Source organism: Plectropomus leopardus, chromosome 11 (assembly GCF_008729295.1).
Source record: "Plectropomus leopardus isolate mb chromosome 11, YSFRI_Pleo_2.0, whole genome shotgun sequence".
NCBI classification, from domain to species: domain Eukaryota; kingdom Metazoa; phylum Chordata; class Actinopteri; order Perciformes; family Serranidae; genus Plectropomus; species Plectropomus leopardus.
The window spans coordinates 12,074,150-12,218,328 of record NC_056473.1 but is presented as its reverse complement, the minus strand read 5'-3'; the positions used below and the strand labels follow the sequence as shown (position 1 = coordinate 12,218,328).

Genomic DNA, 144,179 nt, shown 5'->3' with positions numbered 1-144,179 from the left:
TTTTCAAAGAGGCTGCTCCTTCTTGGGTGGTCCTCGCCATGTGTCGGCCCTGAGTATGCGTAAATATGTGTGTATCTGAATGTGTATGTGTTGGGGAGTATGTGTCTTGTTGCTTGCACATTTTGAGAATAAATTTTGTCCGTGTGGCTTTGCAAGAGTGCGTTTTTTTTTTTTTTTTGCCCAAAACTGCACAAGTCACGGATTCCCTTTCCGCATAATTAGACAAGGCTGCATTTTACGAGGGTGATAATCTAAACTGGGCAGCAGCCAAGTGGTTAGGACACAGCTAAATACAGCTGTTGTTCACCGCATTTTCTTTTTCTTTAAAATAAGACTAAAATCTGATTAAGATTTAAACTGTTTTCACAAGTAAAAAATAGTATAAATATATAGAACAAGTCTTTAATAAACTGGATCTGGTGACCCTTGACTTCCATGGGCCTTGTATTCATGTAGGCTCTAGAAAACTATAATTCCCCTCTAAAAGTGAGATGTTGATGAACATTTTTTGGGTGTTGGGTAATTCCTAAAATGGGATTTGAGGTATTTGAAGTTCAGAGTTGAGAGCAATACACATAAAATTAGTTATACTTACTCATCTCCTTTGATTTGGTTTGCAGTCATACTGAACCAATGACATCAGAGAACTTTGTGTTTTTCCGGTATGCCCATTTCATCAGTCTGGAGGAAGAGAACAATACTTCTCCATAGGAAAAACAAAATAAGGGTATTTTCTGGTGCTGTCAGATTGCTGCAGAGGCTAGTGAATCAACATGTTGTCACAAAGTTGTCACATTTTGCTGCTTCGCAGTGGACTTCTGCATCTGCTATTTATGTTGGATGATGATGCACGTAGTTATGTTTAGGCAAAGAAGGCACATGGTAACCAATGCCAGGACGTCAACAAGAGGACATGCTTGCACAGTTGGCCAGCATTATGCAACAAGGGCCCCAATAGATATGTTTAGTCAAAAGGGTACACCTACACATAACACTGCAGTGTTTCATCCTTGTTGCTTGTCTGGAATTTGCTCATAAACAATAAAATCTCCAGTTGTTCCTTGAATTTGTCTGACAATTTCAGAGTCAGCTTTTACCAAAAGACACTTCCAAATCTCCTTATCTCTTTAGTCCGATATTTTTGTTGTTGCCTTCATGTAAATGATACTTCGTCTTCATCCTCTGATTTTTTTTTTTCAGTCTGATTTCATGCTAATCACATGATAGAAAAGTCATCATCATGCCCATTCGCTTACTGTGAATTTTCCAGACAATAACATGCTCTATTCATACATGGGCTTAATTGGATATAACACTGACTTTGTATTAGGGAGCCAGCAGATTAAATTCAGATTCATTTCCAGTCTAACTGATTCTGACTTTTGTGTTATTATACACAGCTCCTCCAAGCAATGTCTAGATATGTCCAGGATTGCAGTGCATGTGTGAAAGGGGCTTAAGTCACTGCATTGTGGTTTAAACTCCTTGCTGAAAGGACTTCTATGAATCACAACACCAATCTTAATTTTTCTCTGTTTCATCTTTAGATGTACAATATTAAAGGTACCACCAATTGAAACTTCTCCTGTGTGCCAAGCGCATAGGAGAACTTTAAGACAAGGACGAAAAAAATATATACACATGGACTGTGGGACAGTCTTTGTTTGGAGTTTCGGCAGATTTTCGCATTACATGCATCCTCTTATCACTTGAGTGTTAAATAGCAAAATATGCATAATGTTACCAGCTGCAAGCTACAATGTCATCTACCCAGCATGTACACTTGGACATAATGTAATTTGTCTGTGTAGAGCTTTTCCTGATGATGCTGGACTATGCTATAGCAAACGTTAAGCTGGGACTTATTCTTTGTTTTATGACTCAGCATCTTTAATCTCAGCACTTCTCTAACTAAAGATTTTAAAATCAGTCTTATTATCTATATTGAATTATGTCATCATTCTATATCTGTATTCCTACTATCCAATTTAAAACAAGATGCATCTATCAGTGCATTTCTATTTGCCTGCATACTTTACAAAAATAAAATTACTGCAAATAAATTAAAGGGACATCTCCTTGATTTAAAGGTTTTTATCTTGCTTTTTACTTTGTTGAATCAATATCCCATGTGCATGCAGCATAAACCATCAAATGCTCAAATATTTGTGGTGGATTGAGTCAAGGAAAGAAATTTGACTCTCCTCTTCCCAAATGATTTTTCCATTGTTTAGGCCAATTCCACAGAACAGGGGAACGGAGCCAAAAGAACCAACTGTTAGTCCCACAGTCAGGCTGCAAATGTTTTTTAGAGCACAAACCAGCTGCATACGCCCTCAAACCAGTTTCTAAATAAATTAGCACACTTATCACACAGAGAAACTGTGACTAATTTTCTGCCTCCAAAACTTCTGCAATGAAATGCAATGTGTTACAAAAAGAAGTATGCAGAACCACTGATGGACTTTGGAGACTGGAGAAAATAAGAAGGAGTACAAGAGGCAAAAGTAACTAACAGCAGACTACAAGAAATGGAGAAAGTCTGAAGCCTGCTGAAACAGATCTGTGGGCAGTCAGTAAAGGTGCTGATTTACTGTACTTAGCAGAATAAAGAAACATGCTCTTTGCAGGCTCTTTGAATGATTCCGAGCATAAAAGTGTGCACGTGTGTGTGTCAGTCTGAGTGAGTTTGTCCTGGTTTGTGTGAACATGCCTCTTTCTCTTCCCCACTGGCACGAACAATAGCCTGCGGTGAAGTCCTGAGGAGCAGCCAAAGCCAGGAACAATGCAAGGGGCGTCGCGTGCCTCAGCAGGAGGTGGTTCATGCCCGGGCCCTCACTGGGGGGGAACGTCAGGAGTCAGGCCTAGAACCAGGTGAAATGCCTGGCATGCCACAGTCCCATCTGGCTTACTGTAATGGAAAACCATCCCAAAGAAATTCAGAGAGGGAGAAAGTGAAGGATTATGTTCACCGTCCAACAGGGAATGTTGGGCTGTGAAAGACAGAGACAAGCCAGCGGTTTCTGTTTGGATCCGAACCACTGACAGTCAGCGACCAAATAATCTGGCTATGACTTCTCTATGGAGGGGGGGGGGGGTTAAGAGGCCAAGGCCAAAATATATACTCTCTCAGAACACTGACAAACTATGTGTCCTCCAACACATTAACACAGAGGTTATATATAATTTTTTGCTGCACTTAGTTTGTATGTCAAAGTTGGGAATGACAAGAATTCTAAACAAATCAGGCTTGGATTCATATCCTCACAAAGTCATTACTTCAAGTCTGGTTGGGGACCCTCATCCAAATCCTCCGAATTACATGACTTGATTCGTTGCTTGTCCATGCCCTGCAGAGCAACACACAGAAGTGTTTTCTTATCTGACACTCTGATGTTTTTGTTGACTTATCCACCCACTTCCACCTCCTCCCTATGCAGGTTTTATCATTCTGTAACACTGCCAGTTCCTTCTTCCTTTATGGATCCTAGAAGGGTTTGTAACTTGAATATAACCATATGTGGTTTTGAGGCACTTGCTGAAATGACTGACATTGGCATTGTTTTGGACAAACCAAAAATGATTTTCTGAATTATTTGATTTTAACTATTTTGTAGATAGAAAATGCATAATTTACCAAACCCAAGATGGCATTTCCAAATTTCAAAGTTGAAACATGGTCGTTGCATACGATAAAGACAGGCAAGAAATCCTCAGTTTTAGAGGTGAGAACCAGTGAGCATTTCTGCTAATCAAACTAATCAATTAATACTTGAATCATTTTGGTAATACTCTCTCTTATGTATTACCCACCTCATTGCATTATTTCTAATGTTTTCTCCCTGGTTACATTCAGTTAATACAGTCTTTGTTTGCATAACTATTGCCATGTTTACGCCTATTCTCCATTCTACTCCAGTGTATTTGAAACTTGAACCCTGAAAAACCCTTTAGTGTGGACAGGAAAAAACTGAGAATTTTGAAAACAATAACACAGACATTCACATTCACCTCACAATTGGGTCTTATCAGTCACAACTTATCAGTCTAACATGTTACATAACTTTTGTGACCTTATCCAGATGCCCTATGAATTTGCTTTGCAATGACTCCCAATGTATCTTTTCCGCCGCCCTTACCGCCTTACACTCATTTGTTACTTTCACTAAAAGTTCCAACTTGCTATCGGTTCAAGAAAAGAAATCCCTGATCTTACTTTTCACCATTGCTGATCTTCCTACAAAGTATTTTCTATTACTAAGCAACCAATGCAGAGTAGACAGTCTGCTTCCTATTTACACTGCTATTTGCACTCCTAGTGAACGTGAGTAGTCATGTGATATGAGTTTTCAGGTGTGCTAGTATGGAGATTATTTTCTTAACAAACATTACTTTTGTGTACAGAGTTTCTTTTTATTTTAAAACACTTTAACATTGCTGTGGATCTCTGTAACTCCCTTTTCATTTTGGTGCTTTATCATCAAAAGGGAGGGTACCACTCCTTTTATTGCTCACTTGTTTCCCTGTAAACCTTCACGTATAGTGCCAAACAATCATGTGTTGTTAACACAGCACACAAACACACACACACACACACACACACACACACATGCACACCAAATCGGAGCACACACACAAACATAAAACCTCGCCCAGGCCCCGACCACCACTTTGCTGACTTGACAAAAACAAGCCAGAGAGGCTGAATGAAAACAAGCCAGGACATATCGCTCACTTTTCCCTTTTGGCTCTGCTTCACGTCCCAGATCTCTCAATCATTCATACCGAGGGAGTGTGTGGATGGATCGGGGAAAAGAAACAAGTGGAACAAATCCTCAACACATAAAGGCAAAAAACAATCCAATTTTAATATCCCTCTCTGTCTGACAATTTCTTCCTTTCCTTATTCTCTGTATTACCCTCCATGTCCTAAAGTGTGGATTTGATTAAAACCACATGTGCTGCATTGGCCTTGAGATGTAGCCAACATTTTATTTTATATAATTTTTAAGTCTTAGTCCCTGCAGAGAAGGAAAGGACAGGATGCCAAAAACACCTGGAATCACTCCGAGAGTTTTAGGATAGACAGGTTGTGCTCTCAATGCCAATATTGTGTGTGTATGTCTATGTGTGTGTGTGTGTGCTCTTTATGTGCTTGTTAATAGCACTATATCCTCTTTTCTCTCTGCACTCCTTTCTATGTTTAGTGAAAGCTTAATACCTCTCTGTCCACTTTTTACACATTGACAGGATTCTGCTGGAAAACACATTCAATCTTAATGCATATGTGAAGATATGAACATTCAACAGAACAAGCATATAAAGACGATATGGGGTTGATGAAGGGCGCTGCTGCAGCAAACAGTCAACTAACGCAAGCAAAGCACTGACGTTGTGCTACACTCCAGAATTATCCTTTAAAATGTATATGAACATCTTGTCCATTGTGCTGTTTTTTGTGCAAAACAAAAAAAACCCCCAAAACAATAGACACTCATTTCTGACACAGTTGCACATTTGTCTAAAGTTTGAAGAGATATAAAACTGTCTAGACTGCTAGGGATATGCTCAAAGATTGTGGATCAAACACTTGAGTCAAGTTTCTAAACTGTGTATACTAAAAGAATGCTGTCTCTGACTGGTGATATTATTTGTGACACATCAAACATTTTATCTGCAGAATATCAGATTTTGCCATCACAAAGAAGATTTAGAGTTCCACAGACAAGATTGAACAGGTTGAGGAACACTTTTGTTCCTTAGCTTGTTAATCTTTTAAGTTGGAGTATGGGTTCCAGGTAGCCACGGTGTACCTGGGTTGAGAACTTAATGTAATGTAATGTTAATATCAAAGTTAATGGATTTTGTATTGAAACTTTCCCAGATACAAAATCACAAAGTACTTTACATAAAAAAAACCAAAAACAATTACAAAACAAAAGCAAAAAAGAGAGGGAGTGCAACAATACACTGCACAGGGCTGACAAGATAAAACACAGCAGCAGCAAATAAATATGGACTAATACCAATTAACAGGTTATTGCATAGGCTAAATAAAACATTTTAAGCTAAGCAATTGCAGAGCTGGTGGTCGTTTTCAGCCACTTTAATCTTGATTGCATCCAAGCATTAATTAAAAGGAATAAAAAAATGGTTTTAAAAAAGCAAAATAACTGAATGTCATCAGCATAAAAAATGATAAGCAATACCACTAAAACAGCTAATGATCTGCCCGAGAGGCAGCATATATAGTTTGAATGGCACTGGACCCATAACAGAACCCTGTAGGACACCACAAGACATAAACTGACCCACAGAGAGAGAGAGACTTCTGACAGCAAGATAGGATATAAAAAACAAGGAAGGCTCAGATATACCCACCACCTGGTTTAGACTGTTTAAATTGTGTTACGTTGCATTCACCTTTCGTAATGTCTGATGTGATATGCAACATTTGTAGTGTGGTGTTATTGTGTGGTTAAATGGTTCTTTGTATATGTGAAACAGTGCACGTTCAGGGAAGCACAACATATTTTAGACATTTTTCGACAATAATGTAGCATTGCAACTTGTTGTTAAAAAGGTCAAACATCGAAAACACTCTGAATTTGAAATACTGTGTACCTGAAAATAAGAGATGTGTATAACAAACCATGGCAGCAGATTTTCAAAAATTCAGATGGTCACTGACACCTGTAAGTCTGTAATGATGTAAGATTCCTGAGGGTGACCTTAAAGGGTCTGTTATTTAAGGAAGCACTATAAAGAATACACACAGGTGTCACAGAACTACATGCTCGGGGTTATTTTAAGCAATCAGGGCTACATTTGAATTTCAAACCAAAGACGCCAAAGCTCATTGAATTGCAAATATTTCATATCCAATGCTTGAGTCAAATAAATCTGCATGTTATTGGCATCCTTTGAATATCAGCTACTGCTTCTAATCCACCCTCAGGAGGAGACAGCTCTGTGCAGATGATAATAGGTGCTTTGGGACATGTTTAACCCTTCTGTTTCAGCATCCTGGTGTCCTGTCCTTTGTGTCAAATCTCATTTAATCACTGTTATTGATTGTTCTTAATCACTGCTTTTGGTTTCATCTCATTTGGCGACTACCTCTGCAATAATAATGATACGCCCAGTGCCATCTGTTCAGAACAGATCTGGTTATCAGCCATGTGGCAACCTATTCCCAGTAGACGTGCCCATACGACACTCAGATGACCTGGAGATGCTCCTGCCCACAGCTTATTACTGTTTCTTACAGGGTATTTAGTTGCATGTGCATGTGTGTGCATGTTAATAGCTGTATGAGGGATGGGCAGGTGTTAATCTCTTGCTTTTACCTTGATAATTAGTTCTAAATGTGTACTTTGCTTTGTTTGTGAGGAAACAAGCATTCTTTTAAGTTTGCAGTCTCATACTTTTACAAAGTTGGAGAAGAAAGAAACAGTTGCTTTGCACAGCATGTGTTGGAAGAAAATCTCCATTCTCTTTATTGTATCGCCTTTTACAAAAGCATTCTACAAAAGTTTCAGGTTGGATTTTGATGTCTGTTTTCAGTGGATTTTTATGGCAAACCCTCAGTGTAAAGTGATAAAACACGATAACAAAGCACACAAGGGTGTGGACATCCAAACTCAAGGGTGTCCCTCAAACAATGTTCCACAATAGAGACAAAACAACCAAACAAAAACAAACTGCAGTGACGAGCAACTGAAGTGCCACTGAGGGTTGGCGCTCAGGGCGAGGACACTGCTGATAATGGGCGCTCTGTGCTGGGCCTGATGGCCTGCAGTTTTACAGCTTTTTACTGTCTGGTAACTCAGCGCCAACAGATGTGTTTACACAAGCTTTATTACCTGTCATTAACGAGCTGTCAGCATGTGTGTGTGGAAACAATTGAAGGTTTACCTCAGAGACATACATGCAACGGTTGTGACTGAGAGTTAGTTTGAATCTGTGGATAAAGTCAAAACATATGATACCTTTGGGGAGTGGCATATTGGAAAAAGCAGGCGCCCTGTATATGAAGGCAGTGTCCTTGGCGCAGCGGCCACGGGTTCGAGTCTAGCTTGTGGCAATTTGCTGCATGTTATCCCCTTTCTCTTCCCTTTTCACACCATCGATCTTCTGTCCTATCTAATAACAAGGCAAAAATGCCAAAAAATAATCTAAAAAAAAAATTAAAAAAAGATAAGATGCCTTCAATCTGAAAGAAATATTTTGGAAGATAGTCTTGTCTTTTCTCTAACCATAAGGAAGCTTTATGAAAAAATATACATATTAATTTCATGTATGTGCAAGCAGTAGAGAGGTCAGAGGTATATTTAGTCATGCCTCAACTTGACACAAAGACGATTACACTTGGAAGAGCATTCTAATGTCAGGAAATTGGGGTTTTAAAATTTGATTGGCAAACTTCTTACTCCTCCTGCTGTGTAAGGAGTAAAGTAACATGATTAATTAATTATACACTAGTTGAAAGGGAATAATTCTCTTTGAATTATGGTATAAACAGAGACAGAAAACTTATTACAAAGAAAATCCTCATGTGAAATTTCAGGAAAAGTGAAAATGTGCAACATCAAAGTCTTGTACAAAATGTATTTAAACCTGTGTATTAGAGTGCAGGATACACGTAAATTTCATCCATGAAAAAAAAACTGCACTAAACATTGTTGCAATAGCCTTGCAAAACACTGTTTTGTTCCCTTTTCTACAAATTTAGCTTGTTGCAACAGGCTTTGGCTATGAAAAACATGTTTTTGACGTAAGCATGGTTTATTATTTTTCGCTCAAAGACTCTAGATGGGGTGAACATTCAGACCTAGTATGTTGTTGCACAGAGGCAGTATACCAAGGAAAAGAAAATATATGTAGGCCCTTCCTCCCAGAAATTAAAGTTACATACAATTTATTTTAAACAGCAAATATGTAAGGAGGGAAACCTAATGCTGAACAAATTAGGCAATTTTTCCCGATAACAGGATGGAGGATGTTGCTAGTTAATGTATATCTGGCAAGATGCAAAAATGTTGACATTGAATACAGAACATATCAGCAAAATGTTCAGTGACAAGGTATTTCTGTTGTTTTCCACCAAAGTAGGCAATCTCAAAATACAGTAAGCAAAATAACAATCTTTCCTTAACCTTAACCAAAGCACTTTTGTTGTGGACTTAAGACGGGCGTCTGTGGTCCTGAATCCAAAGTTCTGGTGTCCAGGTCATGCACTTTTCTCCTCAACCACCTCCCTTTGCAGTTTATATGGTTCATGAATGTAGTGTTTAATTACCTAAAAAAAATGTTTCAGAACATAATCCAGGCAGTAATAACAATGCCACAACTTATTTAAGACAGAAGTTTAGTAACATACAGATACAATTTATGAGAGTGAGGGTGATGCAGGCTTCTAAAACTGTCATGATGCAATGTTTATGTTTGCATCATGCCATTTTGTCATTGTGCTCACAACCACTTCTTTTCCTTACAATAAGACAGTAAATACAGTACTTGTTTTGTTCTTTTTAATCCTATGGGAGGAATTATCATCTTCCTCCTAAGGGCTGCAGAACACCTGGCAGGAATATTTATACTTAAACAGGACGACAGCTTGCAGACAATTGGGACTGATCACAGGTCTTCTAAAACTTTGCAACCCAAAAAGTGTGGAGAGAAGAAAAAACGTGATGGCAAAATAAAACAAATTGAGAAACATCGACATGCCGAAAACACAGAAAATATCCCACAAGTAAGCTAAATAATGAATAAAAGAGACACTAAAAAAGAGCAAAATAAATCAAGCGTCGAGCAATGATGTGCAGAATGTGACAATGGTCCTGATATAGGAAAAGAGTGACTTTGAGTTTATGAAGAAGGAACTAAATGATACTGCAACTACTGCTGCAGCTGCAACAGTTTCCTTTGCTTTTGATGATTCACTGAGATTAACTCATTATCTGCTGTGAGTATAGTCCTTAATTGGACTAACTGTTTCTGCCGCATGACATGTTCTTAATCCGACCACACTGGTCTTTTTCTGTGCATGGTCTGAAAAGAACAAACAAACAAAACCAAAAAAATCACAATCTTCAATAAAATTTGCTGGGTAAAATGACTTAAGACGCCATGTAGGAGCCTAAAAGTGTCTGTTTATTTTCTGCCTGTCCAGAGTTTGTTGCTGTTTCTGCTCGGCTGCAGCCTAAGCTTCGGAGAGATCCACAGCTGCAGGCTGTAGTGCACCGAACAGACCACTGCAATCATAGTAGAGCATGTCAGCCAAGCAAACACCTACAGTGGACACTCCAGGGAGTGTGTGTATGTGTGTGTGTGTGTGTGTGTGTGTGTGTGTGTGTATCTGTACTGTTACATTGTGTGTTTAGTTATGGACAGCTGCCAGTGGAAGGAGAGAGCAGCGAGGGGGGCTGGTTGGATATCAGTGTTTGCTCTGGCTCTGCGCCAAAAGGCTCCTCTGTTTTTCTCAGCTGGCGATAATAAATGAGAGCCAGAGAGAGAACGAGTGAGATGGACTATTAAAGTGATAGAAAAGAAAAGAAAGAAAAGAGGGAGTGGAATGAGGGAAAAGTGGATTACATATATGCAACAGAAAGAAAGAAAAGAAAAGCAGAAAAGAGTAAGAAAGCAAAGCGTTTTTTAAAAACTTAAAAAAGAAATTTAAAAAAAGAATCACCCAGATAAAAAAGGGTTGACTATCCTTGTAGTTGTACATTGGGGGTTGGAGCAGCAGGAGGATAAGTAAAAGGAGTGAGAAGAATAGAGGGAGGGAGGACAATGAAGAGGGAAAATGAAGAATAAGAAACAGGAAGAGGAAAAGAAAGGACAAAGGGAACAATAATGGGAAGGAACGAGAGAAGACAAGAGGAAGAATATGGCCAGTAGTGCACTTTAAGTCAGCGTCCTCAAACTGATGTTGACGATAACACTGTGAGACAGTGTCAGTGTACAGACAAGACTTGCAATTTCCTCAAAACAAATAGTGGAACTGGTCTAAAATAACCACAGCACACACAGCTTAAAAAATGCCATTCTGCTCCAATCAAATCCTCTTGTTTTCATTTTTCTGTTTTGATCAAAAAACCATGACAGGATTTGTTTGCAGCACACTGTGAGCTGACCAGACAGACACTAAAAGACCATTTGAGGCTCTGCAACCAACAACAATCCCCACAGCTACTGCTTCGCTGCCACTTGCACCATTGATGTGATAAGTGAGCCACTTCAGTGTAAACTGTCCTGGTGCAGCTGCTCAGTAATCAGCAGCAGAGGACAGCCCTGATCTTTCCTCCAGTTTCAGACACAGTAATGATATAAATGACTATTCACTTCACTGTTTTACATAATTTCGTTCACCTGAGTACAAATATTCACAATGTATGACTGTGAACGGTTTGTTCATTTTAAACCTCACTGTTGCCGTGACAGATTTCCTTATATGGTCTTGTTCTCCAGGCATGTTACTGTAAGTAACTGTAAGTAGGTGTTTACATTATGTTGCCTACTCCACTACAAATACATACATGCTAACACCAGGAAAACCTGTAATCTCATTTGCTAATGTTGCTCATTTTTCCCTGGTTTCACACCACATTTTGACTCGAAAGTGTCTGATTAGGAAGTTTTGGATTATGAAGCTTTTCTGATTGATTCAGAATTCTTTTTTTTTTTTTTTTCAAAGTGTGGTCTGCCTAGTGCTACCTTACTTTGCTGTGATTGGCTAGTACTAAACCTTGATCCATTGTCATGGATTAGGGTTTGGGGTCAACTTTAATTTAATTTCCTCTTAAACCATGTTTAAGAAAAATGACAAATAAATTTACCTTGTACCTTTTATGTTATGACAAATACTGACCAATTGCAGCACAGTAGAACGGGACTAGGTGAAACATGCTTAAGACAAAATAATTGCACAAGACCCTGAGGAGACCCAGAAATGTCGAACAATCAGAGCAGACTGTGGGGTTTTTTTTGAGAGGGGGAGTGTTCATAAAACCGTGTCTTTTGACAGGCGCACTTATAAGCCCAAGACTGTTGCAATCAGCAAGTGTTCCCAAGTGTTCCCAAACATTCCCAGGCGTTCCCAAGCGTTCCCATGCGCTCCCAAGCGCCTTTATTTCAGGGCCCAATGGCTGCGCTGACCCTACACAGCCTTGCTTAAAGGGATGTTTTCTACTGGGAATGTATACAATTTAAGCAGGATGTTGCTGAAACAAAGCATACATGACTATCAACTGTAGCACATGTACTGTTGTTACAAAATACACACCGAGTGCGTCAGAGGGTAGCAGAGTAGCGTCATGTTCACTCATTAAGCTGCACAGCGGTCCCAATCATTAAGAATTACAAAAACAGAACCCATACATTACCTCCTCTCTCTCCCCCTCTCTCGCTCTCTCTCTCTCTCACACACACACACACACACACACACAGACACACACGCAGCAGCAGACCTATCATCCCCTATTTGGGACTTTGATCGCAGAAACCACAAATCCAGCCAGGGTGGTGTTTATAGTGTGTAGTTGTCGCCTCAGTGCAACTTTAGAGTGGAAGAGGTGGGTGTGACACAGAGTGACACGACTTCCAACTTCATAAAGAGCAGCCAAGTGCAATTAGTACGTTTTTTTTCTCTCTGTCCGTCTCTGCTCAGATTGGGGAGGGTGGGAGGCAGTGAACCAGCCACGCTAACTAACAGGGGCCCACATCTGACACAGGCCTCTGCGCTGATGTCAGATCCTAGCCCAGATGTGACGCTGTGGGCAGATGAAAGAGTTTAACAGATTTTTTTTCCATCCATGGAAGCAAAGAGCAACCAGAGGTTCTCACGATGGACGGTTTGGGAGAAGAAGAGATAAAAGATTTGAAAATAGCTTTAAGAATAATGGCTTGATAATACTGGACTCTGTCCTGAAACTGAATCACAATCCCAATGTGATGAGTGGTCGGGAGGGAGGCAGATAAAAGAGGCTCCTGGGGTGTGTTTGTTACTGTCGTTTTGAAGTTTTCTGTTGATGATAAGCGCACCCTCTGATCATAAGGCCTTATTTTTGAACTACTCAGAAGGCAGCTCATTACGGGCATCTGATAAAAAAAAGAGCAAAACAAAAAGACTGATTTGTGTTTTCATAACAAAAGATAAACAGACAATATCTCCCTCCCATTGGCTTTGTTTGCTTACTCTGCTTGCCTCCCCTCCTGTCTGTGCTACAAGTGTCTCTTGAGGTTGACAGTGTCACATCTGAGGCTTTAAAATCTTAATGCTCTCCTTCTTTGTTGGGGTACTTTAATTGAAAGGAGTGAAAATCCTCTTGGATGCAGCAGAAGCAGGGATTGGATGTGTTACTGAGATGGTCAACAAGCCACTCAGCCACCAAGGAGGCAAAGCTTCTGATCCTCTGTGAAAACCGCTCTACTACTTGTTCACTGAATGGAATATACAAGGTGAAACTTTCCACTATCAGTGCAGAAATGATGTGAATCTCCATTCTTCATCTTCAGTATTTGATATGTGAGGTCAATCAATTGGTGCTGAGCAAACATTGAGTTTTTACAGTCTCTTTTGCTAAAAACGAAGCTTTAACAGTACCATGCCCTTGTTCCAAAAGCCCCAAATTCTAAAAAGGCAATTTGGCAATTGTGTTGTATACCTACACAGAGTGTGTGTATTTTTGTTTTTTGAGAAATTGAACTTTGGAGTAACATGACCTTTGTTTTTGGAATAACAAGCTGTCAGAGAAATTAGCTTTTGTTCCAGTGGGACATTTTTTGGACAAACAGAGTTTAGGAATTTTGGGTTGTCAGAAATATGGGCAGTATCCGCCATGTTAGCTGTAAAGTTGTGGGACAAATAGCTTAACAATGAGCTGAAATTCTATAAAGTAGGTGTGGAACAGTAGAAGTCACAGCTTGGTTTGTGATATAAAACCCAAATGTCTAAGGATAGTTTTCATTTATCATAAACAAACAGTTGTGTAAGTAACAAACAGTGTCAAAATTCTCTTGCTTAGGACAGAAGTAGGATTTTTTTCCCACTAGCATCTTTAATAAAATACTTTCATTCTAAACATAAAGAGCATTTCAAACATTTCTGTAAAACACTTTCCAAACAGCTCCAAAAGGCAACAGGCCAGCCTATAAAACGGAAAATCCTCTCTCATGCTATGAAATTAGAAATACAAAATATAGGTTTTTATTCCTAGTCCTGGTGATCTTCACATCTGGGTGATGCTGCAAATGTGCATTTGCACAGTGGAACATCAACGATACACTGTCCTTGTCCTATAGATAACTCCCTGTCCACTGCTGTTGTAGCTGACTGGAAACATTCTCTTCTTGGAGACATTAATGGGAAACACCATGGACCAGCAAAACATCGGACTTTAACATAGCAGACCGCTGTTCTCCTGTATCCAGGGGATATTCAAAGCACAAGAGTTCTCGATGCTTAACCATGATTACTAACCATGATTATTAACCATGACAACAAAGCTGTCCAAACCAGTAGTCATTTTAACAAAGTTCAACCCACTACCCATATTATCATACTAGAATTCCAGAGAAAGATTTAGTATGTCCTCCAGTATGCCAAAATTACTAGGATGCTCTACTGCATTCGGAAGCATTTTACAGTATGCAAGCCAGCATGGTTTTCTGGCTATCCTGACCCACAATTGTCTGCACAGTGTTGGATTCATCACATCAACTAAACCGCAGACAGCTGTTCAGTTGATGTGATGATGTTTAGGTACTGCGATGATGCTTAGGTAGGTACTTTTTTTTGGAGACTCATGTATATAATTAGTACGCTAATATACTATTGTTGCATGAACCTGAGTGGATCAAAGCCCCCCCAAAGGTCAAAGTTCAAGATGCAAGTATTATATTCCAGTTGTATGCATACATCATCAAACAGCACGCACTTTGCAAAAATAACAACAATGAAAGTAGAGAGAAATTTATGCAATTCAGGACACAGTCTATGATTGTCAGAAGTCCCCTTCATGAGATCACATAATCACACTTGAGGCAGGAAGGACAGCACAAGCAGTCTTGCCTGCAAAGGACACACCCTCTTCAGGTGCAATCACTTCACCAAAACGAGAGGCTATATATACTGCCTTGCTCCCTTTGTTCTTTCTTTGACTTAAGCCATGTTGTGTGTGCTCTCATTTATTATTTTCTCTAAACAAAATTAAAGTGCTCTAAAAAAAATTCTTAACTTGGACTGACCTCATCTACAGACCTCTCAAACACACAGACCCTGTCCACTTTCTAGCCATCATTATTTGAATCTAACAGTGATCTTTTCCTGAACCGAAACAAGTCATTTGTGCGCCGAAACCAAACAAGCCTTTACCAAGTAATCACATCATAAAACTTTGTCCTGCCAAATGTGTTCATCAGAAAGGAAAAAAAACTTCTATGTCACTCTTAAGTGCATGAGCAGCTGACATATATTACCATTTAATTTGGGGGGACTTGTTAAAGAGGTGTAGACAGCTGAAAAATTAAAGGAAAGCCTGAAATCCTAAATACAGGAAAACAAACAGAGATGTTTCCAATTCAATTTTATTATTTGTCCCAGAGGGTAATTTGTGTTGCAGCAAGTGTAAAATCATAGCAAAAAGACACAAAGCACATACCATATGACCCAGAAATATACAACAGATGATATTAATCTGTACACAAAGTGACTTGCACCTGTGCACATTCAAGCTCCACAGGAGCAGATTAATAGGTGCCGACCATAACTCCATAAGGCCAATGATAATTCAGTGAGCAATAAATATGACAACATCTCCTGATAATGTAACCATTTTCAATGTGGTATACATCAGGGTAGGAGCGTTCACTAAATGGTTGGATGATCTGAAAAGGTTGTGACCGACACAGTCACCAAATTTCAACTAAATCTAAACTCCTTTGTAAGATTTCACATTAGACAGTGCTGCCAAAAAACACTGAGAGAGTACTGTATCTTTTGGAATACTTTTAATTCCTCCAGTGGTATTTCATAAACATAGTGAAGACAATTTATGTGGTCTTGTCCTTTAATATGTCACCAATCAGCATAAACAAAAGCTGAACATTATCATTGAAAAAATTGAAAAAAAAAGAATAAATTATAATGAAATTTGGTGTGGGAGCGACCAGGAGTCTGCCATCGCTCTGTCTCGACCTTCTACTTCTCACATCGGTCACATGGGGGCATACTTGAACCGACAGACTGCTCTTTCTCACCCGTTCTGGCCTGTTGTGTCACACACACACACACACACACACACACACACACACACACACACACACAAACACACACACACACGCCCTCACTCACAGAGGGCTCCGACATTCACTCTCACACAGGGAGACACCCCCTCTCTTTTGAAAATACACAATCGCCATTCACTCTGCAAAATCCACACACACCACGTCCTGTCTGCTTGGGTACACTTTATCAACGCACACACTCTCCTGCACACGCACACCCAGACACACACACACACACACACACACACTTCACAGAGGGCCCCTCGCCTTATTGCCTCTCCATTTGGCTGGTGCTATTTGTTCCACGCGTTTTGTCAGAGGCTGACAGAAAGCTGCTCAGAGCTGGTGGTACTGTGAGGCCACATGATGGAAGTGCTTGTCCTGACTCGTTTAAGACTTATGTCATGACCCGAGACTTTACTCAGCGTTTATCTGTCACACAAGGGATGTTTTTTAAACACAGGACACTTTGATGAATCTACCAGTAGAACAGTGAAGCTTTGAGAGATTCAGCTTGCTCGGAGTGTGATATCACAAGGATTTTGAGGTAATCCTTTTGTTGCAATCTCTGAGAGCATCAGCACAAGTCTATAATTATCGGAAAATCATAATAAAACCCTTTTTAGTCCAATTCTGTTGTTTGGTGATTTATCTCTTTTATCCCCTCAGATGCCTAGTGATAAAATGATGTGATATAAAATATTTCCATCCATTATTGGAGACAGTACTAGAAATAAAGGGAGGATGTCCCAACAGGGGCCCTTATGGTACAATCTTTTTAGCCTCCTCAATTGTGTTTCGGCCTACCAGCGTTTTTGGGTACACTCTGATAGATGGCAGCTAATTTACAACACAACATTTGCATATAGAAAGCATCCGTTTAAAGTCTTTTGTATTGGAATTTTTCAATAATTACAGAACTGGGATTCTCACCCATCTTTATACATAAGTATTCCGACCGAAGGATGATCGTGGACACCACAGTGAAAGGATTCTATCTTCCTTCATATCCTATGAAAGACTGAAGCCTTTTGGCAAATCCAGACCAGATTTCATTGCCCCTGTGTTGTACCCCAAAGATATGACATGACATGGCACCATGGCTACCTCTTTTTAACCTCCTTTCTCCACCTATTGAACACAATTTCTTCAGGCCTCTCTGACTGTTTATACCTGGTTACATGCATGTGTCTCAAGTGACCACTTCCCGGATCTCACTTTATATGCAAAGAAACACGTAGCCTACATCATTTCATCCATCATCATAGGAGACTAGTGCCGACGGGAATCTGAGCTCCCTGCTGGGGACAGTTGGTGAGAGTTCATCCATAAACACAGTGACAGGGCTAACTATTAACATCACATGCTTAACATTACCTACCATTAATTAAAGAAAGAGTCAAGCCGTTTTGATGTTAGCGTGAGGTTGTTGGGTCAAATTAACAGAAGTTATTGCTGTGTTTTTTGTGCTAACTGGGGCCATTAGCATGAACAGCTGTGCCTCAGGAGATGAAGTGGTCATCTACCAACCTAGAGGTTGGTGTTGCAGTTCTGACCCTTGAAGACTAGTGTAATTGGGCAAGATATTGCACCCCAAATTGCTCCTGATGCCAGTGCATGAATTTGCGGGTGGATGGTATCAGTGCAGTAAAGTGCTTTGAGTGCTCATTAAGACGAGAAATTAAGTCTTGTTGCCATTTAGCAGAGCAGACGGTGAGGATGTTCATCAACAGGAGCTGTGGAGATGGTCCTTCAGTGCTGCATCTAACCTGTGTAATAGCTGCATATTGGGCTGGGAGTCAGATAAATAAGGAAGGCCCAGGACACATTAACGTACACACTGCTGAAAGAATGTGACCTGGACCACCTCTGAATGGGTGTGACTCAAATCTGAGTAATTGAATCTGGTTTAAGATGTGTTGAGAACACACTGGGCGCATTCACAACTTTAATCTGAGCTGTCCACTTTTGACCTGCTCACCCAGGACACACTTCAATACCAGGTGATTGTTTGAGGGTATTTTGAGACCTGGTGGGAAAAAAAGAGTTTCTAAAATAGATGAGGTGCAGATGAGACAAACAGATAAAATGTGATACACCAAGAAAAAATGCAAGGCATCACCACTGGAAAAACCATAAGCATATACAATGGGGGTGTTTTTAGTCAGATTTGTTTCTTCTTTTTTTGGTTACTTTCTGAAACTGAAAACTGTCACATCAGTTTCGTCATGGGTGTCTGTGTCCTCAGTGGTTCCAAAAGTTATGGAGGGATTGTTTATTTTTGAGCACTGCAAATGAAAGAGAGATCTGGGTTTGTTTTTTTTTGTTTGCTTGTTTTTTGTTTTTTTAAATCCCAGAGGCACAGGTTTTATTCAAAAAATCATCCAGAAATGTATTTGCCTTTTTGTGGCCTTTTTAAAAACAAAAAACAAAAAAAAACCCTCTTCTAACATTAACATCAAAAAAAGCATGTTATACTTGAAAACATTATGTTCAACTAGACTTCTTTTATTCACTGGATGTTGCATGGTCCAACCTTCTCCTGAAAGAGACAATGTTAGCTTGATTAAACACACTAGATGCAAGTCAGCACTTCTATTCTTACTTCTGGTCCTCCTATGGACACCAGGTTGTTTTAACCCCCAATCGGTTATTTGTGGTTTGCAGTGCTGTTGCATGTGCATCCGTGCTTCAGTATCTCCTCTCTTATCCTTAACCCCCCTCGCTCACACACACACACACACACACACACACACACACACACACACAATTCCATCCCACTTTCTCGTTAGTGTTCTCTCTCACTGCTTGTGAAAAGCTACATTGATTGTTTTTTGTGTGTGCACATGCAGGCACGTACAAGACCAAGAAAGCCATCTGATTATGCTTACACGAACTGGACGGACCACACACTAGCATACACGCAAGCACATGTGGTGAACACACTCACACACACACGCACACCTGAGCCACACTTGACTCAGTGGGTGGTGGAGAACTCACCAGATTTTGCCTCTTTAAACGGTGCAGCAATGTGCAACAAGGTGGAGAAGGGCGTGCTGTTTAATCAGGGGCTTAAAGAGTGAAAGTACAGAGCTGGCACTGTGATGAAGGCAAAACATGCCTCTTTAAACTTTTTCAAAAATTTCTTTTCCTCTTTATTTTGACTTCTTACATCTCTGTTCCTCACATGTCATTCCAGCAGCAACCACCACAATGACTGTAAAATTTTTAATACAAGTTGATTGAAATTTGATGAAATAAAGCTCATGTTACAGAAACATATGTGTTCACATGCAACTAATTTGCAATAGCATTATACAGCCACTTAAAACATTTATTTCTAGTATGTTTATGAGGAAAAGCAGGCATAAATACCGCCTCTCTGGAAAACCCCAGCAGTCTGCAAACCATCCGCAGCGATGAGAAGACTCCTGCACAGACAGTTGTATAGACTGAACCCAGTGACCTTTAGTTTGTTCTGTCCCGGGGTTATGTGTTTAAGCACTGTCTTGTTCTTAGAGCAGAAAAACAGGGATGCTTGTGCATATTTGTATGAAAAGGAGTGTCTGTTATTCAGATGCTCCTCATACATGACATGTATGAAGAAAAGTGTACAATGACAATGAGGCTGGCTTTTAGAATTAAAGCTGGGGTAGGCTGAAATTTGGAAAATTAAAAAAGGCTGAATTTTAAATATATTGCACTTAGATGAAATGATGCTGATTCTTCTCAATGGCCTCTCTCCCATCCCCAGTGACTCTGGGAATGGCTCAGGGATCACAAGGAAGGTTTTTGGGGGGTTTGAAGGTAAAAAGGGAGGATGAATTTGGGGGACGGACAGGAAAGGGGGGTGCCCACGGTGTCTGGGTCCTGGCACAGGGCTTCCTGAGCCTTTGCAGCAAGCTCTGCAGGCCCAGAGGACTGAGGCATCCCAAGCTGTCGTCATAGCCCTGCCCAGTCATACACCAGCTGACATCCGTGCACTCCAGGAAGCGGACCCCACTATCCGGGAACTGCTACCTTTCTGGAAGCAGAAGCAGCGCCCCACCCAGGAGGAGCGTGAACGGTTGTCCCCACCTGCGTTGGCGCTGCTCCGGCAATGGGACCGCTTGGCTGAGAAGGAGGGAGTCCTGTATCGCCAGATCTTTCGTCCTGATGGTGCAGAGGTAGTACTGCAGTTGTTGTTGCCTATTGTCCTAAGGGAAGAGGTATTGAGGGACGTCCATCAGAGGCATGGCCACCAGGGAGTGGAGAGGACCTTGGGGCTTTTACGTCAACGGTGTTATTGGCCGCGTATGTCCTCTGATGTAGCCCAGTGGTGCCATGCTTGTGACAGGTGCCAAGTTGCGAAAGAAGTTCAGCCAACTGCTCGCAGCTCCATGGGGCACCTGCTAGCTTCTCGACCCAATGAGATCCTGGCCATGGATTTCACATTGATGGAACCTACCCACAATGGTATTGAAAATGTCTTTGTCATGACTGATGTTTTCAGTAAATATACGTTGGCCGTTGCCACCTGTGACCAACGAGCCGCTACTGTAGCTCAGGTGTTGGTAACTGAATGGTTCTCGAAGTTCGGGGTCCCTGCACGTATACATTCGGACCAAGGCCGAAATTTCGAGAGTGTTCTTATTCAACAGTTGTGTGCCCTTTATGGGATTGAGAAGTCACGCACCACACCATACCATCCAGCCGGTAATGGACAGTGTGAACGGTTCAACCGTACCCTTCACAACTTGCTGCGTACTCTCCCAGTGTCTCGGAAACGAGACTGGAACTCCTGTTTGCCACAACTGTTGTATTCCTATAACACTACTCCCCACCAGGCAACTGGAGAATCACCTTTTCTCCTGATGTTTGGCCAGGAGCCAAGACTCCCAATTGATTTTCTGTTGGGACGAGTTCAGGACCCTGTTGCCGGTGCGGTCCATGATTGGATTCAGGAGCATCAGACTCGGTTGCAGATTGCCTTTGAAGGGGCCAGAGACCGGCTAAGAGTTGCAGCACAACGGCGAAAGAAAAACTATGACCAACATGTCCGGGATGACCCCTTGCCTGAGGGCCAGTTGGTCCTGTTGCGGGATTTTAGTGCGAAAGGGCGCCATAAGATCCAGGATCTGTGGGGCTCTGTGGTGCACATGGTGCTTAAGGCACCAAAAGAAGGAGGCTCGGTGTATACTGTTGCACCAGCGGACGACCAGACTAAAGCCAAACATGTCCATCGTTCGTTGTTAAAGGCTGTGGTTAGAACTGGTCCAGGTTACACCTCTGATCCTCTTGTACCCACTTCTGTCCATCTTCAGTCAGAGGACGATGATGGTGATAGTTGGTTCGTTTTGAGGTATGAAGCTCCTTCTGTCATTCCTCAAATAACCTTCCCTGGGCCACTTCCCCAAACTGACCCGGCCCCGATTGGGTCCGTTCCTCTTGTGTCTCCTGCTGCTATGGCAGCCAGTGAACCATCTGTCCGAGTGGAGGTCCCCGCAGTCACTCGGTCTGGTATGGAGGAGGTGACCCTACGACGGACCCAACGGTCAACCGCAGGTAACCATTCGAATGTCAATCATCTCCCAAGGTCGGTAGGAGAAAGGGCCCGGGGGGCTGCAAACCCACCCGAGCCGGTCTCCAATGCAGTTACTGCAATCTTTAGACCCTGGAGTTAGCTTTGGTGATTTCGGTCTTGATTGGCCCATCGTCGGGGCGCCGATGCATTTTGGGGGGGGTAGATTGTGGCAGGATGACGTCTCATCCCTGCGCTTAATGAGCATGCTGTATTGCCATCAGCTGTGCTAGTAAGCCTATGGCCGCCTGAGCGCGCTTTTTATAAAGGTGCGGTGTTCATCTTGGCGTCTCATGCTCTTTGGCTCTGAGACTGCCCACTTCCTGTCATCTGGCTTCCGTGTTCTCCGTGCCGGTACAGGTAACATAGCCTTAGCTACTTTGGTGTCGGCGTTTACCCTTACTGACGTTATCAGTCATTGTTCCTTGTTCTTTTGTTGTAGCCGCGTGTGTTTGTGGACCCCGTGTCAGTGTGCTCGGCCCGCGGCTGGCGTGACATAGCATTCTTTGCTGCCGCCGCTATGCTAGCATGTGTTCTTCACCTCTCCCTCCCGTGACAACTGAATGAAAGGTAAGCCATACGCGATCTGTAGTTTTAGCCATCTTTTATCCTTCGTGTATTGATAGAAGTTTACTTAACAGAGGCTGTACTGGAGTGTGGCTCTGTGGTGGGACCTCTGCTGCTTTGCTGGCTTCGCTTTGCTGCCTTGCTCTGACTGCTTTGCTGGCTTCGCTCTGCTGCCTTGCTCTGACTGACTTTGCTGCTCTGGCTGGCTTTGCTGCTCGGACTGGCTTTGCGCTGCTTCACTTCGCCCCGCTCTGCCTTGCATTGACTAACAGCAGCTTTCTGGGATTATTTCATTGCATGCATTTCTAGTTGCTGTGCATCGACTCTGCATGTGTTTAATTTTGTTATTTTGTATGCATTTGATCTTGCTGTGCTGCATGCATTTAATTTTGCCTGCTTTGCATTGCTTAGTTTGTTTTACATTTTCTGTGTTTTTGTTTGATTTAGCCCTGCCTTATTTGGTTTTTGGTTTGCATTGATGTTTGCCTTGCTTTGACATGCTTTTCATTGAGTTTGTTTTCTTTATTTTGCATGTGTTTGGCAGAAGTTTGTTTGCTTTTTGAATTGTTTATTTGTTTCATTTGTTTCGCATGACTTTATTTATTTGCTGATTAGTTTGCATGTTTTGGCTCTGCTTGGGGGGATTTTTGTGATTATATTTTAAACCTATTGTCTGTTAATTGTTATCAAAATAAATATCAATTTTAACTCTGTAAACCACGTCTCTATTCAGGTGTGTTGCGAACCTGTGTGTCCTTGCTATGAGTAACAGAGTGAACTCTTAATGTCCTGGGGGTGAAATTCCCCCAGGTGGCGTTGTCGGTAACCTTTATTACTCTTTTTCCAATTTGTTTAGGTATAACTCTATAAGCCCCTCGCCACATTTGACTTAAGCCATGTTGTGTGTGCTCTCATTTATTATTTTCTCTAAACAAAATTAAAGTGCTCTAAAAAAAATTCTTAACTTGGACTGACCTCATCTACAGACCTCTCAAACACACAGACCCTGTCCACTTTCTAGCCATCATTATTTGAATCTAACAGTGATCTTTTCCTGAACCGAAACAAGTCATTTGTGCGCCGAAACCAAACAAGCCTTTACCAAGTAATCACATCATAAAACTTTGTCCTGCCAAATGTGTTCATCAGAAAGGAAAAAAAACTTCTATGTCACTCTTAAGTGCATGAGCAGCTGACATATTTTACCATTTAATTTGGGGGGACTTGTTAAAGAGGTGTAGACAGCTGAAAAATTAAAGGAAAGCCTGAAATCCTAAATGCAGGAAAACAAACAGAGATGTTTCCAATTCAATTTTATTATTTGTCCCAGAGGGCAATTTGTGTTGCAGCAAGTGTAAAATCATAGCAAAAAGACACAAAGCACATACCATATGACCCAGAAATATACACAACAGATGATATTAATCTGTACACAAAGTGACTTGCACCTGTGCACATTCAAGCTCCACAGGAGCAGATTAATAGGTGCCGACCATAACTCCATAAGGCCAATGATAATTCAGTGAGCAATAAATATGACAACATCTCCTGATAATGTAACCATTTTCAATGTGGTATACATCAGGGTAGGAGCGTTCACTAAATGGTTGGATGATCTGAAAAGGTTGTGACCGACACAGTCACCAAATTTCAACTAAATCTAAACTCCTTTGTAAGATTTCACATTAGACAGTGCTGCCAAAAAACACTGAGAGAGTACTGTATCTTTTGGAATACTTTAAATTCCTCCAGTGGTATTTCATAAACATAGTGAAGACAATTTATGTGGTCTTGTCCTTTAATATGTCACCAATCAGCATAAACAAAAGCTGAACATTATCATTGAAAAAATTGAAAAAAAAAAAAGAATAAATTATAATGAAATTTGGTGTGGGAGCGACCAGGAGTCTGCCATCGCTCTGTCTCGACCTTCTACTTCTCACATCGGTCACATGGGGGCATACTTGAACCGACAGACTGCTCTTTCTCACCCGTTCTGGCCTGTTGTGTCACACACACACACACACACACACACACACACACACACAAACACACACACACACGCCCTCACTCACAGAGGGCTCCGACATTCACTCTCACACAGGGAGACACCCCCTCTCTTTTGAAAATACACAATCGCCATTCACTCTGCAAAATCCACACACACCACGTCCTGTCTGCTTGGGTACACTTTATCAACGCACACACTCTCCTGCACACGCACACCCAGACACACACACACACACACACACACACACTTCACAGAGGGCCCCTCGCCTTATTGCCTCTCCATTTGGCTGGTGCTATTTGTTCCACGCGTTTTGTCAGAGGCTGACAGAAAGCTGCTCAGAGCTGGTGGTACTGTGAGGCCACATGATGGAAGTGCTTGTCCTGACTCGTTTAAGACTTATGTCATGACCCGAGACTTTACTCAGCGTTTATCTGTCACACAAGGGATGTTTTTTAAACACAGGACACTTTGATGAATCTACCAGTAGAACAGTGAAGCTTTGAGAGATTCAGCTTGCTCGGAGTGTGATATCACAAGGATTTTGAGGTAATCCTTTTGTTGCAATCTCTGAGAGCATCAGCACAAGTCTATAATTATCGGAAAATCATAATAAAACCCTTTTTAGTCCAATTCTGTTGTTTGGTGATTTATCTCTTTTATCCCCTCAGATGCCTAGTGATTAAATGATGTGATATAAAATATTTCCATCCATTATTGGAGACAGTACTAGAAATAAAGGGAGGATATCCCAATCCTCAATTGTGTTTCGGCCTACCAGCGTTTTTGGGTACACTCTGATAGATGGCAGCTAATTTACAACACAACATTTGCATATAGAAAGCATCCGTTTAAAGTCTTTTGTATTGGAATTTTTCAATAATTACAGAACTGGGATTCTCACCCATCTTTATACATAAGTATTCCGACCGAAGGATGATCGTGGACACCACAGTGAAAGGATTCTATCTTCCTTCATATCCTATGAAAGACTGAAGCCTTTTGGCAAATCCAGACCAGATTTCATTGCCCCTGTGTTGTACCCCAAAGATATGACATGACATGGCACCATGGCTACCTCTTTTTAACCTCCTTTCTCCACCTATTGAACACAATTTCTTCAGGCCTCTCTGACTGTTTATACCTGGTTACATGCATGTGTCTCAAGTGACCACTTCCCGGATCTCACTTTATATGCAAAGAAACACGTAGCCTACATCATTTCATCCATCATCATAGGAGACTAGTGCCGACGGGAATCTGAGCTCCCTGCTGGGGACAGTTGGTGAGAGTTCATCCATAAACACAGTGACAGGGCTAACTATTAACATCACATGCTTAACATTACCTACCATTAATTAAAGAAAGAGTCAAGCCGTTTCGATGTTAGCGTGAGGTTGTTGGGTCAAATTAACAGAAGTTATTGCTGTGTTTTTTGTGCTAACTGGGGCCGTTTGGCATGAACAGCTGTGCCTCAGGAGATGAAGTGGTCATCTACCAACCTAGAGGTTGGTGTTGCAGTTCTGACCCTTGAAGACTAGTGTAATTGGGCAAGATATTGCACCCCAAATTGCTCCTGATGCCAGTGCATGAATTTGCGGGTGGATGGTATCAGTGCAGTAAAGTGCTTTGAGTGCTCATTAAGACGAGAAATTAAGTCTTGTTGCCATTTAGCAGAGCAGACGGTGAGGATGTTCATCAACAGGAGCTGTGGAGATGGTCCTTCAGTGCTGCATCTAACCTGTGTAATAGCTGCATATTGGGCTGGGAGTCAGATAAATAAGGAAGGCCCAGGACACATTAACGTACACACTGCTGAAAGAATGTGACCTGGACCACCTCTGAATGGGTGTGACTCAAATCTGAGTAATTGAATCTGGTTTAAGATGTGTTGAGAACACACTGGGCGCATTCACAACTTTAATCTGAGCTGTCCACTTTTGACCCGCTCACCCAGGACACACTTCAATACCAGGTGATTGTTTGAGGGTATTTTGAGACCTGGTGGGAAAAAAAGAGTTTCTAAAATAGATGAGGTGCAGATGAGACAAACAGATAAAATGTGATACACCAAGAAAAAATGCAAGGCATCACTACTGGAAAAACCATAAGCATATACAATGGGGGTGTTTTTAGTCAGATTTGTTTCTTCTTTTTTTGGTTACTTTCTGAAACTGAAAACTGTCACATCAGTTTCGTCATGGGTGTCTGTGTCCTCAGTGGTTCCAAAAGTTATGGAGGGATTGTTTATTTTTGAGCACTGCAAATGAAAGAGAGATCTGGGGGTTTTTTTTGTTTGCTTGTTTTTTGTTTTTTTAAATCCCAGAGGCACAGGTTTTATTCAAAAAATCATCCAGAAATGTATTTGCCTTTTTGTGGCCTTTTTAAAAACAAAAAACAAAAAAAACCCCTCTTCTAACATTAACATCAAAAAAAGCATGTTATACTTGAAAACATTATGTTCAACTAGACTTCTTTTATTCACTGGATGTTGCATGGTCCAACCTTCTCCTGAAAGAGACAATTTTAGCTTGATTAAACACACTAGATGCAAGTCAGCACTTCTATTCTTACTTCTGGTCCTCCTATGGACACCAGGTTGTTTTAACCCACAATCGGTTATTTGTGGTTTGCAGTGCTGTTGCATGTGCATCCGTGCTTCAGTATCTCCTCTCTTATCCTTAACCCCCCTCGCTCACACACACACACACACACACACACACACACACACACACACAATTCCATCCCACTTTCTCGTTAGTGTTCTCTCTCACTGCTTGTGAAAAGCTACATTGATTGTTTTTTGTGTGTGCACATGCAGGCACGTACAAGACCAAGAAAGCCATCTGATTATGCTTACACGAACTGGACGGACCACACACTAGCATACACGCAAGCACATGTGGTGAACACACTCACACACACGCACACCTGAGCCACACTTGACTCAGTGGGTGGTGGAGAACTCACCAGATTTTGCCTCTTTAAACGGCGCAGCAATGTGCAACAAGGTGGAGAAGGGCGTGCTGTTTAATCAGGGGCTTAAAGAGTGAAAGTACAGAGCTGGCACTGTGATGAAGGCAAAACATGCCTCTTTAAACTTTTTCAAAAATTTTTTTCCTCTTTATTTTGACTTCTTACATCTCTGTTCCTCACATGTCATTCCAGCAGCAACCACCACAATGACTGTAAAATTTTTAATACAAGTTGATTGAAATTTGATGAAATAAAGCTCATGTTACAGAAACATATGTGTTCACATGCAACTAATTTGCAATAGCATTATACAGCCACTTAAAACATTTATTTCTAGTATGTTTATGAGGAAAAGCAGGCATAAATACCGCCTCTCTGGAAAACCCCAGCAGTCTGCAAACCATCCGCAGCAATGAGAAGACTCCTGCACAGACAGTTGTATAGACTGAACCCAGTGACCTTTAGTTTGTTCTGTCCCGGGGTTATGTGTTTAAGCACTGTCTTGTTCTTAGAGCAGAAAAACAGGGATGCTTGTGCATATTTGTATGAAAAGGAGTGTCTGTTATTCAGATGCTCCTCATACATGACATGTATGAAGAAAAGTGTACAATGACAATGAGGCTGGCTTTTAGAATTAAAGCTGGGGTAGGCTGAAATTTGGAAAATTAAAAAAGGCTGAATTTTAAATATATTGCACTTAGATGAAATGATGCTGATTCTTCTCAATGGCCTCTCTCCCATCCCCAGTGACTCTGGGAAATGGCTCAGGGATCACAAGACAGACACACAAACACACACAGGGAGAGACAGACACACACACACTGACACAAAAAAAGACAGAGTGCGCCCACGGTGTCTGGGAGCAGATGGCGTGCCTCTCCCTCTCTCTTTTTGGTGACGTCCATTGGGAATTGGAGAGGCCTTTAAGCATTCCTTTAGAGGCCAGAGACAGATAAGTGAGTTATGCAGTTCACCACCATCTGGGCTCAGACAGCGCCTGGCCTGCAGCTGACAACAGCGTGCGTGTATGTGTATACTATAGTAATAGTAAAGGGGAGGGGTAGGGTGTGTTTCCATAGCAATAGGTCCTATTCCTGGAGAGAGGTCTGTGCATACACTTGCACGCTGCCCTCCTCTGCGGTGCTGTGTCGTCATTGTTAACTCAGATGCTGACTTTGACAACGTTTTTGTTTCTTCCTTCTTTTTTTTGTCCTTTTTTTTGTCCTCCGGTCCCCACCGTCATTGTCAACAAATTTCAGGCCATTCTTGTGCAGCTGACAGTGTCTTCATGGAGCATAGCATCTGTTGTGAAACAGAAGGAGGGAGCGAGGGATGATGGCAGGGAACCATGTAAGGTTTGCCAATTTCCCTATTCCCATCGTTCAAGGCTTTGTTTTCATTGTAAGATGCTGCGCGGTGCTGCCAATTCTGATCTGCGCTTGACCTGCTGCATATCTGCCTGTTGTTATCTGTGTTTAGGTCTTTTGTTTCACTCAGGGGTAACAATGTGCAAATGCATATGTGTGCAGAGTCCAAAAGAATTTCTTAACTCTGTATTATATTTTGTTTGTGTTACTTAAACCCTTTTGAATCTTATGTTGCAGTTCAAATGAAATAACAAGACTGTTGCCTCTGATACCACAACCTCTACCTCCACTACAGTTAGTTCTGCTATTTATGACAGTTACAACCTGCCATGACTGTAATGACTTGACAAATATGAAAACTGCAGGCCTATGAATCAAACGAATACAACAAGTATATATGGAAAACAGTCCATGGGAGCTGTCCATTTATATAATCCAAGAGCTAGCCAATTAGCACATTAACAACACAACCTGACGTTGAAAGAACAAAGCATATTTTCCATGCACTAGCTGAAAACAATTCTGAAATGCTTCTGCTAAAGTGCAGACGCTCACCGATGACATTGACTGACAATCAGTGGTCAGCTTGGTGTGTCATGGTCCTGTTAATCACTAGTGTGGGTTAAACTCCAAAACCACTGTATGCCAGACTTTCTAAAATACAACTCAGTCAGCCATTCCATCCTGCTATTTGCATGATTTATTTATGTATAATTTTTAAAACAATCTTTATAAAAAGTTGTTACATAGATGATCAATAATACTCAAAAGACATTAAGTCTTCCCTTTCATTGCATCACTACAACATCCGTCACCTGCCAGCAGTACTGAAGGATCTTTTTTACTGAAACCCAAGTCACATTCAGGACGATTGCACGGTCACACCCTCTGAATGAAAAACACCCTGTGATAGATTTGAATTGGAAAGATTTCCATCTTTGTCAGGCATCTGTTGGCAAGTTGATGCTCTGATGTTGTACAGTGCCAGCTCTAAGAAGATAAGCTGCTGCTCAGCTCCTCGATACATTGATTTCCATGTCCACAATGTAGGCTGAATACCCACTGTGTAAGTACAAAACCCCAAAACACACACTGAGACAGTTTCCCTTTGCCTTCAGTCTCCAACTCTCTTTCTTAAGTCTTCTTCAAAGCCTACCGACACATCACCTGCTTCCCTTTCCATCTATCCATCCATAAACATGTATGTGTGTGTGTGTGTGTGTGTGTGTGTATCTAAGCAGGCCTTTCCTGCTGTGTAATTGCAGGCTGTGTATCAGCTCTTTGGCGTTGTCCTGCATGGAGACTAAAAGATGTTGCTAATCCGCCAACAGAATACAGCAGGTCAAGCAGCCAGCAGCAGCTGAATTCAACCCCAGGACCACAGCCACAAATTAGGACAGCCCGACAAGGCCTTGCGGCATTCTGGGTATTGTTGCAAGCTGCCAACAGGCCTCTAAAGCGTCTGGCCCTATGTTAAGGAGCAGCGAAGGAAAGGTGAAGATTAATAGTGGCTTGGTGACCTGGGAGTATGGCTATTAATCTATAATGCCACCAGACGCTCAGCCATAGTGCATGTTACACCACACACACACACACACACACACACACAAACACACACACACCATTAGCACCATGTAAAAGTTCAAACATTAAAAACAATTTTCTATAAATAAAACCTGAAGAAAACTTTTCAGCATTTCAGCTTCTTCTCATCAACTTCTCCCAACTTGCATGTAGTCGTTATTTTAAAATAAAGCGACCATGATGCTAGCTGACGCAAGCAGCTGAGGGCTAGCGTGATGAACACGAACTCTGCCACTCCTCAGCGCTCTGCAGCCTGATGAATGATGGTCCTTTGTTGTGTGTCCCATAAAGGCTGCCGTGGCCATCCCTTTTCATAGGACCTGGCGAGCAAATGTGAGGCGTGAATAGCATTAGTCCGAGTCAGTGCACCCATAGCAGTGAAGCCAGCCCTGAAAACACAGCCTGCTAGCCCTCCTCCCCGAGTTTTATGAGCCAAGATGATTGAAGGAGAAGAAAACTGCTCTGCCAATGGAGAGGGCCAGGGAGGAGAGGAGCAAGGAGGAGAGGCGTCAAGAGATGGATGGATGGACAGATAAAACAGAGACAGCAGCCGCTCAACAGAGAACTCACATCCCCATGCAAGAAGGGATGTGAAGGGGAACAGGTTTGGTTCAGGGGGACTGAAAAGGGTCGGGACAAAGGGAGAAAGCAGAAGAATGGAGGTGGAGGACTCTGGCTGTCAGGACTGGCGCTGGGATGGAGTTAGATCTCATTTCTCAAGTGTCATCGCACTATCTGTGTCTCCTCCTCTCTCCTCTCTGTCCAATTACTGCCACAATGAAGCAGGCCCCTTCCTGCAGAGCTACATATGGCTCTCTGGTTGTAAAGCCATCACTCGCGAGTGAAGCTATGCACTTTTTGATAGGTACAGTATGTGGGAGACTCAAAGGGCCACAGTTGGTTGTTGTTTGAGTGAGCGGGAGCCGCTGCTTTGACAGCTTGCCTCAACATGATTTCCTCTGAACGCTTTCATGCCACCAGCCCACCACTGACTGTAAGCAACATTGTAGGATTAAATCATCAGCTGTCAGCTTCAAAAATGTGTTATTATTTGTTTTCTCCCACATCACTTTCTTTTCTAAGGGACAGGTCACACAAAATGAAAAATAGATATTTTTTCCTCTTTTCTGTAGTGCTAGTTATCAGTCTAGATTGTTTTGGTGGAAGTTTCTGGGTTTTCTCGATATCGACCATGAAGACTTCTGTCTTCTCTCAAATATAATAGAATTTGATGGGGATACATATGACAGGTGAAGTTCAGTAGAACGAAAGTAGTTCCTTCATGAAACTGCTCACAACAAGGTCTGTGGAGTATCTTGAGTAACTGGGTCATGATTTCTGAAAAGAGACATTGCTGTTTGAGTGTTTTTTTAAAATATTATCATTATATTGGAGAGAAGGCAGAACTCTCTACGTCTGATATCTCCAACACTCAGCGATTAATACCAAAACAATCTAGACTGATAAATAGCAAGACAGGTAAGAGGCAGATGTGTATTTTTGATTTGGGGACTGCTGAGGACTTTTTCAAAGAGTACACTGATTTGATGATGCCATATAAACCTGATGCCAAAAGATATTAATATATTTTAATCTAAATATAACTGATATCTAATAATAAAGAAAAGCTTTCAAGATGCAACATGGAACAAATGTTTACAAACCTAAATTCAAAGACCTCGGTTTGTTTGAGGTCAGTTGCCGAAACTTTTCTTTCAGAAAGAAATTTCTTACCATCAATAATCACATAGCATCACTGGCTGTAGTGCTTTCTAAGGGAATGCAGCACTCATAAACACACACACCATATGTTCATGGTAATCTATTGATGGTTCCACAACGAGAGGGCAGTGTTTGTGTGACTGCAGCTCAGGGTCAGCTACAGGATCAATCAAACTGAAATCAGTGTCTTTCTCAAGGACATATTGGCAGCTCAGACACTCACTAACATAAATGACCAGGTCCTTCAACTGATGATGTTTGTTCAGTGTTGAAAGAGGGAAAAAAAATGTATGTTGACTTTCACGAAAAGTTCCTGCTCTACATGTTTACATGTACTTGTGTTAATAATTATTAATTAAGCTGTTGCTATAATGTCTCGTGGTGCAGGAAAATATCGGTAAACAAACGCTTAAAATAGCGTAAGAATACGATGGGTGTCCATAAATTATTGTAAAATGTCTGACTTCAGGGCACAAAGATTGCAGTATAAAAAAAAATATAAAGCCTAATCACATGAAAGATGATGATGCACACGTACTGTTATCCATGGCTGCATTTTAGACTAAAGATATTTGCACTGCAACTGCAACTTCTTCACAAATGTACTATCCCTCCATTGCACCTTCTGTACATGCATTTTATATTCTTTATATTCTATTTTTTCATTTCATATTTTTAAACTGCTTTTATATTTTTATCTTATGTCTTATTCTATTTAAATTCACTACTTTTATTCTTCCTTTATGTTAATTGTTTTACACCAAAACATAAAGTCAAATTCCTTGTATATGTAAATGTACTTGGCAATAACACCAAATTCTGATACAGATTCTATTTCAATCATAAAGACTTTGAATTTTTTTTCTTGTTCTTTTCTCTTTTTTTGACATTTTGGACATTTTGGATATTCCTGTGGTGGAATGAGGATGATGGAATTTAGTGCTGTTTGACATCAAATCAATAGCATGACCTTTTAACCTGTTCAGGAGAGAAAACTGGCAGGCCCTTAGAAAATAGACATCCTTGAATTGATGGTCTTTACATTGGAGGAAATGTCCACCTTAAGTCAATTAGTCAAATGTTGTACCCTAAAAATTTAGCAGCAGTCAATGCTTTTGGGGTGAAGTTTATCTTTAAATGCTTTTATCATATTTTTTGTGTCATGTTGTTTCTCACAAACAAGAAACTGAATGGTACAATGCAACTGATTCAACTAAATGTTTCAGGTAAATATTGGGCCAGATTACTTGTTAAAAATTGTATTTTTTATTTTATTTTTCATTTTTGCAATGTGCTTCCATTGATTGTCCCAAATTCTTGAAAGCCTCTAAAAGCTGCAGGTCAATAGTGAATTCTTTCATATGCAAAGTCCACAGACTAAATGCTCACTGTACTCCTGCTGAAAGAAAATTAACATTTTGGCTAAAAGATTAAAGGCCTAAAAATAATAATTTTAGCAACTTAAAAATATGGGGGTGTAAATGTATCTCACTGTGTCAGTTTTCGGTCACTTTCCCAATCTAATTTAGAAAAATAAGTAATGTTTACAGCCGGACCCTCACCAGCTTTCTAATAGGCCTATTCTACATTCGGCTGTATATTTTTGCAGTGCAGAGTGGACGCAGTCCAGGCATTAAGCCGCTCGCTCCATCACGTTGTGAAACATTGTAAAGGATCTGCTTTTCTTCTGGGCAGTGTTAAATCCGATCCCCTTGATGCGTGGGGAGAGCAAAGTGAATTAGAGATTGAGGTGGGAGGCTGATTAAGCCCCCCCTCCCCTCCCTCCCTCCTCCTCCTTTCCAACTGAGACCAAAGTCGCGATGCAAAGAAAAGGAGGAGACGGACAGAAAGAAGATATTTGAAAAGCTGCCACGAGTTCCCTGTCACACCGCCTCCTGCGTGGATTGAGCCGTGCTCTTTGTTATCCACAGGCATGAATACTGAGTGGATGTAAAGAGAAAAAGGCCCAGAAGAAGGAAAAAAAGGAAAACGTTGGGGCAAGTCTGCATTTAGAAGAACCCAAAACAAAAATAAGATGATCTACAAAATGTCTGTAGGGCCTAATAGCCTATTGGTCAAAGGGCCTTACTTAATTTGTTGACTGTTTCATTTGCTCTTGTGTCAACATGACGTTCATAATATATGGCATATAATTTAAGAATATAATGCTAATACTGACTGATACTGAAGCCCTTATATTATTATATACAGTTTCTAATCAACTTTGGTATCGTTATGACATCATAGCGCTATATACCCGCATAAGACCTGTGTCTTTTATGCTCAGATAACTTTTACTTCGAATTCTCTAAACCCTGCTGTCTACCAACGAAATTTTCGAGACCCAATCAATGATATTTGCTTAATGTGAGCTTTTTTATATGGTTTATTGTATTTATATTGTGATTCTTTTGTGCATTTTACTGTAACCATGCTTTGTGGTGATGTAGGCTAATAAGAGCCTCTCAAACAATTTGAGAATACCATATTTGCACTATTGCGAACATCGTTGTCTTCTTGTTATTGCACTGCACTCCTGATGCCGTTTCATTGTGTCAAATGCTCTCCTCATGCACTCAACTGGGCATTATGACATGCAGTCTTCCTCTTGGTGGTCAAATAGCAAGACGCTTTTTTGTCTATACCGGATCTCCCTGTGAAACATCCAGCCCCTGTATATTAATCAAAGTCAACAAGCGCAATTAAAGTACTATTTTTAAAAAATAAATCTTGTATATAGTAATGCCAAGAGAGATTTTCTGGTCACATTAAGCTACTCATGTGACTCCTTGTGCTTTTGAATTCCTAAAACAAAATCTAATCAAGCCCAAACGAACCTCTGCCTGTGCTGTCATTATGTATTTTATGTTATTGTTTATTTTATGTATTTATTTAGCCTATTTAGAATAAGGCTGGTTTGACACGCACGCACACTCACACACACACACACACACACAGACACACTGAGAGAGAGAGAGAGAGAGAGAGAGAGAGAGAGAGAGAGAGAGAGAGAAACACACCCAAACAACAGATCCTCCTCCGGATACAATCACCTTTATGCAAACACGTGGGCCTCTGTCTGCCCACTTCACTCCTGGAGCGGAGGTAGGGTGGGGGAGCACAGGTGTTCAGCAATCCGACAAACACCCCCCACCTCCCAAACCAACCTACACACACTTCCATGCCATTTAAAGATCCCAGGGCGCAGCTTCTAGACCCAAATAGAGAGAAACAAATAGGAATAACTTCAGAATTTTGACGAACTGTCTCGTGAAGTCTGAATCGTCCTTTATAATCTACGTCAATCGAGAAACAATTCTACCCTTATGCAGGAAGAGCGCCAAAGAAAAAACAAAAAAGGCTTTTAGTGCGTAAAGTAGTTCCACAGGCCCGTGCTTCAGGAGGTCAAAGAGGCTTCCAATAAAATATATCCAGATTAGTTTGCAGTTTAGTCATTATGTTCATTCATTCCTTAAATCAACTAAAATAGCATAGCAAGAGGGAATAATTAGTTAACTCGCCTTTATTATAGAAAATATCTGAAATGAATATTGTAATCTATCTCATTTCAAGAAAATCTAATTTTACGTGTTTTAATGAGACAGGCAGCCCTGTGGGGTTACATTGTTTGCACTCTCCAATAAGTCCTCGATTGTTTTGATCTGCAGCTCTCTAAACACACTCAGACCTGAATCCAGGCCTCTTATTCGTTACGCCATAGGTTAAAAAAAAGAAGTCTTTTTTTGGGGAGGGGGGTAAAGGGGGTCAGGGAGCTTTAACTCGGTGACAAAGCCTCATTTGCAGGTCAATGCGATGGCACACTCGCCTCTCTTCTCCATCCAGCTCGCCATTGTTCCCTGTCGCCTGCGCCGATGCCAGATGGTCATGGAAAATGCTAATTCCCCCTGGCTGATTTTCCTCTTTTCTATATTTAATTGCAGCCTTTGCAGGCTGGCCCGTTAATTGTGTGTTTTCAGAGGAAAATGCTATTTAAGTTTGTTTTTTTTTTTCTGCCTGAAATTATATAAAATTTGAATCAAGCCTGAAAGCCACTGTATATGTCAAAGTGGCTGAAAACTGCAAACCCAGAAAGGAGAAACGTTTTGGAGGAACCGAAGACATATTTGCAGTCAAAGTGATTAATTACTAAATATAGAACAGACTCTGTACAAACTCACACAGAGGACGCATTGTGCCTGAAATAGATTAATTTTGAAGATCAACTCCGACACTGACTATATTTATTTAGCATTACGCATCACTTTTTTGAATAGAATAAATCTAATTATCCACCAGGGTGGACATTTGTAGTAGTAAAACGAACATATATAGAACAGATCATTAGAATAACTTTACACATTAGATCAATTCATGTCGGTGTCTGACTGAGGTTTAAAAGTCATCAATCACCCTTTTCAGTTAAAAAGATAGATATATTGTAGATATAAGAAACATTACTAGGTGGATATTATTTTATTCGTTCTTTTTTTTAAACTTCAAATGCCTTTTAACACTTTGTTTCTAAACAAATCTCACCGAATAACTGTCTGCCTTCCTGTTTTATTTGTACACACTTTTATTTTGAAAATGGAATGCCTGTTTACAAAATCTCATAAAGTAAATTAAAATTAGATCTAAATGAAAGAAATGAAGGCCCTTTGATATAAAGTGTTGTACCTTCAATGTAAAAAAAAAAATATTGTACTTGTTAAGGTTTTATTGATGCATTTATGTGTTTTCACAAAAAGTCAACTTAATTTTTATCACTGAAAACAGCACCTCTCAGTTATAATACATGCACGGTTTATGTACAGATTTTGAATCTTAATTTAACTTATGAAAGAAATTAAATTTGTGTTTTTACTGATGACTTAGACAAATAAAACTGAGGTTGTGAGTTAAAGGTCAGATGGGAGAATGAAGGACTCATGATGCTGATTCTCTCCATCAGCAGCTGCTTGTTTAATTATATTCTATTGTGGTGGACTTGTTAATGAGGTCTGTATGTTAGCTGTCATCTCTTTCCTTCATGTCCATCATACACACTGCAGGACTCAATTAAGTTATCATACAGAATATTCTGCTATTTAAACTGTAAAAATCCATGCAGCCAAAAAATATTAAGGCCATGGCACATAAAGTAATATTATTTATGACAGATCTCACTTATTGTGATGCATGGTCAGTATGCTTAAAATGCTTTATTGTTTAAAAAACAGCTAGATTATTATTTTTTTATTTTAAAAGGAAAGCTTGTTGAGTTGAATTTCAGGCCTTAACCTATGACCTCTACAGCAATGGCTCAAATTCAATACCTTTTTGAGAAAACGAAGTTCTATTTATTGGTACAAATTTTATATAGTTTCACAGCTGTAGAGACAAATAAAGGAAGATGACCCTTTTAACTCTGAGGGGGGACTTGAGCCCTTGAATGTGTCCAGTCTCCAGCACAGGGGGGACTTCATTAAAGTAACACATGAACAGCTGTTGTCTTTAACATGTAAACTATTGAGATTTTAAAACTACACTGAATGGCCTCACAGCTCCCCGTGGGCATATGGGCGTTAATTAGCTGGATATAGCCATAGATTAATTATAATATTTTTTTCGCCCATTCGTAGCAATAGAGCAGTCAGACAAAGTGTCTTTTGTTCTCTGATGCAGGACATTCTGTGGCTGACTGAATGGGTCTTGGCTATGTCTACATGGATTTGCCATATGGCAACAAAAAGGAAAGAATGGAGCCGGAGAGCGCTTTGTGTTGGAAATCAGAACAAGCCCGTCAGAGCTTATGGGCTGCATAGAGCTGACAAAGTCACTCTGGCCATCAAAAGTCTCCATTTTCATCAAAACATTCATGTCACACAGTCAAAGCAATTCAAACAAATGGTGGAAACTTATGGAAAATTATGAAATGTGCCTTTTGTTTCCGTGCGCACTGAAAGTCCAGGCCCACGGCGCATGCATTCACACACTGCTGCATTTCTTTCAATTAAGGGTAAACTTGCAAGTATGACCTGTTGAATGGTGTGTTTCAATAGACGAGGACAATTACAAAGACTAGTAGTTTTCTTTTTCCAGCTCTGGCAGGTGGCCTCCACGCCCGGTGTATCCACGGCGGGGTAAACAGTGTGTGTGAGTGGGTCTTTAGAGGGCTTGTTGAGTGCGGGTGGATGTGGGGGTGTCTTCGTGGCGGACAAAGCGGGGATCCAAAGGCAGCTGCTGCTTCTTTAGAGGGGCGAAAGGGCCTTTAAATCCTAGCCTATATCCCGCAGCTGCCATGCGGCCCAAGGCTGCACGTCTGAATGCGTTTTCCCCCCGCAAGGTACACGAGCGCACAGAGGCAGACGGATACAGGCGGAGCTCTATGAAAAGTAATGTACCTGAGCCCCCGGGGCAACTGAGTCATAAATGTCGGTAACACTGCGTGGCTTGTAGGTGGTGTTTATTGAGCTTTCTTTGCAGAAATGTGTGTATAAAAAGCATCTGAGATTAATATTAATACCTACAGCTAATAAAGTGAATACAGCCAGCTTTCACTGAATGCACAATAAGGCTGTTATTTTTCTAAATTTAAAAAAATCACGAGGCAGAAGCCAGACAGCACAAAGTCTCTTTTCTCAGTTTCAAGATTAATTTGACTCACATCTAGTTTCAGTACAACCACAACTAAGCAAGTGTCAACTGGACAAAAACACACCAAGAAATCTGCTTCAAAGATGAAGTGAAAAATATTTTTATTCTCTTTTACCAGACATAATTAGGGCACTTGTATGAAACCACAAAAAACGGCTCAGAAACACAATGACACCTTATTTTTTCAAGTGTGGACTACTATAGGAAAACTACATGATTGCAAAACCTCACAAAAATAACACGAAGAAATAATAAAATAAAATAAAAATATGCCCTTTGGCTAAATCAACAAGGCATTTAACAAATATAAAGAAACATAAATAAATTATAAGTTAGAATAGTCTTAAAATATACATTAACAGAGAAAAGACAGAACAGAAATAAACGTTTATAGGCTATTGTCTCTATAAAGCTGTACACTTTTGGCCAGTGTAGACAATTCTTTTAAAGTAATTTAGGATTGCACAGATGTTAAAACATTTAACACTGTCGAGTGGCTGTATGCAAAAGCAACAATGAATGCTACATTTGTACTGGATAGAAGTCATTCGGCGTAATGTCCTCTTTCTTCTTCTTCTTCTCCCTTCAACCGTTCAGTCCTGAGAGTCTGGTCCAGCGTTCAGGCTGCGCTCCGCCGGGGCGCACCGAGCCCAAGCCACCGGCCGGTCGGGCTCTTTTTTCCCCCACACACACCGTTGTTTCTCTTCTGCGGCGCTTAAAACGCAGGGAGAAACATCCTCGTCTCGATCCTCAAATTTCGCAGGCAAATAGTGCAAAAGACACCTGGGGGAGGAATAAAGCACGATGAGATTTCAGAGGAATCAGTCATTCCGGGTAAAAAGACACGAGTCAGCTTTCTGAGGAAATAGGAGATGTAAGCTCAGCGGCAGGCGTCACCCTTTACCAGAGCCTTTTCCCGCCACATTGTGACGCACATCCCCCTCCCCCAACCGCTGGTGTTACTACAGCTACTACTATCACTACAACTGCGATTTCACCACCACAAACTCTCCCCACCCCCCTTCCGAGATAAGACTGTCTGCGCTTTTTTGGCTAATCATTTCCAGTTAACAGGAAAAACAAAGCAGTTATTATTTATCATAAGGCGCCCATTAAAACAACTGTTAATAATAATTAACAGCCGTATCATATAAGGCATAACAAAGCAAGGCTGTCCAATTGGGCGAGATTTATCCATTTTAAGCAGTTTCGAAAACACGATAAATCTTCATACCTTCAACGGATCCTCTTTCGTGGAGTCTGTTCCACCGGGATTGGAGACTTGGATTGTTGGCAAGCGTTCAGATCATTACATTTTTTATCAGCAGGCCTCTTTCGTTTGACGAAGAAGTCTGCGTGAACGGGAAAGACAACACACAAATAAACACATAAATCCACTTGAGCCAAAACAACGCACATAAGAGAGCAGCATATGAGGTAATGTGGATACAGAGCGCAACCCTGAAGCCGACAGTACACGCAACCTGGACATTTCAATGTTTTTATTTACCTGTAATGTGTGTGTTGTTGTTAGTAGTGGCCGTCCTCTTGCGTCTGACACACGGGACCTGTTTATGAGCCGGCTTCCCTGAGTTCAGCTTGTCTGTGCGGTTCTCCTGGTTAACTTCCACCGGGCAGGGAGTGCTGCTGCTCTCGGGCACGGCCAAGCGCTCCTGTACATCCATGTCAGGGCTCTCCGGGAGAACAGAGTCCATGGATGGCATGTGCTTGACGGGTGTCTCCGGCACCCTGGTCCTGCCACTCTGTACAGAGTCCTGATAAAACACCGGGGTCTTATCCACAGGCACCTCTTCCCACTTGTAATCCCCATCCAGCGGGGTGTTTGTCTCGAAATTAAAGTTCCATCTCTGCTGGTCTCGTTCAGAAATCTCCCGCAGCTTGGATTTCATCTCCCGGCTCAGTTCGTCGTGATCCACCGGTCCGAAGAGGTTGCGGCAGACGCTGGTGCGTCTGTGGAGAGGAAAGGTCCTCCTGGCCACCAGCCTATCCAGAGCGCTGCTCGATAACTGGACGTTGGACATCTCCAAAATCTTTCCAATGAAAACACGAAAAATGCAGAATAAGATGCCTTATTTAGCTAATTGATCCCTGATGAAAAAAAAAGTCGGGTGTTGTTGTGCGTGATGTGTCTCTTTCTCCTCTCGTGTAACTCGTCTTTCTCCACCCTACAGCTCAGTTTAAATGTACCTTCTCCCTGAGATGTGAAGTATATAAACTCCCAACTACTCCTGAGTTACAGCAGCCACCTCGGGCGGCTTTCTCATTGGTTGCTTTAAGTCCAACCCTCTCCAAATACACGCACAACCCCCACCATGATTTCCCATCAGCCCCTGTTGTCCATTTGGCTGTGCGCCGAGCAGAGCGCAGCGTTTTGGGTTTTCTCTCGGTTCTCTGATAATACTGAGCGGACTCTTAACCATTTCAGCGTCAAACTGATGGAGCTGCAGATTTAGGGTCGCCTTTGGGCAATTACACAAGCAGCTGGTGGTTGTGCATCCATGATCGGACACGACTTTGTTGTGTTGTGCGTTCGCTAACTGACTTATAGGTGATCTTAGAGTTGAGTTGAGAGAGTTGTAACAGCCTTGATCAGCAGTTAAATGAAAAGAAATGTAGAGGGAAAAAAAAACTCACCGGTTGCATTCTTTGTCCGATATTTGACCTCATCACGTAAAGTAGCCTACATGCACCCTCTTGTCCCAACACACACTCCCTTCTTTTCTTTCTCTCGTCACAATAACACTCCTCGGGTTATGAAACGTCCTCGCTCAGCTGTCTGCGAGGATTTTGCTCTGAGAGAGCTACTTTGGTTTTACGCACATGGGTAATGTAAACAACAGTAAAGGAAGACTGGTTCACAAATAAAACACGCTTTCTGCCCAGCTGAGCAGTAAACACGTATTAACCAGCACTGTTCTGAAATTGTGCTGTTTTTTTTTTTTTTTTTATCTCATTGCCCTCTTTTATGCTTTAAAGACATTACTACAGTCGATTTTAATTGTGATAAACAACCAGCTACCTTTCAATACTGCCAAGAAAATTAAGTGACAGAAAAGAAAAATACATGCTCAACTTACAGTAAGAAAAAGGTGTCTGCAATATAGGATTAAAACAGGTGTTGACCTTCAGTGTGGAGGAGTAAGTTTACGCACAAAGGTGTAAATCACTGCGGCCATGACACAATCAGGCTAATATGTACGTGCGTGTGTGCGCTTAGATGATTATTCTTATTAAATTATAGGTCATGCATCATTATTAAGTGTGTACATTCAGTTCAAAATGAACTATCAATGTTCTTACTGACAGAATAATACCATCAATAACTGCAGTGCGTGGTATCTCCTGCCTGCTCTCATCCTGATCCAGTCATGACAACGCCTTTTCAGTGGATATTGGGTTTACATTGACCCCTAGTGGCTAAACATCAATACTACAGCACGACCTTATTAACCCTTTAAAACTTGAGCAAATCTGTTTGATTTCTTTCCAAAACACGAGAAGAAAGCAATGACAGAAGAAATGACCCGAACATTAGCAGGAAATTAGTAAAAAAATAAAAAATAGAAAATAGAAGAAAAGTAATAAATTAAAAACAAAACAAAAAATGACATGGAAAAAAAGTACTTAAAATGATACTAATTCTGCAACATAATTTTAAATACGTAATTAAGATGGTTAACAACAACAACAACAACAATAATAATAATAATAATAATAATAATTAGCTTTTGACCCTTGGGCAAATTGGGGTGTCCTTCAAAGACATTGGAGAAAAAAATGGGTAAGAAGTGGTTCACAAAATTGTAATAAATAAGCAGATTTAGACTATTGTTTCCACTGTTTTTTATGTTCCGTTCAAATTCTACATATATATCACATGATGTCATACTTGTGAGCTCACTTTGCCACTTTTACATTAGAGTGTTAAACATAGTTGCACAATGCCCAATGTTGACACTTAAAAATACTAAATAAGCATATAACTCATAAGTTTATATTTTAAAGTATTTTTAGATTCTAGTGATAAACATTTTAGCATAATGCTTTTTTTTTTTTTTTTTTTTTTTTTTTTACATTTTTAGATGCTTATCATTTCATTTTTACTTAATATGCCGACCTCTTTAAATCATTTTCACTGTAATGTGACTGTGAGGAATTCCGTTTTCCCTCTAGGCTTGATTAAGTATTTTTGACACTTATTTTGATTATACAGCTTATCAGATTTGATTTGATGTCTTTCAAATAAATTCAGATATCATTTAAAGTTGTTGCTGATCTACACATGTTTGGCCTATTTAAAAGTTGTTGCTATTCTTTAATCATGAAAAATGACAAGATCGACATTGTTAGTGTCTTATGTAAAGGTGAGCTATGATTAATGCCACACCTACAGAGTGATCATTGTCACCATTTTGGCCCTGATCAAAAACATGACACCAAAGCATTCCTTCTCTGTGATCGAGGCAGGCAGAACTCTCCATGTGTTGTTCGTTGGCTCCCTCTAGTGGCGAAATACACTCACTAAAATTTAGCCTTTTATAAGCAGAAAAGAGAAAGATATGCATGCAGAAACCCAATTTCTCTTAAATTATTGGGGGGAAAATCCACTTTTATCTCATTGATATTACTTTTGTTCTGAGATCAAAACATCCCTGAGCAGAATATTATCTGTACTTGTCATATCTCATTACTCGGTTTGAAACTGGTTACAGATGTACTTTGTCAGGTTGTAGAAAGACTCATGTTCCTCAGGCATATTCTTTCAAACAAATGCTATCAGCTAATACTTTAAAGGCCATGAAAATGCAAAGAGACATTTTGCATTAGTTATCTAGGGACAATAATCTCACAGCTTTCATCAGAGCAGCAGGTGAGTCAACTGGAGTGATGTATTTTGGCCTGATTCTCTCTGACAAATGCAGCAGTATGATTCTTTTATCTCTCTGGTTCAACAGGTTAGGGAGTATATTGCAGTCACTCACACTCACACATATGTGCATGCATGCACGCACGCACGCACGCACACACACACACACACACACACACACACACACACACACACACACACACCACATTAACCTGCTCTTTGACAGAAATGGAAATACCTTGAGGACTAAATGCAAAGTTTTAAAGGCTTTCCAAAATGTTTTTGGTTTTAACTGACAAAGACAAAAAACAGGTTTGGACAGCAGCATGTCATTGACGTCCCAAGAGCCGTTGAATGTGCTGCAGCTTCTGTCAAAGATCCAACACATCACTGCAAAACCTGGACCCAAGAAAAAAATGATAAAGCAGGATTAGATGCACACAGTGTCTCTATCAAATATACACAGTTTTTCTTCCTGTGAATAACTTTATTGTGTATTGGACAAATAAAATAGATACATACAATTATATTTACAACACATAACTAATTCTAGAGGTGGGACCAAATCATAGTTTGCAATTCATGAGTAAGTCTCAAGTCTTTGCATTCAAGTCCCAAATCAAGACCCAAGTCTTAAAGGTTGAGTTCCAAGTCCTAAACAAGTCATAATATCCTCTTCAACAAATGTAATTTTCAACTTTTCCCAATGGCCCCAGTAACTTGAACTTCATGGTTCTCTTCTTCAATTTCATTGAAGTGTCAGCCTCAATGAACAACATTACTGTTAGTTTAATCAGGGATAGGGTCAGTATTCATGCACATGTTTTAAATAACAGACTTTTTTAAAAAATATTTAGGACTGGTGGAAGGTATCACATATTTTCAAGTCAAAGTTTCCAGTCCAGGTGAAAGCAGGAGTCACAGAAGTCCAAGTCAAGTTGCAAGTCTTTTTTGTTTTGTCAAGTTGAGCCTATTTTCAGCAGTTTCACACCTTTTCCTAATTTACATAGGACAAAACACGTCACAAATGACATAGTATATCTAATTGATATGACAACAGACAAATTTTATTTATATTTTTCTGGTATTACATTATGTTTAACATTGTAACATGTACACTGTATGTTTGTACCTTGGCTTGTATCATGTTCTCTATCTTTGTTTGCACATCATCTTTATTTGTTTACTCTTTTGTTTTGCACCTGGACCTGAGAAACACAATTTAAATTCTATATGTACTGCACTGTGACGAGTGACAAAAAAAGTCTCAGGTGTCTCCTTTTTTTCACATTTTTCTTGCCTGCTTTTAAAACACATGGTCAGTTTCTAGATAGGTGATTTGTACTCTTTGCAGAAATACTACTATAGTTGGACATTGTTTTTATTTGTTTGTTTAATTGAAAGCCCACTACACCTGGACAATTCACCTGAGCAAACTCATCCTTTTGATGTCACAGAGGCACTGCAGGCGTCACCACAGGGACCTTTAGAAGGAGGATGAAAAGTAATTCGATCCCACAGCCACATTACACCTATAAAACAATTTTCTCTGCATGCTGCCTTTAAGTTGGAAATTAGCCATCCTTTGACACACCTGGCTGGAGTAATTTCCTGAATGAGTTAGCCACTGTTTCCTACCTCATGGTCCGCCCTGCCAAATTACACATTTTTATCTGTAAGCTCATAAGACCTTTGTTTTAGCAGCAACAAGCTACACAAACACATGAGTAATTACATCTTTTTGATGATGAAACTGCAGTTGTGCCAAGAGCAGAAACAGAAACAAAACAGGTTAATTTACACCCTAAGCTTATTTATTTTATATAATACATGATGCTGATATTTTTAAAAACTTTTAGTACGGGAGTGTTTGTTATTTATGAGGGATTGGTACAAAAAGGGGGAGGCATGTCAAATATCTTTTTAAGCACTAGGGAGGGGTTAATGGTTTTTATTTTGGTTTTGGGGAGGGGTGTGCAAATTTAGATGATTGTATTTATTTTGTGTCTATTTTACCACCTATGTGGTAAAAAATGCAAAATTTATCATAGCCAGAAACTGTAAAAATGGAAGTTATTGTTGGGTTACCACATTTATTATCATTTCTGTCTTTGGACACATCATGTGCAATGAATGCTTTCATTAGGGGGATTTTTTTTAAAAAAAACAAACACTTTACTAGTAATAACTTTAACTAGTAATAAACACATCTATGGCAACCTAGAATATTAGTTTATAGTCTGAAGCTGTTATAGCCATTGGTTAGTCCATTTCCAAAAGCTGTATATCAGTCATCCAACAGAGTTATATTTCAGCCAAAACATGCCCTGGAATGCAGTAACCTGTGCCCAGTGCTTTAGACATATTTTTACAGAGTTGCTTGTTCAGTAACTAAAAATAGCACCTCCATGTTTTCATACTTCCACTCAAGTAAAGACCTAAATTGAAATAAACTGTGAAAAGGCACTGTTTGCCCCTGACTTATGTGGCTCTTTTGAAGATAAGACTTCATAGATATGTGTTTTTGTCTTGCTTGCCTTGAACTGGATTTGAACTCTGCTACTCTGCAGTTTGTAGTGTGTAAAGGGCAGATTTGTTTGGCTGGAAGTTTTATAGGCCCTGTTTTCAAATCTCTTTGTAAATATACCGTGTTCTGATTGAGAAAGATTGTCAATATATGAAAAGAATATTATTTGTTTGGCGCCAATAAATGTCTTCAAAGGAGTAGCATCGCTCAAGGGGTTTTGTGTGTGAGTGCTAAGTGTTTTATATGCTATGCAGTCAAACATTATAAACTGAGTTTAAACAAATACAGAAATCCTTAGGCTACTCCTGCCATTCATTTACCTTTACAATAACAAAACATCTGCCCTTACAGTTTATGACCCTCAGTGAGCCTCGTCCACACTTCAGGGAATGTTGCCATTGGCTGTTGACACTTCTTTGCCAATCATTTCCTACTTACACCAAACAAACAGATGTACTCACCTTTCTTCCTTTTCCTTAAAATAAACTCAGAGGGTCAACTTTGGTATTGGGCATTTGAATACTATAATAGCAACTGATATAACTTCCACACTGTTTGATTAACAATCAATCATAGGTCATGACTGAATGTCAAACCTAATTTTACAAAGACCAAACAGGACCCATGTATCTGAGATAGATGTAGTATGGCAAAAATTGCAACAATTTCCCCTGATATGTTACTAAGAAAAAGTATGAAGTTTTCCTAAATAGAAATACTTTAGTATAGAGGAGACTTTTTTTTCCTTTTTACCTCTGGCCTGGAGTCCCCTTGCTCTGGTTACACAACAGCAAGATAAAGTTGGTTATGCCATGTGGTGTCAGCTGAGGGATTTTTCCAGCTGAAAAATAAAGTCTTGCAGAGAATCTTCTGGGCTAAATCTCTGCTAACAAAACCTGTTAGTGTAGTCTTAGCAACTGTTATGACTGCCTAACATTGAAAAGCTCTTAAAAGTGCATCTTTATAGTTGTTCAAAAACAGAAAACTGCTGCTCCATTTGTGGGCAAATCAAGCTGTTGAAGATTGGGTGAGTTTAAGCCACACTGCCTGACAGAAATTACATTTAATGCATCTTACATTAAAAGCAACCAGGGTCTCCAAATGTCTATATTTTTTAATTGAATAAATGATGTGATTACAGTGCTATAAACATGAGGTTTGAGGATAGAAAGGGGAAAAAAACATTTCTAAAGGGTTTTATATTATGTAACTAACTTATGGATTGCCTGGTTGTGGAAAACTGCCTGTGTCTGTCTTATGTTTGCCATTTGTGTACATAATCATGTTTGCTGTATGTTTTGAACAGTGTTTCTTTGTGCTAACTAAAATGTGAAATGCATGTTAAAAAAATGTGTTACTTGTGTTATGTTTAATTATTGTTTTCAGAGGTGTTGAATTGTGTGGACTTAATTGTTCAATGTAGTAATGTGCTTTAGGGAACAGCTAATGGAGATCCAAACAAATAAACAACTGAATCTCCTGAAAAAAAATGGGGTTGTTAAAATCCTAATTATGAGATTTTATCATAATCATCATCATCATCATCATCATCATTATTATTATCATTGTTGTTGCTGCTGCTGTTGTTGTTAATAATAGTAGTAGTAGTAGTAATAATAATAATAATAATACATTTATTTATCTCTGCTAATGACAACAGAGACGTCGTCAAAGCGGAAGTGACGACATACAAATTTACCCCAAACATTTTAGCGTGTTTTTGAGAACATGGTTTCACATTAGCTCATTCAACAGCTTCCAGAGGTAAAGTAACCTGCATATAACCTATTGCTACTATGGGATTTTAAAACTTTAACTGACTCATCAACTGTTATAAACAAAGCGTCTAAACAGATGATCGTCAGCTAAACCCGCCAGATCGGTCATACTGTGAAAGTAACGAAAGTAAGAAAAGTATTAAAAGCCACACTTCCGAGTTGGAGATTTTTATTTCAAAATAAAATTATTCTCGTGTCAGGCTACATGGCATCTTTTATTATGAAGATAATAAACCGGATGCGGTATTGCTGCTGCTGTTAGCTTGATACCAAATACACTCCATGCCCATGTGTGTCTGGAGTGTAGCCTGCATAGTCTGTGGTCTGGCGCGGTCTGTGTGTTTGTCGCTTGACTAGAGGCAGTCTCCAGGCGGAGTGTGACACTTTTTACAGCGAAATTGTTTTTTCTTCCCACTAACAAGAATGGATTTCAAGCGTTCGTACCGATGTAGCGCTAGCAGCTACTGAACTCATCCGGACCTCAGTCAGTAATCCCATAAATTCAACTGGTAAGCAATGTTAGCTTAATTGAACCGAAACACTATTAGCTAACGTAAGGACAATATCTAACGCATAAAAGGTGAAATGCTGTCTCGACTACGGGTGGTTTTAGTCGGTTAATTGTTAACAAGCTTGTCTCTTAACTTAGCCTTGTTAGCAAGGTCAAATAGCCTGCTAACGTTACATGTAGTTAGCTAACACAGTTAGCCTTCGCACTCATCGGAGTGCATCCGTCGCTAACGTTACTGTGATTTGCAACAGCAGAAAGTCATTTTTAAAAAAACCATACGGTGGTTATGTCAGAGGGTAGTCGTCATTGTTGACACCTGACAGTCTTGCTGCACTCATTTTTGTTGAAATGGTTCAGGTAGGCGGTACTAGAGAAGAAGTCCGGGCAAACTAACGTTACATATCTCATATGAATCCACATAACTGTACAGAGCCGTGCTGGGCGGTGTTTAGGAGCCAGCCGCCGAAACTACAGGACGTGATTTTCAGGTTATTCTGTCCTTCCTATAGTCTTAGTAACGCTCATTTCCTCCGACCACCTCAGGATGCTGACAGTCACTTGGGTGGGGCTGACGCAGATGACAGTACACCGGAGCAGAGCCCAGGGATAAACCCACCGCACAGGATCAGTTTAAATCACCGAGGGCGGTTGGCGGGTAAAGTCATGACCAAGCCCGAGTCGAAGAAAAGCGGTGTGGCAGCGATCAACGCTACCGGCAAGTGCGCCACATCCGCTGCCCAGCAGATCAAGAACGGCTCCGTCGAGCCGGGCTGTCCGGACCAGAGTACGCATATCAAAGCTACTGTGATGAAGCAGACTTCCAGGGAGAGCATCCATCGGAAAAACACGGAGTGTGAAGTCTATGACGACGGGACCAACACCTTTTTCTGGTGAGAGCTTTCTAGCAATGTCAACAATTCAAATGCCAAATACTGAACGCTGCAGCATCTGAGGTGACAGTGTTGTCGATCAGTTACTGCAAGATAATTCTTTAAAAAAAATCACAGTCCCTGCAGAAAAAGACATGACAGCAAGGCTCTGTAGCTTTCAAGGTGAACTGAAAGACAGGCCTAAGTGACCTCCATTAGTCACAACAAATACTGTGACCTTGTGCCAAATATTCAGATGCACTGTGATTGAAAAAGTCTGAGATCAAGCTGAAATGTGATGTGGTTGAATTGTTCAAATGCAAAGAATCACCGAGGTGCACAGTATGTCTGTTATGAAGGTGTTCTGCTGCCAGGCTGATTTAGAAGCTTACATTGCACATCCGAGAACAGAGCTTGTTGTTGACGCGCAAATAGCCAGTAACCCAGCCTGCACCTTCAGCAGTGAGAGGTCCACGGCAGAAGATATTCTGTCCATGCAGTAAACTGGAGGAGTGAGTTCTGCATGCAACCACTGACACAAATGTACACACACACACACGCACAGAGAGAGGCGGAGGATGTTGACATGTGCAGGATGCAGGTGTTGTGATGTGTGGACTTGAAGCTAGTCTGGAAAAGTGACATTCTGTTTTGCAGCCTTCTTTAATGTATCACTGCCATATCTACTCAACCTGTCGCTCCAGGAATATTTAAGCCCTCTTAGGTCTATGTGTGTGTGCCATCACTGCTTTGTGTGTAAAGCAAGGGGCCGGAAGAATCTGCTATGCTATCCAATATCTTTGACCGGTCCTCCCAGAGAGAAAGCTTAATGAGAATTTCTCATTACTGTGTTACGGCTTTGACATCCAGGTTACCTGTTATTATGGTAATGGAGGCAATAATGTGAACCAAGACGCTAAGATACTTTGTCTATTACTGTTATTAAAGTAGACTATCAACCCTGCAGTATGTAGAGGAGTTTCTAATACATGGCTTCCCTATTTATATATTAGACTAAAGACTAGAAAAACAGCTTAGTTTATGCAGTATGATACTACAGCACTGCAAACTGCAGCATCCAAAATGACCATATAGTTCAATCAACACTATATACACTCTATAAAACAATTCAACTCATACTAAATATCATAAACTTTTAGGGTTTGATGTTGTGTTGTATTAAACTGCATTTGTTTTAGCTTGGTGTACCTTATTAAGTGGCAACTACAATATGATAGATGCAATATAAAGATATAGTATTAAAACATTATAACCTTGGCTAACCAGCGCTGGTTAATACTTCTGGTGATATATGTGATTACTGGTAAGGACTTTGGCCTTAACAGTGGTGTTCAGCACTTCCAATTCAATGTCTATCATCAGAGTCCTTCCTTCCTGTTATTAAAAATGTACATTCAGCAGTTACTATTTTTCAGAACTGTTACATTGTGATTGAAAATTTTTCGGAGCTAACTGTGATCAATCAACTATCAAATTAATTTGCAATTAATTTTATGGTTTACAACTAATCCATTAATCATTGCAGCTTTAGAGCCAGTATCTTACTGTCTCGTGCTCTTTGTTGTTAATTGATAACTAAAATTTAAATCTGTTCAAAGGCAAGTAAGAATTGACTCAAGGCAAGTAGATTTCTGACCCATTTGCCCGACTGTGCAATTGAAAGATTCATTAATGTTTAACCCTGACATTGATTGTGTTGTGGGAGTCTGTCTCCTAAGCATTGCACCAAAGAACTCTTTGTTGATTGTAACAGCTTCCTCTGGTTGTTAAGGAGGGTAACCATGGGGCATGCAACCTGCCTTATTAGCACTCAGTGAAGGTTGGGGTTAAGTGTTTTTTTTCCTGAGAAAAGAGGAATAGCTCGGTAAGACCCTTATATAGAAGTCCGGCTTGATGAAACAAAATTTTGTGCTGGCACACCATTTTTGATTTTTCCCTAAATAGCATGGCTGCCCACACATTTCAGAGGCTTCTGAGAATGATATGTGAATTTTGACTGCAGACAGTGTCTTGGAAAAAATGTGGGGTTGTTTTGTTTTAAGAAAAGAACTCTTCAGTTATTAGGTTATTATCGGTAGTCATTAGATTAGTAACACCCCCTGAAAGAAAATTGAGATCTTAACAGCATATAACAACTGTCAGAAGATAAGTGAACCTGTGATTTATAACAAACGGAGGTCTTGGAAATCAGAGGCTGCTGTGGTCAAACACATAAAACAGACAGTTGAGCTTGTTGCATTACTCAAGTCACATTTTAAGCTCAGCAAGTCACAAATTATTCGTCAAGTCTATCTCAACCCTGCAGTCAGCCTCAGGACAACTTTAGGCTATTTTTGCGTGCTCTGATTGATATTCTGACTTTTCTTCAATCTGCAGCTTGTTTTATCTGGATGTTCAACCTCTGTCTTAGTGGTAAATGTTGCTCTAAGCTTAGTCTGCCTCTCAGTTACACGAGGCTGGTATTTCCGTTGTGTCTTTTTACTCTCCGTGGAGTTGTGGTTGTGTGGTTGTTAGGCAAGAGAGAAGCAGGCCCTTCCCTTGTGTCTCCTGCCAAACAGGTTGGATAAGGAGGTGGAACAGGGAGAAAATGCTAATGACACCTGGCATGCCGTCTCCGTGACTCAGACTCTGAGCCACAGGGTTGGCAGAGGGGGTGACGTTATGCAGTTTGACTGATGACAGCAGAAATCTCATACAAAAATAGCTCTTTAAAAAAACAAAACAAAACATTGCTATATTATTCACTCTGAAATAATAAGACTGGTGTGGGTTTTATAATTTTATTCAACTCTCCAGAAGAGACCACTGTGTGTGTAACTGCAGTCTTATGCTCTTGCCTCTGTGCCATTGACCTCGATTGCTGTCCCCAAAGTATTAAAACCACATTTAAAAAAAACCACATTGTTGTGTGGGGTGACATTTTCCTTAATGACAGTAAACATGAACAGTGTATTATGAAACAGCTCCATGAGTGCATTATCAACTCTCCAGAGAGGCAAATGTCACCAAGCATGCTCGGGGACGTGGTTTCATGATTATGCATTGCTTTGCTAGTGTGATGAGCTCTGAGAGAAACAAACTACACTGTGTCAATTGTAAAAACCCCTTGCCCCCCTGATGAATGGAAGTCCAATATTCAGAATCCTTTTAGTGCTGGTTTAGAATCTTAACCAGAGCCTGACCAAAAAAGCATCACTGACACTGTCAGCTGATTTGAGTTTATTATTTTATTGCAGGTTAGGGCTGGGCAATATTTTGATAAAATAATATGAGACGAGATAATATATAGAACATATCTTTGGATTTTCCAATGTGATCTCAATTATTAGTGTCAGGGCCAATCAAAGCATTTTTTAATTGATCGGGACTGACTATATTAAGCTTATGAAAGCCTGATCCAATCCTTTGTTTCACGTAAATTGTCACACAGGTACTTTTTTACTAGTGAAGGTTTTTTCCACAGCAACATGGAGTAAAACCATTGTTAACACTACAACCCCCCAAAACACCCCTCTGATTGATTCTTGTTACTCAGATTGGGATCAGGGGCAAAAAAAAAAAAACTTTAGTAGAACATCCCTAGTAATATCATGAGTGTAGTCCCCCCCCCACTGATTTTGAAAGCTTCATAACAGTGAAATGATGTTATTTACTTAACTTACTAGATTGTTCTAGCTGTTCTGTTACTTACCTTTACCCACTTATTCCTTATATTCACATTACTGATGATTATTTATCAAATATCTCATTTTGTAAAATATTTTGTGAAAGCATCAGTAGTCAACCCTACAATATCCTTGCAACATCAATATTGAGGTAACAGTTAGCCCTGTCCCTGTGTGTACGCATTTGGGTGGACTCTCACAGACTCCCCTGAACCTGCAACATGTTGCTGAAATGCAAGTGAAATTGCTTTGTAATTGACTTTACCTAAAGCGACAGTGCTTGCATGCAATTTTGCACATTGTCTTGTCATTAGGTTAACTGACACTGCTGGCTGCAGTATGTTCAGCATGTTCCTCACAGTGAGATTTCTAGTTTACTTTAAAGTCACATGCTCAAAATGTTGTTTGGTGTCTGTGTTTTAACAAACATCCATGGGGAGTTTTCAACAGCTTTTGTACCCTGAGCAAACATAGAATAGGCAATAGGTCAATCGTTTGAAAGTGCTTTGGTCGGCCCTGATCCTGACATCATAGACTACCTTTGGACAGCACAGGAAAAAATAAATATTTGCTGATTTCAATGGCCTTCTGATCGAACTGATCATCCAAAGTATAGTAGTAAACCTTGAACTGACTTTGCCATTGCACCAACCTTAGACAGACTCTCTCCCTATAGATAATCTTGCGATTATGTCCTTGTCATTTTTCCAAAGTTCATCCAAGTGCTTAATCCTTTGCCCTCTTGCTCACTTTTCCCCTTGAGTTAAGATAGCATAGATGTATATCTGAGCGTGTAACTTTCATGCAATATAGGCTGAGGTTTGTTCCCTGGTGATTTGGGAGATACGAGCCTATGACCAACATTGCCACCTTTAAACTTAAGTTTAACTTGTTTATCAAAGTATGCAAATGTTAGAAATTTAACAGTCCTGATACACCCTGCTGAGGTTTTTACAGTTCAGTCAGGCAGTCCTCCAGAAAATTCATGCAAAATCTATTTTTGACTTCTGACGCTCCATTTAAGTGAAAGAAAATGAACTTATTTACTGTTTTGCACAACCTCTTTGTATCTATTTTCAGCTGATGTAACCCAGTTTCTCAACAGAAATCAGTTTGGACTGATTTGTTTCATCTCATCTCCACTCCCTTAATTTTATTCACTTCTGATTATTAAATAGCGAAATGCAGGAAGCTTTGTTAAGACGCTTTGTTTAGTAATCATCATGTGTTCTCTGCTCAGACTGCAGTGCTTTCATATTGCTCGGCATTGTTCTCTGATGACCTCTGATATCTATCAGCTGACTGTTTTCTCTCCTCCAGTGGCTTGTATTGAATTTTCCTCTTTACTAATGTTATTAATAACCCTCTCTCTCTGTCCCCTTTCTCCCTCTTTCCTGCAGGCGAGCCCATACTGTGACCGTGCTGTTCATTCTGACCTGTGCTCTGGTCTACGTTACGCTGTTGGAAGAGACCCCTCAGGACACAGCCTACAACACGAAGAGGTCAGTAGACTACACACGTCATTTCCTCAGTGTCCTCAAAGCCAAAATTCTGCAGGAACTAGGAGGCTGTCCAAATAAAACCCACTTAATCCACTGAGACCTTTTGATTAGACTAAAGTTTGAAAGTCCTTTAGCAGCAGTTTATCTTGACAGAAAACTTGTTGTGTTAGTGAACAGCACCACTAATCATTTCAAGTTTTTTTTAAATTTTTGCTTTTGAATGTTCAGTCATCCTTGGTTTAGATTTTGATTTGTTTTCCTGCTCCTTATAACCAGACACTTGTGTCTTCATGTAATATTTTGTGAGTGCAGTTTCAAAGAATTTGCCCCTGTGTGTGAAATTCAAGGGAAAAGATAATAATGTCAGTCTTTTGTGGGTCATGTCACATTGCCATTCAAAGTCAGATGAACAGGTCACATAACAAAACCACCCAATGAGCACCACAGTTTTAATCTCACATTTAACACCGTTTGGCATGAAGCCACACAGCCACAGCAACATGGGTGAGGTGCAGAATTCATCGTTTCAAACTGAGTCACTGTCTTCTTTGGTAACATTCACCTTGAACCCAGCTTGCTGTTTCAAGACCAGGTGTAGGTTTTCATGGAAAAATCAAACCCTGATGACCATACAAGGAGAAGCATGAATGTCAGATCACCATTTGTTTAGTAAAACATTTGAAGAGTAGCTGTTTTGCTTCACTCTTTCAACACATAGAAAATATGGGATCCAGTATATTACATTTGCAAATACCCAATAGTACTAAAAAGTGATACAATGAAGTTGGTTGTGTTGGAAACTTGTTGGCGACTGTACTGACTAGTCAATGCTTCCTTAAACAGGGTGTGGAAAATAAAAGGCAAGACAGCAGAAGTCAAGTAAATTTATTTATTTATCTCAATAGGTTGAGAAATGTGCTATCTGTCTCCTTCTAATAAACCAATAGCTAAGTAACTATTCTGACCATGTTTGTCGCCACTGTCATAAAGATTTGCCAATGTTATTGATCAACATCTGCTCACATCCACTGGGATGATGCCATTAAAAAAAAAAAGTATAGTTCAGTGGTATAAACATATCATGAGCTTTGACTGATGGGTCAAAAAGTAACAAACAAGTGTCCTTAGTATGTTATTAATAACTTAGTATGGATGCTGCTCAGAGGTTGAGCGAGTTTTCCTCTCAGAAGATTGGATGTTCGATCCCCGGCTCCTCCTGTCAACACGTCGAAGGGGTTGAACTGAAATGTGACGAAATCTGTGTCTGCTGATTACAGCATTATTTGATTTAATTGATCACGGTCATGGCTTTGTGGTTAGCACTGTTGCCTCACAGCAAGAGGGTCCCTGGTTCAAATCCCAGTTGGAACGGGGTTCGGTCCGGGCGGAGTTTGCATGTTCTCCCCGTGTCTGTGTGGGTTCTCTCCAGCTTCCTCCCATAGTCCAAAGACATGCAGCTCAGGTTAATTGGTGACTGTGAGTGTGTATGGTTGTTTGTCTATATGTGTCGGCCCAGGGTGTACCCCGCCTTCCGCCCAATGACAGCTGGGATTGGCTCCAGCCCCCCCACGACCCCTACGAGGACAAGCTGTACAGAAAATGACTGACTGACTGATCACGGTCACAAATGTGCCTGGATGTTAGAGTGGTCTGACATCACTTTATTGTAAAACACCATAAAAGTACATTTGATTGTTACTAGTTTTGGCTTGTTATACTAAGCTCCCGTTTTCAAATGTGATGTCCTTCCACTGCCTCTTTTCAGTGTGGTATAGATAGATTTATACCTGACCTGGATTTGCTTATTTGTCCTGAGTTTTATTTCATCATGTTGTTCAGGAGTTGACAACAGATTTACACTAGTCTGATAACAGCCATCTGAGCTTTGATACAGGAGAAGGCACGCTTTGTTTAATGGCTCATGTGAACTGGAAGTGTGGAGAAAAAACAACTCCGATAAAGAAGCGCTTTCATTTTTTGTAAGTTAAATTTGCTTGTAGAAATAGTGAGTTGTTTAATTTGAACAGCACGAGGCAGGCCAAGCACAAGAAGGCTGCATGAATGATGTGTGTGTTTGTGACAGAGAGTGAGTGATCGTAGGTTGTTTGTGTGTATGTTGGTGCTTGTGAGGGATTGTAGGACGGTTCTTAACAGGATTTGCTGCAGTCAGCACAGTCTGGCTCGTCAGGATAAAGGCCCGAGAGCTTCTTCTCAGCAGAGGAGTATACTCTCACACGCAGTCCAGATCTCACTAATGTACTCATTCACACACAGTTGGATACACTCATCCTCTCACACTAGTTCGCAAACACTTAGCCTCACTTTGACACATGATTGTAATCACATGAACTCACTTTCCTACCTACACACAATCACTTAATCACACACACTCATGCACCCACCCTTGTTGGCACGCACAAGCGGAAAATCCTTGTTCATTTGTAAGTTCAGAACAGTGTCCTCACCAGGTTTCCCAGTTTTTAATCCCAGCAGAGCAGGGATTAAAGGCAACTTGACCTGATAGCAGCAAATTCAGATTGGCCTCATCTCTTAGTAAACACAGAGGGAATTGTAAAAGGGAGTAATTGTTAATGGTCAGCTGAGACAGGTCACCAAATCACATTATGCCCCATTACGTTCCCCTTCCTGCCCATTGCTTTGTTTAGGCCACTGTTATCACAGATTTTTTAAAAGAGTTTGGAATTGTTTTCTGTCCACAGAAAAAAACGCGTATTACTTATATATATATTATATATATATATATATATATATATATATATATATAGTAGAAAAGCTGCTATTGGCATCTCTCCTGCATGCAGCACTGTAGTGTGTTTCACTTTTTGAGTGCTTTTGCCAGAAAATCTTTGTTGAAAATGTAGTAATTCCTTTAAATCATATGTTATAATCTACAAAAACTTTATAACTAAATTTAGTCCACTTTGAACAGACAGCTGGCTGTCTTTTTGTGGCTGTGGTGTTATCAGCTGCTCCCACTATAAACGGACACTTCTGGGGAAAAAAAGCAGAGTAAAAGCCACAAGTCTCTTAAAGCACTGTTATTATTGAATCCTCGATCCTTGTGTTTTGCATTCATATACTGAGTGGCTTGCCAACAAAGGACTGAGAAGCTCTTGCTAGCTTTATACTTAGTTTCCTGGCTGAAATGACACTCTTACAGTATTGCACATATCTGAATCTTTCTTCTGATTACAGGGCAAGGCATCATGGAGTGTAATGTTTTCAAATATTGAACTAGCACATAATTTCAGCTGGTTTTAATCAAGACGCAACCTCCAAGTCTGAAAAATGATGGCAACATGGAAGTGCCAAAAACTTTAGTTCATCAAATGGCAACTTGAGGCTGGCTCCAAAACAGAGTTAAACCTTATAAACTCCCATGTTTAAATTTCCAACTTTACAGCAGAAATTAATATAACAGCCTGGTACCAAAAAGGTTTTAGTCTCTTCAGCTAATTTTAAGATCCTCGCCAACTGTATAGGGGTGACTTGTTATAAAACTCGCCCATTTACATTTTATTATGGCCCAAAGTTATGCAAAATTAGGGCCTGCGGGGCTTGAGTGACAGGCTGTCTGCCAATAGTGTCCTTGGTTGCTTAGATCCAGCCCTCTCTCCTCCACAGCTTCATGCTCTCATCCAACTATGGTCGCTTTTGGCTCCAAAAAAACCAAAAAAAAACAAAGTGGCAACGTTCGTAATACCAAAGTCCACAAATCAGTGGGTGATGTCATAATAGCTATGTCCATTATTTATACACTCTGTGGGTTTTTAATTAGCTGCTCTAGTACACAGCACTGTCCCATCCAAACTGGAGTTTGGACAGAAGTGATAGTTTAATCTACATTTTTTTTCATAATTCAGTTTCACCAATTTTAGGATATTGATTGTTGATTGTTTTGAAACTGAAAAACTGAAACTGAAAAAAAAGACATTCACACAGACTACCTCCATCTGTTTGAAGAGGTTAAATCAAGCACCTCTGCTTTCACTCACTGTAAATCATAAAACATAGTGGACTTAGCTACCATGACATCACCTATTGTTTTGTAGACTCCTGTTTTGAAGCCTTTAGTTTGGCAGTCACCATCTTGATTATTTGGAACAAAAAGGGACCACACTTGTGTGAGAGGCTGATGCTGTAGATGAGCAAGGGGTGGATCAGGCTGCGGAGCCAAGGTAACTACCGTCCGACAGCCTGTCACTCAAAGTGGCCCACCCTGTATTATTTGTGACTTTAAGCATTAATAAATATGTAATGAATAGCCAAATTAGCTTTAGAGACCAAAACCTTTTTCTGTACCAGGCTGTAAACATGTTTATTTCTGCTGTTAAGTGTTTGCTGCTTGCTGTGAATATGTAAAGTTCCACTGCAGTAGTGGTCTTATTACTTGAGAGCTCAACACATAAATCAGCTGCTGGATTCATGTACTTTTCTCTGTTTTTAACTGTGGTCCACTAGGGGGATTGTGGCGAGCATCCTGGTGTTCCTCTGTTTTGGAGTGACACAAGCGAAAGATGGACCCTTCACCAGACCACATCCAGGTAAGAATTGCACTTTAAGGGAACATTTCATTTTCTTCAAGCCGTGTATCTTAGGCAAAGCACCACTGTCTTTTTTATTTTTTGAAAGCCACAGAGTATGAGCATATATCTGGTGCAAAGAAGGCAAAATTTCAAAGGATTTGATTAGGTCAAGCTTTTGCAGAGCTGTTTTATTCCATTCTGAACTATACACAAGATTAGGGCTGGGTAATATGACTTTAAAATAATGTCAGAATGTTTTTAGGCTATATCAGGATACATATCTCGATATTTTGAAATCTCCTCTAAACCACAGTAAACTACCAAAATACAAAATTATTAAATGTACAACAGTGACAAATAACATAGCTACTGCCACAAAATAAAGTTACATATACTGTTGTAATAAAGTTTAATAAAATACTGTTATAATGATAATTTAAGTATAAAGTAGTACTGTAAAGTACTGTTACATTAGAGTTAAATAAAGTATTTTTAGTAATAAGTTTTTATTTTTATAACTAAACAAATCAAAGCGGAACCCATGGTGATTTTATTTTGAAGGACCTGGCTCATGTCAGGCTGAAAGTGAGAGGGTTTTTGCTGTGGACTTTTGGTCAATATTAGGTCAGCAGCATTAGCAGAAAGTTAAACTGTAACCGCAGCGTGAAAATTCCTCTAATGCCGGCTGGAAACAAACAAATGTGCTAACAGGACAGTTCAAATATTGCAAAGATTTCTAAGTCACACAGGTGCTCCGTGGTCGCAAAATGTGAATAAATAGTCACGATCGGAGCTCTGCAGATAGAAAAATACAAAAACTTACCTGCTCGCACTACCCCCACTACCACTCATTACGTAAGACTGTTACTGCAAAGCTGGAAACAAACTAACAGCTCTCCAGTTCATATATTAATAGTATTTGCAAGTCATAGTGGTGCTCCACGGTCGCAAAATGTGACTAAATAGTCAGGGTCTAGAGCTCTGCAAAAGCCCTGCTTTTTGTGTGTGTGTCTGTTAGAGGCAGAGAGCCATAGGAAGAGAGGAAAAAACAAAACACCGAAGCGAGGCTCATGACTGTGACAAGAAACAAAAAAACAAGACAGTTTATACTCACTGTTGTGCTAGCCATTTTATACAACCCACATGAAACAAGCTGCGATGCCTTGAGTATCTTCACCTACCCGTAGTTGAGTGCCTAACTTTTCATTCCCAAACCACGTCCAAACAACAGAAGTAGCCCCTATTTTGGGTACAAGCTCCTCCTTGTTTTGATTAGGCTGGTCAATGTTCAGTATTGCTTTCCAGCTCCTCTATGTTTGTTTGTTTCGGTGCCGCGCATTGTGTAGACACTCCCTCGGCCACGTTGACAGAAGCAAAGCCTTATCAAATGATATAAACGAAATAAACAATATAGCATAATATGAAACAATCAATTTTTTCATCTTCAGACAATATATTTTGTCATATCACACAGCACTGCATAAGATATGTCATACTTGTTTGTGCTGATAGAGTATAACTTTCAAATAAGTTAAAAGTTAATAGGAATCTATGCACTTAAATGCACTTGTCCTGCGATATTAAAAATATATTTGCCATTACACTAATTGACAGGAACTTTACTGTTTATATAGCTCGCTGTTATCAAGCGAAGCCCAGGTTTGAATTAATTTTTTTTGATGGTGTATATTATGTCTCCATTCCCTACTGTGTACATTGGTAAGAGTACCTGAGAGCATTTACCAATAATAGCAGCATTTGAGAATCTCATGTTGGCCTCGAATATAAAACAAAGAAGCTCTGAGTGCTCTAAATCAATACACACAATGGCTAACTAAATTTAATTGTCAAAATTAAGGAGACATCTGGGTAAATGAAAGGGGGTGGGGCATTTTCCTGGCATGGTTTAGTTCAGAGCAAGTGGACACCAACATACAAGCTCACACTGGGTTAACATCACAAGTCTCGCCTGGCTCATAGCAGTAATATCTAAAGGACCACAGTGCTTAGTAAGCATGAATGAATATGACAGTGAAGCATGCCATTTAACAGGAGTTGTCTCAGTCCACCTCAACACGTAAACCTTTCCCACTGATCAGCGAACAGCTGTTTAGATGCAGAAAAACAGACATTCAACAACATGCATAAATGCTCTGTTCCTTATGTTTTTATTTCTGCCATACCACTACCACTTTTCATTTATTCATGACACTCTACTGAGAAAAATGTACATTAATACATCGTAACTAAACACCAGCCCTTGAAGATAGTTGGCACTATGGCATGCCCACAGTGAATTCTTGATTGTAATTGGCTGGCAGGTGTCTAGTAGCGGAATAGTGTAGCCGGACACCTCTGGTACAGGTGTTAGTTTCCAGTTCTACCTCATTGTGCTAGTATTCAAACTGTAGGTAGGGACAGTCATGGGACTTAAAGAGTGTGTGCAAGGGGGAGGGAAAGCTGTAAGCTAAACTATATGGTCCCTAAATGCAGCAGGAGCACCATGGCATTTGGATACCTCTATTAACAGTTGATATGAGTTTGCATCCTTCTGTGTTTTTTCACTACTCAAGGGTTTAAGCTTATTGTTGCTTGCTTTATTGATTGCATCAGCTATGTACTTATAGTTTTCATCAGTGGTGGTGGCAGTATATATCAAATGGCAAACCATTTTTGATGTTGCTTAGTGCATTAACTGTGACACTACCTTATAAAAAAAATGCTTTGAACAGATGTTGTTATTTAAACAATGTAGCTCTTAAAAGAAGTTTGCTATTTGGGTTTTTAACCAGGTCACCCATGCAGGAAATTCATTGCGTCTCTTACACAACATGTTTCCTACCAAGTTTAGGGGTTAAGGAAGGAAGGAAGGAAGGAAGGAAGGAAGGAAGGAAGGTAGGTAATAGGGTGTGGAGATCAGATTGAGACAGACACTGAAAGTTGTCGGTTGTTGGAGGCGTGAAGTGGCCAAGCAAGAATTTTGGCTGCTGTTATTGCATTACTCGTGCCTTCTTGCCCCCTCCTTTTGTAGATTGAAAGACAAGGGTTTATTTGTGTGTGTGTGTGTGTGTGTGTGTGCGTGTGTGCGTGCGCTCATGTGTGTTTGTGTGTGTGTTTGTGTATGTGAGTGACTGTGTCATACTCCCTGACCTGTTCAACCAGCCAAGTAGGTTCAGCTGTTGTTCACCTTGATGCAGTTTTGTTGAAACTCCACAGGTTTGTATCTTGGGGAAAGACCCAGAGGGACTTCAGGAATTACAAGCTGCTACTCCCAGCTGGGAGTGAGACAGCAAACTAAGCTCATAAACATCAATTCACAAGAAATAACAATAACAGTGGCCATTGACTTTAATCCTTTTGTGGGTCATTTTTTACAAGGTGCTGCTACAAAGGCTTAAGGCTTTTACCACATCCGCTACGGGCGAGTGTCCATTAAGCATTTTTTTTCTGTCAATGAGATACATCTTGAAATGAATCCATCTTGAAATGCATGTTTCTGTCTTTGTTGTTATAGTTTCTGTCTGGCATACAGCTCATCGGGAAAGACAGATATGGCCAGAACAAGCCTCTCCAATATTTCCTTGGTTACCAGGGGGATGAGTCCCGCCCCATTTAATATATAATCGGTTGTCTGAAAAGAAGCAACAGAGACAACACTAGCTTTTTTCTGAAATGTTCGGAGACTCTCAGCTAGAAGTGCTCAGAGGGGTCAAACAAGAGGCTCAAAGCACTCTGAAAACAGATGCTGGGTGCAGAGCTTACTCTCTAGATGGTCACATGCAGCAGCATATGCTTTCTCAGTGAAAACCGTTGAAAACATACATTTGCGCCTAGGTAAAAGCTTGAAGCTAAGCTTTATTGGAAGCCCGATTATTAGTTGCAGTCCCCCTGACAGTAGTACTAAATAATGGAGGGAAACACAATATTAAAATCATCACATCATGATATGTATTTGTACTAAAACCTGCACCAAAAGCAGCTCATTGTATTCAGTCATGTTTGTTGAAAAAGTTCTTACAAAAAGCTTCATTACCCGTTTATTCATTGTATGTTGTTCTGCATATAAAGATTATCAGTGAAAGGGCTAAATGTCCAATTAGGGCAGGAACATAAAAGTCAATATGACATAACCTTGTAAATTCATAGTGAGACATGCTGGTACTCAACACAAAATACATCATCAGTTAGATTCTATTGAGACTGTATAACATGTACTGTACATGTGTCTTTAATCTGCCCCCTTGAAATATCAGAGGAACAAAACCGAAGTGATATTAATTCCCACGCCATCCAACATGTTTTGTTTTTCAGAAGTAACTTGCTTGTACAACTTTCACCATCACTTTCTCTCTCTCTCTGTAGCTTACTGGCGGTTCTGGCTTTGTGTGACTGTTGTCTACGAGCTGTTCCTCATCTTCATCCTGTTCCAGGTTGGTGTGCTGATGATCCGGATGCCTTGTTTGACTGAAACTCTCCCATCCCAAAACAGATGTGCAGAGGGAATAATAATACCAAATACTATTCATGCAAACATAAAAAATGTTTATTACTCCACATGCTCGTCTTTCTTGGGTTTTATACTTAGTCTCCACTGGCAGAATAAGGCAGCAGGAACCTTTTTCTGACAGAACTGTCAGTTTTCTGTACATTCACATTGATCATTTGGTAAAGCTCTTGAATGTGTGTCCACAAACCAAAGCAAAGTAGCTACATCCTGGAAAACCTTGTGGTGGAGATCTAAAAGTTATCTTAAAATCAGAATTTAACACTGGCCAAATAAAGGATTTTATTCAGAGCTCTGCTTCACTCTCTGATACTTCTTCTGCTGTCATCCCCCTACATCTGCAATCCTGGAAGCCTCTCTCAGTTTAATTAAAATGACACTAAGCCAGACCCAGCTGGCAAACTGTATCTAAAATAAGACATAAACACTGTTTAAAAAGTTTATATACTTAGCCATCTTCCTCCTTGACTTGTGCAAGGAATTAAAATTGTAGCTTGGTAAAATCCTCCTCTAAAAACTGTAATATTGTGCCACAAAGATGTACAACTCACAGAAGCAAAAAAAGGAAGTTTTCTAACTAAGTAACTTGTTATGGTGAGTTCCCAGTTTCACAAAATCCATGTAAAAAGATTAAAGAGGTGTGCATTTTTGCTGTAATTGTTATTTTTAACAATTTTGTACAAACACTGTAAAAAATGATTTGCAGAGAAAACTAACATGTCTTCTATAGTTTTCTTTATAGTGCACAGGTACAGTGAAACAATCTTTTGGTAGAAATTGTAATCATGGTTGTTTAAAAACATTTCGATACTCTGAATATGTCAGTTTTCTGTAACAGTCAGTAGTGGGAAGTCAAATTCCAACACACGCCTTTCAGTCTTGATATGGCTCTGTGTCTCCATATGAGCTCCCTTTTTACAGAGAATAACAGCTGATAGTGTTTTTACTTCTCCTCTAAACCCCTGTTATCCAGACGGTGCATGATGGTCGACAGTTTATGAAGTACATTGACCCCAAGCTCGGGGTACCCCTGCCCGAGCGTGACTATGGAGGAAACTGCCTTATTTACGACCCAGGCAACACCACCGACCCCTTCCACAACATCTGGGTAAGAGTTTTTATTTATTTTATGTCACCTGTGTTTTTTCCAGTTATGGAAGGTTATATGAATCATTTGTAGTGTACAGACATGCCCATTTAAAAAAATATTTTGAATATGCAGTTCCATTCATGCTCATTGCTGACATTTGAAAATTTCCTGGCAATAAGCCTCCTTCCAAGAAGTAACATTGTTGACTTGTTGTGGCACACTTTGCCCTTAGAAATTACTAATGAGGAAATGACCCAGATCTCAAATCAAATAGGGTGCCAGCTTGAATGACTCTCTCCCTCATCCTTTAACACACTCATTCTCTGTTTTGACACAAGTTCTCCCTCCCTGTGTCTTTCTACTTTGCTTTCTCTCTCTTTTTTCTCATATACACACATGCACAAACTCACAGTTAGTGTGGCTGTGTGCTGACTGCCTCTAGAGCCTTGCGTCTGGTGCAGATTATAGCCGTCAGTAGAACCCGGCCTTCTTTTCCCCGCTGGGGAGGCAGTCTGCTTTCATCGCCAGAATGACCCAGACCCCATCTCTACTGTTGGACTGAGTCTGAGTCTCTGAAAGTGGATCAGACTCACCACAGCCTCCTCTAAATTACAGCTAACCTATGTGAATGACCTTTTTAAAATGTCAAATTATTACCACATATTTAGGAAATAGTTGAGGTTGTAGATAATCTTGGACTTCAGGGTAAAAAAAAAAACCCAAAATGTTCTAAAATAGGAGGCAGAAAGAAGTGAAAACAAATGCTTCTATGGGGTTTAACTATGCTATAAAAAACACAGTGGAAAGCTGGTTTTAGATGTATTTTATACCTGTGTGCAAGTTTTTGTCTTGTTCAGTGACCCAGTACTCACTGTGCTCATTTCTCTGGTTGGTACAAATGTGAACTAGATGTAGTTCATGTCTTGGACCATTGGAGGGTTGCAGTTAAGAGCAGGGCTGCAACTACTGATTATTTTGTCAATGAATGGTTGAATCTGTCAGAACATTTTGAAAATGTCTATTATATTGTGTGTCAGTACCAACGTTATAATGATAAATATAAATTTAGTAAGACTTTATAAAGAGAACTTGTTATATTAGCAGTGTGTTTTTTTTCTCTACAGGACAAGATGGATGGCTTTGTTCCAGCTCACTTCCTCGGATGGTATATGAAGGTATGTATGGAGTAGTGACTGAACACTACACCTGTGTGCACTAATTGATATGCTTCAACCTTATTGTTACTACCCAGTGGTGGCTTAGAGAACAGCTGTCAGCTTTTTAACTGCTCAGTTGAAACAAAATAATTTTTAGTTGCAGTATCATGAAAGCAGCTGAGCATGTGACATTACAACAAAAAAAGTAGATTTGTGGCAGTCAGTCTGGATGGCATGTTTCCTAGCCAATGATTACAAAGAAAATACATGTTTTTCTTATGTTTATGTTCCCACAAATATATGAAGACGACTATGCAAACTTGCATCTGTGCAATGTTTGTCATTAGAGAGGCGTTTTCACATTCCTCTACTGAAGGGGGCAATGTCTGCGAATTTCCCTGAAAGATAAGAATGAAACTTAACATGGGCAAGCTATCTTAGGGTATTCAGTGCAGTGCGCATCAAGTAAAGTCAAGTTAATTTTATTTATAAAGCCCATTATCACAAAACACAGTTTGCCTCAGAAGACTTTACAGCATACAACATCCCTCTGCCCTTAGGCCCTTACATCACCCAAGGAAAAACTCCCCCAAAAAACCCTGTAACGGGGGAAAAAAATTGTAGAAATCTCAGGAAGAGCGACTGAGGAGGGATAATCTTCCAGGACGGACGAAGATCAAGATGGCTAGCTTACTAGAACTGTGACTTGCTAAGGGCCTGTGTCCACATAGCATTTTTCTTCAGCAGAAAAGTGGTGGCAGGATGCTGGGGATAGCTGCATCCAGGCGCTTCTTAAAAAAGCACCCCCAGCATATTTTTTTTTCAGTGATTACTTTGTGTGATTACTTATGTTTTCTTGACACTTATGTGAGCTGGGTAGCTAATGCGCCGCTAAATTAACGCTGGTTAAATACAGATAACAGTGGTCAAATACAGTAAAAAACAAGCTTATAAAGTTACAGTGATAAAAGCACAACACTTACCAGCAACATCCAGTGTCTGCCTGCTGATTGGCTCCCACAAATGGGCTTTTCTGTTTTGTTGTGACAATAATCAAGCTAAAAGAGTGACATCAGCAGCACCACTCTGAAAAGTTCAGAGATTTTTACCTAGAGCACCTCTGAGCAGCCGCCCAAAAAAGCCAAAGTCCTCTGAAAAATGCACAGGGCACTGTGCTTTTACTCAAGGCAGCTGTATAGGCTCTCTCTTCAAACAATTGTAGAAAAAGATGCTAGTGCTAAGGAAAAAAAAAACAATGTGGACACAGGCCCTAAGATTGCAAGCACCTCAGTCTTTACCTTTAATATGATCACTATGTTAAAAAAAACTGTCATTTAAAACGTGATCAGTCTTTTCTGTCATAAATTGACAACCAGCCCTCTGTTGTATGAAAAAGACTGACAGCACCACTATGCTGTGTTGCATTTTCAGTTAGGATAAATGTTTCTTTCTGTGGTATCTTGCTGACCTCCCCCCACTCACATCCCTTTTTGTTCTCTCCTCTGCCTCAGACTCTGATGATTCGCGACTGGTGGATGTGTATGATTATCAGTGTCATGTTTGAGTTCCTGGAATACAGCCTGGAGCACCAGTTACCTAACTTCTCAGAGTGCTGGTGGGACCATGTACGTACCAATATTACGGTTCTTCTTCTAAGGGTTAACAGGTGTGCCCTCAGAATGGTGTTCAAAATAGACATACTGCAGAGAACAAACAGCATTATGACCCTGGGTGTGTTTGTCTAAATGTGTCCACATATGACTGAGATTCTTGTAAGTCACGATGAGAACAGACGTGACTTGCAGTTGTGTACAGACTTATTCAAAAGTAGTGTAACAGAAGCAGTAAACGAAAAAAAAAAACATGTTGCATGATGTTGTTTAGCAGTTGCAGACATTGAGGGTTAGGGTGCAGTGAATGAGGCTGGTAGACATTTTTTAATAAGTCTGGCAAAGTCTGCTACTCAGCCCTGTTTTCTCAGATGCTATTCAGCAGCACAGATTGGTAAACTTCTCTCTGTGTACTGACTTTCCACAAGTTTACTAAGGTCACTGTCCCTCTGAGCTACTGCTCTGCAGTGCAGTGACTGCTGAAAGCACAATCCAAAGCCTTGTCTTGCATGAAGAGTTGAGGTAGTTGTCTTGCATGAAGAGTTGAGGAAGACGTGAGCACATTCAATATTTATTTGTCCTTACTTCAAAAAAGACAACATTCCTACTAAGTTGTTTACATGTCTAATGAAAATGATTATTCTTGTTTACTTGCAGCTGTGTTTACTATGATTAACATGCTCTAACATGCCGTTTATCACATCAAAATATGGACTTCTATAACTGCTTTTGCCATTTTGTGTCTTTGCAGCAAAAAAAGATTTTTTCAAGGTTCTCCAACAGTGCTGAACATTTCCTTTACTTTTATTCCATCAAACACCTTCTTTAAAAGGCCAGTGTTGCAATAATTGTACATATCTAAAAAACTGTTTGTATGCAAGCCTTTCATGATGTTAAAATAGGTGTGTTTTTCCTCCTGACCAGAAATGTGGGCTATTGTTTTGGGCATGCATCTTCTCAAAACCTCAGTTAAGACGCTTATTCTGAATGTGCCATATATATATATATCAAGAGAATGCTTCTAAACCCCCCAAAATATCCCACTTTTCTTAATCAGAAAATGCTTCCATCAGAAAAAAGGCCAAATGCAGAAGATCCAATTGGAATATGTATGCTGTTGACATGAGCCATATTAAATTCAGAATATTGTCATATTTTGGAACAATACTGTAATTTTAATGTTCATATAAATGTAGTCACTGTGATTTTGTAATATCCCAGAACCTGCTGCCTGCTTGTGCCTTATTAAAGCTGTTTCATTTTTGCCTTTACGCTTTATAGTAGCAATTAAGTAACTATTAAGCTACATAATAGATTGTAAACAGACAAATAGTGGTGGTATTAAAGGACAGACTGTTGACAGTTAAAACACATAAAGTAGACTGTATCAGTTGGAAGTAATGGGAATTATTTAAGTTATTACAAAACAATAACTTTTTTACTGTAAATTTGGAATACAAATTAAACTCAGTTTATACATAAAAGCATGTAAACATCTAGTATATATGTATATCATTTTAATAAAGAGAAACAATTGTGACAACAAGTTGTTATGCTGTGAGATTTCCCTCCCAGGTTGCAACAAACTAATATGAGATATACCAAGGAAATCTGTCCACTCCCACTCAGTCCTAAGAAAAGGTCTGACTTGTGTAGGTGGATCACAGTAGGGTAGGAGCTTTACTGTAGCTATTTTTTTTTTACTCTTTAATAGAATAATTTGTTTTTCTCTCTTTTTAGTGGATCATGGATGTGTTGGTGTGTAACGGTCTGGGGATCTACTGTGGGATGAAGACCCTGGCCTGGTTATCAATGAAGCCCTACCAGTGGCAGGGCCTGTGGAACATTCCTACATACAAGTACGACTTAAAACTCAATACACTAAACACAAAAAAATCAGCCTTTCTAAAGCAAGATTGTATATGTAGATGTATAACACATTATCAGAACTAGAGTTGTACCCATCAATTGGTTGGTGATTGGAATCGTTGGATTTTCAGCTTGATCTGCTATGACTAGTGACTGATCAGTCAGTCTCTGATTTAGCTGATCCTATGCAGCTCGCATATACGTGCACACGCTGCACCATGGTTCAGGCTAATATTATTTCAAGCCATGTTTCCAAGTGCTCTAAGAAAAGTTATATGTATGTTTGTGTATGCTGTCAATTACAGTTCTTAGGAAGAAAGAACATTGGAATCGGCTAAAATCTTGGATGGTCAAACTTTTAAAAAATCAGAAAAATTGGAATCAGCCAAGACAGTTGCTATGGGTGCATCTCTAAAGAGAATAGTACTTTTATAGAACCGATACCCTGACATTTGAACAAATTATACTAATTTTAAAGGTATATTTCTTCAACTGAACTTCTCCTATTTATTGTCTCTAATTCTCTTGTGTCACTGATGTTAGATCAAAGGATAATGTTCACGCTCAAAAGTATTTTCCTCTTTGACCTTTGAAATATTGTGTATTAGTATTGCTACCTTTGATTACAGGAGTACCCACTTTGCTGTTTTATAATACTATTAATGTTATTTCTATTTGTATCTCGGCCGTGTCTTCTTACAGGGGAAAGATAAAACGTATAGCTTTCCAGTTCACTCCCTACAGTTGGGTAAAGTTTGAGTGGAAGCCTGCTTCAAACCTTCGTCGCTGGCTTGCTGTGTTAGGCATCATCTTTATGGTGAGAATTATCCTGTTCTTTATTGACACGAAAAAGGGACTTTTGGTCATTATGGCAACAAAGAATGAGATTACAATACATTGAAAAATTGTAAAGATATTAACATCTGTGCCCTGCCTAAAAGATTGCTTTCTTTCTACATTTCCTTTTGTAATATGATTACATTTGTGTTCGTTGGTTTTCTTAAAGGCTTATATAAACTATACAATATACGCTTTTTTAGGCATCACTTTGTGGTCAGATTTTTTTTTTTCTGAAGCTATCTAGCAAGTACCTTGATTCTGCATTTGTTAAAATTTAGAGTAAAAAGCAATTTCTGTTTTGACAAGTCCTTACTTTGATAAGGTATGTTAAAAAAATATAGAATTTTTTTTCTAAAATAAATTTTCAGTACCAATAAAATTTGACATTTTATTAAAAGATACATAGGAATAATTTGAGTCAAGACCTACAAATGTAGGTACACTGACATACCGTTGAAGTGACGTCCTATTCTGTTACCATTGATGTATTTTATTGTTAATGCCCCGAAATAAAGACGCTTGTTATTTTATCTCCTCCCTTCCCAGTTCCTCCTGGCAGAGCTGAACACCTTCTACCTGAAGTGTGTGTTGTGGATGCCTCCAGAACACTACCTGGTGCTACTCCGCCTGGTGTTTTTTGTTAACGTGGGAGGTGTAGCCATGAGGGAAATCTACGACTTCATGGATGACCCGTGAGTAGCAGCTACATGAAGTTGGCTTGTGGGGGGTTGCAGGGGTTGGTTGAGTTCATAGGTTGATCACATATACAAATACAGTGAGTAAAACCATACAGCGTCTGGAATACTGATCAACATCAGAAATTGTTGATGCACTAGAAACTTGGTGGCATTAAAATTTTTGTGAGCGCACCACATACAGCTGTAACATGCTATAGTTTTTACTCAAGATTTTTGTGTTTACAGTTTTAAGTTTGAGAGGCTGCTAAATGTGCGAAAGGGTAGTGTTGCTACATTCTCAAAAAGAGGAAAAAAGTAACAATAAGTAACACTCCAGTGAGGGAATGACTGGTCAAAAAAAATGTGCTCACAATTACTGTATGTAGATGTATAGTCTGCTGGTTATCTGTGTGGGCCATTGAAACTTTCCAGTTCAGTTCTACTTTATGTGCCAGTATGTGCTGCATGTGAGCTTGTTGTTAGGAAACTCTCGGAGCAGCTTAGGGAGGGCGTTTATTGATCTGACTGATAGTATAAGCTTCTTATCACATCCGCCTATGGAAAGCAAATATATCTGACAAATATGCAAACACTCTTGTGTTCACTTCAGCAATTGACAACACTTTCTTGTATTAGAGGAGTACTGACAAAATGGTTTTAGTCATTTGTTTGAGGTCGTCATTGAGGAAAGTCTTAAGTTGACATATGTTCGTCATTCATAACATAGTCCAACAAAAACGGTCCAGTGCAACTTACTACAGCACAGTGACTTGGTTTTAGAAACAGTGAGGGGAAACTGGGGTACAAAGATGAACAATCAGCTGTACATAGCATGACATTTTTGTCTTATTAATGGGTGTAACTATTCTGATGCTTTCAGACAACTTACAGACTAGCTCTTCTATTTGTAGGTACATAAAGGACTATGTATAATGCTTTTTATGCAGCTGTGTAACCTTAATACTACTATGATATAGAGTGTTTTTTTATGTGCTGCCTGCATCACAAGCCTACCAACTAACAGTGAAAACATTCTCCCATTTGTATTTCTTTTCCATGAAAACACCTTCTTGTGATTTTCCCTACAGGAAGTTCCACAAGAAGCTTGGCCAGCAGGCGTGGCTGGTGGCTGCAATCACAGTGACTGAGTTCCTCATAGTGGTCAAGTACGACCCCAACACCATCATGCTGCCCATCCCCTTTTTCATCATGCAGTGCTGGTTCTTAGGAATCCTCCTCATCTTTACCTGGACCCTGTGGCGGTTCTTCATCCGGTAAGAAGCAGGGTGGGGTACAGGGCAGGGGGGGAGCAAGTAAATGGTTTGGGAATTTAAAAATAAAAATAGTTATAAAGCTACTTAAAAAACTTTGACATTGTATGCCTAAAATAATTACAAAATGCTTTGCTCATTCAAGTAAAGACATTTTTTGCAATCAATCCTTTGACTTAAAGTAAATTACAAAAGTAGTCTACAGCTATGACTATTTAAAAATCCAGATTTTGTGTTCAGAGATCTATCAGTGCAGAATGTGATAGCTGTGTTTTTTCTTTGAGTGGGATTCAAGACAGGTGTCAAAAGAAGAAAAGAAATAATTGATCTATAAATTGCTTTTTTCTGTCAGTCTGTTCTCAGTCACTGTTGCACTGCAAAAAGTACAGTTTAATCACAATAATCAACTGAGTTTCATGAATGTGGTTTGAAAGATACCCACATATTTTTACCAATGAATAGTCAGAACCTTTCTATAACTTATCATTTTTTCCCCCATTTTCATAATCTTATTTAGGTAGATAGAAATATTTGGGCTAATGTACAGGCCACATCCAGTCGTACATTACTAAACACGCACTCCCCAGGCATTTGCGGATAAGCACTACTGCTAGGACTTACTAGCTTTAGACCTTCCGCCAACTAGTTTCATACCCCAATCAACCAGACTGGCACATACATCCAAAAATGTCATGGCCGTTTCCCCTGTAGTTGGGATAGAAAACTGAAGATCCTGTAGATGTCAGTGCAATTTGATGTGTGTTTGGATTCTAACTTTACAAATATTTATGCATTTATTTCTTATTAATTCAAAAGTCTGGTCTACGGACATGTCTAATAATGATTTTGTAACCTTACCTGAACCTGAGTGTTCAGAATACCTTAAGTTATGGTTGATCGCCCGCATGTCCTGTCAGTCTTTCTCCGTCCAATGACCCAACACTGTCACCAAATATTGCAGATTCAGATAGTCATACAAATATAGACGTATACCTCAGTATTTACCTTTTCCCTCCTGTTTGAGAGCACATTTTCTCTACCAAAAGCGTGTGCAGCCGTGGTGATGACAGGATGCCGGTCTACATGTATGATGTCATATTAGTATGTTTCAGCGGTTACGCAGCTTAGCCCTAGACTTTAAATTAGTAATACAAGACATGCATTTCATGTATGTTTTGGAATTTTTAGGAACGTATTTGAAACAATATCCAGAACACTCTCAAATCTTTTCTGAAACATTCTGTCAATTCACTTGTCTATTGCCTGGAAATGGTTTTACTATTTAATATTTACTTTACTATTTTAATAAATTTTCCAGGAATTTCATGACTGTGGGAGCCCTGGGTTTATGTGCATGTGATCCCATCCAATTAGATTTTTTTCATCGATAGGCCCTGTTTCTGATTTTCTTTTTTCCTTCTGACCTCATGCAGCTATATATTTTAGGTTACTTTTAGTTTGATTTGCCTTCTAGTGTTCCTGTTAAGCGTAGCCATGCCCCAGCATGCTAAGCTTCTTGTCTATTTTCTCCTCCCCCATCCTACCTTCCTTTCTCCCTCCCACCTCCTTCCTGCCCATGCTCAGCAGTTATGTCCATGTCCGGTGAGGTAGGTATAGGAGAGAGGCGGTCCCTCCTATCAGCAGTGTTGTATTTTGTTTTATTTCCCCTCTGATACACCACTGTTTGGATCCATAATTATATTCAGAAGATCTCTGGGATCCTCTAGACAGATATTACTCCACATGGGTCCTTCTGCATGGCACTTTTTGTTTTTGTTGCTGTGAAATGTATCATCTTTATTTTTAGCATTCCCCTTCACATCTTTTTTATTCTTAGTTGCAGTGAGTCAAACACATGATACGAACGTCAGCTTTTGCTGACAGTGTAGAAGTGATAGACAGGAGACATGAAGACTCATTGAATGTCACCCAGAGGAAATGTTTGCACACCTCACACACACATTATGTGCCCGTCGGCATGCCAGCTCCTCGGACAGAATTGCCCATCACATGATGAGAGCCAATCGAATCAGCTTCCCCACTTCTCATGGTGCACCTCCTCCAGTCAAACAGCACAGTGCATCAACGACACCAGACACCAAAGCATGCCATTTAATAGTTAAATACACCTGGGTGAAATTGTATTTGCAGATAGTTTTAATGCTTTGTATTAGGTCTCTATGGTTACAAATAGTTTGGCTTTATCTCCCAAAATAGCATTTTAACCTTCATTATGTGTTTGGTGGGAATATATATATATATATATATATATATATATATATATATATATATATATATATATTATATATATATATATATATATATACTACTTTATGTCATTGTTAGTCTCACCAATCACAGAACCTGTATTTACCTGGTATTAACTTGCGTTTCGGTGATCAAACAAAAGTGGACAGCTGAGACACATCACCGTCTACACCTGTGTGTCTTTCATGTGTCTCAAGTTTACCACTTGTGTTCAGATTTTGTTGCTGCCTTGGTTACGCTTGAAGGCCAAAGGGCCCTGCGCGCAGTTATTACTGCCACACTCATCGCTGTCAACAGAATTTAACACTTAGATTTTGTAGGGTAAAATAATGAGTGGTCATGCAACACTGTCCATTCAACATACCCATGTCCTCGGCTTGCCCTGACATTGTTACCCTAACCCTAACCAATCATCTTACTCACCCAACCAATGAATGCAATAAGCCAGTCAGAGGAAGAGTAGGGCGGGTCATTCATTGGTGATCCTAGGAAACACTTGCATTTGCATCAGGGCGCATTAGCCCAGGGTTTATACTACAAAAGGTACATGGTGAGTTGCATCCCAGACCACCTTAGCAAGTGGTTTGAGAGATGACTATGTGACTTGGTGGTTTACACTTTCATTTTGCGGTGTCCACCTGTGATCAGCCATGACATATGTTAATACCTAGTATGAAAAGGATCGAAGATGCCACTGTGAACCAGACTTAAAACAAACAGCAAAGAATTATCTTCAAATATCATTTGACCCAGCTGTACAGGTTTAGGTGCGTCATGTCCCTCTCCCTCATCTTATATATTGCATTTGGCATCCACAGACCATGGTTAGTATTGTGGAGATGTATCACTTCATCTTCAAAGACACTGAAGAATTTTGGTGCTCCACTATTAATCGTGCTGCAGATTGTTGTTAACTTAAATGATTAATCCCCCCTCTGTCTGTGTCATTGATTGTTGTCAGACTGACCCATGTCTTGATCTGTAACACATAAATGGTATACAACCAGGACTTACACATACGAGAGGTAGCCAGATTAGACATTTTAATTGATTTCTTGATATTGAATTGATTGAATTAATATAATGCACTGCAGTAAACTTAAGTTTTGTTGTGAAATATTTCTCTTTTTTTTTAACCTTGCAATTCAGGATCTCTGTCACTGTAGAAGAGACTGCCAAACTGAACTTTTGGCTCTTCTGTCCAGGTGGATTTAGAATGTTTCCTGCAAAAAACAGCTATAATTGATAGAGAGGGACAAAGTGAGGTAGCTTATCATTACCCTAAGAAAGTAAATGTATCAGCAGCATCAAAGTACCATTTCAACGAAACAAAAAAACAACAAAATGGTTCATATATAATGTTAAAGCTTATTGGTTATTTAAAAAAAACCTGAAACTCTTAAAAGAACGTCCTTACTAGCAGATATTTAAATTTAAGCACCTTTTTATCTTTGTTGTGAAGAAGTTTAAACGCAAGAAGAGCATTTAGCGAAGAAATGGACAGAAAACCAAAGGAGCATGTCTCATATATTCAGAAAGTGCCCTGCTGTGGAATAACACATTGATGCTTATGGAACAGAAACTAGATTTAATGAAGTGTTTCCGAGGCTGTTTTTTTTTAAATTAATACTGTTTCTGGTTTTCTTTAATCCTCTCACAGGGACATCACACTCCGTTATAAAGAGACCCGTCGACGCAAACAGGAAGTCCCCACAGACCGGGACCGTCCTCTGGGTAATGGCAGCACAGCCACCCCATCCGGGCGGAGCAAACTGAACGGCAGCTCAGAGATGGTGCGGCAGAGGAAGTCCTGAGGGGGGAGTCGTAACCAGTTAGTCAGCCACAATCGAAGGAGAAAAGACAAGGTTTGATGGGGGAAAAATTGAGACTGAAAGAGTCTGACACAAAGACACTTGTAGAGACAAACGGATGGACACATGTAGGTGCTGTGTAGACTTTTTTTGTGCCTACATGAACCAAGTAGTCATTCAGCAGAGGCGAGGGGTGTAAAAGGCAAGTTTCATTCAGTGCATTGCCTAGTTATTGTCTTACTACAGGGATTTACCTCATTATATTTTTAAGAGCATTTGGGGAATTCTACACAGGACCAGATACATTTTTTTGTTATTTATACTTTACTTTAGATGTTGGGTGATGAGGGGAAAAGTGGAGGGGGGTAGTAACAAGGGAAGAAGGTAACCAGATAACCAGGGAAGAAGATAGACTCGTGACCAAGAATTGACAGCAGTTTCCCGTTTTCTCAGCTGCATACATAGAAAAAGATTGCGGAAACATGTCTACCACTGTAAATATGCGTCATTTTGTGTAGTCGTATCAGTGCAGATGAGAAAAAGGAGAAATTCAGAGCAGTGATGCGTCTCTGTAACTTAACTGATGTTCAGTATCTTGCTGAGATTTTGGGCACAGTATTGCCAAGCAGCAGTTAAAATGGAGCCTGGTCAATAATGACACATTTCTGTTATGTTCAGTTAGATTTCCACTTTTTTTTTGTCCATTGATTCCCATGCATTTTTGACAGTTAAGAGTACTCTTTTCTTAGGTTTGGTCGCAAGTTCCTGATACATTGTTTACATGTAGGCGACAATATGAGCTTTTCATTTACAATTCAGGGTTCTCGTTTCTAGAAGCACTGAGCCTTGAGGTCCTTGTAACTGCTGGGGTCCTCACTCAGTCTGACACAGAGAGGAGGAACTGGCCAGGCAGTTCTTTTCTCTCAGACTTTGTTCTTGAAAAGAACGACAAGTTTGTTAAATAAAAAAAACCCTAAGATGTACCATATTCTAGTTATTTAACTGCTGATTATACGTGATATATGGGGTAGAGTTCGGGTGTTTTTTTAGATGTTTTGTTATCACTATTGTTATTTCTTTAGGGTAAAACAATTCTGAACACTAGATTGTACTTCAATTTCTTTTTGTATAAATGAGGTTCTGAGAAATCTGCAGCACTCTAATGAACACATCCATGACAATCACACTGATAGAGAGATGTGCTCCGCCCTGATGGAGACATGATGGCTCACACACAGCACAGTAACGAATGGCAGAGATCGGGATGTCCTTCCACTGAAGCAGGACTGTAATGCAGGGCTCAACTGATTCAGTCACATCACAATGTGAATTCAATATCCATTTTTTTATGCTAAATGTTTTTTTTTTATTATTCAATGCTTTGATTTTTATTCAGATATCACGTTGTGTTGTGTCTGAAGTAGCTGAAACAAAATGAAAACAAAATTAACAGGGGAGAAGTACAAATTTAGGCCCCAGTCAGACAGAGCATGCTGCTTCTTTTTTTTCTTCTTGATGCTCTTCTTCTCTTATTTGTTTTTTATTATTATGACTTTTAACTTACAGATCTGTACCTTAAAATCTGCATAAAAAATTAACAGGCTGAGGGCACTTGCTATGGCTCGGATTAAGGGTGACAGGCTGTTCTCAAATGTCACGTATGTCACAGGGAAACAGATCTGTATGGTTATATGAGACTCTTAGAACGAGAGAAATCACAGGGCGTAACATCACCTGGTCCTGATCCTTATTTTAGGACAAGTCAGGAACAGTTTTACAATGTACTCTCAATTGTCAGGCCTTGTGGTTTTCTTGCTTACCTTAGGTGATGTTAAAGTGGGGTAACAGCTTCACACAAACTTATCGCCACCACAGAAGGCCCTTAATTGATGTGATTTGAAATGGGTAAAAAAACACTGATGATATCAGGTTCTTATTCTGCTCTGAGTTGAAGTTTTTTCAACTCAAGGTGTTTATAGTGCTCCTGCAAAAATGTGAGGTGCTCAGCAAAGCCAAAGCAGCGAGCAAAGTGCTTTACTCACATTAAAAATGATTACAAAAAGCCGTCCAGGCTGCTAAAACAAGCTCTGTCTGATCGGGTTTTAGATATGTTTTGGAAGAGAACCATCTTTTTCCAGCTCTGCAGGGTTGCCATATTGCACATGCAACAAGCCAAAGCTTAGATGTCATTCTTGCTAAAGCCATAAATGCCTCTCAGACCCACTTTAGCTGCTCAAACAGCTGTTGAACCTCATAAAGATTCCTTTTCATTTCAACTAAAGCAGAATCCCAAAGCCATTGGGATCAGTCACGGCAATTTTTATGTTGCAAAATTAGAGTGATACCTGAAGGTCAGACCATGGAAACAGTACTAAAACCAAATTTATTTGTGGCAAAAAATTGGAGACCTCCACTTCCTCATTTCCAGTAGTTTCAGTCAGTAGTTTTTGATTTCCTTGCCAATTGCATTATCCTTAAATGTAGTTATTAATTAATTCAAAACTATTCTAATATTTAATTAATTGTTTGTGATATTTTTCAAGCAAAAACACCAAACATTTTACGGTAGCTGCTTCTCCAGTGTGCTGCTTTCTTTTTTGTCATATGTGATAGTAAATGAAATATCTTTGTATATTGGGGAAAAAAAACAAAGAATTATTAAAATAAGTATCTCATAATGGCCATTTTTTCGGATCCTCTCTAAACAAAATGGCCAGTTAGCCGAAAAAATACGTTAATCAATAATTAAATTAATAGTTAGTTGCAGCCTTAGTTAGATGTTCTGAACTTTTCATAATGCTCCAAAAAATAAACTTTACATTGAAGTCCAAATTGGGAATAGCACTCTTGTGTTCCAGTCTGGATATTCACTGTTCCCAAAAATGTCCCACAGAAAGCTTTAGTCTTTGTCCTGTTCAGGTCTTGTGACTGTCAGCGAAATCAGCTGTAAATTTCTGTCACTCATTGTGTCACAGTGGCTACATACTGCATAGTTGAAGACAGAGTAGACGACATTTGTGAATCTAGCTCCAAATTTTCCTGTTGTAAACTAGGCTGATGTTTAATGACACTATCGTAATTTTCTTGTGAATGTTATGCAGCAGAATCTGATGTTCAAATGAGAGGGTCTGGTCATGTTTATTTTGCCATAAACACTAAACAGAAGTTTGCTGTTTTTCAAGACTCATTGTCATGTCCTCCGGTCTGTTAATGTTTGCATCGTTCACCCTCTTTTTTGAATACAGTGATTGCTGTGCAAATTTGAAACCCTAAAATTATGTTTAGCTGATTTGTCAGTTTGTACTCGTTATCCTGTGCTGTGCTAATTCAGTTGCTTGTGAACTTGGTAGAAGTTCAGGAAGTTTGCTTTTTTCTCCTCCTTTCTTAAATTAAAGCTTTTAGACATGGGCTGGGGGTCCACTGTGTACCTGTGTCATACCTTGGATTGGTGCAAGCGATTTTGAAACCAACCCAAGTCATGAATTTGCACATCAAAATACTGAAATCAGGAGCTGTGCTCATTAATGAGCTGTTAAACGAAATAGGAACCAGTCCCAAAAAAGGACCTCTTGTATAAGTGTGCTTTAGGGTTCAGTGTAGTTTCACCTGCAGCCACATGGGGGTGGTAGATGATCTGTTAAGATCTCTGCACTGTGTTTTGTTCTGTGGACAGTGATCATTTGCAACTTGCTGTAAAAGCCATTTTCAACTTGGTTTGTGTAAATGTGAACATGTTGAAGATCTTTAAAACTGAAATATGCTGCTGCAACACATAATTTTATAATGTTTTCAATAAAATCAACAGAAAACCTAAATTTAGTGTGCTTGCTTGTCAGCAAATCACAAAGAGAGGCAAGTGTTCATAAAACTTTTCTAAAATGGCATTTCATGTATTGTAGTTATGTGAAGGTATAGAGTTTATACTTAGTCTTGTAACTGTTAAATTTTGCTCCCTAGAGGAAAATCCCTAATCAGTCTACAGTGTGCTAAACTAAGACACTAAACCACCAATGCTCTTAATGGGTAGGTTGCTTTCATTGAGATGGTGAGAGATTGAGAGCATGTGGTCCGAAAATGCATAAAAAAGGTCGTACTATAGCGAATTGTCAAAAAAAGCATAAAGAAGTCACACCATAGCATGTCGTCCAAAATAGCATAAAAAAGTCATGCTACAGAATGTTGTGCTAAAATGCATAAAAAAACATACCACACCGTGTCATCCAAAATCACCCTGAAAAAGTCATATTATAGCATGTCGTCCTATATCGCATAAAAAAAGTTTTACAATACCGTCGTCCAAAATAGCATAAAAAAAAGTCACACAATAGCATGTCATCCAAAAACGCATAAAAAATTTAAATTAAAGCATATTGCCCAGCTACACGGGGGACTTCACAACACCCAGCTCCATGGGGGTCTTCATGTTGCCCAGCTCCGCAGCTTCTCGGTCAGCTTCCGACGATGCCTTGTCTGCTCCTGGCTTGGCCTCCGACGATGCCTCGTCTGCTCCTGGCTTGGCCTCCGACGATGCCTCGTCTGCTCCCGGCTTGGCCTCCGACGATGACGCCTCATCTGCTCCTGACTCGGCCTCAGGCGACACCTCGTCTGCTCTCGGCTCAGCCTCTGACAACGCTTCATATGCTTCCAGCTTGGCCAGAGCCCCTCCCAGAGCTCCTGTCGGGCATGGTCCACACCACCTAGTGACTTTGAGAATGTCTGTGGGTCAACTGAAGCCTTTCCCTGTGCTCCTCGAACTGTTTCCTGCCTGGCTGGAGCTCCTCCCCATGTACTTCTTTGTACCTCTGAGACTGTTGCTAGCTCAGCTGGAGCCACTTCCAGTGCTCCTGCTTCTGGGTCGTCCAACGCCATAACAGCTTCTGGGTCGACCGATGCCACTGCAGCTCCTAGATCGACTGACGCAACCGCTGCTTCTGGGTCGTCTGACGACACCGCTGGACCAGCTGCCCTGTCTCTGGCTGGGACGCGCCATAACTCTCTGGGCCTTTTTCCGGATGGGACTCACATCGCTATCCGGGCCTGTCTCCAGATGGGACGCGCCTTGGCCATCACCTTTTAGCCCCAGCCATCGCCCTTCAGCCCTGTCTCCAAAGGCGACATACGATAGCATGTCGTCCAATATAACAGAAAAAAGTCATACTATTGCATGTTGTCCGACAACACAAAAAAAAGTCAGTCTAAAACATGTATGATACTATAGCATATTTTTCGAAAATGCATATAGAAGTCATACTATAGCATGTCGTCCAAAATAGCATGAAAAACTCCTTCTTCCAAAAGATCATGACAGTCATACCATAGCATGTTTTCTGAAATAGCATAAGAAAAATCATACTATAGCATGTTGTCCCAAAGTGCAGGAAAAAGTAAGACTTAAGCATTTTGTCTGAAATAGCATAAAAAAGTCATACTATGGCATGTTTTCTGAAATTGCATAAAAAAGTCATACTATGGCATGTTGTCCTAAAATCACATTAAAAAAATCATACTACACCATGTCGTCTGAAATAGTATAAAAAAGTCCAACTATAGTATGTCGTGTGTAGTATTGTATAAACAAAAATGTCAAAATATGGCATGTCCCAAAAACAGCTAAAAACCGCATAAAATAGCGTGCCGAGACACACCATAGCATAGACTGTTACAAAAAACACCATAACATGACATACTTTAAAAATGACCAAAAAAAGCAAGGCTATAGTATGGTGAAAAATGACAAAAAATGACATATCCCAAAACAGCCAAAAACACCATAATATGGCATGTTAAAAAAATTACCCAAAAAGCAAGGCTATAGTATTGTGAATAATGTTAAGTCAAGTCAAGTCAGTTTTATTTATAGAGCCCATTATCACAAAACATGGTTTGCCTCAGAGGGAATTACAGTGTACGACATCCCTCTGCCCTTAGACCCTCACATCACCCAAAGAAAAACTCTCGAAAAAGAAACCCTGTAATGGGGGAAGAAAAAAGGAAGAAACCTCAAGAAGAGCAGGAGAGGATGATGAGGGATCCCTCCCCCAGAATGGACAGATGTGCAATAGATGTTGTAAATAACAAATGAAATACAATCATAGCAAAAAGGAAAGAGAAAGAGAGAGGGGAGAGAGGGGGAGAGAAGGGGAGAGAGGGGGAGAGAGGCACAGCAGTCATGGAAACAGATGCATGTCATATTACATTAACAATAGGTGTGAAATTATTAAATGCACGTTATGATGATGCTGAGGGTGATGATAAGAGTCTCATGCGTATATTGATAGGGAGGTGTCCAAAGGCAAGATCACGACATCGGCGCAACCAGGACGAGACCACAATCAGCACGAGCAGAGGGTACAGTATCAGTGCACGAGCACAACCAAAGGCAGGGTCACAGCATCAGCACAGCTATCACCACGATCAGGCACAGCCAAGGTTACGGCCAGGATTCGGTAAAACTAGGAAACAAGGGAGCAGGAATGCTCCGGAGAGGCAACAGGATTAGCGTAGTGCAGTTCAACAGACCCAGGCTCCGTAATCGCGAGCCCCAGGTAGTGACACTACCACATGGCTATCACAGATACAAGGCTAAGCTTAGCAGTGAGGGTAATGCAGTAAACAGACATGCATGATTTTCAGATGGCAGGAGTAAGAGAAGAAAAAGGAGCTCAGCGTATCATAGGAAGTCCCCCGGCAGATTAAACCTATGTTTAGTCTGTTTAGTTTACCCTTTTTTTTTTTGGTTTAGTCTACCCTGAAAAGTAGAAATGGTGTCTGCCACCCTGACCAAAACTGGAAGATGTGTGGTAGCTGAAGGCTCTGGTTCCTATCCTACTTTTGTAAACTTTGGGAACCACAAGTAATCCTAAATTTTCAGAGCACAGTGATCTTGAGGGTTGGTAAGGAATTATGAGCTGCGACAGATAGGATGGAGCCTGACCATTTAGAGCTTTGTAAGTAAGGACGATGGTTTTAAATTCAATCCTGGATTTCACAGGGAGCCAGTGCAGAGAAGCTAAAACAGGAGAAATATGGTCCCTTTTCTTGGTTTCTGTTAGAACACGAACAGCAGCGTTCTGCACCAGTTGGAGAGAACTAAGAGATTTGTTGGGGCAACCGAATAATAAGGAGTTACAGTAATCCAGCCTAGAAAAAACAAATGCGTGAACTAATTTTTCAGCATCTGTTTAGGACAGGAAATGTCTAATTTTTGTGATGTTATGCAAGTAAAAGAAAGAGAAATTAGATCTAGAGAAATTACATTATTAGAAAAGGAGCTTCTGAGGTGTTTGGGGCCAAGAACAATAACTTCAGTTTTGTCTGAATTCAACATCAAGAAATCATGGCTCATCCAGGCTTTTACATCCTTAAGACATGTTTGAATACTAGATAGCTGATTACTTTCATCTGGTTTCATAGATAGAAATAATTGCGTATCGTCAGCATAACAATGGAAATTTATAGAATGTTTTCTAATGATGTTGCCTAGAAGAAGCATATATTAAGTAAAAAGGACTGTTCCAAGCACAGAATCCTGTGACACTCCGAAGCAAACGTTAGTATGCGCGTAGGATTGATCATTGATGTGAACAATTGGAACGATCTGATAAGTATGATGTTAAAAAAATGACATTTTCCAAAAATATCTGGAAAATGCTGAAAAGTGGATGAAAAAGGGACACATAGAATGTTTCTAAAACGACCAAAAACACCAAAATATGGCATGTTGAAAAAACGACCCAAAAAGCAAGGCTATACTGAAACAAAAATGTCAAAAAATTGACATGTCCCAAAAACAGCTGAAAGCAGCTGCAAATTGCATACAATCTTGTGTTGAGACACACCATTGCATAAAATGATGCAAAAATGGCCAAAAGCACCATAATATGGCATGTTGAAAAAATGACTCAAAAAGTAAGGCTATAGTGAGGCAATAGTGCAAAAAATAACATGTCCCAAAAAGAGCTGAAAACACCTGAAAACTGCATAAAATACCGTGATTGGACACGCCATGGCATAAAATTTTGCAAAAATGGCCAAAAAACCCATAGTATGGCATGTTGAAAAAACGACCCAAAAACCAAGGCTATAGTATAGCAAAAATTATAAAAAATGAAGTGCCCCATAAACAGTTAGAAATAGCTGGCAACTGCATAAAATAACATTAAATAGCGTATTTGGACCCGTCAAGGCAGAAAATGTTGCAAAAATGGTCAAAAAGACCATAATATGGCATGTTGAAAAAACCAACCCAAAAAGCAAGGCTATAGTAAGGCAAAAATGTCAAAAATGACATGTCTCAAAAACAGTTAGAAATAGCTGGAAACTGCATAAAATAGCATGATGACACACGCCATGGCATAAAATGTTGCAGAAATGGCCAAAAACACCCTAATATGGCATGTTCAAAAAATGACCCAAAAAGCAAGGCTATAGTAAGGCAAAAATGTCAAAAAATGACATGTCCCAAAAACAGTTAGAAATAGCTTGAAACTGCATAAAATAGCATGATGACACACGCCATGGCATAAAATGTTGCAAAAATGGCCAAAAACACCCTAATATGGCATGTTGAAAAAACTGACCCAAAAAGCAAGGCTATAGTAAGGCAAAAATGTCAAAAAATGACATGTCCCAAAAACAGTTAGAAATAGCTGGAAACTGCATAAAATAGCATGATGACACACGCCATGGCATAAAATGTTGCAAAAATGGCCAAAAACACCCTAATATGGCATGTTGAAAAAAATGACCCAAAAAGCAAGGCTATAGTAAGGCAAAAATGTCAAAAAATGACATGTCCCAAAAACAGTTAGAAATAGCTGGAAACTGCATAAAATAGCATGATGACACACGCCATGGCATAAAATGTTGCAAAAATGGCCAAAAACACCCTAATATGGCATGTTGAAAAAAATGACCCAAAAAGCAAGGCTATAGTAAGGCAAAAATGTCAAAAAATGACATGTCCCAAAAACAGTTAGAAATAGCTGGAAACTGCATAAAATAGCATGATGACACACGCCATGGCATAAAATGTTGCAAAAATGGCCAAAAACACCCTAATATGGCATGTTGAAAAAAATGACCCAAAAAGCAAGGCTATAGTAAGGCAAAAATGTCAAAAAATGACATGTCCCAAAAACAGTTAGAAATAGCTGGAAACTGCATAAAATAGCATGATGACACACGCCATGGCATAAAATGTTGCAAAAATGGCCAAAAACACCCTAATATGGCATGTTGAAAAAAATGACCCAAAAAGCAAGGCTATAGTAAGGCAAAAATGTCAAAAAATGACATGTCCCAAAAACAGTTAGAAATAGCTGGAAACTGCATAAAATAGCATGATGACACACGCCATGGCATAAAATGTTGCAAAAATGGCCAAAAACACCCTAATATGGCATGTTGAAAAAAATGACCCAAAAAGCAAGGCTATAGTAAGGCAAAAATGTCAAAAAATGACATGTCCCAAAAACAGTTAGAAATAGCTGGAAACTGCATAAAATAGCATGATGACACACGCCATGGCATAAAATGTTGCAAAAATGGCCAAAAACACCCTAATATGGCATGTTGAAAAAAATGACCCAAAAAGCAAGGCTATAGTAAGGCAAAAATGTCAAAAAATGACATGTCCCAAAAACAGTTAGAAATAGCTGGAAACTGCATAAAATAGCATGATGACACACGCCATGGCATAAAATGTTGCAAAAATGGCCAAAAACACCCTAATATGGCATGTTGAAAAAAATGACCCAAAAAGCAAGGCTATAGTAAGGCAAAAATGTCAAAAAATGACATGTCCCAAAAACAGTTAGAAATAGCTGGAAACTGCATAAAATAGCATGATGACACACGCCATGGCATAAAATGTTGCAAAAATGGCCAAAAACACCCTAATATGGCATGTTGAAAAAAATGACCCAAAAAGCAAGGCTATAGTAAGGCAAAAATGTCAAAAAATGACATGTCCCAAAAACAGTTAGAAATAGCTGGAAACTGCATAAAATGGCATGATGAGACACGGCATGCCAAAAAATGTTGCAAAATTAACCTAAAACACAATAATATGGCATGTTGAAAAAACGACCCAAAAAGCAAGGCTATAGTAAGGCAAAAACGACAAAAAATGACATGTCCCAAAAACAGTTAGAAATAGCTGGAAACTACTTAAAATAGCGTGTTTGGACCTGCCATGGCATAAAATGTTGCAAAAATGCGAAAAACACCATAATATGGCATGTTGAAAAAACAACCCAAAAACCAAGGCAAAAATGTCAAAAAATTACATGTCCCAAAAAGAGCTGAAAACATCTGGAAACTGTATAAAGTGCGGTGTTGAGAAACGCCATGGTAAAAAATGTTGCAAAATTGCCCCAAAACACCATAATATGGCATTTTGAAAAAATGACCCAAAAAGCAAGGCTATAATCAGGCAAAAATGTTGAAAAATGACATGTACCAAAAAGAGTTGAAAACAGCTGACATCTGCATAAAATAGCATGCTGAGACACGCCATAACATAAAATTTTGCAAAAATGGCAAAAAAACACCATAATATGGCATGATGAAAAAAATGATCCAAATAGCAAGCCGAAAAATGGAAAAAAATGACATTTCCCAAAAACAGCTGAAACCTGCATAAAAAAATCATGCCGAGACATGCCATACATACAACGACAAACTAGATGATGATGCATTAATGGTTTTTTTTGACAACATATTGTAATATTACATTTTTATGCTATTTTGGACAAAATGCAATAATTTGACTTCTTTATTAGACTTTGGACAACATGCTCTAGTATGACTTTTTTATCCTATTTTGGACAGTATGCTACAGTATGACTTTTTATACTATTTCGGACAACATACTGTGACTTTTTTTATGCTATTTTAGATGACACGGTAGACTATGATTTGCTGATATTTATTTGAATGACATGGTATACCATACTACTTTTTCATGTTATTTTAGACAACAAACTATAAGTACTTTTTTATGCTATTTTGGATGACAGTAAGCTAAACTTTTTTTTTTTTTTGCTGTTTTGGGTTACATTTACGCAAAACCTTTTAATCTCATTTTGGACAAAGTACAGTTAATCTACTTTTAGTAAATTTGGATGAGTTGATACAGTATGATTTGTCAATGCTTTTTTGGACAACATGCTTTAAGATCACTTTTTGTTTTTGCGGTTTTGTATAATTGCTATAGTCTTACTTCTTTTAATTCTTAGGTGACATACTATGACCTTTTTATGCTTTTTGGGCAACATAGAGTATAGTATGGCATAAAATATGCGATGGTGAAGTATGCTGATAAAATGTGCTTTATTTTCTGAGTTCAATAGGATTTTGTTTTTTACATTTTTATTTTAAGGGGTCTGCAAATTCCTTGTACTTTTTTTCTTGTAACATAACTATGTAATTGGTATTTATTTGGGCAAATTTAAATGTTTGTTTAAAAGCAAATATACAATTCAACATATACAAAAATGTTATATTCATCTTACTGTAAAATGAGCAGTTCTTTTAAGGAAATCTTTCTGGAACTCGACAACTGTTTTTACACATGGCACAACAATAAACTCCATCTAACAGAACAGGCTCAGACCTTTGTCGTGTTTCCCTCATTATTTGTACCAAATTACACTTTCTTTCTCAAAAGTTTGCATTAAGGTTTTAGGACCTAACAGCACTGTAAAAAGATTGTTACCCAAATGCAGTGCATTTATATTTTATGATGAAAATTTCTGTTATTCTCCTTGCGTCTGACACATGGAATAACAAGTTTACTTTTGGTTATGTAGCAATTTATCCAATGAGGAGCATTCACGTTTCTTGATTTGAGCAGTGAAGTCCCACTTCTCCTTTATTGCATAGTTTCACCAAACTTTGACCTGAAAAACCTTCCACAGCCCAGTAAACTGTGATAAACCCCAGGAAAAAAAATATCTCTCATCATGTGATTAATTTAATTCCTGGGGGTTATTATTACATCAATACTGTAGTTTGCACACATCTCTGTGTGTAGTGCATTCATTAGTACATACAATTTTTAAAAAGAAAACTTTCTGGACTCTCTGAAGCAGCTGGAGTTTTTTAAAATCACCCCCAAAAGCATTACAAAACGCTGCTTCAAAAGATAGATAGCAGTGCGCTGAATATACTTGGAGAGTTAAATGCATATTGTAGCACAGAGGGCTGTAAGAGGAATCATTTCACAATCAAAATCCAAGAACAGTACAACATTTCAAGCTCTAGAAACTGCTCTAAACTGCTTAAAATATGATTTATGCCTGAGATGGTCCTTTAAAAATGTACCATGGCCACTTTGGTTAACGGCTCATTAGAACAGCGGAGGGAGCTGGATGTTCTTTGGTGTTTTTACAGTTTAAGGCACAACAGGAATTTTCTCAAAATCAAGGTGGAATCAGATCTTACAGTTATTACAATGCAAAAATGTGCAAAATCCTGTCACTGTGCTCAGTCTCATCCTACACATTGACATGTTTTCGACAGGGATGTTACGTTCTCTGAATCAAAGCTAGAAACACAATAGAAACATTTGCAAAAATATAAAAACAAGTACTTAAAAGTCATATCAAAATGCACTTATCAGTAACGACATGATTCGTTTTTTAGTAACTAACAGAATACTGGTTAGCGTCGCGTTAGCAATTCAATAGCTGCCTATTTTCAAGGTCCAAGCAATATATTCTGAAAGTAAAAGTAGCTTTTGCTCATATTTCTACGATCTGACCAGTTTGAAACCTTGGCCAGTGTCCAATATCGCTGGTGGAAACCAGTTAAGTTTGATTCTCTTAAGACATTGCAGGCAGACGCTGCAGAGCCACAGCACGTTCAGACCACCACACCACAGTGCTAACTGGACCACTGGGTAGGTTATCCGAGGGAAGTAAATGCTCCAGTGGTTGGTAACATCACTTCCTGTCGGCAGGTGCAGCTTGTAGTCGCCCCACTCTTTGGAGATGCCATAGGCAGCACAAACTGCCCTGCCTCTCTCAGACCAACGAATGTCGCTGTTTGAGTTGCAGTTATACTCCACCCACTGAGAAGTAAAGTCTCCGAGCTGCGGTGGGTCCTGCAGTTCAATGTCTGTCACTCGAGTCAGTGTTGCTCCTTGCACAGCCACGTACAGACCCTCAACCCTTCTTACCTCCTTCACCCACGCCAAGGAGTTGTCACAGTCAAGAACCAAGATGAGGCGCGAGCAGAAACTGCCGTTCTTCTCCCTCCACCACTCCAAGATCTGATCCAGGCGAAGAGTGTCTCCTCCTGATGATAAACGCAGAAACTAGTTGATTACTGATGACTCAAAAACACACAAAGTGTGAGGAGAACAATATAAGATAAAAGTTATTGAGAAGTATGCCATAAAAAATACCATAAAAAATATGTACAGCATTCCTACAAATGTCATTTAAAATGTATATGTATAATCAAAGAGCAAAAAAAATATGGTATATGGTATATACGGTCATGGTATATTATGTCAGAAATTGCATTTTATAAATTGCATTGGCCCTTTAAAGGCATTTTCACAGGTGAAAAAGGACTGGGTGAGCTGTAATCTGTCAAATACATCACTATGAATAAAATCAAGTCATTTTGGGGTAGAAACAACCTTTTAGTGACAAGACAGGAGCTGCAGTCACTTTTTGGCAGGTTTTTATGCGTTGCATTGGCTCTTCAAAGGTATTTTAACAGGTAAAATGAAGTAAAAAGGACTGGAGTGGTTACAATCGCAGACACAGAACAGGTAACATAATGCAGGCTCATAAGAATAACAGCAGATAATACCTTTATTTTTTACATTACCCATCTGTAAAATGTATGACAGACTACTCTCCAAATGTAAACAAGATTTTAGACATATTAAACATATACAAACAACAGGGAAGACATTATTGTCTATAATCTCATACACGTCATGCCTGATCAAACTGTAAATCCCAAACACATGAAAATGGGGTTTCAAGAAAGATTGCATTTTTACAGAGACGTGCCTATGCTCTTACCGCAGACATAAAGTTATGTGAATTTATTTATGACTGTTTGATCCATGTGAGAGCAGCTGGAGACGTGGATAGTGGGCGATACAGCTTTAACAGGCTGTGCGCGCTCCGGCAGACGGCAATCAGTTTGTGGTAGACGATCACTGTTTTTTTTCCAGTGTCCAAACTAAAATCAATGTATTAGCAAAAAAAAAAGCCTAAAATGTGTTTTTTTAACACAGGCTGTCTAAGTGTCTGTTAACAGAGTCTTATTTCACTGAGATAAATGTTCATGACACTAAGCAGCTGGTCTGCACATAACATGAAGACCGAGCATTCACCGATTAGTAAGCAGCATGCAAGAAAATATTTATGCATTGCTAGGGAACAGCTGGCACCTCCAGTGGTTGCTCAACTATTTGTGTCGGTGGAGCAAAATTAATCATGAAATAAACAAATGAATAATAATATATTGATCCTTATTACTGTTAACTAATAAATGACTCTTGTAGAACTGTTGCATAAAAGCAATATCACACCCGAGGTTGTGACGTTGTACTGTATATCTGTGATTATCTACGACCAGATCACAGATTCACGGGCTCAGACCTTTGTCGTGTTTCCCTCATTATTTGTACCAAATTACACTTTCTTTCTCAAAAGTTTGCATTAAGGTTTTAGGACCTAAAAGTACTGTAAAAAGATTGTTACCCAAATGCAGTGCATTTATATTTTATGATGAAAATTCCTGTTATTCTCCTTGCGTCTGACACATGGAATAACTAGTTTAATTTTGGTTATGGAGCAATTTATCCAATGAGGAGCATTCACGTTTCTTGATTTGAGCAGTAAAGTCCCACTTCTCCTTTATTGCATAGTTTCACCAAACTTTGACCTGAAAAATCTTCCACAGCCCAGTAAACCCAGTCCAGATCACAGCTGTCATGACATGATTTGGTCGATGATATACAGTACAACATCACAAAGTTATTATTAAAATGCACTCTTAATCAACCTTTGCTAATCATAATTGCTTCAACTTGATGCCCCTCTCACCTGCCAGTGCCCACTCTCCAGAGCGGTGACTGTGACCACTGTAGAAGATGACGTAGGTGTCATGGCGAGGCCCATCTGCAGTGCGAAGCTCCAAGAAGGATTTGATCTTGGCCTGCAGAGCGTCCAGGGTTATGCCGCTCGTGGAATAGTCGCAGCCAAAAGCCTCAATCAGATGGTGGGCGAAGAAGCGCTGCACGTTGTTCAACATGCCTGTAGAGCGTCTGTTCAGCTCCTGCACCTGGTCTGGAGGCAGCAGCATGGGCTGACCGTCAGGACTACGAGGCAGGAAAACATAAGAGAGAGGAGTAAAGTGAATGATTTGTGTATTTTTAGATCGGTCATTCAGCACAGGTCAGGACCTGTCTAAAGATGCAAGAATTTAGTGTGTGCCTGCTGAAAAAAAGAAATTATAGAGCTTATTTGGTCATTCTTAACAGCGTGCTACTGTCTCTTACTGTTTTTAGCGAGATGCAACACACCATTTCGACATTTACCCCTTACAACTGTCATTATATCATGGGATTTTTTATGACCATTACCCTGATAGGGCCATACATACTACCTAATCTCACTGGTCTTTGTTTCCCACTCTCAGTAGTAATGTATTACACACTACCTGCAGTAGTTGGTGGGGATGACCACAGCGTAGCCCACACAGGTTCCTCCCAGGCTGTTCCCCAGCTCATGGAAAAGCCCGTGGAAAAGAGACTCCAGAGGCAGGACGAGCAGAAACATGACTGATAAAGATACTGCTGGAGGCCTGCAGAGCAAATTTGGATGCAAATTAAAATTGGTGTGCGCCTGCGTAATTTCTACAAGATTTGTGGCAAAGTCCAATAAACTGAGAATAATAATTATTCTTTCAACAGTGTTGAATAGCAATAATGTTGATGATGGTAAATAAGGGTTTATATTGTACAGTTAAAATCTTATGCGTGCTTTTAATACAGCTCTGAAAATATAATACTATTAATATATATATATATATATATATATATAATCTATATCCTGATGAGAACTGAATATAGTCTTAAATTTTGGATATTTCTAGTGTTTGTCTTTTTCTGGTTAAAGGCTGCATTTGAGTGAAGTGACATCATTTTCATACATCTATTCTCTTAATACAAAGATATATCTAACTTCCAGATTTTTCTCAAATCTTTTACTTTCTTTTTGTGATCATGCAAGTAATGAGACGGATCTGGGTAAACACTCGTTTAAAAGGAATACAACTACCCTGCAAAAGACCATTTGCACATTATTACTCATCCGGTGTAATGTTAATGTTAAATTCGTGAAGAAAAAAAAAAAAAAAAAAAAAAAAAATAAAAAAAAAAAAAAAAAAAAAAAAAAAAAAAAATAAAAAAAAAAAAAAAAATAAAAAAAAAAAAAAAAAAAAAAAATAAAAAAAAAAAAAAAATAAGTTGTTTTTGGGCATTCGTCCATGGAGGGGGATGAACGAAGAATCCAAAAACGGCAAACACAGTTGATTATTATAAAATCAATGAGGATCAAGTTCAACAGCGAAACTAGATTAAAACCTCCATTTACAAACTGCACACATCTTGTGTAGTATAATCTAAGTCTCATTTATAGTTGTATGTTCAGTACTTTCCCAAACACATTTCATGATCTCTCCATCAGGCCCTTTCTGACTGGGGCTAAAAGTGAAAAGCCATAGATGAGTTACACTTTTAGCCCCTTTGGAAAGGGCTGATGGAGAGGTAGTGAAATTGTGGGAAGTACTGGGCATATGACGAGATTAATGAGACTTGAGATTAAACTACATGAGGGTCGTGTAGTGAGTTGAGTATTTGACATACAAATGGTCTTTGGGAAATATTCCTTTAAGGTATCTGAAGGCAAAAAAGTTTGGGACCTGCTTGTCTATAAGCCATTTTCTATTATCCAAAATATGCAGCAGACAGACTATAAAGCCTTTGAAAACTACATTAAAATGAGTTTCTTGAGCTGTGTTGGTTGGTTTGATTTCTTTCAAAAACGTGAGGGAAAAAAGGGCAAATAAGGCCAACTTGAATGAGTAAATGAGAAGAAAATTACTATAAAAAAATGTGTTTTAAAATAAAGGAGAGAACTATTCGGTTTTAAAGGAATATATATATTACTTATTATTATAATATTTTTAGGCCATTTACTTGTTTGTTTGTTTGTGTTGTTTTTTGTTTATGATGTTTTTTTTTTTTACTTTTTCATTTATTATTTTTCTTATAAATTTTCTTGTCACTTTTTTACAGATTTCTTTGCAAAATTTTGGGCTATGTCTTGTCAAGTTTCTTTTTGCCTTCTCCACATGTTTTTGAAAGAAATCCAACCAATTTGCTCAGATTCCAAATAGTTACTAAAGCCGTGTGATATTCAGTTGATCCTGTGTGGCATCTCTCTCATATTGACATAAGATATATTTTGTTTGGCTGGCCCTACCTGCCAACAAAGACCAGCAACAGCAACCGTTGAAACCAGCGAGAAAAGCACCAGGCGTTCAGAGATGAGGCAGAAATGTCTCATGCCCTTTGAGGCCATAACCTTGTCCAGGCCACTGACACCTGACCCCTGAGACAAGCACACCCTCTGGCATTCACTGAGCTTGGTGTGAAAGCCCCACACTGTGATGACAAACACCGTGTGGCAGATGGCCCAGAAGAGCAAGCAGACCACAAAGCTTGGGATCATCAGGTACCACTGGTCCAGGTCTTTCAGCTTCTGAGAGGCCAGAATGATGAAGGTCACTTCTACCACCAGCAGAGGCAGAAGGGACAGCCGGCGCCACAGGCCCCGCCACACCAGGAAAGGCTGCCACCGCTCGGTCACAGACAAGCCACTGAAGTAGACATCCAGCAGAGGGTCGCAGATGAGCTGGCTTAGGAAGCAGGCGAGGGCGAAAGGGTTGATGTTGATGTTCAGAGACTTGAAGAACAGCATGGCGGTGATGACAGCGAAGGAGACCAAGTTGGGAAGAGCCAGGAGAGCCTTCATCCGGAGGGCGATCATGACCATGGCCAGCGCCACCACCAGAACCATCACGCTGAGTGACTTCTGGATGAGCAGCGCGGTGCTGGCGGTGGCAAAACCCACCAGCTCCAGCCGCTCCGCAGAGGTGAGGAAGGCAGGACGGTACTTGGCACATCCAAACAGTCTCTCCAGCAGCGCCCACAGCGTCCTCAGAGCCACGCTGGCCAGCAGCAGGTAGTTGGCCGCCTGCTCCTTCACGTCACGCTCCAGGTCGGCACTGTTGAGGAAACACTGCAATCCTAGCAAAAACCCGAACCACAGGTGTAGGAGACTGAGGCTCACCCTTTCCATACGGAAGTAATAGTACACTATACTTGCTATCCCGAGGACAATTAGAGCCAAAACGAAAATAACAAGAAGAGTGGTCTCTGCGGTCTTCTCCCACCGGGTGTAGAGCCCCAAACACAGGGCGACCAGCAGGTTGAGACCGGACAGGTAGCCCAGCCACCGGACAGACGACCACATGCTCACCTCTCCGTTAACCTCCTCCAGCCGGGTCATCGCTGCATGAAGGCAGTGGCTGACACAGTAGCGGAGGAAGCGACACATTTTGACGTAAAACTATCCAAAGCCAAAAACGAGTACTTTAATGAGTTATAGTCAGTTTGTGTACGTTTGAAACTCCAAGTTTAGCTAACTAGCTAGCTAACTTGTTCAAAGTGACTAGCTTAACTACCGTTAGTTACCAGCGATGCATCTTTGCACCGGTCAAAGTTAGCACGGAGAAATATTTACATCTTGACGATCGCCGTTTGTGTTCCGTTCATCTGATGTCCGATACGGTATTAAAAAGTCTACGATGAAACGCCTGAAAACAAGATGTCAGTATTGTGAGAGGCATATCCGTTTAAAAAAGTTTGAAACGTCAAAAAGTTTTGTCGGTTGACATTCGCCATGACAGTGGTTTCATCTACGGCAGTCGCTGAGGGTAAAAAAAGCATTTCACCAAAGTCGTCTTCTTCTAATGACGTTCCGGCAGGCTGTACACTGGAAAGTGTGCTGCTGCCCTCCACAGTCCAGCAATGGGTACTTAACTCACAGCTTAGAGTACAGACCCGTGGTGCATAGGTATTAAACAAGCGTTTCAGCAACAGGTTGTAAGTTTGACACAGAGTAAAACATCGACTTAAAGGAGACGAGAGTCCCACATCTGATAGCTCCCGGAACAACTGTTGCCTTTCACTCCTGTACTTGCTGTCACAGGAAAAAACAACATGGTGAACTCTTTCCTCATGTCCACACACACATACACACACACACACACACACACACACACACAGAGAGAGAGAGAGAGAGAGACCATCAGGATGTTTGCCAATGATTTTCAGATAGCTGGCAAGACCACAATGACCCAATCTCAGCCTAGTTAAAGCCACAGCATCCTTCCAGCAATACTTAAGCAGCAGCCTCTTCCTTTTGATTGACCGCTGCAAGGAGAAATAATGCCTGCCCCTTCACTCTTCATCCCATTCCTTTTGCCACTGAAGCTCTAACTTGTCTTTGCAGAGGCTGTAGCATTCTCCTTTCCCCAAAAATACTTTCAAATCAGCACTATGTGACAAGCGTGACTCTTTTGCCAGCTTATCAGAGATTTCATTCCCTACAACACCTGTATGCCCCAGTACCCACAAAAACCTAACATGACACCCCAAAGTCCCAATCTGAACAGGCCACACATAATCTCCAGAAGCAAATCAGTGCAGGATGCAGTTTTTCCCCTCTTTTAATGCCAACAAGGCAGCCGCAGAATCAGAACTGATGACACACTTCGAGGGTTTAACCTCCCCAACTCACCATATTTCCGATAAAATTGCCAAACTGGGTCATGACTTATGGAAAGTGGCATTGCTCTTGAGAGATTCGGCTTTCAGATTTAATTTTTTTTTTTTTTTCTTTTTGAACACCACAGGCCAAGTGCCATGTAGTTCTTTTATATTTGAAAGAAGCCGATATCTCCAACACTCTGCAACTCACAAAAAAAAAAAAAAAACAATCTAGATTGATAAATAGCACTACCGGCAAAAAGAAAAATATGCATTTTTGCTTTTTGGGTGAACTGTCCATTTCGGTATAAGACTATGCATAATGAATAGTATTACTATGTATAATGAAGTAATCCTGCCTCTTCATACAGACCCCTCATTCATTCGTGTTTGAAACTGCTACCAATGTTAACAAATATTGTCTGTTTATCAAAAGACCTTAATCCACAACCTGCTCGGATTACAAATGCCCCTTCATAACTCCATAACCACTATACAGAGCAGTATTTTTAATGTTCAAAGATAAAGATGCAATAGACACAAAAAACTCTACACAGATACGTTACATTTACATTCATTTATAAAAGAGAAATACAACCATACTATAAGCACACATTGTTCTGCATTGTTGAAAATGTTTGATAATGAAGATGAAACAACTCATGCATATGGACCAAAAAGAAACATTGGAAGACAAATGCACCAATTAATTACAAAACCTGAATGTCTGAATATGTGTGGTACTGTGAAATGTTTTTTTTCTTTTTTTCCTGTTAAAACAGAGAAGATATCAGCATAGAGATGTGCATTAACTGGGAAAATGATATGGCAACAACACACTGCATTACATCAACACTGGAAATGTTTCTTGTTAACCATTAATATGACGAAGGAGAACTGGACAGTTTGTACATACTGTTTGGCCAAAGAAGCGTGATAACTTTTTTGTTAAAAGGTTTCATTTTCTCCAGGGGCATGAAAGTCTGTTTGCAACATACAGTAAATGTGAACAAAGAAGGCACCTTCGACTTACAGTTATTATCTTATGGGCCCGTCATATTGGTTGTAAAAGTGTCATCATTGGAAAATAATTACATTTTGTGACACCCTTTGGGATCAATGATAAAGTGCCACTGACAATAACACATGAAACTCATTCCTTCATTCACACTGTCAAACTCAGCCACACCCACACAACAAGCTCATTCAGGGACGAGCAGGAACACATTTCAACTGGTAGTGTCTTTAGCTAAAACCTCCCCCGTCGGACACAATGTCTTCAGATCTGCTCTCGTTTGCTATTGCTTAAATCTACTCACCTGCTTCAGAGATTCTGTATGACAAAACAGAGGCAGAGTACTTCATTACAAAATTGTGTCAAAGGATACAGGTGCTTGATTTGATATGCCGTGTTGTACTATTTCTCCGCTGGAGAACAAAAATATACTGGAGATAATTCAGTCTCAATATTCGTGAGGACAACGAGAGGAGGAAAAAATCTAATACCTACTTTGGAACACTCGTACCTTGTTACACAACGAGTAAACACAGTTACAGTTTCACATTAGTAAACCTAGTAATACTCCTACCGTATGGTTCTGAAAATGCTTAAAATGCTACAAATACCACTTTCTTGTAAAAGATACACAAATCATTCAGAGGATGCCAAGTTAAAATGGCACTGCCACACTTTACACTGGACAACACCAATGTTTTGACTGTTGAGAATATATATATATTTCAAAACGATGAACTTCTCTTTTTCTTGGAAAACTAAATGCACATCAAGGATTTTTCAGAAAGTTGAGCTGCATGACTGTGACAGAAGCAAGCGTACCAGTCCAGTCGTTTCATCTCAGTCTCACCAGTGCAATCAAACTCCCGTCAGACCACTCAGGTTGTTTGTCTTTTGTACTAAGCAGCCTGCCACGCTAGCTTATTCAAATAGAGACTGAAGCTGTTTTTGTTATTGAAAGCTGATAGGAAGATGATATGGAAATCAAGGAGCAGGGAGTTAGATATCTCAAGGGCATTCACTTTCCAACTCTTAAAAAACCTAGATATTTATCAAAATATATCCATCTTAGTGTGTGTGTGTATGTGAATATGTGTTTGTGTATGTGTGTGTACTCTCAGAGGAGTGTGGACATGAGAAAATAATCTGTAAACTTTTGTCTTTCACACTGTGCAAACTGCATTGTTTTGGGGAGAGGGAGGAGAAGTAGGAGAAGAATGCAGCAGGTTAAAATTGGCAGCGCAGCAGTTGAAGGGGAGGTGATAATCGAGAAAAGGAGAGGAGGAAGGTGGAGGGGGGGTTGCTGGTACAGCCTAGCTCTGAAGCAGGATGGGGTCTTCCAGCTCGTGGAAGCCAGGCACCGAGCTGCTCTGGCTCTCCCCAGAATCTGAATCATAGGGCGTGTCAGGTAGCTCCGAGAAACCCCAAGCCATCTGGTCATCCTCAAACTCGGAGCGCACCTGCACGGGCACGTCGGCACACTCTTCCTCCTCATTGGAGTGGAAGTCCTGAGGGATGTAGAGCATCTCTGGGTAGTTGCGTGACACCAGGTCGCTGGTGGTGGCCAGACACACCTTGCGGAAGGCGATGAGATGCATGTGGGAATACTTGACGTATTTGTAGCGCTTGAAGCCCAGCGACTCCACCGCGACGCGCCAGCTGCGCATCATGAGGGCGTGGCGGTTTTGGTGGGAGGAGTCGGGCGTGATGATGAGCAGCAGGCCGTGCAGCTCCAGCAGCTCATGGGCCTTCTTACAGCAGATCCAGCGCTGGTATGGAGAGGGGAAGTAAGACAGGAGCAGGGAGAAGACAACCACATGGAAAAGCTGGGCAGGCAGCGAGTCGATGGGGTTGTGGAGCTGGCGGAGGAACGCCTCGACCGCATCGCTCGCCAGCTGGAGAGGCTGCTGGAGCTGAAGGTTGAGGAAGTCACACTTGTACACACTCTGAAGGAGAGAAAAGAAGCAGAAAGTTCACTTTTAAGGCTTGCAGCTGCAAAGTATGAGGAGCTTTTTGTTTTGCTCTCTGCAGAATTCGTTCACACACTGTTTAACCACAACACATACCCCTGAGTGACTCATTTCTGCCGCTACTTTTGCTCCGTAATGCCTGCACTGTCTCACCAGACTCGAAAACCTCAAGCATTTTATTCGTGTCAACATTTTGTCAACAAAAAATGAGCATAATAAATAAACCCTCGTACCTCAACTGCAGGCACTATGTCAATACCAACTGTAAGGAATTCATCAAACTTCAAGAAAGGGTTGAAGCAGCTTCCCACGTCGAGAAGGCGCATTTTCCCCAGCTGAGAAATTGAACTGCAACAAAAATGTAGAATAAGTGTCATCTTCAAAAACATCATGTGCGTCCAACAGTGGCTCTTTGTCTTGTAAAAATCACAACGTTAAATTCATATCAACAGATTTTTTTTTCCCCCCACAACAAACAAATACAACATCACATGCGAGGGCCCACTGAATCTTTTCATGTTTTAACACACGACCTCAAACTTGTTATAATGCAAGTTTGATGGGTTAAAAAAATATATATATAGAGATGCTTTTTATGAGAAGAAAAGTTTACATGTAATTTGCAAATCGGGTTCCTATATATTTTTCATTTCAAAATTCAATTTTTTTTCCAGACTCAAATTTCCAGAATTCTTGCTAAATTAGAGTTAGAACAGAGTTAAAACAGCTGGATATATATTATGTAAATAAATGGTTTTAAAATCCAACTGTTGAAGTGTATGTTACATTTGACTATGTATGGTATCATGTTGCAGAATAATTAACAGAAGTTTTTAGCCTGGTACTATAACTTAATGTATAAAACAAGCAATATTATTGCCTCTTGAATATATTTTAGTCTCTTTTATTAATAACTTGCTCTATAACATATGACATCTTATTATAACATGAAACTATCTTGTAAAAATGTATATATATACACACTATACACAGACACGCATACATACATATTTATAAACACACACACACACACACACACACACACACACACACATATATATATATATATATATATATATATATATATTATATATATATATATATATATATATAGAGAGAGAGAGAGAGAGAGAGAGAGAGAGAGAGAGAGAGAGAGAGAGAGAGAAATGATTTCTTTTCTGGCCTAGTAGTAGATTTTAAAGGGTGTGTTCACAATTGAGCAAGTTACCACTAGCATCAATCAGCTATTTAGACCATATATTTTTCTCAAACCCGTCTTTATAGAATAAAGATTTATTCCGCAGCAGTTTATATCTATTACTCCAGAGAATAATAGCATGAGGTGTAGCGTGCTCACCTGGGAATGGTGCTGTTCGGTTGGGCACTTACAGATGCAGCAGTCAGACCCATGGCGAGCATGGCACTTTTCTCATCCTTTTCTAACATTCTCTTCATCCCGCCATCCAAAAAATATTCTTGACAGACACTGAGAAAGAAGATTGAAAACACAACTCAAACTTTACAGTGAAATTAAAGCTCAGCATATAAGTTTAGATAAGCTGGACTTCACAGTCATACAGTACAGTAACGCAGTTGATAACTGACTGACTGATGCCATCACTCACTTTAAGTTTTCTTTATATATTTTCTAACAAAGATTGGCATTTATTGCTATTTTCTGTTTAACTTTTTGTGTGAGTAACTTTTTTGTTTTTTGTGTTTGATGTTGTTTGCTTGCATCAGATGTTTTGCTGTTATTGCTTGTTTTGTTTTTGTGACATGCTTCAAACTTTGCATCTTTCATTTTCAATGATGATGAGTGTCATACTCATATATACATATTACATATTGTCCCTTTTTGCTGTTTAATCAATAAATAATTGTTCACAAAAACAAACAAAAAAAGACTTAACAGTCATGAGGTCTTAGAGTGCAGCTGTAAGATATTTGATTAGTACCTGCGACACCAGTCGATGCGCCCCTCTCCTTCGCAGTTTTTGGTCCAGTGGTTGTCAGCGAGATTCTTCATGGCGAGGGCGTACTCACTCAGCGTCTGCTCATCTTCACAGTGCTCGCGCCAGATCTTGTCAAAGTCGCCCACTAAGGAAGCAAAATAATATTAGAACAGAGCTAACAAATTAAAAACAACACAAAAAGTAAATCACAGTCCTCACAACTTAAAGGAATAAATTGTGACTTTTAAAGTTTAAGCTACTGTGTCATCATGCTGAAAACCAATTCTATCTTTTAGTCTGACATTCAACCACAACAAGTAACAAATATTCACAACCTACTTGCCAACTTTGGTTATCCCCTTGAGTACCAAAACATGGTAGTAGTCCTTTGGAAAACAAACTGATAAAAAAAAAAAGCTCAGGCCACATTTATTGCAATTTGCTGCAATGCCTACAAGTTTGCTCATCTTTGCCAGCACAGAAGTGGAACTGTTCCTCTGAAAATCATCCTTAGAGAGCCATTTCACAGTTATAATAAAGTCCACAAAAATTCCCTTCAGCACATCTTCACAGTTTATGGCCGTAGCGTAGGCAAACACACTGATAAGGGAGAAATCATATGACCACAAGCAAAAACTCTCATTCAGATTTGCAGAAATGAAAGAACAACAAGAGAAGTGGTGGTAAACAGCAGCACTCCAGAAGCATGACCACAGTGATTCAATGCCAAGCCCACCAGATCATGCTTTACTTATTAACCACTCATGAGGTCTGTGAGCAGGACGACTTCTCTGTGCACCTCTAGTCTCTAAAAAACAACCAACTTGACTCTTTCCTTCTGGACAATTTCTGACTTATTCAAAACATGACTTGGTCTGACATAATTTAAACACTACTTTGTGGTTATGTAGTGTTTCAGGTGGACAGAAGGACAGAGTCCACACAAACAACAACAAAATCTGACCTCTTTATGCATTGTTTGCTACATAAATAGATAGTAGAGAATGTGACAACGTTTGCTACAGCACAAGACTGACTGCACAAACATTACTGAGGCTCCTTTTTTATGTTTTTGCTGAATTGTTTTGAACTTATAAAACTTGTGCTGAGTCTTCTCTTTCTGCTGTTTACTTTCGTGTTTAAGAGCAGTGAAATGGTCAAATGCAGATTTTTGAGTCAGAGCTAAGGGAAATAAACCACCTAGTGATGCACGACAATATCGGCACATCATCTTTATTGACATATATTGGCTTGAAAATGAAATATCTGAATCAGCCAATAAGCTGATTTCTGCCGATAGTTGACATGTAGAAACATCAACCCTAAATCAAAGTAGTTTTCTTATTTTGAACAATGACTGGATATTATATACATTGAAAAGCATTGTATTTTATGTCTTCATCTGCTGGTGGGCCATCACTGTAAGATTAAGCATAATATGATGCTAATTTCACTACATAAGAGACTTGATGATTACTAAAATTAGGTGGTGGAAAAATGAATATATCAGCATCGGTTCCGCCAAATAAATTGCTGTGTATCAACATATCTGACATTGGCAACAAATCTAGTATCGTGCATCCCTAAAACCAGCTGAGGCATTCAAGCAAGAGACATCCTAAATCATGATGTTTGTGGCTGTTATACAATCCTGATTCCAAAAAGTTAAGACACTGTTTAAAACACACATGAAAACAGAATGCAATAATGTGCAAATCCCTTTTGACATACATACAGACACTTTTTTTTCTTCATTAAACATATCTCTAACGCAGCAATTCACGTGAAAGTTAGACCAGACATTGGTATTAACTCAATAAAACTACACTGATATAGAAATTGTAAGATTTCGAAAAATATGCGCAATTAGGTGGAATGACACAATCTACTGAACGTGCTAACTAAAATGTAATTAATACTTTTCTGAAGAAATTGTGGGTGTGAATGCTTAATGTTGAAAAGCTGATGCTGTACTGCAATGCTGTTAAAAATGTTAGAAAAAGGGTAAGTAGTTGGAGCAGTTGGAGAAGTGGAAATGGCTTAAATAAGTGTGAATGTCTTTATAAGTTCAATAACACCAATAATTCAAAATTGATGTGAAATATTTTTAAAGGCTTATGCACGACTGAATTTCCAGTTTACAAGTTCAATAATGGCAGTAATGTTTAAAAATGCAGGGTATGTAAAGGTTTGCTGTGTTACTTATGCAACACTTAATTACTGGCCTAAATGTATTAGAATAAGGTGAAGTAGTAGGGATTGCTGAAAAGTAGAAATAGGTAGTAGTAAATAGAAGTAGATAAGTATCAGATACTTTTTTTTTCATAAAACACATTTCTATTGCAGCTATTCACATGCAATTTAGACCACACGCTGGTATAAATTCAATAAACTAGACTCATTACGAAACTGTAACACTTCAGTCCATAACAAATATGTGCAAATGACTCAAAGTATTAAACATGCTAAAACATGCTAACTTAATTAATTAAATAAGCAGAGAAGCTTTTTTTTTTTTTTTTTTTTACAATGCCAGCTTCATGACGTTTCCTGTGTAATTAAACTATTAATTCACCGTGTTCAGATGGGATTTTGGCTCATTCTTCATTCATTCATTAATCTGGCCTGAAAGAAATGGATGAAAGAAATTTAATTTTCAAACTTTAACAGTTAGTGTCCTCATTTTCCAAACGCTTTCTGTGTTCAAAAGAAAAGGTGATGTAACACAGTGGTAAACATGCCTCTGTCCCAACATTTTTAGAACGTGTTACAGGCATCAAATTCAGAATGAGTGTATTTTACAAAAAAAAACACAAAAGTTTATCAGTTAAAACACTGAACATATTGTCCCTGTGTGTATTTCAAAAAATACATTTGGAAACTGATTTGTAAGTCATTGCTTTGTGTTTTTAGTTTTTCCATAGTGTCACAAATGAAGTGGGGTTATAAGCACAAAGTCAAATAAATCCTATATAACCTACAAGCTGTTAGCTGTAGTTATGCTCTAATTACAACATGAATTAATGTTAAATTTCTTTTCTCAAGTTAAATATTTTGCAAGTTTTTTGCAGTCCCCTCCTACACAGTCTTAAGTAGGACTGTGCATTTCCTCTGAAAGAGAGAATGAGAGAGAGTGCAGTTCCTACAGTAGTACAAAGATTCAGTGTGGGTAGGAAATGTAGCAAGTTTTTAAATCCCAACATTTCTAGAGGGCACTTTAAGCTACAAACAGTCTTTAACTTCAAGCTCAGAAATGAACCCCTGTGTCAGTGCTGCAGAGTGAAACATTTCTTTTCTAAACTATAAAGATGTTGAGCATTCAGACTGACACTAACGTCATACCTCAGTGCTGATGTCTAGCAAAAGGGTTTTTCCAAACTTCCCATTTCACACTCTTATCAAGATTGACTCATAATAGGAAAGAAGACAGATGTTTTTGTTCTAAGGACTGACAGCTGCAGATAAACATACCTGAACAATTATTATGGAAATCCAGCCCTGAACTGTCTATAAGCTTTTTATTTAAGCCACTGGAACACAAACACAAGATAATTAAGCTGCATTTAGTTTTGCATATATGGATCCAGAAGTGTCGATTAAAGTCTTGCAAATTTTGTTGGCAAATAGATATGAGCTTGGTCTGTGTGAAGACAGATGAGGTGATTGAGAGCAACACCCCAGGTGAATTTAAACATTTTGTCTAAAAAAAAATCACAACTTCAAAGACATAGTATCATCTGCTCCAATTAAAGTTGGTACTCTTTTTTGGGGGCCTTTTTTGTACTTCCCTAAATCACAAAAGCAGAAGTAAATCCACCCCAAAGTGGTATCCGAAGTGTCAGATTGGATCTTAACTATATTTTTAAGAAATATATAGGTACCATTTCTCTCTAAAGTGCAAATAAAGAGTTCTCATGTGACACTTTCACCATCTTTCTATCCATCTATCTTTTAATCAGTCATAGCAAATATGAGTCTATCAGCAATGAGCAACTGATATACCTTCTAGTGTAATTTAGGCAAATCTGAACAAAACCATGCATGTTTTCTGTATCATAAATACAAACTACAGCTATTTCAGGTTGTATGCCCCTCCCCTAAGCCAAAATAAAAAAACACAAATCCCTCCGTGGTGCTTAAAAAAAAACATTTGACATACCTCCCCCTCTTGGCATCACCCCTCCCCTCTCATAAGAATGATCAGTCCCTAAGCATAAATGGACAATCTCTAGCTTAGCTTTAACAATACCAGCCTCCTCTTACCCTTCATATCCTTCTCTGAAATCCTAAATATGTAATAAGCTTTTGAGTTTGCATTCACTCACGAAATCTTAAACCGCATGTTTACACGCAAAACGTGAATCTGTATGAAGTTTTAACTTATTTTGCATGTGTTGTCTAGTTCTGAATAACATTTTAGTCGTAAATAAAGCTAGCTCGGTTGTAAAAGATGCACCAATGTTTGTTCAGTCCACTGAGTTATAATTTATTGGCAATAAAGAGGCGATAGAAAGTCATTCATTGTCATTAAATAGGCTGCGTCGTTATGTCTTATTAGTGATCTATTAATGTTTCGGCTGACAGTGCACTGGGTCTAAAGGAGCGATAATGCGTGTTTACATTAGAGTATTATGTGTATAAACACCAATAATTTTAGTAGTGTGTGTAATGTCATTGTTAAAGAGCTTTAAAGGCCTTGTTTGCTGGATGCGGTCTACCTCCATAACAAGCTAACTAGCCTCGAAACAAGACCGTTAGCTAGGAGGGCTAACGTTACCGAGCAGATTAAGTTATGTTTATTGGGATTACTGTTAGCAGAAACGATTTAATTTAGTATTTTTGGACTAACGTTGAGTTTTAGCCACTCGGCAGCAGGGCCACAGACAGATGAAGGGGCCCGCTGAGGCTGCTTACCCTCTCTGTATTTCCTGCGCAGTTTTCTGTGGACGTTTTTGACGACCCCTGACAGCTTCTCCTGCTCCCTCTTGCACGGTGCTTCGTCCGGGATCGGCACGGAAAACAGCTCCGTTTGGTTTTCCGTCTCCCCGGTCTCGACATTGTCCCTGAGGTCCATAGCACCGCACCGCCGATGCTGCCCTCGCCAAGTTGCTTCCCCTTCTCCCAGCTACAAACCGACCGGCGAACCGGTGCACCGGCCAACAAAACGCATGCTTATTGGTTGAGTTTGACAGACATGCTTCGGAACTGACAGTCCGTCGTCCAATCACAGGCCGGGAAAGGTACCTGGAGCCTGCGTGCGTGCCATCGGGCGTTTAAGTGCGGCTTGGAAATCCCACAACTCCTGAAGTTAACTCAAAACCTTATGACATCACACAAAATAATTTTTTTCTGTCTCTAAATACGTTTTTATGAAGTATTTCTGATTGTTTATTTAAACAGTTTCCCACTCTTTGAATTAAAAGACTGTTATTACTGTAAAAAAAAAAAAAAAAAAAAAGCAAAACAGATGCAGCCTATTTGTGTAAATGTATTTCTCATCTTTTATTCCTTATAGGTTTCGGGGGTTTTTTTTTTACTTATCATTTTTTATTTTATTTTTCTATTTAATCTATTCTTTTGTATATCAATTCATATATCAAACATTTTGATATATACTGTATATTACATGTACTTATATTTGTTATCTATTTTTTTAACCTGTATAGCTCAATTTATCACTTTATTTTCACTTATTTAAATTTTTACTCTGATTCTTAATATTATTAGTCATTGCACAATAGCCTTTCAGCACAGCTTTTCTGCAATTTGATACATGTTTTGTTTGTATAGCGCATGCATGTTTTGTTTTAAAATATTTTTTGTCATTTATGTTTCTAGGCTACCCACTAGCATTACATCCCACTGTTGTAGCTTGTAAATGTAAAATTTTAATAAACATAAAGTTTCTTTGAGGATAAAATAAAACATAATGAAATGACACAGTACACTGTGCTTAAAGGACTTTAATAAATTACTTTTATCAATAAGAAAAAAAAATGTTTATTGAAACAGCTAAGTATTGTACAACAACATATAACAATAAACCACATAAATTACCTGTTGTCTACTTTAAATTATTTTCATCAAAAAAACATGCTATAGTGCCACCCAATGGTTCCAGTGAGTTAGAAATCATTTTAACAGTCTCAAAATTACTTTCGTCCTGATTTAATGTGGAATTTCGTGTGAAGTAAAACGTTATTTTGCTGAATCTAAAGCTTTGTTATCCATACTGCATTTCTACATTATTACAGAGCATAATTATTAATTTCTATTAAAAATAGCACACAGCACATGATGGTTAACTGTTGTTGTTTTTTTTTGGAGTCAGATACGTCTGCGTGTTGCACTGTAACCATGTCATGGGTGGGCAGGATGTAATTACACTTAAAAAAAAAAACCATAGCAGGTATTAATAGAGCAGCATCATGTGAGCTCTTACATAATAGCTCTCGTAACAGGAAAAGTTATTTCTGACGTATTTCTGATGTGTTTTACTGGTATGTTTATGCATATTGATTTGGATTTTCTCTCTTTTAAAGTATGTGCTACAGATCATAAACAATTTATTATCATTATTATTATTATTATTGTTATTGTTGTTATTAATTATTTATTCAAAATGTTCTAATTTTTAAGCCATTTTGTCTTGCTTTTATTATTATTATTGTTATTATTATTATTATTATTTTAATATTTATGCACACAAATATGAAAATATGTCTTTCACCCTTCATGTATAAAGTCAGCACTACTGTATCTAAGCACAAGATTTTCTGGCTTTAAACTTTGATCAGCTTATTCATAGCACATTTTATTTATTACTGCACTTGAGTAATAAAAGTCCTAGAAAGAGGTCAGACAGGCATCTGTTGGTGTGGACATGAAGACAGTTGGCTGCCTGCAGTAGCTATTTAATACTGTGGTCGTTATCAGAATATACAGGTGATGGGGTCAGCCAATGTGCTCTGATGATTTGCAGCCAACAGTTCAGGTCAAATGATAAGATCATGTTCAAAAAGTAAATACACTAACAGAGGAAGTTTGTTACTGTATGACAGATCTGTTACTCTTTAAAACATCAACATTACAAGTTCCTCTAAAATGCAGAAACTCAAGTATGTGTTGAATTGCAAAACTGAACTCACACATTAATAGTTTATTAAAAAGGATACTTGTTATAAACTCCTGTCACTGAAAGCTGTATTGGGAATTTGAGCTGTGTGATGGAGTATGCTCTTCTGCATGTCTCACTTGCCAAAAATGTTGTTTTGCTTCTTTTGGTGGCTAAAAATGTTACTCATTTGGCAAAAGAGAGTGGTAATCCTCCCAGTAGACTGCCAGAAATCCCCTGGCGAGTACATTACTGCAGCTGTGTTCTGCTCAAAACACAGCTAAAAGCCAAAGTTCAATTAGGGGGCAGGAACTACATGCTATCACTGCAAGTGACTCGATTTGGCTCCCAGAGACAAACAGCGATCAATAACTTTCAGAGGAGTGCTCTGCTAGATTTACTCTTGTGGACTAATGACAGCATGTCAGAAATGCACATGGACTTGGCTCTAGGTTTGACCTCTATTTAGAAGAACTTCTCCCATAAAAAAATGTCTCTTTCCCACAGAAAGATAAGAAAAGGAAGGAATAATCCTTAAAAACTACTGACCTCTACCGTGTCCCAGGAGCTCTTGGTTCATGCACAAATATTGATTTTCAGGCTACACCTTAAAAACTCCGGACATAGCACCTAAACAGTATAAAAGCTGATACTTCCGATGGTCAGCTGCCAAAAATATTTCAACACTGATAAGTGGTGATAACGAGATATGCTTGATTTGATGAGAATGCAGCCGAGATTAAGGAAAAAAAACTTTTCAACATACCAGAAATATAAATAAGAATACAAGCTGCCAGGTCAGAGCCAGTGTCTGCATTCTTGCATACTTTCAGGATATGACTGCAGATCTCTGACATGACATACCCCCGATGGTATTCATATTTTCTATTGAAAACACAATGATTTGGATTACCTGTAACTAGCCTGCTTTTAGAGGAAATAAAATGTTTTCTAAGTCTATTAACCCTGCTGTTTATTTGTAAGCGAGTAAATTTAAGCGCTGTCCAGTCTATCAAAACAAAGTGTAATTTGAAGATAGTGTCTGTATCCAAAAGAAATATCTCAACATCTAAAAGATGGATTGGCATGGAATTCTATTATGCAGATATTCAGGGTCCAAAATGACTCCAAATGATTTTGGTAATCCCCTGACTTCTCCTCTAGCACCAGCATGGCTCAGCAACTACTGGATGTATGTCCATGAAATTTGGAACCAACGAGTGTGTTTCTCTAACAGTGTACTATAGGAACTTTTCAACTATTGAAATTGCGTGGTCAAAATTTTATGACTTTAATTTTTCCAGTTCTTTGGTTCATGACCAAATACATAGCCTTGCATCGCTAATTCCCAAATGCTAGAGCAAATAAAATCTGACTTCATAGATTCATCTGGTTCTTAGGCTACTACATACCTGCAAAGCAAAATACATTCTTTTGAGCCTCAGCTGAACTTTATGTATAAAGTTAATCAGAATAAGTGAGAATGCTAACATACTAAACTTATCTGCTAAACAAGTTGTAATTGTGAGCATGTTTGCATGCTGACCTTGTTTAGCTCAAAGCACTGCCTCATAGCTGCTAGCACGATTATAGGCTTATTTCTAATGCACATGGTTGATATTATAATGTAGATATTTATTTAAATTACTGTCATTCGACTACTGATGATCTACCATTACTTCTGTATCACTTACAGCAATAAAAAGCCATTCAACACATTGAGTTATTTGTCTAAAGTACGATTTATTCATTCCAGACTTACGAAAACTAAATGTTTCCTACACAAACACAATAATTTTTAGATGGCATCCAAACACACAGCACACTGATGAGTTAATTTGAAACTCAAAAATGTAATAACACTCTGCAGAACTGATCAGTGTGAGCAATGGTCCATATAGCCTGTTGTCTGAGTTAACACTAAGTTTTATGTACAGTAAAGTATAAAGAAAATTGGTTCATACTCTTGACAACAGAGTTACTCCCATAGGGAATATACAGCATTTATTCTGATATGTGCCATATATACTTTAAATCAATGCCCATTATCGTTCACTGTTGTATGTCTTCCTCTAACCTCAGTATTTGTGTAGTTATTGTTCAAAGATTACAGATGAATATGAAATGGTAGTGTGAGCATATTGCAGAAAGAGAGCTTTAAATTTACTAAGCCTTTGTATCAGAACTTTGACTAGTTCACTTATAAACCAACCCAGCTGTCAAAAAAAATGTTGGCATTGCATTTTTGCTAACCACGGGTAAATTACTTTTGCACGGTACTATGTAGAAGGTACGGTGAAACTTGACATTTCTTTATGTGTCAACAACACTGTGAGGTTTAGGCACAAACCCCACTAAGCTATAAGGAAAAAAAGATCATGTTTGGGCTTAAAATACGCAGCTTTGGTGTTACAATCCCAGTAGGAAATGCAGCAATGTCTAAATGTTTGTTAAAAAAAAAAACAGCTTTTCATGGCATTATTCTTGATGGAAAAACAGCAACAAGATACTGAAAAACACCCAGATTCAGGAGCTAAAAAGTACTGGAAAAGCAGCCACAGGTTGCTAAAAACACTATCTTCTGGGAGTTAAAAAGCTGCAAGAAACACATCTACAGGTTCCTAAAAAATACCTAAATGAGGGGGCTAAAAAGCTAATGGAAAAACAGCAACCGGTCACTAAAAAACAACCAGTTTTGTTGTTCATTGGTCTTGAACAAGGGTCTGTAGTTTATGAATTATACAAATGTATAATATTTGTGGTTTGCTAAGTGCCAACATTTTCTTCTGACAGCTGCACAACCGAATTACTTTAATTCAGCCGATTCTGTTGTTGTTTTTGTTGTTCTGGCTGTCTGTCTCCCTGATAGAAGAGCCAAACCGCTGACATCAAATAGAGCCCAAAGCAGGCAAGAAAATCATACCGGTGGGCCACAACGAAAAATACCACCAAGAAGGTGGCATATAACAATGTTTTTGAGATGTTGCTGCAGGAAAAAGTCTCTTTCCACCATGAAACGGTTCTATTGATGCTCTCCTGTCCATTTGACGCTGGCAGAGCTGCAACTGTGGGTTGAAAGTCTGCCATCTCCATGTCTTCATGATTGTCCAGAAGGTGGCTAAGGTGTTGTTCTTCATCCAGAGACTCACTGATTGATGGCATGGGTATGGAAAGCCGTTTGCTTCTGCTCACAGAGGGCCTTTTGCCCACACTGAAACCTATATCTTTGTTCCTGTCTTTCTGGGCCTGAGCCCCAGCATGAACAGCCCTCAGACAGTGCATGTATAACTCCACCTCGTCATCTGAATCGGACTCTGCCGAAGCACTGTCATTGCTTTCTTGGTCGCTCTCAGGTTCATCTCTCAAAATGCATGAACTTCCTTCTGCAGCAGCGGAGTCACTCTCATCACTCTCAGCTCTTGTTAGGTCATGTGTAACAGTCTCAATGCTGTGGAAATATTTGTAAAGATGCATTTCATTTGGGATGTGTCCATTTTGCCCTCCTGTATTGTCTTTGTCAATTGCTCTCTTGTCCTGCACGCTGTTCACCGGAGCAAATAAACCATCCTCAGGCTTGTTTTGTGTGATGCCTAATCTCTCTTCAAAACACACAGCTTCATTCACCCTGTCCTCGATTATCATGCTCTCTGACTCTGCATCTACAACCTCTGACTCTCTTGTCTTGTCAACAACAATGCCCTCTTTTTCTTCAGGATTTTCCTCCTCAAAGTTTTTGTCCTTTGGTTTTATCTGATACTCCCACTTCACATGTGCGTCATAGTCATCTTTCAAGTCTATTTCAATTTCTTCCCTTTCTTCTATCTCCTCTCCCTCTTGACTATTCATCCTTTCAATATTGATCTCTTGTATGACTGTAGAGAGTTTGTCTTCCTCAGTTTCTGTCTTCTCTTGTTCCTCTCTTTCCTCTTCTTCAATTACTTCAGATAGTTCTTCCTCTCCAGCTATCTTTGTGGCTTGAACATATTCCAGTTCTTTCTCAACTTCCTCTATATGTTCTCCAGTCATTATCTCTGTCTCTTCAATTGTCTGCTCTTCCTCTAAAACATCTGAATCTTCAGCCTGGTTCTCTTTTTCTCCTGCAGCAGTAAACTTCACCATTTCATCCTCCGTCTTCTCTTTTTCTGTCACTGTTGTATCTCTTTTTTCTGATGTCGTCTCTGTCCCTGCGTCGTCCAGCTGTCCTTGGTCCTTCTCCACACTTTCTGTCTTGTATTCCTCCCCATCTGGTAATATGTTGCCCTCCTCTTCTTCAACCATCATTTCCCAGTTTTTGACCTCAGTGGTGTCTAATAAACAAAAATCCTCCTGTTTTGACACCGCAGCTTCCATTTCACGATGCTCTGTTTTTTGTGCGTCTTCATCTTTCAGCTCCATGAGCACATCACCATGTATGTGATTACTTATCATTGCTTTAGGTGTTGACTCAGCTATCTCTTCAACTGTCTTAAATTCATCTTTACACAAGTTGCTCACTACTGCATTTCCGTCCTCCACATCATTAGTTTCAGGAGATACCTGCAGTGATGTGATATCATTTTCCTCCACAATTAAAAAACAAGAAATGTGGCTATTCTCAGTTTCCCTCGTAGCTGAATTACTGATGTGCTCAACATTCAAAGCTGCAGATCGATTATCTTCCTCTGAAAGGCCATTGGCTGTTGATAAAGCTGTTTTGCCAACAACATTGTCTTTGTTTGACTCCTGTACACATTTGCAATGGTTTGCTCCACTATCACTGATCTGTTGGTTTGTCTCATCACTAAAACGCTCTGATACACTCTCAGAGGGTTGACAAGACATAAATGAGGCTTCTGGGCTGGTCATGACATCAGTGTCTGCAATTGATTCATCTTCTTTAGTTTGTCTGCATGTATGCTCTGGCAGTTGGACATCCTTGGTTAGATTATCATCCTTTTCTTCTACCTGAATATTTAAACTCGCTATGTGCATTTTTGAATGCAACAAATCCGTATTTAAAACATTTACAGTATTTGGATGTACCTCTGTGTCTCCTGATATCATTTTGGGAACCATGCAACTCTGGTCTGACTGCATAATATCAAGTGGATCCTGCAGAGTTTCTGTATAGTCCACGATATTGTTTGCTGTTGTGCTCAAATTTGTTTCGTCTTCTTTCATGGGAGGACTATTTGCAGCCGCTGACTCCTGAGTTTCAATTGCATTTCCCTTAACTTTGTCATTGTTATCTCTCACATTTGTTGGCAAAGTGCAGCTAGTCTGTCTCTTTTCAGTGTGAGGATAACTTTGAGTTGAGTTTCCAACATCCGGTACTGAATTTCCCAAATCACAGACGCTCTGACTTTCACTTCCCACTCTGCCAAATACCTGATGATACAACGGAGCCACAACAGTTCCAAATGTGAAGCTGTTGGTCTGGCCCACATGGCTGCTCACTGCTGAAATATCGCTGTCAGCTGGTTCAGCTGCTTCAGCTGCAGCATTGCTATCCTTAGCTTTTGACACAGACTTGTTGATATTTTCTGCAGGAGCAGGCTCATCATTTGAGGGGTTGCTTGGGAAATCTGTGGCACTTTCACCTCCTGTTAATGTTGCCGAGTCGGCAAAACTGCTGTTATCAGATTTCGCTGCTTCACTATTCGACGTGTAGTCTGGTGACGTATCATGTGTAACATCAAGCAGGGGTTCACTGCATGTTTCCAGTGACACAGAGGCTTCTGATTTACTGATTCCTTCAGTAAATGATCTCACATCTAAGTGCTTTTCCTCTGAGGTTTCTTTTATAGTGACCTGTTTTACTTCTGAAGGTGATTCATCTCTTCCAGTGTCATTTTTCTGAGAAAAGTAGTCCCTCACCCGAGCCATCCGTGCAGCCCTCCTGCGACTCTTTCGGCTGCAGTTCTGTCTGCTCTCGGCCTGTTTATCAACAACAGGGATAGATTCATTTCAGTTTGCTCTCACAGCAATTGTGCTGTTTTAATAAAACAGATAGCGGGTCACATTTAAAGTTGCATGTTACACACTAACATGCTCTGGTTAAATAATATCCTTGATGGAATTTTGATTTCGAAGATAAATTACTAAAACAGTATTAAAATAGCATGCATGACAAAATATGACACACTGTGGAAGTGCAAGCGGCACGCACAGTGTCCTTTAGGTGCACGGTACGTTATGTCTCTCTGGTGCTACTCAGGTCCCAGTCATGTGATATTCTCTCCGAAAGTGCACTAGGGGTCATGTCCAGTTTTCAGTTTCTCCTGATCCTCATGAACACATCATGGTGTTTTTAAACTCCCTTTTATAATGCACCAAACTTGTCAAATATATCTTGACAATAGGAGACTGGTAAACAATCCGACAGAATTTGTGGTGTCTAATGAGAGGGAGTTAATATCTCAGAGCAATTAGTTTGTCGCCAAATACTTAACATGCCAATACACTTGAGTTGCAAGCACATATTTATTGGAAAGTCTAAAGACAAAGCATTAAATGTATTAGTAAAGTCCACTGTTACGTCTTGTTTTATATGTGCCAAAGGAGAGTATTTCTTTTTTCTTTTCTTTTTTTTTTAACTCACCAGTAATTTCTGCCGCTCTTCCTCTGATGCTGTAGACTGGCCATCAGAAATCTGCACGTCTTTCATAGCATCAGCTTTCCCTTCACGTTTTGACACAACTGGAGAAAAGAGACATTTTACTTTTACATTGAGGCAGCACTATCACAGCCAGGTTTTTAAAATTCCACAATTATTTTCTTAGTTTCACAATCAGCAAAATAAATATTTACCTGTTGCAATGTTTTCCTGTTTTGAAGCTTCCACTGGTGCAGCATTTTCCACAGTGGAGAAACTCTGACTGTGAATGGATAAAATTGTGATAAGACTTAATCAGTGTGCCTGTCTTATATACTTTCATGTGACTATCATCAAACCACTTATGGCGACAATGGTGAGATACATTAAATCTTTTTGGTTAAGAAATAATAACAATAAAATAATTTTGCTGATGGTTTATTAGTGCAAGATGTTAATAATCTATATTAATGTTTCTTCCTATTCACAAACAGCCTGTATTGGTTGCACAATCCCTGCACTTTACCAGATTAGTCAGTCCTTCGTATTATTCATTCAGTTGTATAGACAGTAACAGTAATCTGACATTATTTGCCTCAAACTTAAGGAAAAGACAAACCTCAAATAAATCCACACCTACATAAACCTGATTGGATAGTTATCTTCTATTCTGTTTATCTTATCAAGGCTTATTGAAAAGTAACAGCTTTCATACAATGATTAAAACAATTATAGTCCAGCTGTTACAACAGATTTAACAGAACCCAAATGGTATGTCAGAAATTGTCCAGTCTGAGTTTACTCTTCTACCTAGGGCATGATGGACATTTCTCCTGACTGTGTATAACTTTTATACTTAAATTATGTTTCATTCTGTCTAAAAACATCATTAAACACTTAAAATCCTCACCTGGCAGTCTTTAGGCAACTCTTTTTGTTCATACTCTCTTTCTGTGGTTTCTCTTTCCTCTCCTTAACTCTCTGGTGACAAAACAGCACGTAGTTCCTGTCATTATTGTTGGCCCAGAACGTCCCCAGCGGAGTCTCATACCGCAGACAAAAGTCAACTCTGGCTCCCTGCTCCCCAAACGGGGGCACTAAGGTGATCTTAAATGAGAAAAGGTCCATGAGACTGTCACTGGAACCGATGTACTCTGCCAGGAGGTCAAAGTGGCTAGACCAGGCATCCAAGGTGGTTCGGATGTACACCGCCTTATTAAAGGAGATGTTGAGGACACGGATGACCCCTTTCAGTACTGTGGTCCCTGGAATTAACTCGATGGTCTCCAACTCCACTTTTTGCTCTCGCACTTTGACAAACAGCTCCTCAGTAGACAATGGGAGTGAGAAAGTGAGAGGGGACAAGAAGTATTCTTCTGTATCTCTACCTTTGCCCTCAGAAGAGTCACATACTGGCAGTATTGGATCATCCCAAGTGCCAAACTCCTTCACTTGCACTAAACTGAGGCCCTTAGCATCTGCAAAGGACACTCTCCTGGAGCCCAACGGAGGTGGCTCAAACTCAGAGTCCTCGTCACTGTCACAGCTCCTTCTTCGTGGTAGAGGAGAAGATTTGGGCCTGATGCCAATCACCACCTCACAGTCATCATCGTCCACATCCACAGAGCTCAGGCCTGGCACTCCTAAGAGGCTACAGGCCCCAGAAACTCTCGGTTGCCCCACAAACTCCATGGGGCTCTCTGTAGAAGAGTCAGCGGGAAGTGAACTGCAGAGCGTCTGCTGCTGGCAACTGACATTCAACATGCTCCGACTTAACAGATGGAGTCGAGTTACAGATGACATTGTTGCAAGGGCCAGCACTATAAATAGTCCAGAAGGGACTTAAACTATGTACAGTAGTCTGAACTCAGGGGAGAAAATATCATCCTCCTGCCCATCAGAGGCACAGCTTTTGTGTGATAAAATCTATAATATAGACTGATAAATACACAACTTCTTTATACTGCAAAAGAAGTCCAACGCCCTAAAGTTTTGTGGATGTTGTTCTGATATAACTATTAAGTTTTCTCTTGGGGGCTGTAATGCTATTTGTATAACAAGCATGAGATTTACCATGGCAGCTATTTGTTGCTTTTGGATCACAGTGGGTCACATGAGGTCCAAAACAGAACAAATGGCTGTCACGTACTGTTTATGCCTCCAAAATAATTTCCACTGACCAATCCCTGACTCTCTGATGGTGAAATAACTGGGAAAGCCTGATAATATGTAGGAAACAACCACATAAACTCATTCTTTTATCTGCTTATCCATACCAAGATTTTTCTGCAGGTCAGTTACAAAGCTTACAGTCATGAATTGTGTTTGTACAATATCCTGTGTTTATCTCACAGCTGTGACAAAGTGGCATGTCCAGCTAAGGACATGACCAAAGCTGTTAGTCCTCAGTCTCACTGAGCAAATAAAACACATATTTTAGCAGTGAGTAAGAGTATTAACAGAGGAATGGTGAACCCCCTCCTTTACTGGTTATGAACAGTATAAAGACATGTAAAAGCTGCCTGGGTGATAACAGTTTTGTCCAGCAGGAAAGAAGCTAATTGTCATATGTTGTGGGATCTGATACAAACAAGATACTTCAAATTTCAATGCAATGCAGTGACCTGGAAATAAAATAAACCATGAATACAGAGAAAGGAAGACAATATCTCACAGATACTTCAAACATGAAAGAAGAAAAAGCGGGATGTGACTTCATGAATGCATCTACAACAGAAGAGAGCAGCGAAGAACTTTTGGTGCAAAAAAAGTCTGCAACAATGACAGATGCTGTCAGTTGCTTTGACAGCACCATCACCAGCCCACCACATCCAGCAGAAAACAACACGAGCTCCTCAGAGAGTCCTTCCTCTGAGGACACACAGCTGTTGTCAAAACCCTCGCTCTCCTACATTGCCCTGATTGCCAAAGTCCTCCTGTCCTCCCCGTCCAAGAAACTCAACCTGGCATCCATCTACAGAGCAATGGAGGAGCAGTTTCCCTATCTGAGGAGCCGTGGTCCAGGCTGGAGGAACAGCGTGCGGCACAACTTGTCCGTGAATGACTGCTTTGTGAAGGTGGGCCGCTGTGAGGACGGTCGGGGCCATTACTGGGGGGTCCACCAAGCTCACCTGAGAGACTTCCAGCAGGGGAACTTCAAGCAGTACAGGAAGAGCAGGGTGAGGAGGGAGAGGGGACAATGTGAAAAACCAGCAGGGTGTCTGACTTGGATGGAGACCAGCTGCTTCCTGGGAAGCTTCTATGAGAGCAAATGTTTGGGTTGTGTGGAGCCACAATGCCCTCTGCAGGAACCAAGGAGGTACCAGATGAGTTATTGGGACTGGATCATACCACGCTATCAGCCGTGGGGTGTCAGTGCGGACTGGACACAATCCCCCAGCTGGATAAGACGTTACTACTTTGCAGAGAGGCTACATGACTCATGTGGCAGGGCTACAGCTGGGAGAGGGCACGACAGTCAACCCTTGACCTCCAGACTGAACTGCTGGGAGATGATTGACCCAGTTCTGAAGGGCATGACAGAGTCATATGACGGTGGGTTCATGGCACCACCAGTACAAGAGCTCAGGTTTCCTGGCTGCTGGTGTATGTCTCCAGTCATTAAATACTTAATAACACCTTTTCCTCACAAAGCCAACTTTTAATTTTATCAGTAAACTGTCTTTGAGTAGTTTAAGGAAAAGAAAAACAAAGTGGAGACTACATGAAAAGCTTTTTTTCCCCCCTGTTTCTAATATTCAGAAGATATTGTCATGACACTTGAATCCTCTTAAAATGATCACATCTCTTTGAGTCAAGATTGATCACTATAAGCAGATGATTATTATAACTTTTTTTTTCTTAATTCCACTGTGAGGGGACTTCTTGATCACTATAATTGAATTATTTAAACATCATTTGTATAGGCATGACTATGCCCTGAACATTTTGATCCATATAAGCAGTTAATCATTGTAACAATGACTAGACAAGACTAGTTACTTTTGTAGCACATTTTGGCAACAAGTCAATTCAAAGTGCTCTACAAAAAACATCAAAAGCATCGAGACCAAGTCCAAAAGAAAGACATTATAAAAGAACATTTAAAACAATCAGAAATGACATTAAAGAGAAAATAAGATAAAATTAGACTTCCTCAATACAGGAATAAAAGTTACACTGCAATGAAAGTTATGTATAAAGCAGGAAACAGACCTACAGTTTTGTTGAAGTTTGTTGTTAAAGCTGGACAGAGCAAAGTGGATTCCACTCTACTGTTTTCTTTCAATGAAAACTAGAGGGCAGGTAAATACTAATCCAGTAGGTGGCAGAAAGTTACCTTGGTAACAGTATCTACAATTCAATCATTGATTGCTCTTTCTTTCTTTGACAGATTTTTTTGAAGAGAGATTCGGCCTCTCTGCTTAACTATCACTTATATGAATGCATCTCGTCTAAATGTGCAGCATTAAGCCTTATTAACATGGTGCAAAAAGCTTCATCTTGTTGTGTAGAGTCATAGCTATGCCATGTTATTTTTTCATTCTTATGCCTTGTCAAGAGAAAAACACTTAACACTGTGTGTGTGAGCAAAAATTTGAAATAATGTATTCAGGATCTTTTTTCTTTACCTTGATATCCCTCTCGTTTGAGGTATAATAGCTCCTGACGCTGGAGCAGCCCAGCCTTTGGTCTTCATCATCTTCCTTTGTCATGCACTCGCAATCTGTAAAACATATTTTGCAAATAAGAGCCCACATTACAAGAAGAAACCGTAGGAATATGATAAAGGTTTCTAAAAGAGGAAAAGACAGAAAAGAGTTTTAAAAACATGCAGACATGACTGTGCAGAAACGTTCCCTACAAAGTTCTGAGTCACCTCAGGTATTGTTTGTCATTGTAGTTTGGTTGAAGTTTTACACTCTAGGGTACACTGCATTTATCAACAGCCAAAATTAAAACACTTTTATTTGTTTTTTTTCTAAGATGTACTGATATGCTATTCAAATAAAAGTGCCAACAATACTGTAAATAGCTCTTTGATAACAGTTTGACAGATGTGTAGCTGCAGAGTTCTTTTTGTTGTTGATACTGCATATCTAAATAAAGTCACAGACAACTATACTTGTCCTTTCTCAAAGCGGATCCTTTGTTTTAATCATGAAAGACAATAAATTATGCTTGTTTTGAGGCATTTTGTTTTTTAATATTGAGTTGTGTATGCCTATGAATATCAGCAAAGAAGAGCAGTGGCTGCAAAAATGGATTTGTACTGCAAACGTTTTGAAATCAGTGCTTTACAGATGTAATATTTATTGGTTCATACAAAATGTAGAGGACTTTTCACACATGCAAAAAAAATCATCACTCCAAATGTGGCGACCCTCACCAGGTAAGCTTCAGCCTAAAATAAAAAAAAAAGGATTTATAGCTTTAGCTGTTTTTCAGTTTTTCACATCCCAGTAATCATCTACCATTCTCAGTGTCTAATTCACTGGCTGACACTGGGACTCCTCCCCCTCAGGTAGACACACAACTCCATCAGTTCTCTCCCATTCTCACTCCAAATTGCATGACTTCAAGTCTGAGACATCAACTCTGCCTGGCTGCTCTGAATTCATCTTCACCTTAACGGTATGTAGCTTTAACATTATTCTGACAGACAAAAAGGACACTGGGAGCTTTGATCAGATTTTACCTCGTGTATATTTCTAGAAGTTCAAACTTAAAGTTAAACTCCTTTTCATGCTCACTTGTAGAGATAACAGGCTGTATTTCACAGCACTCTTGCATTTTTGTAGGACTTTTCTTAGCCTTTAAGTTTCTTCTTCATGCACTGCCGAGGTAAATGAGGACATGGAATGAAAAGTAGAGAAAAACTCTATGTAAGCTTTCCTGAATCTTCATGCCCTGCCAATAAGAAGCGACACTGACTTTATTGTGTTTCAAGTAACACTGATTTGAGTCGTGATACTTTAAAATTATAGTAAGTGGCACTATACAATGAGTATTTTATGCATGTCCAACTGTTGACAACATGACAAAAAACTCAACATGCAAGTGTGTCAATAGTATTTGTGCATGAGGTGTGGATGATGTTAATACCCAGAAATTGGCATTTTTTTAATGTGACTTAACTATGCAGAAATGCAAATGCTTTTTGGTGTTCCACTCACAGACAATTAAATTATTCCATGGAAATCACCTATATAAATGCACTGGATTTCAAAGTTTGAATTATTTTAGTTGTGCAAAGGATGCTTTTATTTTGATTATATTTCTTCTCTCTCTTCTATGTCCTATTAACCAGCAACTGAAAAAGCTTGCCTGTCATTCTGTCTTTCTTTTTTTCCCCCATTTTTTGTTTGCCATGCCTTTTTTGCAAAGTCCCACAAACATGTAATTTAGTAATTATGCTGAACTGAATCTACAATGTCTGAGTATTACATTTAATGTAGTGTTTTCTTTTAGGATCCAAGCTGGGATGCCTGAGTCTCCTCTTAGTCCCACAGCAGCCCGTCAAACCCCAGCCAGCAGCCTCCTCAGTCACACGGACGTTGGTGCAGAGCGAGTAGCTAATGGGGACTCCTGCAGTGGAGTGAGCGGTGAAAACTGGCAGAGTCTTCACCATAAACAGGTATCTTCATTTTCCCCCACAACCTCCCCCGCATCCTTCTCTTCGTCTTTCGTTCCTTCTTCCTCCTCTTCATAAGAGCAGTCTTAGACAAACATATGTCAAGAGAAATACCAGCTACCATATTGGACGTCCTCTGACAGGATGCCAAAACCCAGAGCCTGCAGCTCTGTTGACAGTGGCCGGGATTTCATATGAGATCTGATCCGGGTTGGGAGTTGACACGCAGAACTCTGTTTGTCCTTCATTATTAGTTTGTGAGCCAGAGCCAGGGAGGAATAATTGTCCACAGACCCAGGCCAAACAGATGCAAGTGAAAGGCAAATAGGCATGACCCAACATAATTTTATGGTTGTCTGTTGTGATTCCATCCTTGGGAATCTTAATCTAGGGGATCAATAAAACAACCAAGATAATGAACGCCTGGTAGCCATCATTTCCTTCAGTCTGCTGTCTTGTCCTGTCAGTTTTGTTCTACTCTTTTATCTTAATTCACTTTTGAAATCAGTGCAAGGCACTCTACATGTGAGCTTACAGAATGTTAACAGCATAACAAAGCATTGTAAAGAGTCTGATAGCACTGACTGTAACCATGAGAGCTTACTATATAAATGTGATGTATTTGTAATTTTCAGTTAGACTGTAGTCAGTGACGATGTCATAACACTTTTGTTGCAATGTTACCTGTCTGCCAGGGTGTGATTCCCCCATAATAATGGTTTCTGACATGAGATATTTCAACCTGCAAACTCTGAAAATGTTAAAAATGAAGACGATTTGCAAAGAACACTGGTTTTCTCTTACGACAAAAATTAACGACTTCCATCTGTGAGGTATTTCATTTCTAATTGAAGCATCCAAAAATCTTACCCAGTTATTTGTAAATCACAGATTTCACTTATTCACTTATCAATCACTTATTTTAAAACAATTTTACTTTATTTACGATTTAGAAAAGACAAAAGAGTATAAGACAGGTGCTACAATTAGAAATTGTTTTCATTATTAATTAATCTGTTCAGTATATATATTTTTTATAATCAGTCCATTCAATATTTAATCAGTACATAATCAGAAAATCTCAAATTTTCTGATCCCAAATTGGGCTGGCACAATATCAGATTTCCCCTATATGATTAATGTGGCCGTAAGAATTCATGACAATAATATTATTGCAATAACGAGAGTATGTTGGAAAAATAAAATTATCCTATCAGTCAAATTAATCTTTAACTTTGTTTGTTTATGTATTTACTCAAAGGAATTACACACAACTCCAACAGCAGGGAGGTGAAGAGAGACTCTGTAACATTATCTGCACAAAATTGTACAAAAAGAGCAATTACACTAAGTGAATAGGCAGCTAGATGGCATTGGGGAAGGGAGACAAAACGAGAATGTAAAGAAATGGAAGCGACACCACTATGACCAGAGTGACCTCTTTAAATTTCTTCTTTTGTCTAATTAACTGACTGCAGTTGGGTTTAAGAGGTACACGGTGAGGTAAGGACTTCATACCCTGCGCATTTTTACACACAGAGGTGATTTTTTTATCAGACACAGACACATAAGCTGCATCCACTGTAGTGTTAATCAGTTAGAGTTTTGTGTGTAGTTTATTTAGTGTAGTTGAGTTTTGTAAGTTCTATTTTGTTTATTTTGGCAACACCACTTTTTCTTGTTCCCTTCACAGTAAGAGAATCTTTCTACTAAATTCAAATTTTGCAAGAAGAAAAATTGTTGCACATTTCTGCTTCTCACAATTTTGTCTGTCCTATGCTTTCGTTCTAATTGTTCTGTTACTGTCTCTTGTTCCTTTCATTCAAACCAATATTATATTTTTATAGATATGACAGAATAGTAGCAAATCCCCACATTAAACAGGCTGTAAATGCTTAAACACATATAAGTCTTTTAAAAAATATGTTTTGTTTTGTTTTGTTTTTCTAATAAAATAAAGACCAAGTCATACAAGGAGTGCGGATCATTATGGCTGTTGTGCCAAAGTGTGAATTCTTCATCTGCTTTCATTGTTCTTAACTTTCTAGTTATCTATCAGTCTGGTCGAAATACAGTAGATATTATCTCAAAGGACAGAAGACAAAAATGACAAACTTGAGGTCCCTGATGTGTTTGTCTTTCATTATATCCTACAAGCCACTACGATATTACTCCAATATAGACACAGGGCTTCACTAAAACCAATGAAGAACATCAGGTCACAGCCTTTACACATGTCTGTATGCAGCAATTGATACTTTATACGTAGTAAATCAAGATATTGTTCAGATAATACATTATATTTTCCCAAAGAATTAATTTGAAACACTTGTGTTGTCTTTAGCAATATTTGTAAGACAACATGTCGAATTTGTAAGTGGCTTCTGTTTCCTAATGCATTCACGGCAATTGCTGCTGCCCCTGCTTGAATACAAAAGGAGACAATCACTGTGTTATTTGTCACTCGATCAGTAACAGTGCAGATCGGTTATTATTCTGAGAGTGTTTGCCTTTATTAATACCCATACACTTCTATTAGGAGTCAAAACAAGCATGTAATTGTGTTGCTAATTAACTGGTCATCCTATCTCCCATCTCATTTTGGGTCAATGACACAATCCAGCATGATGGTGTTCACAAAAGGTTGACAGGGCTGTTTTGTAATTGGTTTGGAAAGATTCCCAATTCGATGGTTATTACTGTTTAACACCTGACACTTGCCTTCTGTCTCACTCACTCGTCCTCTTGCCTTCACTTTGTAGGCTGTGTTCCTCTATCATTTTATTCTTGCTCTTCTTCTTGCAGGTGTTTCTGGCTATGATGGCTCCTCAGCAGATGCAGCAGCTTCTGTCCCCAAACCAGCTGCAGGCTCTGATCCACCACAAGCAACAAGCTCTTCTGCTTCAGCAGGTATTTATACAATACTAACACTAATATAGGTACCACTTCTACTCCTACGAATACACTGCAGTCTGGTTTACTGGACCGTGCATCTGCATAATAAATTTTTCGTTTCATGTATATAACTATTTATTATATTGGAATTACTGTAACTTAACTAAAGGGGTAAATGCAACACAACCTTAAAATTAACTATAAGTGTGTTAATGAACTAAGAAGTTACAGTTGTCCTAATAAGTTTAAACTCAAGTACTATTTAATGTCAAGTTAAACAAAAAAATAGCTTATAGCGGGGGAGGGGGGGGGGGGGGGTCGTGACAGCATAGTATCACAACAGTTTTGTGTGGTAATATCATATTGTTACAGAGGCACCAAGTATCAATTTTTATATTATATAATTCATGATTATTACAAATACAAATTAATTCCATTCCACTTTACATATTTTGCTGCAATAAAAATGACTGAAATTATTTAAACCGGCTAAAAAAATGTATTAGATAATAACGATGTTGATAGTTTTCCTTTGAGGACATATTTAGCAGTTGAAAAAAGGTAGGCTATAATTGCTAATTGTAATATACTGCAATATGTTTTATCGCATTACTCAGGATATTGCAAGATGTTTAAAATAGCAATAATATTGTAATGAAACATGTGTCATGATAATATTTTACAGTCTGACTACTGATGATTTTCACCCCTAGTTTACATCCTTCAAAGCAAGATAATTAGGTAACAAGTAATGATCATATGTGGGAAAATTATTTTAGACAGCTGATGTAACCGCAAATCACTATTTAGATAAACGGCAGCTAATCTGGTGAACAAACTGGTCAGGTAAGCGTGAGAAAAAATGTCCAAATGACCCCCCTAATCATTAAGTTTAGGCTAGCCGTGTAGCCTACCTGACCATACAAGTTCCACCCCTTATAAGTTATTTAGCGTTTTTAACAAAGTCTCCTCTCGTCAGTGTCCCTATGACCACAAAAAAAAATTGTGTGTGTTTATGAAAAATAATTGTAAACAACAATAATTGCATCAAAACTGTGCCATATGCCTCAGATTTGCTCAGTGTTGGTAGTAGTCAAACAAAAGTTAAAATTTGTCTGTATAAGACCTCTAAATTCTCAAGGGAATAATTTTAGTGTTGGTTATTTTTAATTCAAGATGTTAGACTATGTTTTACTTTTTTACTGATTTGACTATAATTGTTTCATTAAGGTCAATGTTTTTATTGTTTAAGTAATACTACTACTACTACTAATAATAATAATAACAATAGTAATGGTCCATCACTATCTTTCTAGCAACACCTGAAAGAATTTTACAAGAAGCAACAACAACAGATTCACCTGCAGCTGCTTCAACAAAAGCCCAGCAAAAAAGTCAAAGAGGTAAGTATTTATTTGTGGTCTGGTTTTTTGTTTGTTTGTTTGTTTAGTTTTATTTATATATATATCATATTATATATATATAGTTGATAACATATATTCTGGTAAGATTCTGGTAAGATCAATAAATGTTATCAACTGAAAAATGATTTCTGGTCTAAGTGGCCTTTTACATTTTTGTGTGATTTGTTACTTGTTTTTGTAATTTGAGAACAATTTTTCTTGACAAGGTTGCTTAAGGAAGCCATAAGAGATACAGTATAATTATAGGATCAGTACCTGGATCAGCATCAGGAGAAAATACAGTGTGAGCAAAGCTTCACATGAATAGTACCTCACTTTTCTGTAAAATTTTTCCTCTTCGTCCTCCAGCTCCCTGCACAGCAGCTCGTGTTCCAGCAGCTCCTCCAGCTTCAGCAGCAGCTCCTCCGGGTGCAGGGACCAGTCCTGTCCTCTCCTGCTCTCTCTCCAGGTCATTAAGATTCATTTTCCTCAGTAGCAGAGTCTATTGAAAGCAATTGTGATAACAGCTGTTTACAATAAGGTTATGATATCATGTTATATCATATCAAAAGGACACAAAAAGACAAATATTGACATCTGATACAATTTTGTCCCAGACACATCCACACAGGAAGATTTGTTTCTTGTTGATTTTATGTTCAGTTACATAACTGCACTAAGTTCAAAAGAGATCGCAATGAAAGACGAAACCTAAAAGTAGAAAATTCATCCTTACTCATAATTATAGCCGTGATAATTATTCCTGGATTACAGTCAAGAGGTGACATGAGGTCACAAGAAAGATCTGCTCTCCCCGTCTTTGCTCTCAAGTTTTGAGATGGGAATAAGTAGACACTGTATGAATTTAGAGCACAGACAAAAGAATGCAAGTGTGAACAGCAAAATAAATTATACTCACAAAATAGTAAATATCATAATTCTGGAAAAATATGCACAAGTCAGCTGCCTTTAAGTATTATGTATTGATCATAAGCCCCTCTTATCTTTGCAGTCAATCAGTATGTAAAATATGAATTTAGAAATGTACAAAATGCTGTATGTTTTCTGATGTTTTAGCTGGTCTGAGCCCTGCAGAGATGCAGCAGGTATGGAAGGAGCTCGCAAATGGAATAACTGAAGATAAAACCACACCAAAGGGCAATCAGGACTCTTCAGCTAACGACATAATGTCAACAAAGGTCACAGGGAGGCAGAGCGGTGACCAGCAGTCTCCCTCTCCTCGCAGGGCAGAATGGTATGATCTGTCTGTTCGTTCTGTAAAGTGATTGTGAAAACTGAGATGATACTGCTTCTCTCTAAACATCAAAGACTCGTCATCTGTAGACATTTTCTTTCTCTTAAGGTGCAGGTGAGGAGCTGTTTTGCTTTCACAGCGAGACTTCACTTTTAATTCCCCTTGGGACGATATATTTTGTCTTGTTTGTTTGCTTTGTGTTCCACCACCTGAAGTGGTTCAGCAAAGAGAAAAAGTTTACATGACTACATGTCCCAAATCAAAAGTAAATAGTTTTCCATTTGTTTCTCAGTGCTCTCATCCACCTCTCTCTGTCATTTTCTGCCACCTGAAAAGAAAAGAAAAGCACGCTTATATCTGTTTTATTGCTGCTTTGCTCTCGTTTTGATGCGGTTGTCTGCCTGCTGTGGTTTTTTAATCATGACAATTCTTTCACTCCAGTGCTGTCAAGGCTGATCGCACTGCCACACATGCTCTCTACGGTCATGGTGTTTGTAATTGGCCCGGATGCGAGTCGGTGTGTGAAAACTTCAGCCAGTTCATCAAGTAGGTTTTAACTTATCTTAATATATTTCACTCTCTGACTCTTTGCACCTTTCTGATAATGATTTGAAAATTGATAATGATTGAAAATCCCACAGAAAATGTTTTCAGTGCAGGCTTTAAAGGTGGTTCTGAAGTGTTTTTAGTCCCAGTTTTGTCGCTATATTTAAGTTACAGAGCTGTACATCCATTCAATAAATCTCTAGTAATCTTTGATAAACACTGTAGTCAGATAACAACACTTATTACTGCTTGTAAAGAATATTTTTGGGGATTGTTAAGAGCTGGATCTAAAAAAAAAAAACATCTGCCCACTGCTCAACAAAACAAAGAAACAGATAAACAACAAAAAAACAGTTTGCCAAGTGGTAGTTTTAAATATTCCAGAATCTAGGTTATCAAAACTTACATATTGCCTTTTTTATTTTTTACAAGGAACGAAAAAAAATAAAAATATAAGAAAAGAAAAAGAAAAGAAAAATAGAAAAATTCCCAGTTAACACCTTTGTTTAGTGAGATAATTATGCAACCCACTTGCCAGAATAAATGTTGCTATTGTACGTTTCTGAAAACCACAGATAAGCTACATTATTATGTAGCAGATACACACTGTGGTTACTGTGTACTTTTGTTTAGTTAAAAAAACCACTTGGTTATGGTTAAGAAAAGATCATGTTTTGGCTTAATTTTTCAGTTTTGGGAGCACAATCCCAGCTGGAAAAGCAGTAATATTTCAGTGAAAAACAATCACTTTGTGTGCCACTATCATGGCAGAAACACAGCATTGTTTTTATGCTACTATCCAGTATGGAAATGCAGCAATGTCTCAATAAAAACAATTGCTTTTTTGTAGCGCTATCCCCACTGAAAAAGATGTATGGGGTGCCTATAAAACACCCACCTGTGGTGGCTAAAAAGCCACTGGAAAAACATGGATGACTTGCTAAAAAAAACGTTTTTTGTTGTCTTTTGGTCTTAAACATTGTTCTGCAGTGGCCCCAAGCCTGACAGACATCTTAACCTGGTGACACACCATTCACCATCCCTTCCAACTCCCAAATGACAAAATCAGCTCAAATACTAATGCATAACACATATGAAACCTACAAATGCAACATATTTATGATTTGTAGAAAAAATACAATGCCAACATTTTTTTCTGGCAACTGGGCTGAGGGTTAACTAGGTAAAAGTCAGATTTATGGTGCAATAGACAGAGGTATCTTTTTTATCCAGACCAACAGATGAATATATGAGGTTATTAAACAGCATGAAGTGTTTTTTAAAGGCATCTTTCACAAAAACTGATGCTTATCTCAATGTCTTAAAAGTAAGAATAGGACACAAGAGGCAAAAACTACTAAAATGTTAGTCAGATTAGATTCTCAACCATCACAATGTATTTCAATGGTGAAAACAGACAAAACAAATACACATCATGTAAAAACATCCACAGAAAATCCTGCAGCTCAATCCACTTCTCTGCCGTTGATGCATATGTTCAGCATTCAACATACGATTCTTACTTTGCCAAGAAATCATGAAATTCTGCACAAGTGGTTTGAATGAAGTTATTATATTGTTTTGATCGATTTTGACATGTTTTTTTTTTCAGCACAACTCAGGGTCACAACTGGAATCCATTGTAATAACTATTTTTGTGAAGGAGCGAGCTGCAGACCTTTCAGAGTAATTCATACTCAATAGAAAGATTTTTAGTCTACTTTACCTTTAATGCCCCTGTGTGTATTTCAGGCACATAAGCAGCGAGCACACTCTGGATGACAGAAGTACAGCGCAGTGCAGAGTCCAGATGCAGGTGGTTCAGCAACTTGAGCTCCAGGTAGGCGTGAGTCCTGTAAAGATGTCCAACAACAAAAGTTACATCTGCTGCTTGAATGTTAGCTATCGGGCATGCAGACCTGTCCTGCTCTGTTTGGGTCAAATAGGAAAAATATAATTTTGAGTTTACACTGTAAATAGTTTTAGTTTTACTGAACTATAGTATATTAATTTATTTTTAAAAATTGATATTGATAGAAGCAATAAGTGTCTGCAATGTGGGATACTTTCTTAAATTTCACCACCTAAACACTTTGTTGCTTGTGCTAAATATTCATAGCATTCTCCAAACACTGCCTCCTTCCTGATGTTTGACACTGAAAGATAATGTATATTCCAAAATGTGTTTGGTTCACAGCATTCCATTTCAATCTGTGTTCAATCTGCATCCACTCTGATGTCTTCCCCCTCCCTTCATCTCCTCCAACAGCTCTGCAAAGAACGGGAACGTCTCCGAGCGATGATGGCTCACCTGCATCTGCCATCTTTAGAGTCTCAGTCGATCTCTGCACCCGCGAGTCTACAGCTGCCACCGTCTGATACAGCTGCTGACCCACACTGTCTCCAGGTAGATAGTGTGCACTGATAGCTGGGTGAACAACAGAGACAAACTAAATGAGCCGTAAACTGCAAAGTATTTCAGAGCTGTAAGCAAAACTCCAAATATGTGGTGGAGAGTGAAAATGATCACATCCTATGAAGCGCTGATGAAGATACTGCCGGCCTGCTGAACTGGTGAACTTTTACAGTTGGATGAGTTGCAAAAATATGTTGCCATTTGCCACAAAAACATGGCTTAGAGGTAAACCTGCATGAGATGAGGGTCACAAATATTTGAAACTGCCCAGAAAAACGATGCCAGATTGAATCGCAAATGCATTTCCTGAAAAACTTTAAAAATTTTGCACTTTTTTTTTTTTTTTACCATAACTTTCAATTTTTTTTCCCTTTGTTTAGATCTCCATCCTTATTGAGTCTGACTTGCTGCATGATGTGAGCGCTTTTTTCCCATTTGGTGCCCAGCTGTTGGCACCAGATGGCTGCCATTGTGTTTTCAGACAGCAGACATGCTCTCTATAATGCAGAAGCTAATCAGATGTTAATCTTGCAAATATTGCACCATAATCACAACACTCACCAAACAATTTCACCCTATAATTAACAATAATTGGCTTCCTTCTTTGTGCGATATTAGCGGAATCACCTCTGAGGAGGCGAATCAAATCGCTCTGTTACACTCTGTTAAAAAATCTCCCTCTCTGTTTTCTTTCTCTGTCAGTCTTTTCATTTCACTCCTTCCTTTGTTAACTTGGGTCGTCTGCTTGTGTCGCTCTCAGCTAAGTTCAGTCGCTGCTGCCAACAACAACCTGCCCTCGCTGAGTCCGTCAGACTCACCCCAGGTGTCCCCTCAGCCTCTGGCCCCCATCAGCACTCCATGTCAGGGGTGTAAAGAAGAGTCGTCCACTCATACATCATGTCCTGGGGCCATAAGACATCGCCATCAGCCTTTGGTCTACTCATTGTCTTCAGGTAAACTAAATACTGTAATCACTTTAATGTTCTTGCAGAAAATAAATTCACTCAAAATTCAAAACTTAAAATTTTAATTCTTAATTCTTACTGTCTTTCAGAAAATGAATATGAGCTTTACAAGAACACCGATATCAGACCACCTTTCACTTATGCAACACTGATAAGACAGGTACCGTCTATGACTCGGAATAGAAGTGATTTCTGTCTTTACTTAAAACCAGGGTGGGCAGTTTTCTGGCAAAGGAAAAACAAATAATTGAATTTGAAAATTCAGCCCTGCTTCTGCAGCTTTCCCCACTGTCCAAAGCCCCTTCTACCAGACAAACACAGACATATGATATGAGCTTCATACAGTAACATGTACGATTATTAGTCATTCATTTAAATCATCCCGATTTGTAATTATGACCCTGATGTCTTTATATAGCGGCAATTCTGTGAGAATTATCGTTTTGTTTTCATTGCAAACATGCTGACCTGTAAAACCCGTTGAGAAGACATACTGTAATTTCAGATTCTAGCTAACATAAACATAAATATGAATTAGCCACAGCCATTAACCTTTAGCTCCAATTAGTAGAAAGTTAAACTATTTGCAATATTTTATCTTAATTTCTGGCACAATTCACTGAAATTGACACATTTTATTTCGATATTTTTCAGATTTTTTGGGGGGCCAAAGTCCTTGTCATGGGCTTGGTTTTCAAATGCTTTTTTTTTTTTTCTCAGTCGACTTGAATTACAATAAGCTCAGAGTTCATAAGAGGATTTTTGCCCAAAGATGCCCCCAAAATATAAAATTGCCTACCCCAGCTTTAACTTCGAACATTGTACAGTTGTTTTTGGGGTTTTTTTTGTTTGTTTGTTTGTTTTTGTAATTTACATCCTTTTTGAGAGTAACTGCACAATTTGTAGTTCAGATGCATCCAGATATTTTTTTCCTTTTACTCAGTCTTTTCCTATTTCTTATCATTATCAACGTTTTCATGTTAGAGAACTTTCTTGCTGATAAACAACCTCTCTATGTTCAGATAGAACAATTTTGATAGTCAGTTAACCATGTTAATTAAGTAACTTTTCAAGCAAAAATCCCATTTCCACTTTTTTAAATATGATGTTTGGTGGCTTGCTTTGTGGCCACTTTGTGATAGGGAAGATAAATATCTTTGGGTTTATTAGACAACAAAGGAATTTAAATGGGTCCATTTGCTATCTTCTCACATAATATGAACCTTATTTGCAGTCATGCATTTGCCTTGTGTCAGTAAAATGATTTCTAGTGAATTATCCTAAATAAGGCATTTGATTCATTTAATAAGAAAATAAAATGATAATGTCAATAAGAAAATAAGCATCAGAGTTGTAAATGAGCGACTGTCCCTTCCCCCTTGGATCAGAAGTGAAAATGTAAGGACTTTAATTTGGTCTGGTAGTGTGCTACAGTTTTTTTTTCCCATCCCATCTACAGGCTATTATGGAAACATCAGACATGCAACTAACACTGAACGAGATATACAACTGGTTCACACGGACATTTGCTTATTTCAGACGCAACGCTGCCACTTGGAAGGTATATCTCACCCCCACATAATTAACTGTGCGATCCAAGTCTGTGTCATATCCTATTTATACAGCATGTATTCAGTAATATCTCCTTCACTCTGATTTTCTCTGAATCAGAACGCAGTGCGCCACAACCTGAGCCTACACAAGTGTTTTGTGCGCGTGGAGAATGTGAAAGGTGCAGTGTGGACGGTGGATGAGGTGGAGTACCAGAGGAGGAGATCCCAGAAGATCACAGGGTATGGTAGATGACTTCCTGTTTACCACAGTGCTGGTATCACATCATCATTAGCAGCAAAATGTATTTTAGCTAAAAAAAAAATCAGTATCAGTTAAGTGGTTGCTCTAAAATGTTTAACTATATTTAACTTGCTGCAATAAGCCGTTTCCGACAGAGAAATTAATCTGTTATTTATACTCTTCAAAGCCACCAGACTCCATTGAGAAAAACATTATTTTTATCTTTTATAACACAGGAGCTGCTGGTCTGCTGCTGCACTGATCAGTAATCAGTATTTTTTTGTTATTGGGTAACTTTGATGTTTTAAGGGTTAGTTTAGATTCACCAAAGACACACAATACCAAAAACAGACTAACTGATCAAGGCACTGGCAAACCAGCAATTCACATGTGTTACAAGGTAAAATGACTGTTTTTGTCAGGAGTCTGGTGGCTTTCTAGAGAGCATCGTTGGATATAACTGCTTCAGTGCCCTGGAAAGGGATGTTGATGAAAATATTCTAAATATGGCAAACTATTAAATTGATTGACTATTTTAGGTGTCTATTAAAAATATTTTGCTACCCCTGTCCACAGCAGGAAATTGCTTAGCTTCTGTGGCGGTACTTTTAGACCTCAGTTTAATAAACAAAAATGAATGAGTCAAAACTGACTACATGTATAATCCCTGCTGCTTCAAAATAGGTCCTATCTTGCCTCCACAGTGGTGCACACGTTTGTTTCTTAATAATAGGCCTCAGTAAATGAATGACACATATGTTCGGACTGATCCTGGGGACAGTTTCAAGGCTCTTTCCTGATTGTTGTTCAACAACTGAATTATTTGTCATCATAAACGACCTTGCCTCAAACTATTGCTGTTTACCATGTTGTGACTTGTGAAATATGGATTAAGTATTGATTTGCTTGTCATGAATTAGACATAAATTGTGTCCATTCTGAATTTCTGTTACCTTTGTTATTCCTCAGGAGTCCATCACTGCTAAAAAATGTGTCATCCAGCCTTGACTTTGGGACCGTTCTGAACGCCAGCTTACAGGTGAGAGGATGTGTAAAAGTCCACCTTTCAAGCCACTGCAGCACCAGTTCTTGATTTGAGTAGTCTGAAGTGGTTGAGGTCGCTGTTTGATTCCGATCAATCTTCTTTTTAGACGGCACTAGCTGAGGCGTCACTGCCGGGATTCAAGAAGGAGTGTGTTAGCAGAAACTCCCGCAGTCAAATACAGGAGAACAATGCAACAAACAGCCACAGTAAACAAAACTTTTCTTCAAGAGTCCAACAGTGAGTATTGTTTATTGTAAACTCCAAAAATGCAAATCTGGGGTGGGTTATATTTTGGCATCATTGGGCAAATATCCCATAATAACTTTTTAGCATATTGTTATGGAGGTAGTCTGAGAGAAAACTGGACTTCTCTATCTCCTTTTGGCTCTCTTTTCAGGCTTTAGAAAAATAAGGCTGTGACGGGACACTTTGTCCAATCACAAGTCATTTCAGAGATTTCAGATGCATGTCCCTTTGGTAAAAGCCAGACTCAATGGCAAAGACTCCTGCTGAGAAAGTGGCTTTTCCAGTATTGACAAAAACTGCCAACATTGCAAAGCAACTCAAAATAAGGAAGATGGACGTATCAAAAAGATAGTGTAAAAGAAAGTCATACAACAAATGAAATAAAACACGTGTTAATGTCAGTGTAGCATTTCAGAGATGGCAAGAAAATGTTGCTAGCACTTTAGCTCTCTCCTAACTGGAGTCAAAGGCCCACAGCTGCAGCTAATACAAGTTCATGTTTTTGTAGCTACAGAGCCTTGTGTCACAGTTTGTCTTAGCAAAGGACTTTACAGGGACGGATCATCAGTTACCAGCTGTAGCAATTTGAATCCAGCGGGGCAGACCTAACTCCCTGCCTGATCAGCAAACTTTCTGTTGCTGCCCTTACACAGGTTAGATCCGGTGCTGCTGCTGGCCAACAGCCCGCTGTGATATCCGGTGCTACGGGGTTTCCGTTGGCTGAATTCAGCTTTGTACAGCTGCTTACTGAGGGTCTGTGTTTTGAGACACTATCCTCCTGAGCAAGCAGTCCACATTGGCTGGGGGGAGGCGGAGGGAGCGTAGGGTGGCCTGCTAGCTAATTCTAGCCTCATCTGTGGTCTGATAAACAGAGAGGCAGGGCAAGAACGGGCTAAGTGAATGTGTTGCATGCATTCTACAATAGATTAAAATGAAATAAATCATTGTGTGGGAAACAGTGAGTTTCTGTATGACGCATGTGCATATGCCCGTGGTTGTCTGGTGTGAAGGGCTTAGAACAGAGAGCTGCAGGAGGGGGGTGTTTATATAAATTCTGCTGTTTTTGCCTTTTCCCAAATAACTGCCTTTCGTTTCTTTTGCATTACTGGTGTGTGGCAATAATGTATTGAAATGTCTTTTTACCTCGCTCAGGTCTCTGTTCCACAAAGACAAAGCGCTGAATCTGAATGACCAAGAATCTCTGATGCCAACAGTAAAAAAGGTCAGTCTACAGCAGGACGTGACTGAAGATGATGATGAGCATTTGTTTGACCTTGAATGACAAAAACAATGGTTCCAGACTCAGAAATAACAAGTTTCAGAGCAGTTTAGTCAGCCTTTGTGGAACATTCAGGGATGCACACCATCTTAACTTCACGTTAATCTACAGTGTATAGTGCCAGGCTGCCTGAAATACTCACAAAATTAATCAAAGATATTCAAAATTGTGGTTTATTATATGGTTCATATATTCACACATACACAGGAACTTTTTTTGGTCATGGATGTTTACATGTCTGCCTGCCACAGTGCACTGTTTTTTGTTTTTTTTTTTTTACATTTCTATCTTAAAGAAAAGAAAGTGAAATACAGTGCCACTTGTGGTTTTTACACTTGATTTACATGTTTTTTTTTTGTTTGTTTTTTTTTTTGCTTTTCTGATTATCTACAGATAAAAAAAATAATAATTAAAAAAACAGTTTAAAAATATAATAAAAGGACCAAAAGTTCTGATAGTTAAATATGTGATTCAGTGTGTATTCAAGCCATACTGTTGCTGACATTGTAACTACCCAAACAAGAAAGTTATGATTTTTTTTTTTCAAATGAGAACAAGAGCAAAATAAGTGCATCATGGCAAGCATCAATTTTTTTTGTTTTTTTTTTTTAAAAAAAGAAAAACAGTAGAATTTTGGGATTTGATATTCTGAGGGAAATGTGTGTCCTTTTCACAATGAATAAAGTAAATGACTGCCTTCAAAGGCCAAAAATACAGACACATTAGTTATAATATGATGTAAAGAATAAATGTTTTGTCTGTTTATTGTAAAAGCTGACAGATTTAACACCAGGTGAATGTGAATGTTACATTACAGCAAAGAGAGAGATGCTTTGTAGTGACTGTTTTCTGTTGATGATATATTTGAAAACATACATTATAGTCTGTGCTGTGGCTTCTCTCTGTTGTCTTTGTACATTGAAAATACTTGTAAGATACACATTAGTCTACTGAAATATGTTTTTGCAATGTTAGCAAAGTCACTGTCTTGTGTGTTTTCCTGTTTCTCTCTGTGTAACTTCTGTATTTAATACTGTGTTTCCACTTAAATAAAGATTGTTCCAAACACACACCTCACCATCATTCTGAGTATTTACTATAGATGTTTAGCACATAAAACTCTCTGTATTTATAACATTTAACAACATATAACATTTATAAAGTCTGTAATTGTATGCCCATGCTGTCTGATTATCATGTAATAAATATGTGAAAACCTTACAATTGTATGTCAGTTAATGGTCATTTTATCAATTTCATACATTTGTGTTTTGATATAAATCTTAGACAGCCAGACTGGATAAGTCAATATTTAATGTTATTTTTACCAAACAGTATTTTGAAAGCCTTAATACCAGATAATGCAAATAAGCTGTCATGGTCACACCTGTGAGAGTGTAAATGTGTGTTTTTGATGGAAAAATTATTTTTTTTTTTTTTGACTGAATTTCATAAGAAATTTCACAGCCATGTTGCTCAAGGCTTTTAGTTTGGTTTATTCTAATATTATGAATTTTGTAAAAAAAAAAAAAAAAAAAAAAAAAAAAAAATGTAAAAAGTTCACATAGATACTCATCACAATATATATATATATGCTTTTTTGCATGTTTATTTAGCAATATGTGTGTTTGGAGTGAAAACAATAATAGATACATATATGAGGAAAGTAAAAATGATTCTAATACCCACTGCAAATAATGACGATTGACATTAAAATTGTTACATAAATAGCAGATTGTTTTTCTGAATCATCATAATGATTTTCAAACACCTTTGTTAATATTCATGGTTGTTTGTTTTTTGACGATCACCGAAACAAGATTTTGTTTATCCTCCCTTTTATCACATCGTCACGTATAATGCTAGAATAGGAAAATAAATGAATAAACAATGGCGTCACAGCATGAAGTGAAGCTGTTATTGTAGACTTCATCACAAAATACAGAACAAAGGCCTCAGATTTTTCAGCTCCCTGTTTTGACTAATGTCAGTAATTGTCTTTGCTGATAACGAGTAAGCTTTAAGTTTGCTTTTGCCTCTCAGGGCTCCCTTTGATTCGCTGTCAGCCTATTAGATGACATTTTCTTCTGACTGCCTCTCCACTGCTGCGTTCACTGACTGAAAGTTAGCATGGTGCTCGACAACTTCAACAGCTTCACTTATGTGTTGCTTTGATGTGCCATATACTCACTGCGAGACAGGCGAGTCAACATGTTTCTCCACGCAACACTTTTGACAGCACTTAGTCAACAGCCCCTCTGAAAGGGCTGGTCTCTGCTCAGCTTCTCATCAGCGTGTAATGGAAGATGTTTTCACCCCGTGTGCACAATCTCTCCATGAAATACTCATCTGTGGGAAAACAAGATTTCGACACACAGAGATTTAAACGTCACTGACTGCAATTAATTACTTATTAATGACTTTATTTTGCTCTGGGAAGTTGAAATTAAAAAGAAACATCTTAGTTATTGTGTTATACTCTTAAAGTATACCATTAAAGGCCTATTTTATCAAAAGTGATCATTTGTATATCAATTACTCACTCCTTGTTCAGGAGGAAAACTTGCCCTTAATGGTAAATGGAGCCACATTAAACAACTGCAAATTTTATCAAAACATCTTTTTACAAAGTTTCACACAGCTCGTGCAGTATAAAATAATACATGTCCAATACTTCCCAGACACATGCATTTTGCTAAAAACGTACTATTTAGAACACTTTAACATACGAAAAGTATTTGGGGTAAGTTTAAGTTCAGAATAGGTATTACTATACACACTTTGTGAAGGTACTTGACTGAAAAGTCACGTAGACATCCCAGTTCTTAACATATGCAGCAATGCTTGCTGTGTTGACAAATTTGACCCAAAAGAGAAAGACTAAAACACATTTTCTGTGTATTCATTTCATTTATGATTATTAAATATAAATATAAGTATATATAATATTGTTTCAGGCAGTTTTTATTTATTCCCTGTAGTTTTTTTTCAAGTTGACAAAAATGTATTTTCACACCTATTTTTAGTTTTTATTTAAGTTTTAGTTAGCTACAGTATAATAACCCTACAAGCATATGTGTTTGAACTCTGCTCATGCATTCTACTGAACAGAGTTCAAAAGCATGTGCTTGCACTTCTTGTGACTAATAATGCAAAGATGCTTTCCGTTTTAGTGACAATGCATGTGTTTTGGAAGTACTTAGCATACATACAAATGAGACTTTGCTGCTGTTAAATGCAGTCCCCGTTTACTTGGAATCAATAAGAATTTCCTCTGTTTTTAGATTTTTAATCACCATCAAGGCATGCTGATTCAGTGTAACAAAGGCTGAGTAACCAATCTTCTTCTTGGTGAAATATTAAGCAACAGTTTTTTACTTAAATTTTACCGTATGTTAAGAGGTGTCAAAGGTAACACAAGGTGGCTCACTCAGTCAGGCATGGACATGAAGTTTGCAATCATCCACTAAGTTAGAGTATTACATTTTATTAATATCTAATTCAGCTGTTGAATTAAGATTATCTGCAAAAAACTGTTAACAGTATAATTTATAAAATAATGACACACACGTGTGTGTGCGTGTGTGTGCATGTGAGGGCCAGAGAGCTTGGATACATACAGTATTCAGCTAACACACTTGTGGGGTATGTGCCTCCATTGTGTTAGGTGACTAAAAGCAGAACAGAGAAGGCAACTTAAAGTAACACAACCAGGCCTCTGCTGCCTCAGCTGCTCTGTGATCAGCATGTTTCGAACTGCGACTCAGGGATCTGCTGGGAAGGGGAGTGTTGTTAAGTCACTGAACAACAAAACACACACACACAGTGTACAGCTCACAGTCTCCTGAGCAGTGACTCAGGCCGGCATGTTGGGTGTTGTTAGAGGTTTCCTGACCGCTGGATGCCGACAGAAGCAGGAGCATGAACTACATGAACGATTAACAAAGTGTAACGGAGCTCCTGAGCAGTCATGAATATCAGACATGTTACCAGGAGACCATTCACCTGTGGACGGGACGGAGGAACAGGACAAGTCGACTGAAGGCAAGTAAAATGTTGCACTGGCTACCTGTTATAAAGCTTCAAAGGGGCATTTTGTACTGAGACGCATTATTTGTTTATCTGTTTAAAGTTTACCTTTTTATTCCAACAATGTTGTAAGTTTTTGGTTTTTCTTGTTAAAAACTTCACACTGGGCAGGATGGTGAAAACCCTGAAACAGTGATAACATGATTCACTCAACTATCTTAATTTAGTATGTGAGGTTTAGAAGCTCTTTATATCAGAATTACACTGCACAAAATAAAATTATGGCAATTTTCACAAATGACTACTGTCTTTATCTGAACCAATGTAAGCACACCGCTTACAAAATCATGGATTTACAGACTTTTAATGTCAGTGTGGTCGGTGAGGAATCTTTCATATCTTTTGATGGCTTTTCAACATGAGTTTCTTATTGTGTCTCAAGGTAGTGCGTCTATAAATTCAGCACAGGAAATCCTTTCAGCACGTGACCCTGTTAGCAGAGGAAATACCACCCTCACTGACCTCATTAGCAGTAAGTGGAAACTGTGAGATCTTTACAGCAAACAATGCAGTGACCAAAATTAAATGTTGTTTCTCTTGTCCAGGTGTTATCTGGTACTGGAACATCTGAAGAAAATGATAAATTCATAGGTGTAAAACAAAGTTTTAGGATCCAAATGTGTTTTACACTCACCAGTCTGTTTCAATTTTTAATGTGATAGTTCAGATTTTTCTGAAGTGGCATTGTATGATGTAGTTATTCATAGTCAGGGTATTACGTACAGTAGATGGCGATCGGCACACCCTCAGTTTTGAGAGGCAGGCAGGAGTACTGCCTTAAAAGCAAAGCAGTGTACTGCTGTGGACAGGGGCGGCAGTGAAATGCATTTTAGCCACCTACAAAAATCTAACCGAAGTTTTACTTCACAGAACACTAGAGCTGCTGGTCTCTGCCTGATTTGTTAGTTTGTCTGTGTTGTTGTTTCATTTTGGTGTATCTAAACTAACCCTTTAAAACACCAAAGTCACTCAATAACTACTTCTCCAAACTGTGGGATGCGTCAACCGCCATCTACAATATGTATCTCAATGACTAAACACCTCATACAACCCCACTTCAAATAATCCAAACTATCCCTTTTAAGTCCAGATTAATTACAGCTTGAACTTTAAGTGCTTGCTTTGAAGCTTTACCATCAAGGACTTGCATTCCTGTTCTCTGGTGATGCAGTGAATTGGTCTTTGCTGTATGTTTGTTTTTTGCCCAGCCCAGCCTCTTCCTGCTGCAGCCCCATCTGCAGAGGCCTCACAGAAGGCAGCAAAGTTTAAGAAGCCTCACTGTGACCTCCAGCAGCCCACATGCCCACGATGTGGCCTCACAGTCCCAGACCACAGGCTCCCCTCTCTCTCCCCAAGCCTGAGTCCACTGCAGGGATCCAGCTTGTCGGTGAAGAGCGGCAGCAGCAAGAAGAGCAGGAGCAGCAGGAGGAGTGCGGCTGGCTCACACCAACCTACTGCTACACCTGCTGGTAGGCACAATGATGTAAATAGGATTGAACAGGTCTGAATCCGTCTCAGAATTGTGCCAGTCGAATCAGACTGGCACAATTCAATACAAATATTTGACAATTTGTTTTGTTTTCCATAAAAAGTTTTAACAAACTCCACGGGACATTTGATGAGACAGCAGCATTCATGTAATATAGTAAACAAGCTAATGGTGGTGACGACAGGTCGTCAATTTGCAACATTTTTTGCAGACACTAGATATCAAATAAGAGCAAGAGACTGCATCATATTAAGGGCTGTAAATTCACCACATTTAAGCAGAAGGTCTCTCCTCTCTCCTTCTCTGTGTCGCTGCCTGCATGTCCGCCAACTCCCTGTACCAGAGAGTATTATTAAAGTCAGGAGCACTCACTCTGCAGCAAAACCTGGGGACCAAAACGTCACACTGCACAGAATCCCCACCACACATGCACACAAAAATAACCCTGACTGCTCGACTTGTAGCAGTCTCAGTCAACTGAGCGTCTCTGACTGATGATTTGAATCCTTAGATATCAAGGGGCAGCTCTAGACTCAACAATATGATATAAAATTAATATTACGAGAAATTGCAAAATCTATATTGATGATGATAGGCATTTTAATACATTTGTAAACTTTTGTTCTCAAAATTACCTTTTTATATATATACTATTTTCATAACCATATTTAGATCAATTACAGAATGACATTGCATATACTGGACTAAACTCTGGGTTGATATTGGTAGTATTGGTAGACTTGGTTAACCATCCACCATTTTTGAAAATTTGCTACAATGAGTATAATAAAATAACGCAAAACATTCAAATGATTTTTCTGTTAGTACCAAAACAAAATCTATGTGCTTACACAAAGTTAAGTTTCTCTTAAAGACTTTCAAACTGCTGCACTTTCTTACAGTTTTATCAAAGCGTGCACTCCTTGTTTATCCTTGTGTTCATGTTGTTATCTCTGTGAAGTTATGCATTAAATCAATACAGTAGCCACACATAATGCTCCTTTTTCATCTACACACATATATAGATATTAGCATAAGTTATGTGCTGGGGTGTATAATTCGAGCGGCTAAGCAGGAAAAAGCTGGACCCCACTCCCCAGGGAATTCTGCCATCTGCTTTTCATTTACTTCCTTGAGTAAACAGGATAAAACAGCTCGATTTGCATGAGCTCACTCACTACCTGGTCCTTGTGAGGATGAAAACAGTAACTGAGTAACAATACAATGGGTAGGATCAGGAGAGATGCACTGTAACACACCAGTGGGGTTAATATATGCAATTTCATCTGCACCTAATTTGGGCAGGAGAGCAATTATCCTGTGACAGCTTCTTCCTAGTTGTTGTTCATCACTGGCAGCCTCGGTGGCCTTTTTTATTTTCCCTCGAGGACTGAACGAAGCTCTGTGATTAAGTAAACACAATCACACTTGATCACCGCGGCACAGTTGTTTCTCTTTTAAGTTCTAGTTGGCACGACAAATAAACACGCGAGAGATTAATTTAGGGTTAATAGAATCGTTAATCCCTGTTTCTGATGGTGTCTGACAGGCTTTTAGATCTTATAACAGCTTCTCTGTGACCTCAGATGTGATATTTGTGACTAAATCACTTTTCTGTCTCATTTTTCCTCACCCACAGACTCCTGTTTACACCTGCTGCTGGCGTGCCTGTCGTGCCAGTGCTCCGTGCTGCTCCTGGGTCTGCTGGAAGCCTGCTTCTCCTGCCTCCACAGCTCCTGCTCCTGCTGCTGCCACGCCTGCGCCCGCTGCTGTTCGGCCATACAGGAGACAACGGTGGAAGAGCTCAACTGCCACGCCCACTGCCACTCGGTGCTGTTCGAGTCTTGCTGTGAGCCAACCGAGTTTCTCGAGTTTTGTCTGGAATGCTGCGAGATCTGCCATCGCAGCTAGGAAGCTAGGTGGCTGGAGCAGCAGGCCTGAGGACTAATATAGTATAAGACGAGAGGAGACTGAAACAAGGGACATTAAAACCAACGTGAGATTCATTAGAACTGCAGTGACATGTTTTGACACTCGAAATACACAATATTTACATTGTTTTTACCAATATACCTTGCTGTCAGACGGCCCTTTCGAACAGGGAACTGAAACTGTTACGTTACTCTCCTACATTGACAGAAAGTAATTTTCCCTTACAGAACATGGGCGCTGCCAGTTTACTACAGCCTGAATCTTTTAGTTAGTTCGTGGTATTGTGTGACTTAGAACCACATTAATATTAAAATGAAGAAAATAGCATTCTGTTGTCAAAACATACTTCATTCAAATTTAAAGTTTTGGGATTTGAATACACAAAGGACACTACTGGTTTTAAAACACACACACACACACACACACACACACACAGTTGTAAAAGAGTACTTTGCTGATTTTTGGTGCTTTTTCTCTGGTTTTTGGGCTTTTGCTCAAACTGCAGGCTGTATTTCAACATTTTCAACATTTCCCGACACAGCGGACACAAAAGAGACTTACCTGCCCTCGCTCTCTTTCTCTAAGTCAGACCGAAATGCCATAAAACGGTACAACTAGGTGGTGCAAAAGTTTGTGAATACAAATTGGGCACCTTACTGCTTCCTGCATAGTAAAAACAAAAGGCAAAAAAAAGAGATTAAAAGGTAAAATTAAGCAGCGCTGATCAAATGTAAACCAACATTCTATTACCGTGTATTTTTCTTACCTCAAATATTTTCAGAAACATGTTTTAGCTTACCAATTAACTGTGACATGAGATCGAGCAGGCCGCCATCGTTTCACATGACCATTGCACATTACATCATCAAACAGCGGGAGTGTTTATTGGTCAGATCAGGAGCAAAGCATTCTGGTAGTTGCAGGTTTTCTGCCTCCTGAGCAGAATCATCGTTTTTCTCTGGTCATGTAGCACTAATTTCAGAAGTATTTGCAACTTTCTACTGCAGAGAAAGTAATATTGGTGAAATACTTATTTTTAAGCAGAATAAGGAATAGTTTGACACTGTGAGAAAAACGCTTATTTGTCTTTTTGCCTAAAGTTGGATTAGAGGGTTAATTCCACTCTTATTTTTCCATTAAATATGAAACTAAAGCCCTACCGTCTCCAGTCGTCTAAAATAAGCAAACCGCTCTCTAGCTCCAGCTGCTGAGACTATTTATTGAACTGTATGGAAATGGTATCAATCTTCTCATGAATGGGTGTATTTCACAAACTATTCCTTTAACGTCTTTGCATTTTTTTATCTCATCACAACCATGCTGACAAGAGGAAGGAATATTTGCATTATTTATGTCCTGGTTGATTTTGAGGAAAATAAATTCAAGGACCTTTTGAAATATTGAAAGAAATGTGTCAAGGTCATTTATTCTGTTTGTGAAATCTCTTTGGATAGCCAGGGTGAATAAAATTAGCACTAATTAATCCTCTAATGTTGTTGTTCACCATCACATTGCTGCATTATGTAATGGTCATATTTTTTTAATAAACAAGCACAAAAACTTGCAGCACTGCCA

The 144,179-nt window shown here is 39.2% G+C and overlaps 7 protein-coding genes across 8 annotated transcripts; 3 read left to right on the top strand and 4 right to left on the bottom strand.

Annotated features, from left to right (window-relative positions):
• Window positions 1-38,789: 38,789 nt before the first annotated feature.
• Window positions 38,790-40,919, bottom strand: cdkn1cb (cyclin-dependent kinase inhibitor 1Cb). The gene is made up of 3 exons (XM_042496356.1): window positions 40,224-40,919; window positions 39,948-40,065; window positions 38,790-39,496 (listed from the first exon to the last, which is right to left on the bottom strand). Exons 1-2 carry the CDS (start codon window positions 40,753-40,755, stop codon window positions 39,950-39,952), a joined length of 648 nt encoding a protein of 215 aa, XP_042352290.1. The 5' UTR covers window positions 40,756-40,919; the 3' UTR covers window positions 38,790-39,496; window positions 39,948-39,949.
• A 7,273-nt stretch (window positions 40,920-48,192) lies between these two features.
• ptdss2 (phosphatidylserine synthase 2) lies at window positions 48,193-79,526 on the top strand. Its single transcript, XM_042495957.1, has 13 exons — window positions 48,193-48,415; window positions 48,961-49,307; window positions 54,373-54,474; window positions 58,957-59,039; window positions 63,384-63,451; window positions 64,499-64,633; window positions 65,740-65,790; window positions 67,284-67,397; window positions 69,123-69,241; window positions 69,954-70,068; window positions 70,638-70,783; window positions 71,857-72,042; window positions 75,968-79,526. The coding sequence occupies exons 2-13, from the start codon at window positions 49,081-49,083 to the stop codon at window positions 76,119-76,121; spliced, it is 1,500 nt and encodes a 499-aa protein (XP_042351891.1). The 5' UTR covers window positions 48,193-48,415; window positions 48,961-49,080; the 3' UTR covers window positions 76,122-79,526.
• An 8,436-nt stretch (window positions 79,527-87,962) lies between these two features.
• Window positions 87,963-95,132, bottom strand: LOC121950810 (transmembrane protein 168-like). Its single transcript, XM_042496932.1, is given in 5 exon segments — window positions 87,963-89,420; window positions 91,196-91,470; window positions 91,812-91,930; window positions 91,932-91,955; window positions 93,638-95,132. Coding segments are annotated over 5 exon segments (2,103 nt in total). The 5' UTR covers window positions 94,775-95,132; the 3' UTR covers window positions 87,963-88,872.
• A 1,343-nt stretch (window positions 95,133-96,475) lies between these two features.
• Window positions 96,476-106,059, bottom strand: bmt2 (base methyltransferase of 25S rRNA 2 homolog). 2 transcript variants are annotated; one of them, XM_042496790.1, is made up of 5 exons: window positions 105,843-106,059; window positions 100,932-101,073; window positions 100,331-100,459; window positions 99,207-99,321; window positions 96,476-98,949 (listed from the first exon to the last, which is right to left on the bottom strand). In XM_042496790.1, exons 1-5 carry the CDS (start codon window positions 106,000-106,002, stop codon window positions 98,317-98,319), a joined length of 1,179 nt encoding a protein of 392 aa, XP_042352724.1. In that variant the 5' UTR covers window positions 106,003-106,059; the 3' UTR covers window positions 96,476-98,316. The 2 variants fall into 2 exon arrangements, with proteins under 2 accessions (XP_042352724.1, XP_042352725.1); XM_042496791.1 differs by lacking the exon at window positions 105,843-106,059 and adding an exon at window positions 101,268-101,357.
• A 3,875-nt stretch (window positions 106,060-109,934) lies between these two features.
• ppp1r3ab (protein phosphatase 1, regulatory subunit 3Ab) lies at window positions 109,935-116,419 on the bottom strand. The gene is made up of 4 exons (XM_042496604.1): window positions 115,527-116,419; window positions 114,832-114,899; window positions 114,623-114,720; window positions 109,935-113,958 (listed from the first exon to the last, which is right to left on the bottom strand). The coding sequence occupies exons 1-4, from the start codon at window positions 116,417-116,419 to the stop codon at window positions 110,854-110,856; spliced, it is 4,164 nt and encodes a 1,387-aa protein (XP_042352538.1). The 3' UTR covers window positions 109,935-110,853.
• Window positions 116,420-121,100: 4,681 nt separating this feature from the next.
• Window positions 121,101-135,097, top strand: LOC121949779 (forkhead box protein P2-like). The gene is made up of 15 exons (XM_042495538.1): window positions 121,101-121,253; window positions 124,056-124,160; window positions 125,462-125,548; window positions 125,918-126,017; window positions 126,626-126,803; window positions 127,245-127,349; window positions 129,102-129,189; window positions 129,619-129,756; window positions 130,526-130,718; window positions 130,820-130,890; window positions 132,190-132,291; window positions 132,402-132,523; window positions 133,494-133,563; window positions 133,676-133,806; window positions 134,968-135,097. The coding sequence occupies exons 1-15, from the start codon at window positions 121,101-121,103 to the stop codon at window positions 135,095-135,097; spliced, it is 1,773 nt and encodes a 590-aa protein (XP_042351472.1).
• A 3,858-nt stretch (window positions 135,098-138,955) lies between these two features.
• Window positions 138,956-142,995, top strand: LOC121950676 (myoD family inhibitor domain-containing protein-like). Its single transcript, XM_042496753.1, has 4 exons — window positions 138,956-139,138; window positions 139,566-139,655; window positions 140,392-140,652; window positions 142,312-142,995. Exons 1-4 carry the CDS (start codon window positions 139,078-139,080, stop codon window positions 142,581-142,583), a joined length of 684 nt encoding a protein of 227 aa, XP_042352687.1. The 5' UTR covers window positions 138,956-139,077; the 3' UTR covers window positions 142,584-142,995.
• The last annotated feature ends 1,184 nt before the right edge of the window (window positions 142,996-144,179 follow it).

Excerpts from the sequence above, each read along its gene's own strand:
- cdkn1cb (XM_042496356.1), bottom strand. The coding sequence starts at position 40,755 with ATGTCCAACGTCCAGTTATCGAGCAGCGCTCTGGATAGGCTGGTGGCC. Across the intron at positions 40,066-40,223 it reads CAACAACACACACATTACAG|ACTTCTTCGTCAAACGAAAG; the intron begins GTAAATAAAAAC and ends CCGTTCACGCAG.
- ptdss2 (XM_042495957.1), top strand. The coding sequence starts at position 49,081 with ATGACCAAGCCCGAGTCGAAGAAAAGCGGTGTGGCAGCGATCAACGCT. Across the intron at positions 49,308-54,372 it reads GGGACCAACACCTTTTTCTG|GCGAGCCCATACTGTGACCG; the intron begins GTGAGAGCTTTC and ends TCTTTCCTGCAG. Across the intron at positions 65,791-67,283 it reads TCCTCGGATGGTATATGAAG|ACTCTGATGATTCGCGACTG; the intron begins GTATGTATGGAG and ends CCTCTGCCTCAG.
- bmt2 (XM_042496790.1), bottom strand. The coding sequence starts at position 106,002 with ATGGACCTCAGGGACAATGTCGAGACCGGGGAGACGGAAAACCAAACG. Across the intron at positions 101,074-105,842 it reads GCGCAGGAAATACAGAGAGG|TGGGCGACTTTGACAAGATC; the intron begins GTAAGCAGCCTC and ends TTGCTTCCTTAG. Across the intron at positions 99,322-100,330 it reads CCGAACAGCACCATTCCCAG|TTCAATTTCTCAGCTGGGGA; the intron begins GTGAGCACGCTA and ends TTTTTGTTGCAG.
- ppp1r3ab (XM_042496604.1), bottom strand. The coding sequence starts at position 116,419 with ATGTCATCTGTAACTCGACTCCATCTGTTAAGTCGGAGCATGTTGAAT. Across the intron at positions 114,721-114,831 it reads ACAGGAAAACATTGCAACAG|TTGTGTCAAAACGTGAAGGG; the intron begins GTAAATATTTAT and ends TCTTTTCTCCAG. Across the intron at positions 113,959-114,622 it reads AAGAGCGGCAGAAATTACTG|GCCGAGAGCAGACAGAACTG; the intron begins GTGAGTTAAAAA and ends GTTGATAAACAG.
- LOC121949779 (XM_042495538.1), top strand. The coding sequence starts at position 121,101 with ATGCCTGAGTCTCCTCTTAGTCCCACAGCAGCCCGTCAAACCCCAGCC. Across the intron at positions 126,018-126,625 it reads CTCTCCTGCTCTCTCTCCAG|CTGGTCTGAGCCCTGCAGAG; the intron begins GTCATTAAGATT and ends CTGATGTTTTAG. Across the intron at positions 127,350-129,101 it reads AACTTCAGCCAGTTCATCAA|GCACATAAGCAGCGAGCACA; the intron begins GTAGGTTTTAAC and ends TGTGTATTTCAG.
- LOC121950676 (XM_042496753.1), top strand. The coding sequence starts at position 139,078 with ATGTTACCAGGAGACCATTCACCTGTGGACGGGACGGAGGAACAGGAC. Across the intron at positions 139,139-139,565 it reads ACAGGACAAGTCGACTGAAG|GTAGTGCGTCTATAAATTCA; the intron begins GCAAGTAAAATG and ends TTGTGTCTCAAG. Across the intron at positions 140,653-142,311 it reads ACCTACTGCTACACCTGCTG|ACTCCTGTTTACACCTGCTG; the intron begins GTAGGCACAATG and ends CCTCACCCACAG.